At 45.9% G+C, this 144,179-nt stretch overlaps 1 protein-coding gene, 1 long non-coding RNA gene and 1 pseudogene across 2 annotated transcripts; 2 read left to right on the plus strand and 1 right to left on the minus strand.

Annotated features, from left to right (window-relative positions):
- Window positions 1–50,480: 50,480 nt before the first annotated feature.
- On the plus strand, window positions 50,481–91,311 carry LOC125519466 (uncharacterized). Its single transcript, XM_087531735.1, has 9 exons — window positions 50,481–50,613; window positions 51,360–51,511; window positions 73,843–74,055; window positions 74,332–74,808; window positions 90,118–90,138; window positions 90,233–90,291; window positions 90,394–90,888; window positions 90,979–91,076; window positions 91,162–91,311. The coding sequence occupies exons 1-7, from the start codon at window positions 50,511–50,513 to the stop codon at window positions 90,506–90,508; spliced, it is 1,140 nt and encodes a 379-aa protein (XP_087387861.1). The 5' UTR covers window positions 50,481–50,510; the 3' UTR covers window positions 90,509–90,888; window positions 90,979–91,076; window positions 91,162–91,311.
- Window positions 91,312–92,375: 1,064 nt separating this feature from the next.
- LOC147962310 (uncharacterized) lies at window positions 92,376–92,858 on the plus strand. Its single transcript, XR_015609707.1, has 2 exons — window positions 92,376–92,513; window positions 92,609–92,858. It is a non-coding gene; the product is annotated as an uncharacterized LOC147962310 (long non-coding RNA).
- A 918-nt stretch (window positions 92,859–93,776) lies between these two features.
- Window positions 93,777–118,288, minus strand: LOC147962311 (disease resistance protein RGA5-like; annotated as a pseudogene).
- Window positions 118,289–144,179: the final 25,891 nt, after the last annotated feature.

The following is a 144,179-nucleotide window of genomic DNA, read 5'->3' on the forward strand; positions in this document are numbered from 1 at the left end:
GGTTTCTTGCCAAACCACAGTTCATAAGGTGTCGTCTCAACGGATTTTGATGGTGCCCTATTTAACGTGAATGCGACCGTCTCTAAAGCATAACCCCAAAACGATAGCGGTAAATCTGTAAGAGACATCATAGATCGCACCATATCAAGTAAAGTACGATTACGACGTTCGGAAACACCATTACGTTGTGGTGTTCTGGGTGGCGTGAGCTGCGAAACTATTCTGCATTGTTTCAAATGTAGTCAAACTCGTAACTCAAATATTCTCCTCCACGATCGGATCACAGAAACTTTATTTTCTTGTTACGATGATTTTCAACTTCACTCTGAAATTCTTTGAACTTTTCAAATGTTTCAGACTTATGTTTCATTAAGTAGATATACCCATATCTGCTTAAATCATCTATGAAGGTGAGAAAATAACGATATCCGCCACGAGCCTCAACATTCATCGGACCACATACATCTGTATGTATGATTTCCAACAAATCTGTTGCTCTCTCCATAGCACCGGAGAACGGTGTTTTAGTCATCTTGCCCATGAGGCACGGTTCGCAAGTACCAAGTGATTCATAATCAAGTGGTTCCAAGAGTCCATCAGTATGGAGTTTCTTCATGCGCTTTACACCGATATGACCTAAACGGCAGTGCCACAAATAAGTTGCACTATCATTATCAACTCTGCATCTTTTGGCTTCAACATTATGAATATGTGTATCACTACTATCTAGATTCATCAAAAATAGACCACTCTTCAAGGGTGCATGACCATAAAAGATATTACTCATATAAATAGAACAACCATTATTCTCTGATTTAAATGAATAACCGTCTCGCATCAAACAAGATCCAGATATAATGTTCATGCTCAACGCTGGCACCAAATAACAATTATTTAGGTCTAATACTAATCCCGAAGGTAGATGTAGAGGTAGCGTGCCGACCGCGATCACATCGACTTTGGAACCATTTCCCACGCGCATCGTCACCTCGTCCTTTGCCAGTGTTCTCTTAATCCGTAGTCCCTGTTTCGAGTTGCAAATATTAGCAATAGAACCAGTATCAAATACCCAGGTGCTACTGCGAGCTCTAGTAAGGTACACATCAATAACATGTATATCACATATACCTTTGTTCACCTTGCCATCCTTCTTATCCGCCAAATACTTGGGGCAGTTCCGCTTCCAGTGACCAGTCTGCTTGCAGTAGAAGCACTCAGTTTCAGGCTTAGGTCCAGACTTGGGTTTCTTCTTCTGAGCAGCAACTTGCTTGCTGTTCTTCTTGAAGTTCCCCTTCTTCTTTCCTTTGCCCTTTTTCTTGAAACTAGTGGTCTTGTTGACCATCAACACTTGATGCTCCTTCTTGATTTCTACCTCCACAGCCTTTAGCATTGCGAAGAGCTCGGGAATTGTCTTATCCATCCCTTGCATATTATAGTTCATCACGAAGCCCTTGTAGGTTGGTCGAAGTGATTGGAGAATTCTGTCAATGACGCAATCATCCGAAAGATTAACTCCCAGTTGAATCAAGTGATTACAATACCCAGACATCTTGAGTATATGCTCACTGACAGAACTATTCTCCTCCATCTTGCAGCTATAGAACTTATTGGAGACTTCATATCTCTCAATCCGGGCATTCTGTTGGAATATTAACTTCAACTCCTGGAACATCTCATATGCCCCATGACGTTCAAAACGTCGTTGAAGTCCCGGTTCTAAGCCGTAAAGCATGGCACACTGAACTATCAAGTAGTCATCAGCTTTGCTCTGCCAGACGTTCATAACATCTGGTGTTGCTCCTGCAGCAGGCCTGGCACCGAGCGGTGCTTCCAGGACGTAATTCTTCTGTGCAGCAATGAGGATAATCCTCAAGTTACGGACCCAGTCCGTGTAATTGCTACCATCATCTTTCAACTTTGCTTTCTCAAGGAACGCATTAAAATTCAACGGAACAATAGCACGGGCCATCTATCTACAATCAACATAAACAAGCAAGATACTATCAGGGACTAAGTTCATGATAAATTTAAGTTCAATTAATCATATATTACTTAAGAACTCCCACTTAGATAGACATCCCTCTAATCCTCTAAGTGATCACGTGATCCAAATCAACTAAACCATAACCGATCATCACGTGAAATGGATTAGTTTTCAATGGTGAACATCATTATGTTGATCATATCTACTATATGATTCACGCTCGACCTTTCAGTCTCCGTGTTCCGAGGCCATATCTGCATATGCTAGGCTCGTCGAGTTTAACCTGAGTATTCTGCGTGTGCAAAACTGGCTTGCACCCGTTGTAGATGGACGTAGAGCTTATCACACCCGATCATCACGTGGTGTCTGGGCACGACGAACTTTGGCAACGGTGCATACTCAGGGAGAACACTTCTTGATAATTTAGTGAGAGATCATCTTATAATGCTACCGCCAATCAAAGCAAGATAAGATGCATAAAAGATAAACATCACATGCAATAAATATAAGTGATATGACATGGCCATCATCATCTTGTGCTTGTGATCTCCATCTCCGAAGCACCGTCATGATCACCATCGTCACCGGCGCGACACCTTGATCTCCATCGTAGCATCGTTGTCGTCTCGCCAATCTTATGCTTCTACGACTATCGCTACCGCTTAGTGATAAAGTAAAGCATTACAGGGCGATTGCATTGCATACAATAAAGCGACAACCATATGGCTCCTGCCAGTTGCCGATAACTCAGTTACAAAACATGATCATCTCATACAATAAAATTTAGCATCATGTCTTGACCATATCACATCACAACATGCCCTGCAAAAACAAGTTAGACGTCCTCTACTTTGTTTGTTGCAAGTTTTACGTGGCTGCTACGGGCTTAAGCAAGAACCAATCTTACCTACGCATCAAAACCACAACGATAGTTTGTCAAGTTGATGCCGTTTTAACCTTCGCAAGGACCGGGCGTAGCCACACTCGGTTCAACTAAAGTTGGAGAAACTGACACCCTCCAGCCACCTGTGTGCAAAGCACGGCGGTAGAACTAGTCTTGCGTAAGCATACGCGTAATGTCGGTCCGGGCCGCTTCATCCAACAATACCGCCGAACCAAAGTATGACATGCTGGTAGGCAGTATGACTTATATCGCTCACAACTCACTTGTGTTCTACTCGTGCAAATAACATCAAACCATAAAAACCTGGCTCGGATGCCACTGTTGGGGAACGTAGTAATTTCAAAAAATTTCCTACGCACACGCAAGATCATGGTGATGCATAGCAACGAGAGGGGAGAGTGTTGTCTACGTACCCTCGTAGACCGAAGCGGAAGCGTTGACGCAACGTAGAGGAAGTAGTCGTACGTCTTCCCGGTCCAACCGATCCAAGCACCGTTACTCCGGCACCTCCGAGTTCTTGACACACGTACAGCTCGATGACGCTCCCCGGGCTCCGATCCAGCAAAGCTTCGGGGAGGAGTTCCGTCAGCACGACGGCGTGGTGACGATCTTGATGTTCAACCGTCGCAGGGCTTCGCCTAAGCACCACTACAATATGACCGAGGTGTAATATCGTGGAGGGGGGCACCGCACATGGCTAAGGAACGATCACGAAGATCAACTTGTGTGTTCTAGGGTGCCCCCTGCCCCCGTATATAAAGGAGCAAGGGGGAGGCCGGCCGTCCCTTGGGGCGCGCCAAGGAGAGGGGGGGAGTCCTCCTCCTAGTGGGAGTAGGACTCCCCTTTCCTAGTCCAACTAGGAATAGAGAGGGGGAAGGAAAGAGAGGGAGAGGGAGAGGGAAAGGGGGGCCGCGCCCCCCTCCTAGTCCTATTCGGACTCCCCATGAGGGGGGGCACGCCACCTCCTGGGCTGCTGCCCTCTCTCTCCCCTCAGGCCCACTAAGGCCCATTACTTCCCCGGGGGGTTCCGGTAACCCCTCCGGCACTCCGGTTTTATCCGAAATCACCCGGAACACTTCCGGTGTCCGAATATAGTCGTCCAATATATCAATCTTTATGTCTCGACCATTTCGAGACTCCTTGTCATGTCCATGATCACATCCGGGACTCCGAACAACCTTCGGTACATCAAATACATAAACTCATAATATAACTGTCATCGAAACCTTAAGCGTGCGGACCCTACGGTTCGAGAACAATGTAGACATGACCGAGACACGTCTCCGGTCAATAACCAATAGCGGGACCTGGATGCCCATATTGGTTCCTACATATTCTACGAAGATCTTTATCGGTCAGACCGCATAACAATATACGTTGTTCCCTTTGTCATCGGTATGTTACTTGCCCGAGATTCGATCGTCGGTATCTAATACCTAGTTCAATCTCGTTACCGGCAAGTATCTTTACTCGTTCCGTAATACATCATCTCACAACTAACATATTAATTGCAATGCTTGCAAGGCTTATGTGATGTGCATTACCGAGAGGGCCCAGAGATACCTCTCCGACAATCGGAGTGACAAATCCTAATCTCGAAATACGCCAACCCAACAAGTACCTTTGGAGACACCTGTAGAGCACCTTTATAATCACCCAGTTACGTTGTGACGTTTGGTAGCACACAAAGTGTTCCTCCGGTAAACGGGAGTTGCATAATCTCATAGTCATAGGAACATGTATAAGTCATGAAGAAAGCAATAGCAACATACTAAACGATCGGGTGCTAAGCTAATGGAATGGGTCATGTCAATCAGATCATTCAACTAATGATGTGACCTCGTTAATCAAATAACAACTCTTTGTCTATGGTTAGGAAACATAACCATCTTTGATTAACGAGCTAGTCAAGTAGAGGCATACTAGTGACACTCTGTTTGTCTATGTATTCACACATGTATTATGTTTCCGGTTAATACAATTATAGCATGAATAATAAGCATTTATCATGATATAAGGAAATAAATAATAACTTTATTATTGCCTCTAGGGCATATTTCCTTCAGTCTCCCACTTGCACTAGAGTCAATAATCTTGATTACAAAATAATGATTCTAACACCCATGGAGTCTTGGTGCTGATCATGTTTTGCTCGTGGAAGAGGCTTAGTCAACGGGTCTGCTACATTCAGATCCGTATGTATCTTGCAAATTTCTATGTCTCCCACCTGGACTAGATCCCGGATGGAATTGAAGCGTCTCTTGATGTGCTTGGTTCTCTTGTGAAATCTGGATTCCTTTGCCAAGGCAATTGCACCAGTATTGTCACAAAAGATTTTCATTGGACCTGATGCACTAGGTATGACACCTAGATCGGATATGAACTCCTTCATCCAGACACCTTCGTTTGCTTCTTCCGAAGCAGCTATGTACTCCGCTTCACATGTAGATCCCGCCACGACGCTTTGTTTAGAACTGCACCAACTGACAGCTCCACCGTTTAATGTAAACACGTATCCGGTTTGCAATTTAGAATCGTTTGGATCAGTGTCAAAGCTTGCATCAACGTAACCGTTTACGATGAGCTCTTTGTCACCTCCATATACGAGAAACATATCCTTAGTCCTTTTCAGGTACTTCAGGATTTTCTTGACCGCTGTCCAGTGATCCACTCCTGGATTACTATAGTACCTCCCTGCTAAACTTATAGCAAGGCACACATCAGGTCTGGTACACAACATTGCATACATGATAGAGCCTATGGCTGAAGCATAGGGAACATCTTTCATTTTCTCTCTATCTTCTACAGTGGTCGGGCATTGAGTCTTACTCAACTTCACACCTTGTAACACAGGCAAGAAGCCTTTCTTTGCTTGATCCATTTTGAACTTCTTCAAAACTTTGTCAAGGTATGTGCTTTGTGAATGTCAAATTAAGCGTCTTGATCTATCTCTATAGATCTTGATGCCCAATATGTAAGCAGCTTCACCGAGGTCTTTCATTGAAAAACTCTTATTCAAGTATCCCTTTATGCTATCCAGAAATTCTATATCATTTCCGATTACTAATATGTCATCCACATATAATATCAGAAATGCTACAGAGCTCCCACTCACTTTCTTGTAAATACAGGCTTCTCCAAAAGTCTGTACAAACCCAAATGCCTTGATCACACTATCAAAGCGTTTATTCCAACTCCAAGAGGCTTGCACCAGTCCATAAATGGATCGCTGTAGCTTGCACACTTTGTTAGCTCCCTTTGGATCGATAAAACCTTCTGGTTGCATCATATACAACTCTTCTTCCAGAAATCCATTCAGGAATGCAGTTTTTACATCCATCTGCCAAATTTCATAATCATAAAATGCGACAATTGCTAACATGATTCGGACAGACTTAAGGATCACTACGGGTGAGAAGGTCTCATCGTAGTCAATCCCTTGAACTTGTCGAAAACCTTTTGCGACAAGTCGAGCTTTGTAGACAGTAACATTACCGTCAGCGTCAGTCTTCTTCTTGAAGATCCATTTATTCTCAATTGCTTGCCGACCATCGGGCATGTCAACCAAAGTCCATACTTTGTTCTCATACATGGATCCCATCTCAGATTTCATGGCTTCATGCCATTTTGCGGAATCTGGGCTCTCCATCGCTTCTTCATAGTCCGTAGGTTCATCATGATCTAGTAGCATGACTTCCAGAATAGGATTGCCGTACCACTCTGGTGCGGATCTTACTCTGGTTGATCTACGAGGTTCTGTAGTAACTTGATCTGAAGTTCTATGATCATCATCATTAACTTCCTCACTAATTGGTTTAGACGTCACAGAAACCGGTTCTTGTGATGTACTACTTTCCAATGAGGGAGCAGGTACAGTTACCTCATCAAGTTCTACTTTCCTCCCACTCACTTCTTTCGAGAGAAACTCCTTCTCTAGAAAGGATCCATTTTTAGCAACAAATGTCTTGCCTTCGGATATGTGATAGAAGGTGTACCCAACAGTTTCCTTTGGGTATCCTATGAAGACATATTTTTCTGATTTGGGTTCGAGCTTATCAGGTTGAAGCTCTTTCACATAAGCATCGCAGCCCCAAACTTTAAGAAACGACAACTTTGGTTTCTTGCCAAACCACAGTTCATAAGGTGTCGTCTCAACGGATTTTGATGGTGCCCTATTTAACGTGAATGCGACCGTCTCTAAAGCATAACCCCAAAACGATAGCGGTAAATCTGTAAGAGACATCATAGATCGCACCATATCAAGTAAAGTACGATTACGACGTTCGGAAACACCATTACGTTGTGGTGTTCTGGGTGGCGTGAGCTGCGAAACTATTCTGCATTGTTTCAAATGTAGTCAAACTCGTAACTCAAATATTCTCCTCCACGATCGGATCACAGAAACTTTATTTTCTTGTTACGATGATTTTCAACTTCACTCTGAAATTCTTTGAACTTTTCAAATGTTTCAGACTTATGTTTCATTAAGTAGATATACCCATATCTGCTTAAATCATCTATGAAGGTGAGAAAATAACGATATCCGCCACGAGCCTCAACATTCATCGGACCACATACATCTGTATGTATGATTTCCAACAAATCTGTTGCTCTCTCCATAGCACCGGAGAACGGTGTTTTAGTCATCTTGCCCATGAGGCACGGTTCGCAAGTACCAAGTGATTCATAATCAAGTGGTTCCAAGAGTCCATCAGTATGGAGTTTCTTCATGCGCTTTACACCGATATGACCTAAACGGCAGTGCCACAAATAAGTTGCACTATCATTATCAACTCTGCATCTTTTGGCTTCAACATTATGAATATGTGTATCACTACTATCTAGATTCATCAAAAATAGACCACTCTTCAAGGGTGCATGACCATAAAAGATATTACTCATATAAATAGAACAACCATTATTCTCTGATTTAAATGAATAACCGTCTCGCATCAAACAAGATCCAGATATAATGTTCATGCTCAACGCTGGCACCAAATAACAATTATTTAGGTCTAATACTAATCCCGAAGGTAGATGTAGAGGTAGCGTGCCGACCGCGATCACATCGACTTTGGAACCATTTCCCACGCGCATCGTCACCTCGTCCTTTGCCAGTGTTCTCTTAATCCGTAGTCCCTGTTTCGAGTTGCAAATATTAGCAATAGAACCAGTATCAAATACCCAGGTGCTACTGCGAGCTCTAGTAAGGTACACATCAATAACATGTATATCACATATACCTTTGTTCACCTTGCCATCCTTCTTATCCGCCAAATACTTGGGGCAGTTCCGCTTCCAGTGACCAGTCTGCTTGCAGTAGAAGCACCCAGTTTCAGGCTTAGGTCCAGACTTGGGTTTCTTCTTCTGAGCAGCAACTTGCTTGCTGTTCTTCTTGAAGTTCCCCTTCTTCTTTCCTTTGCCCTTTTTCTTGAAACTAGTGGTCTTGTTGACCATCAACACTTGATGCTCCTTCTTGATTTCTACCTCCACAGCCTTTAGCATTGCGAAGAGCTCGGGAATTGTCTTATCCATCCCTTGCATATTATAGTTCATCACGAAGCCCTTGTAGGTTGGTCGAAGTGATTGGAGAATTCTGTCAATGACGCAATCATCCGAAAGATTAACTCCCAGTTGAATCAAGTGATTACAATACCCAGACATCTTGAGTATATGCTCACTGACAGAACTATTCTCCTCCATCTTGCAGCTATAGAACTTATTGGAGACTTCATATCTCTCAATCCGGGCATTCTGTTGGAATATTAACTTCAACTCCTGGAACATCTCATATGCCCCATGACGTTCAAAACGTCGTTGAAGTCCCGGTTCTAAGCCGTAAAGCATGGCACACTGAACTATCAAGTAGTCATCAGCTTTGCTCTGCCAGACGTTCATAACATCTGGTGTTGCTCCTGCAGCAGGCCTGGCACCGAGCGGTGCTTCCAGGACGTAATTCTTCTGTGCAGCAATGAGGATAATCCTCAAGTTACGGACCCAGTCCGTGTAATTGCTACCATCATCTTTCAACTTTGCTTTCTCAAGGAACGCATTAAAATTCAACGGAACAATAGCACGGGCCATCTATCTACAATCAACATAAACAAGCAAGATACTATCAGGGACTAAGTTCATGATAAATTTAAGTTCAATTAATCATATATTACTTAAGAACTCCCACTTAGATAGACATCCCTCTAATCCTCTAAGTGATCACGTGATCCAAATCAACTAAACCATAACCGATCATCACGTGAAATGGATTAGTTTTCAATGGTGAACATCATTATGTTGATCATATCTACTATATGATTCACGCTCGACCTTTCAGTCTCCGTGTTCCGAGGCCATATCTGCATATGCTAGGCTCGTCGAGTTTAACCTGAGTATTCTGCGTGTGCAAAACTGGCTTGCACCCGTTGTAGATGGACGTAGAGCTTATCACACCCGATCATCACGTGGTGTCTGGGCACGACGAACTTTGGCAACGGTGCATACTCAGGGAGAACACTTCTTGATAATTTAGTGAGAGATCATCTTATAATGCTACCGCCAATCAAAGCAAGATAAGATGCATAAAAGATAAACATCACATGCAATAAATATAAGTGATATGACATGGCCATCATCATCTTGTGCTTGTGATCTCCATCTCCGAAGCACCGTCATGATCACCATCGTCACCGGCGCGACACCTTGATCTCCATCGTAGCATCGTTGTCGTCTCGCCAATCTTATGCTTCTACGACTATCGCTACCGCTTAGTGATAAAGTAAAGCATTACAGGGCGATTGCATTGCATACAATAAAGCGACAACCATATGGCTCCTGCCAGTTGCCGATAACTCAGTTACAAAACATGATCATCTCATACAATAAAATTTAGCATCATGTCTTGACCATATCACATCACAACATGCCCTGCAAAAACAAGTTAGACGTCCTCTACTTTGTTTGTTGCAAGTTTTACGTGGCTGCTACGGGCTTAAGCAAGAACCAATCTTACCTACGCATCAAAACCACAACGATAGTTTGTCAAGTTGATGCCGTTTTAACCTTCGCAAGGACCGGGCGTAGCCACACTCGGTTCAACTAAAGTTGGAGAAACTGACACCCTCCAGCCACCTGTGTGCAAAGCACGGCGGTAGAACTAGTCTTGCGTAAGCATACGCGTAATGTCGGTCCGGGCCGCTTCATCCAACAATACCGCCGAACCAAAGTATGACATGCTGGTAGGCAGTATGACTTATATCGCTCACAACTCACTTGTGTTCTACTCGTGCAAATAACATCAAACCATAAAAACCTGGCTCGGATGCCACTGTTGGGGAACGTAGTAATTTCAAAAAATTTCCTACGCACACGCAAGATCATGGTGATGCATAGCAACGAGAGGGGAGAGTGTTGTCTACGTACCCTCGTAGACCGAAGCGGAAGCGTTGACGCAACGTAGAGGAAGTAGTCGTACGTCTTCCCGGTCCAACCGATCCAAGCACCGTTACTCCGGCACCTCCGAGTTCTTGACACACGTACAGCTCGATGACGCTCCCCGGGCTCCGATCCAGCAAAGCTTCGGGGAGGAGTTCCGTCAGCACGACGGCGTGGTGACGATCTTGATGTTCAACCGTCGCAGGGCTTCGCCTAAGCACCACTACAATATGACCGAGGTGTAATATCGTGGAGGGGGGCACCGCACATGGCTAAGGAACGATCACGAAGATCAACTTGTGTGTTCTAGGGTGCCCCCTGCCCCCGTATATAAAGGAGCAAGGGGGAGGCCGGCCGTCCCTTGGGGCGCGCCAAGGAGAGGGGGGGAGTCCTCCTCCTAGTGGGAGTAGGACTCCCCTTTCCTAGTCCAACTAGGAATAGAGAGGGGGAAGGAAAGAGAGGGAGAGGGAGAGGGAAAGGGGGGCCGCGCCCCCCTCCTAGTCCTATTCGGACTCCCCATGAGGGGGGGCACGCCACCTCCTGGGCTGCTGCCCTCTCTCTCCCCTCAGGCCCACTAAGGCCCATTACTTCCCCGGGGGGTTCCGGTAACCCCTCCGGCACTCCGGTTTTATCCGAAATCACCCGGAACACTTCCGGTGTCCGAATATAGTCGTCCAATATATCAATCTTTATGTCTCGACCATTTCGAGACTCCTTGTCATGTCCATGATCACATCCGGGACTCCGAACAACCTTCGGTACATCAAATACATAAACTCATAATATAACTGTCATCGAAACCTTAAGCGTGCGGACCCTACGGTTCGAGAACAATGTAGACATGACCGAGACACGTCTCCGGTCAATAACCAATAGCGGGACCTGGATGCCCATATTGGTTCCTACATATTCTACGAAGATCTTTATCGGTCAGACCGCATAACAATATACGTTGTTCCCTTTGTCATCGGTATGTTACTTGCCCGAGATTCGATCGTCGGTATCTAATACCTAGTTCAATCTCGTTACCGGCAAGTATCTTTACTCGTTCCGTAATACATCATCTCACAACTAACATATTAGTTGCAATGCTTGCAAGGCTTATGTGATGTGCATTACCGAGAGGGCCCAGAGATACCTCTCCGACAATCGGAGTGACAAATCCTAATCTCGAAATACGCCAACCCAACAAGTACCTTTGGAGACACCTGTAGAGCACCTTTATAATCACCCAGTTACGTTGTGACGTTTGGTAGCACACAAAGTGTTCCTCCGGTAAACGGGAGTTGCATAATCTCATAGTCATAGGAACATGTATAAGTCATGAAGAAAGCAATAGCAACATACTAAATGATCGGGTGCTAAGCTAATGGAATGGGTCATGTCAATCAGATCATTCAACTAATGATGTGACCTCGTTAATCAAATAACAACTCTTTGTCTATGGTTAGGAAACATAACCATCTTTGATTAACGAGCTAGTCAAGTAGAGGCATACTAGTGACACTCTGTTTGTCTATGTATTCACACATGTATTATGTTTCCGGTTAATACAATTCTAGCATGAATAATAAACATTTATCATGATATAAGGAAATAAATAATAACTTTATTATTGCCTCTAGGGCATATTTCCTTCACTTCTCCACTAAGGCCCATGATGGCCCATTAACTTTTTTGTGGGGGGGGGGGGTTCCGGTAACCCCCGGTACTCCAAAACTTATCCGAAACATCCAGAACCATTCCGGTGTCCGAATGTGACCTTCCAATATATGAATCTTTACCTCTCGAACATTTCGAGACTCCTCTTCATGTCTGTCATCTCATCCGGGACTCCGAACAAATTTCGGTCATCGAATCACATAACTCATAATACAAGTCGTCATCGAACGTAAGCGTGCGGAACCTACGGGTTCGAGAACTATGTAGACATGACCGAGACACATCTCCGGTCAATAACCAATAGCGGAACTTGGATGCTCATATTGGCTCCTACATATTCTACGAAGATCTTTATCGGTCAAACCGCACAACAACATACATTGTTCCCTTTGTCATCGGTATGTTACTTGCCCGACATTCCATCGGTATCCTCATACCTAGTTCAATCTCGTTACCGGCAAGTCTCTTTACTCGTTCCGTAATGCATCATCCCATAACTAACTAATTACTCACATTGCTGGCAAGGCTTATAGTGATGTGCACTGCCGAGAGTCCCAAAGATACCTCTCTGATACTCGGAGTGACAAATCCTAATCTCGATCTATGCCAACTCAACAAACACCATCGGAGACACCTGTAGAGCATGTTTATAATCACCCAGTTACGTTGTGACGTTTGATAGAACACTAAGTGTTCCTCCGGTATTCGGGAGTTTGCATAATCTCATAGTCGTAGGAACATGTATAAGTCATGAAGAAAGCAATAGCAATAAACTAAACGATCATAGTGCTAAGCTAACGGATGGGTCTTGTCCATCACATCATCCTCTAATGATGTGATCCCGTTCATCAAATGACAACACATGTCTATGGCTAGGAAACTTAACCATCTTTGATTAACGAGTTAGTCAAGTAGAGGCATAACAGGCACACTCTGTTTGTCTATGTATTCACACATGTTCTGAGTTTTGGGTTAATACAATTCTAGTATGAATAATAAACATTTATCATGATATAAGGAAATATAAATAGCAACTTTATTATTGTCTCTAGGGCATATTTCCTTCACACCGACCATGCTTTGACATACTCTTAGGACGATAGATAAATATCGGCCATTAACATAAGGTCCATATAAACATCATCCACCAAAGCAAGTATAGCCAAAATAAACAAATGAAATGACAAATCAAATATTTCGGCCCTTTGGATCAGCAGTAAACTTGTAGTAATCAAATATAAATTTATTTAGTAATACCCTTTCATGATATAAGAAATTATATTGCATCCACGGATCTATGGAAGCCCATGGAGGGTGACCGGTCATTCTTGGGGATGAATTCCATGGCAAAGACATCAATGGCATGTTTGGCAACTATGGATAATGTGCTAACAGAAGATTTTGATGGGGTGATGCAAACCTTCGGCTTAATTGTTTTTGGCTTCCATCCTTCTCTTTCTTCAATTTTGTAACACTTGTTGCAATAGAAGGTTGCACATCATTTTTATTTTGACTGCTCCTCTTGGGAACCCATGCCATGTTCTTCTTTTTCAGCTCTTGTGCACTAAGCTTTTGTGATTCCTTCTTCTGCCAATATGATAAGCCGAGTGGGCACCTCAGTTGTGATTCTGTTTCAACCAATGGAAACTCTTTTTTGGCCTTATGCACCCTCTACTTCTTTTCTTAAGATCTGGCACTTTGACTCTCAACTATTGATTGCTTCATCTCATTGCCTTTAGTAGCCAATGGCAACACTTCCATTGGCTCTTTTTCACTTGGGATCAAATTTAAAGTAGCACTCTTACGGCCATCTTTATTAATGCGGTAAACTTGTTTAACCACCTCTTTGTTCTTCCTTGAGCTCCGGACCGATTCCTTATGATTGAAACGGTCTTTAACATGTGATTGTTCAAATTTTAATCTTCTCGGAGCTACATAATATTGGTGAGATGGTATAAAATAAGATGGAGAATGTGCCCTTGTATCATACCTGTCACATGATGGATATGGATCTACATGAGCATAGGGAGGCATCCATGGCATTGGCATTGGCGGCCCAAAATAAGGATATGAATATATGTTGCATTAAAATCCTCACTTTTCCAATACCGATCATCATATTTGCGCCTTGCGGGTGATCTTGGTTTATTTGCATGATTTGGCCAATAAGCATTCTTCTCTCCACTCTTCTTTTGATAGTTATCCAACTAGCAAAGTGGCCCGCTCTTCGCGCGGGCTAGAATTTATAATAGTTAGATTGAAATTAGTTTAATATTTACATTTAATATTTACCATTTCTTTCGTTTGGTCGTGAAGTGGTGATTTTAAGGATATAACCTCTTTAAGGTTTATGGGAAATATCTAGAGGCTATGGTGTTGCTGAACTTTTTAATTGCTACGTGCCTGAATCCACGGGTTTGCCTAATGGGGCTGCAGTGATGTGCACATGGTGTGCGGCTGGCTTGACAATACCGTTGAGGCGTATTAAAGTTTCTTATTTTTAGTATATAATGTTTTCCTGAGAAGTATCATATGCATCAAATTTGCATCAATATGGTTGATTTTTTAACGATTATATATTTTTGTTCATAATCCCATGAAGTATATGCTAGCATGGATTTATTTTTAAAAAAGTTTGCATGACCAAAAATTACATAATTGAAGCTAAATATACGTATATGCACTATACGTTTTTTCCTTAGATGATGTACACTAATCATAGGTGTTTTTTATAATTCATAGATGATTTTTAGAACAATTCATAGTTGATTGATTTTGTTTTTTGTAGTAAATTAATTTTTTCATGCTTGAATGATCAGTTGGGCTTTTAGCCCAACAGGCTCACGCAGATGCACACAACATTCAGGCATATCTCACACCTTCACACAGAGGCTGGTCTTGCCCGATCCCCTTTGTCCCATTTCTCCTTTCCTTCCTTTCTCCATTGACTCCCGGGTCGTTGCCATCGGCTAATCCAGCTACTCATAGAGCAAGTACACCCTCCCTTTCCCCCTTGACTCCCAGCTTGATGCCGTCGGCTAATGTCCAGCTACGCAAAGAGCAACGTTGGTGTTGTTAATGATTCGTTGTGGGCATGGATCTCATCTATCGTAGGCAGCTTGGACCTGGACTGAGTTCATCCTCCAGAAGACACATCCATATTAGTGCAAATCAAGGCCGGCGGATGCGTCGTCTTCATCCTTAATAGCGGCTGCCATCTTCCGCCTGCAGGTCCAACTTTTTTCCCTTCTCTATTCATGTCATATTTTCCCTTCTTGTTGTCCTTTTCCTGTGTTTCTACTATTGAAACGATGTAATTAAGGTAGTCAAAATATTAATTTTTGATGCCTATCCACTTTATTCGTGCTTGGGATCGACATTGGCAGTTGGCCCTGTACCCCGGTTCATATTCAAGCTCTGAACTATCTAATGAGCCTCAAATATCAAATAATACTGAGCATCCATGTTAGGTATGAATGAGTTGTTTCCGTCAAATGCTGATGCACGTTTCCATCAGTTCTGCATATTAGTAGACCATATTCATCCTGCCCTATCGTGTTAGCATTGATATTTTAGTTATTATTTTGAAGATAGTTTGTAGTATACAAAATTTTCATGTACTTATTCTAGTCTAATAAAAGGTCAGTAGCAACATTTTGTTGAAGAACTATACTAAATGTGTTTTTTCCATGCCTCCAGAATATTTATTTATATACTATTATCCTTAGTCTACCCCTTTATTGCTACTCTTGAGAATGCTATGTAGAGTTCTCCATGTGTAAACACATGTTTAGGCAGAGATAGGTCTAATTTTTTGATCTGCGGGTATCACTTCCCCCTATTTACTTTTTGTCATTGTACAATTGAACTAATAAATTTATTAAGGTAGTTTTTGTTACAGACTAACATTCCAGTTTATGTTTTGTGCCACCCTATATGCTGGGTACTCTTGATCTTCACTCGATTGACTTATGGCCAAGTTACAAAACAATAATAGTATGTATAATGAAGGTCAAATACAAAGGCATAGTGTTAATTTCTTTATGCTCCCTCCACTTTTCTCTGGTCTGAGGACCGGCATTGGCAGTCTTAGGCCCCCCTACATCTATTAATTTTGGACAAACTCCCAAAGACATACTAATATTTAATAACTGAATAAGAAAACATGTTTGATTGTATTCTACATATAAAATATAACAATGTCCAGATGCTCTCACTATTGGTTACACTATATAAAAAGCTTGAGGACTCGGATATCACATAATATAGGTCAATATTGGAAATCAACAAAAAAATTCCATCAATTGTTTCATCTATTACCGTAGGATCCAAATCCTCCCGATGTGCCTACTCCGACGGAAACAACCTTGCGGCCAAGATCAAGGAAGTTGGTGGATTGCATGCGTGTTCGCAAGGAGGCAACAACCTGGCTGCTAGGATTGATGAAGTTTGTGGATCGGAGGCTCGGACATGGAGTGAGAATAGTGGCCGGGAGAAGAGTTTTTTTTTACCCTGGAGAAGGAGATCTGCAATTGATGCCTTGAACATAAGTTTTTCTTTCTACCAAAAATAATTGGGAGTTGATAGGTTTTCTTTGTAGTTAGGTGGCGGTGAAGAGAACATGGATCCCGAAGCAATACTGGCAGCGCTGGTGCAAAGACTCATTGCGACACCGCTACTTGAGGACGAGGACATTGGGGGCGGCAGCCACGTGTGTTTTCGTATTTTGAGGGACGGCAGCTGCGATATTTATTCTAGGATTGAGCCACACGTATAGTCTAGGATAGCTTTAGTTTTTTTCCTTATAAAGGAAGGTTTCCACGTCTAGGATAGCTTTAGTTATTTGCTTTATTCACAAAAAAAAGAAGGTTTTCACGTTTGTTTTTGAACTGGACGTAATCTTCTTTCAGGATTTAGCCGCACGCACTAGTAGAAAACGGGCCTATTGTCCCGGTTCATAAGGGCTTTTTGTCCCGGTTCCTGAACCGGGACTAAAGGGTCGTTACTAATGCCCTGACCCTTTAGTCCCGGTTCAAACCAGAACCGGGACAGACGGACTTCCACGTGGCCTGCGCGCTGAGCCCAGGCAGGAGGGCCTTTGGTCCCGGTTGGTGGCACCAACCGGGACCAATAGGCATCCACCCGTCAGCATTTCTGTGGCTGGGTTTTTTTTTGAAAGGGGCTTGTTTAGGGGTTTTGGGGGTTAATTTAGTTTGTTATTAGCTAGCTAATAGAGAGAAGTGTCCTCTCTTATATCTCCGTGCTTGGTTTATACCAACGCTATGCTATGCCTAAACATGGCTTAGATTGAAGTGAAGGCATCATGTGGTGCATGTCGAAAGTAATACTAATTAATCCTAACTTGATCAAGTTTGGATTAGTACTACTTTCGACATGCACCACATGCATGTTGCCTTCACTTCAATCCAATCCATGTTCATTTTACCCACTGATATATAATAACTCTTCATGCTCACATCATGCATCATCATAATAATAAGTCATACTAATCATCATGATACAACTTCTACTCGTTATTAATAACAAGTCATACGATCATCATCCTCATAGTCATCGAACCAACCCTACTTAATTGTTCTTAGCACATGATCATCAGTATTAGGTAGGACCTAAATACCCTTTTTAAGGTAAAATAGCATAAAACAGTATAGATCCTGAATCTCCATTATGGAGAATGGAGATCATCCTGTCTCCAATTCTTGCGCCACGCTTCCTTTTGCGTCCAAGAACCTCTTTACGAGTGTCCATACATTTTTTCCATTCTCTGATTTGCATGTCTCCACTTCTTTTAGAAATCCGGTATGGACAGTTGAGATTCGTAGGATGACCTGGATATATGTTCAAAATATCAAGGCGACCATGCTCATACATCAGATGAGGCACACAATCCTCTGGGATTATCTGTTGAAAAACATAGTAATAACTTCATAGTTAGCAATGAAGTACTAGTTTTATAGAAGTATGCAAAAGATGCACGTATGTCGTAATAGTAAAAAATCTTACCAGGGTATCTCCATAGTAGTTACCGTAGTTCAACACGTGCACTATTGGCACGTATTGACCATAATGTTGAGGAGTTCGATTGTAGATATAGTAATTCTCAAGATCATTACAAAATCCAACCAGATGATTTTTCTCCTTGTAAGTTAACTCAAAGCCATCGGTGTAGTAAATTCTATCTACCATCTTCTGCACATTCTTTGATACTTCAAAATAAGCTGTCAATGGAAATAAGCTGTCAACTATTTTGAAATGAACAATATAAATTAGTTAATAATTAACTATGTTTGAGAAACTCACATAGCGGTAGAACTGGAGGCGTATCAACAAGGACCCAAATGTCCATATTGTCTTGCTCGATTTCAGGATCACCAAGATCCATGGTGACAAGCATACCCTCATCAAAACCATACAATTTGCAAAATGCTTCCCATTTTTGCAACCAAAATGGGTTACGCTCTCAGCATTATACAACTTTACTTCAAAATCCACATCATGATGGGTCCTCAGGTGAATTTTCTTCGTTTCAAAATTTTCATGGTCTACAAAATCCATCCTCTCCAAGACATAGCGTCTTGCATGGCATGGGATAAACTATACTCGAATTGTAAAAGATGAAAATTACACGTTGAAATAGTTGAAGTCATGCTTACTTATGAAAAAAAAAACTTGTCGTCGTTGCGTACCGTTTCAACTTCGAAGGTCTCCTCAAGCTTAATGCTGAAGCGCCGATCATCGTCCAGGTAAGGCCTATCGCACAGACCTCGATCGTCATGGCACCAGTCGCACTCCCCCGGGAGACTTCCGTCGTCCGATGATGACATTTCCTACGTTCATAATTCAAAGATTAAACATGTACAATTAAATATATATATATGTACTACAAAAACTAAATTAGATCATTATTATTCAACTAATCATATGCATATGCCTTCAATTATAAGAAAAACTACATCATCTCCATGTGTCCGTACATCGTCGAATATTATCACTAATACACGTCGAATACTATCATACATATCGCCAGTACAGCTAGAACCGTAGCGCCCGACGGGTATCGGCGCGGGCGGTGGACACCCAAAGGGAAGGAACCATCACAGGATCATAGCTCCAGTGAGATCCCTGAAGAACCTGCCAGGTATTCTCGAACCTGCCCTCCAACGCAACCACGTAGCGACGGACGTGCTGGTCCTACTCGCTGACACGGTGACGTACCACCTCCGCGGTGTCCGGAAGCCTCGGCACCGTCACTGGCCCACGCGACCGCCACCAAACAAGGATCGGGTCAACGACGGGCTGGCTCCTCACCAAGCTAAGCCCCCCGGAAGGTAGCGCCTCCCAGTACCACCCCGGCGGAGCCCAGTCCCGGACATGGCCCATCTAGTCAAGCAGGTGTCGTCCTCCGCCGACTCGACGACGAGGATACGGGATAGGCATCGTCCACGTCGATGCGGGAAAAATTGCTTTAACTAAAAAAATAAACTAGTTCTATTAATTTTCTTGCTAAAAATAAACTATTTCTATATATAGTAAATAAACTAGTTTTCTTAAATCAACCAGTTCAACTACTACTAATATAAGTAGTTAATTACTATAAATAAAATAAAGTAGTACTAACTAAAAATAAACTACTTGTAAATATAGTAAAATAAAGTAGTACTTATTAAATCAACTAATTCAACTACTAATTAAACTAGTTCAAAGCACTAACCTAGAATGTACTATCCTAAAATGCACTAACAGTAGAACTAATAACCTCAAATGCATTAAATCAACTAACCTTAAATGTAACTTTTGCAACACAATTTTTTTTCTGAATATGCACATATATATACATAAATTGAAAAAAAATCTATGAACAAAAAAAAATCATACATCAATTCATACATATCAATGGATCATACATACATCTGCATATATACATATACATACAACATCCATATATACATACATCAATGAATTACAAAAAAAATATGAAAAAAAAACAGAGTGCAGGCCGGGGCGGCGGCGGCGGCGCGCGGCAAGCAGAGTAGGCCGGGGCGGTGGCGGCGGCGCGCGGCAAGCAAGAAGGCAGGGGCGGCGGCGTGGGGGAAGGGAGGGGCCGGGGCTCACTGGGCGGCAACGACGAGGCACGGCAGAGGGCGGCAACGGCGAGGTCGGGGCAGAGGGCGGCCACGTCGGGGTGGCGACGGCGTCGGGCCGGCGCGGGACGGCGCGCGGCGACGACGGCGACGGGCAGAGGGGCAGCCTGGCGGCGTCATCGGGGCGGGATCGAAGAACTGACCCCAAATTTTCACAAGTCTTGCTTATATAGATAGAGCATTGGTCCCGGTTCGTGGCACAAACCGGGACCAATGCCACCTTTAGTCCCGGTTGGCGCCACCAACCGGGACCAAAGGCCGGTCCCGGTTGGTGCCACCAACCGGGACTAAATGGGGGGCATTGGTACCGGTTGGTGCCACGAACCGGTACCGATGCCCCTTTAGTCCCGGTTGGTGCCACCAACCGGGACCAAAGGCCTTGTGCTGCTGCGGCGTCGAAAGTTTAGTCCCACCTCGCTAGTTGAGAGGGGTGCGCATTGGTTTATAAGCCCCACTGCCGCACCCCTCTCGAGCTCCTCTCCATTGCTGGCTTACGGGCCTAATTGTCACTGCTATGCCTTTGGGCCTACTGGGCCTCCTGCGGGCCTGAATCCTGGCCCATGGATGGGTTTCTAGTCGTATTCAGGCCATGGGGGCCCAGTAGGTGGCAATTTTTTTTGTTTTTTTGTTGCTTCATTTATTTTATTTTGTTTCTACTTACAAAAAAATACTTATTGTTGCTATTTTTATTTTTTTTCAGATTTTTTGTTTTGTTTTCTGCATTATTTATTTTCTTTTGTTTTTTGCTTTATTTTTTAATTCTTTGTGCTTTTAGTTTTAGAGAAATTATAAACTTTTTGTTAATGCCATTAGTTTTCAAATTTGAAAACACTTTTTTTGTTTTTTTTCTTTGTTGCTTTATTTATTTTATTTTGTTTCTACTTACAACAAAATACTTATTGTTGCTATTTTTATTTTTTTCCAGATTTTTTGTTTTGTTTTCTGCATTATTTATTTTCAAATTTTCTGCATTACAGCACAAGGACCGTTTACCCAGGTTCAGGCCGCGAGGATGCGTAAAACCCTAGTCTTTCTTTGGTGGCTGTATTCCTAAGAGTTCTTGAGCTCTCGAACTAGCTGTGGTTAGCGCGTGGTTCGAAAGAGCCGAATCCTTCGCCTGGTCGCCTCGTGCCTCCTTTTATAGGAAAAGGGCCCCTTGCTTTATTGGGGACGGGGGCGAGGCCCGTCCCGTTCATCGCCGCTCTTCCTTGCTTCGACACGCGCCTTGGCCAGCGATGCGTGTGGTGCCACGTAGGCAGGCAGGCAGCTGAGGTGGCGCCGTGGTGGAGCCTTCACGAAGATCTGCATGCCGCCACGCAGGCGCTCGATGAGTTGGCCTGGGAGTTGCATGTTGCCACGCAGGCGCCCGCCCAGCTGGTTAGGTTGGCGGCCGCGTGTGAACGGTGATGGGAGCTTGGTCGTCGACGGGCCTGGCGGTGGCCCCGCTGCCGACTTTGGTGAGGGCTTCGATCTTACCTTGGCTCACCTCCCTCGTTCTGCTTGGTGCGGCCGTGGGCGCGGCTTTGACTGCCCGTGCACAGGAAAATGGGTACAAAAAAGCGCCCCTTGTTTTGTACATCGACAAGAGCCCCGGGCCTGGGCCACACATAAGCGCGACACGTTGTTGGGCCAGGCCCAAAACGGTGCGCGGGCAGGTGATACGTCCATTTCGCATCATGCTTTTATATCGATACACTAGTAGAAAACCGGCCTTTTGTCCCGGTTTGTAAGGGCCTTTAGTCCCGGTTCCCGAACCGGGACTAAAGGGTCGTTACTAATACCCTCACCCTTTAGTCCCGGTTCAAACCAGAACCGTGACAGATGGGCCTCCACGTGGCCTGTGCGCCGAGCCCAGGCAGGAGGGCCTTTGGTCCCGGTTGGTGGCACCAACCGGGACCAATAGACCTCCACGCGTCAGCATTTCTGTGGCTGGGGTTTTTGGTTTTTTTTAAAGGGGGGGGGTTTGGGGGTTTTGGGGGGTTAATTTAGGTATTTCATATAATGTGTTAGATAGCTAATTAATAGAGAGAAGTGTCCTCTCTTATGTCCGTGCTTGGTCGACGCTACGTACTATACATACGTATAGAGAGGACTAGGCACGCTAACTAGTTAGTAAGCAAACGAAGGAAACAGAAGATCGTCATGAACATATATGCATACAGAGAGAAGTGATATCGACCACCTCTCCTTCTCCGAGAGATTGGTCGAATAACAAGTTCTCATATATCTATCGTCTGACACTACCGGCTACATATATACAATAATTATCTTTTACAAATATAATCTCTTAAATTATGGACGCATGGTCCAGATAGTATTCTCCGTCTTCAGCGATCACGTGGTCAAGAAAGAATGCCGCCAATTCCTCTTGAATTGCTCGCATGCGATCTGGTTCTAGGAGTTCATCTCGCTGCCGAAACATCTAATTTGAAGAAGGGGGTCAATACATATATATATATATATATATATATATGAATGAATCAAACTCAACACAAATGATGGTAATAAACAAAAATTGTGAATATTATTTCTTACGCACTTCATATTGTTTCTCAGAGTACCCGCCCCGCTCACAGGTCGTGTGGCGGATGGACTCGCAGACGTAGTATCCACAGAAATCATTCCCTTATCCTGCCACAACCACTTTACAAGAAATAGAGGTCAATCAAACAGATAAGCAAGAATGCCAAATGGTATTGATGAAACTAGCGCTTGAATCAATAGCTAGGAGACGCGCGGAACATGGTACTATAGTACTTACTTTCGGGTATCTAAATTCCAGCTCCTTCGGGAGTCCCAGGGATTTTGTGCTGAATTTTCTCCAAACACTGCCAGACAAAAGAAAATAATTACTTGATATCAGGAAATGAACAAATTTGCTGATATGGTGGATAATGATCGATTTAACTTACTTCTTGAGGATTTCAGTCATGTCCGCATACTCCTGGGGATCTTTTCGTCTCGAGTCCAAGACAGTTACTACTCCCTGCTCAAGCCTAACCTCCAGGAGAATATAGTGGAAACAACGCACGCATGCATAACTTATCAATTACATTACTATAACCTGGACTAATATATAAGGGAAACCGAATATGCACAAGACAACACTCACTTGAAGTTGTAAGGAAAGAGTATTATATCTTTGTGTTCATTTATTTTGAATGATCGTAGCAAGTTGGCCTCAGTATCTGCGGCATGATCTTTAACCTGAACTGCATCTATGAGATTTGTGTTAATGAACCCAATATCACCGATTTGTCTTTTCTTCAATTCGGCGATCTTCAATCTGCATAATATAGTGAGGATAATTATAAATACATGCATTGAAAGAGCTGAGCTATATAGAGAGACTTAATGACAGAAGTAGTAGTACTTACAGACAGTAGCAGGTGACCGTTGCTTTATCGAGGGCCAATTGATTGAAAAACTGAAAGAACTCCTCAAATAGAACATGCAACAGTTCAATTCCAACGAGGTCATGCTCCTTTTTAACTCTCATATACAAAGTATTCCTCCCCCCAGACTCTCTGCAGGTTTTCATGTACCAATCATGCAATCTTCGCATCATCGTTGTTAGAGATTTTTCATCTTTGACGAGAGGCTTCCCGTACTCGTATCTGTGTATCTGCACGTCCAGGAAATCATAATGTACATCGTCGGGTAGGTAATCGTCAGGATTGTTATAACCGGGCGCCATCCTCGGATCGACGCTAGGCACCTTGAGCGGGGAGCACGATTGCTTTGCTTGTTCGCCGAGCTGGGCAATTTGTTTCCCAGCTCGTCGTTCTTTCATCCTTTGATCACTGACAGTACTTCCCGACCGCTGCGCTTTGGCAAATGCCTTTCCAATAATGCGCTCATAGTTGCCTTTCGGCGGAGACTTGGGTGGTTTTGCCAGGGTAGCCAGAGTGCGCTTCACTTTCACCCGATCTAGCTTCTCCTTCGGAGGTGGATTTCTCTTTTCTTTCAACCCTTCAAACCAGTCATCCACCTCGGTTTGCGCGATCCTCGCGTTCTCCTCCAGGGTCCTCTCGTATGGTAACTTCTTTGGAGTCTTCAGAGAAGGACCGAATCTGTATGTCCTCCCGCCTCTGGCTGTACTACTAGACGCCGGCAGAGCAGACGGAGCGGCAGTCTTCTTGACTTGCTTACGAGGCGGAGGAGAAGGACTACGACGTGCCGGAGCAGCTGCCGGAGCGGCGGCGGGTCTCTTCCGCCCTTGCTGACGAGGCGGAGAAGGAGTAGGCTGGCTGCTCGGGCGCGCCGGCGCAGGCGGAGAAGGAGGCGGAGTGCCGCCATGCGCCGGAGAAGGAGCCGGCCGAGGGCCCTGATCGTCACTCGCCGGAGGAGGAGGCGGAGTGCCCTGACTCGCCGGAGGAGGAGGAGGAGGCGGAGGCGTCCAGTTTGGAAGGTTGATGAGCTCCTTCCGCCATAGGCATGGAGTCTTCAGAGCAGAACCCAGCCGAATCTCCCCTTCTCCGGTAGGGTGGTCAAGCGAGAGGTCCTCAAATCCCTCCGTTATTTCATCCACCATCACCTTAGCATATCCTTCTGGAATCGGCTGGCAGTGAAAAGTTGCGTCGGGTTCATTAGGAAAAACAGAGCCAACAGCCGCCTTGACCTTCATATTCATCCATTGCGTCATAAGGTAGCAAATTTGAGCCTCCGTGATAGCATCCACGGGATAGCTGGCAGGAGCCGTCAAGACAAGCTCCGGCTGAAGCAGCTCGGTGGAAGCCACGCTTCTTCTCCGCTGAGATGGCAGGGTAGCTTTAGGGGAAGCTTCGGCAGTTCGTTTGCTGCAATTTGCTTCTCGTTCCTCTATCCCGAGTACCCTTTCTTTAAGCGCCTGCAGTTCGGACTGCTGCACTTTCTTCCTCCTCTCCTGGCTTTTGTAACCGCCTGCGTCCGGAAACCCAGCCTTCCACGGAATGGAGCCTGGCGTGCCTCGTGTCCGTCCAGGGTGCTCAGGATTTCCGAGGGCCTTTGTGAGCTCGTCGTTCTCTCTGTCTGGAAGGAACGTCCCTTTCTGCGTTGCAGCAATATAGTACCGAAGCTTCTTCAAGGGTATGTCAAGTTGCTCATCCGTCCAAATGCACTTCCCTGTTACAAGGTCCAAGGTTCCGCCAGCCCCGAAGAACCAAGTCCGGCAACGGTCTAGCCAGCTCATTGTCTCTGGGTCGATCCCTTTTGCAAGCAGATCATTCTCAACCTTGGCCCACTTAGGCCGGGCTACGAGGTAGCCACCTGACCCCGTGCAATGGTGAAGCTTCTTCTTCGCAACATTTTTCTTGTTTGTCGCCGACATCTTCTTACTCTTTTCTGATGTCTTGTAGGCCACAAATGCAGGCCAGTCATCTCTGATCTTCTCATATATGCCCTTGAATTCTGGTGTCTCTTTTTTCTCGACAAACCTATTCAGGTCATTCTTCCACCTCCTGAATAGGTCTGCCATCCTCTTAAGAGCAAAAGACTTGATTAATTGCTCTTTAACTGGCTTCTCCGGATCATCCTCTGGCGGTAGGGTGAAATTTGTCTTCAGCTCAGTCCAAAGATCATTTTTCTGCATATCATTAACGTAAGACACCTCAGGGTCTTCTGTAGCCGGCTTGAACCATTGCTGGATGCTGATCGGGATCTTGTCCCTAACCAGAACCCCGCACTGAGCAACAAATGCCTTCTTTGTTCGGATGGGTTCAATAGGTTGACCGTCGGGCGCGGTTGCTATGATCTCAAACCTTTCATCCGAGCTCAACTTTTTCTTCGGGCCTCGTCTCTTTACCTCAGTTGTGCTCGATCCGGAGGGCTAGAAAAAAGAGCAAAGACTTAATTAATATGTGTACATACCAAAACAATGAATGCATCAATTAGCTAGTCAGCACAGGCTTAACTAATATATATACCTGGCCGGACTCGGTTCGGTCACCGGAACCGTCATCACGGTCTCCTTGCACCAGCATTGGGTCACCGGAGCCGTCCTCACGTTCTTCTTCTTGCACCGGCATTAGGTCAGCAGAGCCAGCTTCTTCACCCTCTCCTTCCAGAGTACCATCGGTGTCGTTGAGATAGAACGAGACGGCATCACTTCCTTCTGCAATTATGTCCCTCAACATCGCTTCGTTTGCTTCGTCTCGGGTGGTGTCCATAGTTTCTACAAATATTTACAACATGGCAATTATTATTCAAACATGACAAATGGATATATTAGTAGCAAACGTAGAACTAGCTAGCTAATCATAGTAAGGAATCATATATATTAATTAGTGGCCTCGACGCTGCTTCTCTAGGGTTTGGGGTGGCCTCGACAACGCGATGGCAGCGCGCGGCGGCGTCGGCGACCAGTACAGGGGGAGGAGCAGGGGAATGGGGCGGCGCTCACCGCGAGGTGGCGTCGGCGACGAGGAAGGCTCGGGGACGTACGGCGGAGGTGCGCACGCTCGGGGGCGAGGGCAGGGGTGCGCGGGCTCGGGGACGACGTCGGCGACGGCGAGGCACGGGCGACGGTGACGACGCGGTCGGGGGCGACGGCAGGGGCGGCGGACGGCGTCGGGGCAGCCTGGCGGCGTCGATGTGCTCGGCGTCGTCGAGCGGGCCGGGGGGCAACTGGTCGATGAGAAACTGAAATTTTCCTAAGTCCTGCTTATATACTCAGGCCTTTGGTCCCGGTTCGTGGCACCAACCGGTACCAATGCCCCTCTTTAGTCCCGGTTGGTGCCACCAACCGGGACCAAAGGCCTCTTTTCAGCAGCCCAAAGGGCGGGAAGTGGCGGCCTTTGGTCCCGGTTGGTGGCACCAACCGGGACTAAAGAGGGGCATTGGTACCAGTTGGTGCCACGAACCGGTACCAATGCACCCCTTTGGTCCTGGTTCGTCCCACCAACCGGGACCAATGGCCTTGTGCTGTCCCGCGCCCAAAAGTTTAGTCCCACCTCGCTAGTTGAGAGGGCTCGTGAGTGGTTTATAAGTGCTGCTGCGCCCACCCTCTCGAGCTCCTCTCAACTACAGGCTTTCGACCCTAATATGTCACTGCAATGCCTGTGGGCCTACTGGACCTGCTGCGGGCCTGAATCCTGGCCCATGGTTGGGTTTCTAGTCGTATTCAGGCCGTGGTGGCCCAGTTGGTGGCATTTTTTTGCTATTTTTTTCATTTCTACTTAGAACTAAATACTTATAGTTTTGTAGTGATTTCTTTTTTATTTTATGCCACTACTTTATGAATAACTTTACAATAAAAATTGATTTTTGAGTCATTGTTTTTCCTGCTATTTAATATTACTGTGTTCTATCATTATACTCAATTTGGTAATTTTAGTTAGTCATAACAAATATTATAGGCATTTTTCTTTTGTTTTTTGCTTTATTTTTTTATTCTTTTTGCTTTTAGGTCAGCAAAATTATAAACTTTCTGTTAGTGCCATTAGTTTTAGAAAAATTATAAACTCAAATTTGAATAGTTAAAATTTGAATTCTTTGAAATTTGTGTGAATCACAAGTTTGTGATTAACTTTACTAAAAAATGAACATAGATGCACCTATAGAGAAAATTCGACCTAAATTCATAGTTTTCAAATGAACTCTGAAAAAGTTGGCATAGCATGCTCGTCTGTTACAAATTTGGCATGGTATCATCATAATAGTTGTGGGAGAAAGTCTTCACTTTTTCTTCGCTTTTGTCATTTTCTTATTGCGCCGTAACCATCGATAATCTTCATCGTTTATCAGGATGCTTGGGTCAGCCTTGACATTGAAGGGAGGAATTTCATGAAACCTTTCATAATCTTCAGACATGTCTGTCTTGCCCTCCACTCCCAGGATATCCCTTTTTTCCTGAAAGAACTATGTGGCGCTTTGGCTCATCGTATGATGTATTTGTTTCCTTATCTTTTCTTTTTCTCGGTCTGGTAGACATGTCCTTCACATAGATAACATGTGCCACATCATTGGCTAGGACGAACGGTTCGTCAGTGTACCCAAGATTTTTCAGATCCACTGTTGTCATTCTGTATTGTGGGTCTACATGTACCCCGCCTCCTGACAGATTGACTCATTTGCACTTAAACAAAGGGACCTTAAAATCTTGTCCGTAGTCAAGTTCCCATATGTCCACTATGTAACCATAATATGTGTCCTTTCCCTTCTCGGTTGTTGCATCAAAGCGGACACCGCTGTTTTGGTTGGTGCTCTTTTGATCTTGGTCAATCGTGTAAAATGTATTCCCATTTATCTCATATCCTTTGTAAATCAATACAGTCAAAGATGGTCCCCTGGACAACAAGTACAACTCATCACAAACAGTATTGTCACCTCTGAGACGTGCTTCCAACCAACTGCTGAAAGTCCTAATGTGTTCACATGCAATCCAGTCGTCGCACTGCTCTGGGTGTTTGGAGCGCAGACTGTTCTTGTGTTCATCGACATACGGGGTCACCAAGGTAGAGTTCTGTAGAACTGTGTAGTGTGCTTGAGACCAAGAATGCCCGTCCCTGCATATTATTGAGTCCGCTCCTAGCGTGCCTTTTCCAGTCAGTCTCCCCTCATACCGCGATTTAGGGAGACCTATCTTCTTAAAGCCAGGAATGAAGTCAACACAAAACCCGATGACATCCTCTGTTTGATGGCCCATGGAGATGCTTCCTTCTGGCCTAGCGCGGTTACGGACATATTTCTTTAGGACTCCCATGAACCTCTCAAAGGGGAACATATTGTGTAGATATACGGGCTCCAAAACATATTAAGTGTCCAAATTAATAGAAGTTCATCATCACATGCATTAAAAGCAAAGTACATACATAGTTCTCATCTAACAACATATAGCTCTCCAGAGCATCTAATTAATTAAACCATACATTGAAACTATGTAAAACATTTTAATGCGAAAACAAAGGCGATCATAATCGCAACCAAGGTAACAATTGATCGAACGGCATAATGATACCAAGCCTCGGTATGAATGGCATATTTTCTAATCTTTCTAATCTTCAAGAGCATTGCATCCATCTTGATCTTGTGATCATCGACGACATCCGCAACATGCAACTCCAATATCATCTTCTCCTCCTCAATTTTTTTATTTTTTCCTTCAAGAAATTGTTTTCTTCTTCAACTAAATTTAACCTCTCGACAATAGGGTCGGTTGGAATTTTCGGTTCACATACATCCTAGACAAATAAAATCTATGTCACGTTGGCCCGCATAATTTTCATAAAAAATAAATGAACCAATAGTTATAAAGATTAATGTATATACCACATCCGAATCATAGACAGGACGAGGGCCGACGGGGGCGGATACCAAAACCATCGCACTATATAAGATGCAATAATAAAAGTAAGAAAATGATACAAGTATCTATCTAAACATACAAGTAACAATATTTTTCCTTTCAGAAAGAAGATTAGAACAAGAGGCTCACCCCGGTGGTGTCGGTGATGAGATCGGCGCGGGTGATCGACGGCGGTGAAGACGGGGGTGGGGCGTGACGGACCGCTAAATCTAGACAAATCTCGAGGAAAATGGAGCTTTGAGGTCGAGCTTCGAGAGGAGAAAGCTTAACTAGTGTGGCTCGGACATTTCATCGAACACCTCATGTGCATAGGAGGTGAGCTAGAGCACCACAAACACCTCCCCTCGCCGGCCCAGAAAAATAGAGCACTGGAGTGCTCTGCTCGCGGGCGAGGGTATATATAGGCAGCACTATTGGTCCCGGTTCGTGGCATGAACCGGGACTAATGGGGAGCCTTTGGTCCTGGTTCAGGCCAACAACCGGGACCAATGGTTGTGGGCCAGGAGCCAGGCCCATTGGTCCCGGTTCGTCCCACCAACCGGGACCAAAAGGTCCAGACGAACCGGGACCAATGGCCCACGTGGCCTGGCCGGCCCCCTGGGCTCACGAACCGGGACCAATGCCCCCATTGGTCCCGGTTCTGGTCTGAACCGGGACTAATGGGCTGCCCCGGCCTGAACCATAGCCCCCTTTTCTACTAGTGATATTTATTGCATTATGGGCTGTTATTTTCGTTATGTTACAATACTTATGGCTATTCTCTCTTATTTTACAAGGTTTACATAAGGAGGGAGAATGCAGGCAGCTAAAATTATTCTTTTGTTTTTTGCTTTATTTTTTAATTCTTTATGCTTTTAGTTTTAGAAAAATTATAAACTTTTTGTTAATGCCATTAGTTTTCAAATTTGAAAACACTTTTTTTGTTTTTTTGTTTTCTTTGTTGCTTTATTTATTTTATTTTGTTTCTACTTACAGAATATTAGGATTTTTAGTATTATATTTACTATCTACAATCTTTCTCCACAGAGATACCAAAAATTATAAACTTTCTGTTAGTGCCATTAGTTTTCAAATTAGAATAGTTAAAATTTGAATTCTTTGAAATTTGTGTGAATCACAAGTTTGTGATCAACTTTACTAAAAAAATGAACATAGATGCGCCTATAGAGAAAATTCAACCTAAATTCATAATCAATTTCTATGAATTTCAGAGAAATTCATTATGAATTTAGGTCAAATTTCCTGTATAGGGGCATCTATTTTCACTTTGAGAGGAGCTCAACAAGGCAGAGAGGGACGGGCTTATAAACCGGTGGGGGCGCCCTTCGGTTGGCGAGGTGGAACTAAACTGTGAATCGCAACGAGGACCAACCATTTAGTCCCGGTTGGTGGCATGAACCGGGACTAAAGGGGACCTATCGGTCCCGGTTCATGCCACCAACCAGGACCAATGGTGGTGGGCCAGGAGTGAGGCACATTGGTCCCGGTTCGTCCCACCAACCGGGACCAAAAGGTCCAGACGAACCGGGACCAATGGCCCACATGGCCCGGGCGGCCCCCTGGGCTCACGAACCGGGTCCAATGCACCCATTGGTCCCGGTTATGGACTGAACCAGGACTAATGGGCTTACCCGGCCTGAACCAAAGCCCCCTTTTGTACTAGTGACGTACAGGCTAAGTATTCCTGCTATTTTTTTTTGAGATTGAGCGGTCTTAGATGTAACCCATTAATTACGTCTTTCAAGTTACGGGTCCACCAAATCAACGACAAGATGATTCTAAATATTGTGGTAATTTGTAGTTTATTTACCCTTTTTATGGTTAACCCGTCAAACATGGTAATTTTTAACTTATTTACCTTTTTATGATTAACCCGTCAAACTGTGTCCAAATGAACTCAGCTTGTACGTGAACCTATTTTATTTTTATTCTGTGCAAAACTTTATGTAGTTCGCTTTTTTTGGACGTAGATTGCTTTTTTTTCCTCCGTGTATTTCTTTTTTCGAGGGGACCTCCCTCTATTTCTTTTTTTAGGGTTACCTCCCTCTATTTCTTAATGGACATACCAATGATGGCGGTGTACGTGAATAAACTTTTTCATCCCTCTAAATTTTTTTTTTTGAGGATCCTCCCTCTACTTCCTAATGGACGTGCCAATCATGACCATGTACGTGACTTTTATTCCAAGCACATACACGATGGATGTGTGCGTTACTTCTATTTTATTTTTACTCCGTACAAAACTTTATGTAGTTTGCTTTTTTTAGACGTAGATTATTTTTTTCCTCCCTCTATTTCTTAATAGACGTGCCAACGATGGCAGTACAGTGTACGTGAATAAAAATTTCCGTCCCTCTATTTTTTTCTTTTTTGAGGATCCTCCCTCTATTGCCTAATGGACGTGCCAATCATGGCCATGTACGTGACTTTTATTTGAAGCACCTACATGATGGACGTGTGCGTTACTTTTATTCCAAAAAAACAGGCACGATTGAGCCGCACGTACAGGCTAAGGATTGTTGTAGTTTTTTTTTCCTTTTCTTTTCTTGTTGAGATAGAGTGGTCTTAGATCTGATCCATTAATTACGTATTTTAAGTTATGGGTCCACCAAATCAACGATCAGATGTTTCTAATTATTGTGGTACTAGCTTATTTATCTTTTTTCTGATTAACCCGTCAAGCACTTTTTATATATAATAAATAGATAGTTCAGCGAAGGTGATTTTTGATCTCTTACTCTTGCGCTTATTTCGGCCTTTGTATTTTTTTGGTTTGCTTTCATCGATTATTGGATTTGCTTGTTGCCCCCCAATCCTTGGCGTATACATTGTAGCCTCGATGGAATTCTCGCCCTCAAGATCATGTTGATTATGCTCTTCAGAAACTTCTTTACTTGAAAGCTTGATCCCATCATAAGAAGGTTTAACCTTCTCTTTAAATGAATCCGCTTCAAGCAGCCGATGCAAACTTTTTTTGCCATCAGGATCAATCAGAATAGACTGGTCATCTCTTAGTGTTTCTATAAATTTCAATCGTCCTTTTTAATGGCTGATTTAACTATTTGACGAAACATGTGAAGGAAATATGTCCTAGAGGCAATAATAAAGTTGTTATCTTATATTTCTTTGTTCATGACTGCCCTCATTGCATTATGCACTGTTAAATTTATTGCATGAAAGCGGTAGCTTGTGGTTGGGTCAATTGATTGTTTCGTCCATGTGTACAAGTATGAAAAGGAACCCGAAGAGGTTATGAGCTTGAAAGTTCAGGATCATGACTTTGGCAGGTGTTCATTAGACGTTCATCCAACCCGGCCGTATGTGCTGTGGATGTAATAGGGAAATAAGGCTTTGGGACTGGGACCAGGACTGGAACTGCATACACACATTTGAAGAACACACAAATGATATTTATGAACTGAAATTTAACCCAGAGGACATCAACAGTTTTGCAAGTGCTTCACATGATAATACAGTAAAGGTTTAGCTTTCTATCTCATATTTTCTTTGCTAAGCAAACTTTTATGCAATGATGAAGATGGGGTACGTTTCATTTTCTACTATACCTTGACCGGAAGCTCTTATGGTTGGTGTTCAGGTTTGGAGTCTTGATTCTCACAAATCCAAGTATACTCTGTCTGGACATTCGGATTGGGTGTAAAGAGTGGATTTCTTCAAGCGTGATGGTCAGCAGTATTTGATTACTGGCTCCTGTGACAATACTGCCAAGGTCGGCTATTATGTTGGAAAGTACAAAACAGATATGGGACATGCAGAAGGAGCGGTGCGTTCATACACTCGAACATGAGTCTGCAGTCTTTTACGTCCTTTGATTTCACATGCCAATCTTCCAGTTTTAGTTACAGTTACATGGGAAGGTGCTGTTCGTGTGTGGAGCACGATACAACCACGTCTTGCCAAGTCTCTATACAACCACGGCCGGATCTTCCTGCTCCGGCCACCAGTGACGGAGTCAAGATTTGAGTATAAGGGGGGCCGAGTATGTATATTGATCTAATCTCATTGGTAATTACTCGTCGTTTCTACTAAAATTATTGATCGTTGGGGGGGGGGGGGGGGCAGGCCCCTGCTCGTCCCCCCTGGCTCCGCCCCTGCCGGCCGCCATGCCCGGATCCGGCCTCGGCGCCATCTGCTCCCTCCCTCCCTCCCGCAAGAAAAAGCAGGAGTGGAACATGCGCCCTCGCAACCTTGCGCCGTCCGTCCCGTCTTCACCGCCAGCAGCCCCGTCAGCCACCCTGCCACCGCCCCGCGTCCCGGCCAGCTCGCTGCCCCCGCCTCCCGCCGAGCTGCCTGCTAGCTGCAGGGTGTGCGTCGTCCTGCCTGTCCCCCCGTCCGCTGCTTGGTCCGATCCGGATCGGGAGCTCCTGTCCACGCCGCTGCAGCCGGCGCTGGGCCGCCCTGTCCAGTTGGGGAGAGTGTCCGCGCAGGTGCTGGAGGAGCCCCTGGCCAAGCCTGCGCCCGCGTCCGCGAGGCTCCCCGTGCCGGCTGCTCCTACTTCGCCCGTCCTTTGTCCGCACCCCCGGCTTGCCTCCGCGTCGGCAACGGCTGCATCTGCCACTCCGGCCGTGCTGCGCGCTGGTTCATCGTCCGTGTTGGCTCCTGCTGTTCCGGCCATGCTGAGAGCCGGCTCTGCGCCATCGTCTCTGCGATGCGTATGAGCCGCCACTGTTTGTCGACCCTGCATCCCAGACGACCTCCATGCTGCTGCCTGCTGCCTTGCCCGCCGACCCCTTTGGTCCACGCAATGCGGTGGTGTCCATGGTTGTGCAGGATGGGGCTCCCAATGCTCTGGCAGCTGCCTCCCGATGCGGTATGCAGCTTGTCCCGACCGCTCCAGTTGCCGCCTGCACCGTCCGCGAAGCCACCCACTGCGGCCGGTCTGTCATGCACCGTCATGATGACCTCTCCTGTGCATCCTGGTTGGGGGACTGGCTTGGATGCCTCTGCAGGAAGATGACGCCCTCCGATCCCATGTTGCACGCCAGCAGCTCGTGGGGAAACGTTGGTAGATTGGCACCTCGTCACCCGGGCGTCGCCGTTCGCCATCTACAAAGGCCTTCAGTCGGCCCGCTTCCATTGCTCGGCCTGCTCCTCCGGCATGGCTCAGGGATGTGTCTCTCCAAAGGTCATCATGCCCATTCTTGTAGGGACCCAATCTGGTGCATGGGATGCCTTCGTTTCGGCCACAAAGTGTGTTTCTGCTGTGCTCAGCACCGCTCCGGTCTGTCTTCGAAGCCGCGTCATGATGCCTCATCGCCTTCCCTACTGCCCGCACTGGAAGTCGTCGCAACACCGGTGGATGTGCAATTGCAGCCCCTCCTAGTGGAGGAGACCGAGCTACTTCGCACTGAGCTTCACGACTGCCTTGCGTGAGTTGGGAGTGTTTGTGTAGAGCGGAGGCCGCACCCGCCAAACTAAAGGTTGTGCCGGTTATGCCTTCTCTGCTTGAGCTTCCGATTGGGTCTTCAGTTGGGAAGGAAGCAAGCCTTTATTGACATTTCTCCCCTCGTGCTACATCAAGTCCATCATCGATGCCTGTGCTGTTGACTGCCTCTAGGTATGGCTGGATGTATCGAGCGGGGTTTTTGGCCCGCTCGTGGCTCGCCCGGTCTTGGCCCGCTCGGTCCTGGCCCGCTAGAGAAAATTGGGCCCGAAAATTTGTCGGTCCGGTCCGGGCTTTAACCAGTCCGACCGAGAGGACCGAGAAAACACTGTCACCGTCGCCGGCGTTCCTCGTCATCGTGGCCACCGGCAGCGCCCGGGTGACTCCGTGTCCCCAAGCTTCCCCTCTTCTTCCTTCCTCTCCTCACCATGCGCCATAGCCTATCGCCGCCGCTCGCCGTCGCTGCCGTGCATGCACGGCCGACGATCTCGTGTTCTGGATCTGGCACTGGCAGCGTTATAGCTGCAGGTTTCCCTGCCATGGCAGCAGTTTCAACACAACACGCACACAGGCCATCAATCGGGGAAAACGCTCGATCGTCCATGAATCTCGGATCGTGGAGAAACGCTTGACCGTGATTTTCGTTTCCAACAAATCAGGCAAGTACAGTATTCTTTTTGGAAGGCGCTAGATTTAATAGCGTCTACCTATAATCACGAGCCATGATCCTATGTTGCCGTTTTCATTTTGTTGAAGCGGATCCGGCTTGCCTGCTCCCTTCCCGTGCTCCCATCCGTGCTCCCACCTCATCCAACGGCTGTCTTTTTTTCTTTTTTTCTTTCTAATCTAATCATCTCCCCCCCTGATTTTAAGGGGGTGGGGCCGGGCCTTATTTTGTTCCAAGTCCTGTTGAAGCGTACGATCAGGTCCACCAGCCGGCACATTAGTCTCTCTTCCGTTGCTCTCTCTGTAACAACATTGCCTAGTCCTCTGTGTCTTTATCGCGTACAGAATTTGTAGAGGTTAGCTCGGGAGTTAGTTGGTTAGTGGCCGCACCTGCGTGTGCATATCTTGTAAAAATGTACACACCTGCATAACTGAATATGACTGCATTCAGTCTTGATCTTGTGTTCATTTTCTGCACTTTTGTTCAGTCAAACTGGTGAAAGAAAGTACGAGAGAAACAGGGCTTGATCTGAAAATCACGGCATCATTTGACCACTAACTCGACGTCAGGTTTGATCCGCTAATTATGGCAAGGCCATCACACCGAAAATCATGGGCTCATGCACACCCTAGATTAATTGCATGCTATAGAAAAACTGCTAAGGAAGGTTATGGCTAACTGCCGCGCACTTCCGATGGCACATCTCCCACCTAGCCGCCGTCGTTCGCGCATGTCGCCCATCTCGCAACACAACACCCGCACGTCGCCCACCTCGCCGCTGCCCCCTGCACCTCGCAGCCTGTGGTTATTGGCCGGTCCTCTCGGTCCGGCCCGAGCTTTGCCGCTGCCGGTCCGGTCCTTGAAAACTGGACCGCGAGGCTGGTCGGTCCGGTCCAGCCCGGACCGCCGGCGGCCGGTCCAAAGGGTGGCTCGGTGAGGGACCGGATCAGCTCAGACCGTGTCCACCCTGACCTCTAGGTGTGTAGTCATCGACGAGGTCGTGGCTTTAGTGCTGCAGATTATGCCTGAGCTGCAGGCGCGTTGTGGTGAGCCCACTTCACCTCTTTCATTGGTGCTTCCGAAGGAGATGGAGCAGGTGGTGTCGGTGAGTGACAACGTTCATGAGATAGGTGCATTGGCACCTAATTCTGAGGTGCAACTGCCGGGTTCGCCTCTGCCATGTGAGCAACTGCAGGCACCTGAGTCCGTCATGTCGGTGGTACCCGTGGCTGAGGATGTTATTGCAGTGGTGTCTGTGAGGGACAAGGTTGATGACGTTCTCTTTGAGATACAGCTTGGCAGCTTGCTCACACGTTTGGAGGCGGCCAGGCCTGGATCTGGCAAGACGATTGTGGAGAAAGCACTCGGAAAGAAAAGCAAGAAAGGTGGCGCCACAATAAAGGCGTCCGTAGCTGCTTGATGGATATCCATCCTGGGCGGTCCTTATGGCCTGGCTTGTCTCCATGGATTTGGGTGTGTTTGTGGTCTTCAGCCCAGGACACTTTTGTTAGGGGTTTCCTTGCGGTGTAGTAGTGTGGGGATTGGTGGTCGTTGCGTGTTGGGTATGGTTGTAGGGCTGATCGTGCACTTCTGGGGTTACATGCTTTATGAGTAGTCCGCATGTGGTTGATTTGTGTTGGGTTTTCTCTGGTTTCCGTTAATTAACTAGGCAATTGTCTTCTACTTAATTAATCAATGAGGCAAATCTTTTAACTCGGTTTCAAAAAAAAGAATGTTGGTTAGCCCCTCTCTCTATATTTGCTAAAATAGTGAGTTCTCCATATTTCCCAGGCTGAAGACAAAGCTTGGGTTCAGTATTCGTGGTTTCGCATGTTTGACAGGGTCAGAAAGGTAATCATTGGTGTTTCCAGTTCTTTTATATTTCTTCATTACCCTGTGGTTGTCTGCTTAGTTATTTTGATGTTGTACTCGTTTACACTGATTTTGTTTCCTAAGAATCCAGTCTAGTAAAGCGTGTGCTCTTTCATCTATCAGGGTTGCAGTTGCACACTATGGTGGAGTGTCGGTGATGGAATTGGTGAAGAAGGACAAGGTGGTAGTGAAGGCAGCAACAAGAATTCCATATCAGCTATAGAACGTGCTTCGGTATAGTGCATTTTTTTAATTAAAATGGTACATATACAACGTCTATGCAGTGGACCATCGTGTATGCTAACTCGGGCATAATGAATTTCCAGATCCGAAAATTTGAACGCGGTTGGAGATGAAGAGCACCTCTCGAAGCAGAAGTAGAACTAGTCAACTCTCTTGCCATGGGTAACAGCTTGTGTGCAGAAGATGATGATTTCATGAGGATTACTTTTTGTTGTCTGCGAGGAAATTGTACTTCCGTCTGTGCGTGCGTGATGACTGGTGACTGAAGGGCATATAAATATGTAAATTAACAATCAAATTGCCGGAGATCCATTCATAAAATAATAATGTAATTGACTGATAGATGCCACGTGAACTAATTTCCTTGCCATTAATTAGAGCACAGTTAGGTAAAGGTAAACAGCATCCATGCACATGTCGTGTGCTCGTTAATCTAATTAGCACATGCCTAGCGGGCAAACCTTAGCAGCTGCCTTTTTGAAAAGTTTTTGTCCTCCATCCTGATTAGAAAACCCTCTACGTCATTACGTCATGCTTTTCGCCTGGTCCCTGTTCATCTACCTCCACGGTTTGTTGATTAACACACACCTAAAAATAATACTAGCAAAATGATATTTCCAGATTTTCCCATGTGCTTATACTCACCTAGCCAATAGCAGGGCCAAAACATGCATGTCACCCTAATGTTAAGTTGTTTTTTTTCTTCAATAAACGAGGATTTCCCTGGCCTCTGCATTAGCAGGATGCACACAATCATCTTTATTAATTATTCATCAGAGTCTCACAAAATGAATACAAGGATCAACCTGAAGCCACCTTCTAGGCAAACAAAGTAGCTACACCTATAAGTATATAGATGTGCCTTGTCCGCATAACAGACACAATCTAATCCAATGGCCTTAAGACTGTTCGGTCTAGGCGTCCCATAACGTGCACCCACTGCGCACGCTCTAGGATCTGCCGCCGCCATCTTCCGCCATCCCATCTTCAGGAGAAACCACTGCAAAGATCTTGCCAGTCCCATATGCCGTCGATGTCACCACAACACCAAACAGCGTCACCAGCCTGCGCGCGTCAATCAAACTGCATCCAACACTGGTACTCCACTGCTCCACGTCGCCAAGGCCCACCGTCTTTAATGCGGTTGATGTAACACTGCTCCACCTGATGGCCTCTCCAGTGGATCACTGCTCCAAGACGATGCCCCCGGGAGGGAGAACGGCACGGGAGACCCAGATCTAGTATTTCCTCAGAACAACTGCCACCTAGAGGAAGATGGGCACACCATCAGCAACCGCCGACGTATCCAAGCGGTGGCCACCGCCACATAGCTCTCAGGATGACGCCTTCAAGAAGAACACGACGCAAAGAGCGCCATTGCCGCCCTAGGGTTTTCACCCGAGAGACCGTGAGGTGGGAAAAGGTGGGAGGGGGCAAACGACGTCTCCAGGAAAAAAGTTCCAGATGTATACCAAAAGTATGCAAAAGAAAGACATGGATAAAAAATTAGATAAAGAAAACCCGATAAAATAAAATACAGAAAATAAAAAAAAATAAAAAATGATTTTTAAACCTGTCCGAATTAGTCGTAGAAGGTTCCTGAAACTGCTCACAGGAAACACATATTGGGCTCGCCCCTATGGCGATATATATAGCTCTCGCGTATTTTCTCGCCCTGCTTTCTCACTGTTCGTTCACCCCAGGGCCGAGGTGTGCCCCTTCTTCCCCAAATCTGGCGCCGGCGAGGAGTGGCAGCAATGCGTCGGGCGCCCAGTCCCCAGGGGCGGAGCTCAGGTTCCCACGCGCGCCGGGCTCATGCGGATGCGCGGCTGAGCGGGCCCGCAACCACAACCGAGACAACGAGCATCTCCGGCGGCACCGAGTGCAGGTAGCGCTCCTGTTTACCAAATTAAAATCCTAACACTATTAGTGGTGACCATTTCACGATTTTGCACCAGTTAATTAACAAGGATCTGGGGATAATACTAGCAAAATGATATTTCCAGATTTCCCCATGTGTTAATGATCAACTAGCCTATAGCTGGGCCACAGCATGCATGTCACCCAAATCAAGTTGTTAAATCTGAAGTAGTATAGTCTTCCTAATTACAAGTAAATTGGAAGTCGTCCGATATCGCCCAAACATCAGTTATCATATCACGTCCATCAGCCTAATCTGCAGTGAAATTCTTGACCTGTAAATCCATCACGTCCATACTTAGCATCTCTACAGCTGTAAATAATTTACCCTGTATCATGCCGTTCACCAATAATGACTGCTTGGGAGTTCAGTAATATTACACTCTTGTAAAAAAAATTTAGAACAATTCTTCACACTAGACCTTTACTAACTTACAGCGGTATTGGGCCCAGAACTAGTCTTTCAAACTACCCCAAAAACGTCTCCATGCATCGGTATTTCATCTCCCTAATGAACCGGAGTTAACAGTCTTGTTTACCCAATGCTCTGTTAATGACTAGATTAGACTGACGCGGTGCTGTTGCCGGATACTCTGTTTTCCTCTACAGTTTCTTCAGGTCAGTGCTCTCGCGTCTCTCCACCACGGTTGGCCATAATAGAAGCAAAGCATCAGGCAAATGCCACAATCGTCGGTCAAAATGGCCGACACTTGAAATGAATCCTTGGATGTGTAGTGCAAAATCTGTGGAGAGCTTGACCACTGCCCCCATGGTGAATTCCTAGTTCATCCATCAACAACGGTTGATGGAGCATGGTTTGGAAACTGCCAGTATCAGAAACAGGATGAGGAGGAAACTTGTGTTAGGCTTCACAGGTTCACATAGATTTGACCTCAAGAACAGAGGAAGGAAGTTTCAGGTGTAACTAATTTTGGTGTGCATGCATGCACCAACAAAGGAACGATTCAGACATACTGGTCTCCAAGGATGAATCAAACTCAAGTGTTGTAGGAATGAAAGTAAGCCGGAGTTGCATCGTTCGGTTGCCTCTCCACCTCTTCGTCCCCCGTAGAACTGCCACCGAAAAGTTCACGAATAAAAGAGCTTCTGTTACCTTCAAGGCTGGTCTTGATGCTTGGGTGTCCTGGATGGACGCGGATGAGATCCGTCAAGACAGCCTCTGCGTCGGCAGCCCTTCTTTGTGACTCTGTATCAGCTCCCTCAAAGTAAATATCAACGTCAACTTCCCTGAGCCTCGGCAGGTGCTCCACACCCTAAATTGTCTAGGGGCCGTGGCACTACATCCCATGCTCATCCGTTTGACAATTTTAACCTGTGGATGCGTGAAATCATTTCACAAAATGAACTGCCTCTAAAAAAAATTTCACTCAGTTGTCCTTTTTTAGTGGCGCCGGACACGAAGGCGCCACACTACACTGTGCAACGCCTCAGAGATAGGCGCTACACGCCTAGCCAACGTCAAATTGTATAGTGTGGCGCCTAGCTCTTAGGCGCTGCACATTGACTTAGTAATTTTTAGGCAGTCCGGAGTGTGACGCTGGCCAGCCGTGTAGCGCCTATCTCTGAGGCGTTGCACAGTGCAGTGTGACGCCTTCGTGTCGGGCGCCACTAAAAAAAGTCAGTTGAGTGAAACTTTTTTAGGAGCAGTTCATTTTGTGAAATGATTTCATCCACAGGTCAAAAATGTCAAATTTGCCGAAATTGAAGGTCGCCGAGTTACTGGTGAGCCATTACATCATGGATGAATATGCTTTCAATCCAATGACTATCCGAGCTGCTGCAAGGGCTGGACTGAGACATTGCAATTCATTTTGTAGAATTAGAGTGCTGGACACTCATGGTGCTATTTTTGCGGTTACATGTTCATAATTTTTGTGCAATTCATTCGTACCTTTCGAATTTATTTCACAGATTTTGTGTGTGCATGTGCACTACTTCATAGGTCTGGTGCTTCTAGCAAACTTTTTATTTTTAGTTTTTTTGAGTGAATTGTTTTTAGTGTTGTTCATGTAAATGTTGTGAAGAACTTTGTGGTCCAATGGTTTGAACTTTCTTTTAGTACTCAGAAGTTGAAAATTTGGTTCAGTAATCGAAATAATCCAAAAAAATTGCCTGGGTTTGATTAGTATTCAGATTTGTATTTGAAGACATTTTTCAATATTTGGAATATGGATTTTCATCTGTGAATTATGTGGAAAAATAATTCAATGGTGTTTCTGAATTTATTGAAATGGTTGAAATAGGTGTTTATGGAATTGGTGAAATAATTGAAAAAGTTGCAATATTTTTTCCTGAAGATAGTGAAATGATTGAACTAGATAATGAAATTGTTGGAATATACACAATTTTGTGATTTGTGCACTGCTATTTTTACTAATACAATAGATATTAGTGTTTTTTTTCTAAATGAAAAACAAAAAGTACAATGGATTGAAAAGTTAGTAGAAAACTAATGCAAACAAGGAAAAACCAATAATAAAGAAAACCAAAACAAAAACTCCCTCGGCGGCTACAGGACTTGGTAGGCCCAGTAGCGCCGCGCCAGAGAGTTAACTTCATGTTGGAGGAAGCCCGAAATCACTAACTAAGGAGTACTCGTTGCAAAGAGCACTCCACTTTCCCTTTTTTCGTTAGATCCGTTTATTCAAAACGTTTTATCTCTTAATCCGTGCGTCCAAATTTCGAACCGTTTTCACCGTTGGATTCCTCGCATCGAGATCTTCAAAACTAGATATCATGTTGATAGGTTTTGACGAACTTTTTTTTCACGAAAAAAACCGGACGAAAAAAACCGGGCGAAAAAACCGGACCGGGAGCATGGTTTTTTTCCCTTTCCGAAAGAGGCACGTCCGTGCCTCTCGCGAAATCACAACCGTGCCTCTCGTGGAAGCAAAACCGTAACTCTTGTGGAAGAAAAAAAAACAGAAAACGCATTTTTTCCGTTTCTAAGAGGCACGGCCGTGACTCTCGCGAAAGAAAAAAAAACAGAAAATGCATATTTTTTTCCTTTCCGAGAGGCACGGCCGTGACTTTTGCGAAAGCACAACCGTGCCTCTCGCGGAAGCAAAATCGTGACTCTCCCGAAAAAAAAACAGAAAACGCGTTTTGTTTTTCCTTTTCCGAGAGGCACGGCCGTGACTCTCGCGAAAGCACAGCTGTGCCTCTCGCGGAAGCAAAACTGTGAAGAAAAAAAAACAGAAAACGCGTATTTTTTTCCCTTTCCGAGAGGCACGGCCGTGACTTTCGCGAAAGCAAAACTGTGAAGAAAAAAAAAACAGAAAACGCGTATTTTTTTCCCTTTCCGAGAGGCACGGCCGTGACTTTCGCGAAAGCACAACCGTGCCTCTCGCGGAATCAAAACCGTGACTCTCCCGAAAGAAAAAAAAACAGAAAACGCGTCTTGTTTTTCCTTTTCCGAGAGGCACGACCCTGACTCTTGCGAAAGCACAACCGTACCTCTCGCGGAAGCAAAACCGTGACTCTCGCGAAAGAAAAAAAACAGAAAACGTGTATTTTTTTCCCTTTTCGAGAGGCACGGCCATGACTTTCGCGAAAGCACAACCATGCCTCTCGCGGAAGCAAAACCGTGACTGTCCCGAAAGAAACAAAACAGAAAACGCGTTTTGTTTTTCCCTTTCCGAGAGGCACGGCCGTGACTCTCGCGAAAGCACAACGTGCCTCTCGTGGAAGAAAAAAAAACAGAAAATGCGTTTTTTCGTTTTCGAAAGGCACGGCCGTGACTCTCGCTAAAGCACAACCGTGCCTCTCACGGAAGAAAACCGTGACTTTCGTGAAAAAAAAAGAGAACGCGTTTTTTTGCGCAAAAAAAGTTTTTTTTTGAAATTTTTTTGATCGAAAAGCTAAGAAAGACCGGGGGAAAACCAAAACGTCGAAAAAACCCGTTTAAAAAGCCGAAAACACGTGCGAAAAAATAAAAAAAACACAAAATCCGAAGGAAGCGTCCAGAGCGCGACACGTGGCAAATGGCTGAGAGCGCGCCAAGTGGCGCTGATCGTTGCGAGGCTCCCGCCAGCCCATCATCCTGCATGGCGTACTTCCTCCTCGCCCTGCTCTCTCGCCTGTTCGTTTCACCCGATCGAGGTTTGCTCCTTCTCCCCAAAATCCAGATGCCGGCGACGACGGAGCTAGCTGCCGGCGCGAGCAATGCGCCGGGACGGATCTAAGCAATCCAACAGCGCCTTGGCCGCACGCGTCTGAGCTGCTGGGCGGGCGCGCTGTCCCGGCCCGGACGACGTGCTTCTCTGGCGGCACCGATTGCTGGTAATGCTCCCGTTCACCGCCCCCATCGACTTTACACTTTCTATACTTGATTGATCTGAATCAAAATCTGAAAACGAGTAGTGATGCCCAGTTTTCACGATTTTAGTCTGCTTGGCCGTCTTCATTTATATATGCAACTCCGGCTGATCGAGTCACACCCAGCTAATGTGAAGTCTTGTCTGACTAGTCTTCTTAAGTACTCCTCCTGTCCCAAAATATAAAAACGTTTTTAACACTATATTAGTGTCAAAAACGTTTTTATATTATGGGACGGAGGGAGTATGTTTGAATTTATACTTGTTCACCTCATATTGCACATACTTAATGAACGCCTCTTCATTTCTATACAACCCCAGGCAGCTGGTAGGTGGCCCCAGTCTCATCTACTTGCGTGTTTCTTGAGGGTGTCTGCTGCTAACACGCAACTACAAAGGATATTGAACGGATATTTTAGCGCTCACCTGCAGTTGTTCTTTGGCTCGACTTGTCAGCATTACATGCACCATACTTAGCTCAAGTTGTTAAATGTGTAGCCTTGTCTGTTTAGTCCTTTTAATTACATCTAATTTTGGACTCGATCACCCACCTGATATAACCCATACTTAATGGCTCTTTTGCCCCTATATCTTCATCCCTATGCAACCCCAACAAGCTGCTGCTAGCTAGGTGGATCCAGTCTCATCTTCTTACGCCTCTCCTCTGAGTCAATTGCAAGAAACCACCACATTTGTGGCTAGGTTTACAGAAAACCACCAACTCGTTAATCCGCTGCAAAAAAAAACCACAAAATCACTTAAGTCGTCGCAAAAAGCACTGATCGGGTGATTTAGCCCATTTGATCGCTTTCTGACAAGTGGGGCCTGGCTGTCAAGAGCTGACTTGGCAAAAACATTGACACACACACACCCCGTATACCTTTTAAAAAGTGCAATCAGCCCCCTCGGTGTGGACAACCTCAGCGCACTGGCCCTGCCGTCCGGTAGGCACGGCGGCACCCTCGTCGGCATCGGAGACGGGTACGACCGCGGTAGAGGACGAGGAGGCGGCTGGGGTGTGCGCATTTTCGAGGCGTTGGCCTACCGGTGCTGCAGTGATGTGGAGCACGCGTTGGGAGCCGAAGCGGAGGAGCGGCAGCCTCCTCTAATGTGGTCAACGAAGAAAGTGGAGGGGGAGGAGGCGATGAGCTCCACCTGCTCGAAAAGTTGTTCATGTCGCCCTCCTCCATTGAAGAGGATGAGCTCGAGCCGGAGGCCGCTCTGGCGCAGCCACGACAGAAGCGCTTGCGGCGTCTACGCCATCGAGGGAGGGCAGCTGGTGGGCTTCCGGCGGCGGTGACGTGAGCCAATGGGGGCGGCGCGGCGACGTGATCCGGCGGCGGCGACGGGAGCTAGTGGGGGCGGTGCGGCGACGGGATCCGGCGGCGGCGACGGGAGCCCGTGGGGGCCGCGCGGCGACGGGAGCCGGTGGGGGCGGCGCGGCGGCGGCGACCGGAGCACCACTACTAGGGAAAAGCCTATACACAGAATCTTACCAGTAGCGCTGTACAAAATCAAGCGCTACTGCTACTTAGTAGCAGCGCGCGTAAATAAACAGCGCTACTGCTATGACTTTAGCAGTAGCGCGTACTAGCGAAAAGCGATGCTGCTATGCTTGAACTGGGCGCACATGGCTAGCCCAACCTAGCAGTAGCGCGTATACTGGGCCAGCGCTACTGCTAATCTTCTTAGTTGTAGCGCGCTTACGAGTAAGGCGCTGCTGCTAACGGAAATAAAATAAAGTGAAAAACAAGTAGAAAAGTAAATGAAAATGATAGAAATAGAAAAAGGAGAAAGGGGAAAAAATAAAATGTAAAGAAAAATAAAAGAAAAAAGGGAAAAAAGGAGAAAGGAATAGCAGTAGCGGTTTTCAGGAAACGCTTAGCTATAGCGCGTTTCCGGAAACACGCTACCGTTAAGGTTCACTTAAACAGCGGTTTCCCCCCACCCCCGGCCACCAATTCTTCCCCAAATCCCTCGCCCTCGCCGCCGTCCCCCCACTTCGCCGCCGTCTCCTCACCGCCGCCGCCCGAGGCCGCCCTCAGCCTCACCGCCGCCGCCCGAGGCCGCCCTCCACGTCACCGTCGGCGCCCTCCACCTCACCGCCGCCCTAGCCCGCCCAGGACCGCCGTTGCCCGTGCCCGAGCCCGCCCTCTCCGCCCTTGCCTCCGTCACCGAGCACCTCCCCGCCACCGTCTCTCCCCTCTCTGTAAGTCACCCACCCCTCCCCCCCACTCATCTCTCTATGTATTTTAGAGAAAAAATTAGATGTTAATTAGATGTTTTTCAGTTAGGGCACTGGAGTTTTGCTAGGTTAATTAGGTTAGTAGTGCTGCTAATAGTAGTGGTACAGTAGGTTAATTAGGTGATGTTAAATGAATAACCTAAATGAATGAAATTAGTAGTTAACTGAATTTTTTTCCTTTCATCATTATAGAGCACTAAAGTTAACTGAATTTTGTTCTATTAGTAGTTAAATGAATTTTCTTCTACACTTTGTTTTTGAATTAGCTTGCGAAATTTGGACATGTGGTTGCTCGTGTATATTTGGACACTGTTTCCAGGGAATGATGCTTAGTGGCCTATATTTTGCCGGAATGTTGATTCATTTCTTTTCCGGCAAATTTCAGGTTCTCGATTTGTCCACTTTTTAGCAAAGCTCATGCCGAAATTTTCCGTGAATTTCGGCATGACTTGTGCTACAAACTAGGACATATCGAGTGCCCGTGATTTGCCGCACCAGGAAGGAGTCAACATTCCTGCAAAACAATAGGCCTTTTTTATGTCATTATTCATTTTATTAGGTCTAGAATTAATTGACTAGATTTAATCATAGGAAACATGGCTAGCAACGATGAAGGACAGGGTTCTGGTCATTGCGACGACGCCTACCGGGCGGCAGACGAATTTTTTAGCCTTACCGGCGATCAACCGATGTTATTGCTAGGCCCACCGGTGGCATCGGGGACTGAGACCGACACGCAGACCGGTGCTGAGACTGAGACCGGCGCTCAGACTCAGACCGGCATCGAGACCGGCGCTGAGACTGAGACCGGCGCTGCCTCGGGGAGCGGAGCCAGTGTAGAACCGAAAGCAAAGAGGCAACGGGTTCCTAACAAACTCAGGACTACTAGAGTCGTGGTCACGGAGGTGGACGGCGGCAATTTTGAGCCAACGGCGCCCGAGGAAGCGCGTCGATGCTACGGCAATCAAATAGGCTGCATCGTACGGACAACCGCCACCATCAACGATGAGAAACTACAGAAGATAGAAAATATGAGGAGCTCCCTCCTAAAGAATTTTCACCAGATATTCTTGTTCCCGGACCGGAATGAGAAGGATTATAAAGATCCAGATGAGGACCCGACAATGAAGAAGATAAACAAACACGCCATGACTAAGTTTAGAGACGCGTTGGCCGCTTGGAAAAATCGAGTGAAAGCAAGGATCATCGACAAGAAGGAACCCTACTCCGAGATTCTCTTAATGATGGATTCTATGTCCTACACCACATGCTGGAGTACAGACGGGATCACCAGAACCTTCACATGGCACCTTCTTCCGGTGATGCCCATATTCTGCAATGGGCAAGGGACATAGGAGATATCGAGGATCATCGACTTCGAGCTGAGTTCTATAACATCCAGCGCGAATTTGCCCAAATCATCATGAAGGAGGTCGTCGGAAAAACAGGGATGTTCTACGGAGAAGGACAAAATGTCGCGGGAAGACGTCCGAACATGGATAGCCTCTCAGCGTCTCGACGTGAAGCCTTTCACTAGGCTCGGGGACTATCTCCCTGACTTGGATGGATGGAACGACATGTTGGAGTGATTGTCGATATATGACAATGTGTCTGTTTAGTCCATACTTTCTGTATGACAAAACTTTGAGTTATGCGCAGTGAAACTTTATTTGTGATGTAATTAAACCGTCCTCCTCCTCGACTAGTGAAAATCACTCTAGTTAGGGCATTTTGGGGTACGATGAACTTTGTTATTTATGCTTATGATATGTTGTTTCTATTTTTGCCAAGTCTGTCTCTTTCTGTTGCTCAACTATATATGTTGCATATGATTGACTCATGTGATGATGCAGGTGCATAGATCATAGATGGCGAAGAAGTGCTACGCCAGGAGTATATATACGACAAGTGGCCGGAGTGTCAGGCCCAGGTGTACCGGTTTCCGGTTTCCGAGCGACAGGCAGTAGTTAGTTTAGAGGTTCACGCTAATGCGAGAGAGGGATACGAACTCATGTTCTCAAAGTGATAGCTCTTCTCGCGTATATCATTGTTTAGATGGATGACGATGTATTTGCATATCATTCGAGACTTGTATCGCTATTTTCGAGATGATGATGAGAGACCACTTTGTGTTGGATGATGATTACGATGATGACATGATTTGATGAGACTAATTGTATGTATATGCTATATGATTACATTTGTATGTGTATGATATGCTAAAGATTATTGTATAAAGCCTATTCAAATATAAAACAAATACAAAAAAAATATGCATGAAAAAACTAATAAATAAACTAGTAGTAGTGAGGGGGAAATTTAGCAGTAGCGCCGCATTATCAGCAGTGCTTCCCAGCAAACATCGCTGCAGATAATATCAGCAGCGCCCTTTCCCAAAGAGCGCTACAGCTATTCATGTATAGCAGTAGCGTGGGACAACAGGCGCTACTGCTATACATGTTAGCTGTAGCGCCTTATTAGTAGCGCCGGTGCCCGCGCTACTGAGAGGCCCAAAACCCTCGCTGCTGCTAGGCTTTTCCCTAGTAGTGCACGTGGGGGCGGCGACCGGAGCACGTGGGGGCGGCGCGGCGACGGGAGCCGGTGGGGGTGGTGCGGCGACGGGAGCCGGTGAGAGCTGATTGGAGCAAGGCACGGGGATTGGGAGGAAGGGTTTGAATGCTTTTCATTTTTAGATACAGGGGTGTGTATGACATTTGGTTGCCAAGTCAGCACCTTACAACTCGGTCCTACTTGTCAGAAAGTGATTAAATGAGCCAAATCACCCGATCAGTGCTTTTTGCAACGACTTAAGTGATTTTGCGGTGTTTTTTGCAACGGATTAACGAGTTGGTGGTTTTCTACAAACCTAGCCACAAATGTGGTGGTTTTCTGCAATTGACTCCCTCTTCTCTACTCGGATTTTCCTTGACTACAGCTAATCCTTGCAGATTGATCTTCCAGGTTAGTGCCTCAGTTCTTTACTTGGTCAAATACTTTGGCTAATCATTAACCAGCCTTCACTTCGACAGTTTGTATATGCTCTTTTCAATTCTATCATGACGCTTTCAGATCTGAAAAAGAGACAAACATGTCCTGTTGCTAAGTACTACCTCCGTGTCTAATTGTAGACGTTTTGGCAATTTAAATTGAACTGCCAAAACGTCTTATATTTAGGAATAGAGGGTGTACCTTCTTAATTATGAATATGTATTTTTCTTACTAGCATGTACATGAATTTCTCAGAGATCGCTAGTAATATAAGGCTGTTATTTGTCAAATTCTTTTGATAACAATCAACTGACCTTCACTTTTACATGCCTTCATTTGAATTCGACCTATGACACTTCCAGATCTGAAAAACAGATGAAACACAACCTTTATCTTTGCGGGAAGATGAAATTTGACTTGTTAAGTAGCTTGTTAATTACGAATAAGATATATACTTGCTTACTATGAATATACACTAATTTCCGCTACAGTAGGGCCTTTAACATGTACTTTAACTGTTTCTAGTGACAAAATTTCGTACCCGAAGTTTCTAATTAAGTGACAAATATCCCAGGAAACATCGAAATTTCATATTTTCTTTAGAAAATTATTATTTTTTCTATCCAGTTTCATAGAGAAGTTGAATAGAACAAGAAAAAGCAGAACAAAAGAAAGAACCCTATGTACTTCTCTATGATCAACGCTTAACAAGCGATCATTTTGAATGGACTTAAAAAAAGATAGGATCAAATTCCCCCATATGTTACTGCTAGCTGGACCTGTCATGTCCGCCATAGCATGAATCTCACCCTAATCTCTACTTGTTAAATGTGAACTATTGTCTCTTAAATTTGGTCTTCCAGATTGCAAGTTAGACTGAAACTCAACCGATGTCGCCATACCTAACATCGTGTCTGCTAGCCTTCCGCTAGCTCTCACCTACCGTACGCGGTTACCTTTCCCTGGCTGGACATGTCAGCCATCACATGCATCACCGTAGCCTAATCACCGTGTTAATTGTCAATTATAGTCTGCTTGGCCGTCTTCATTTATATATATGCTACTCTGGCTGATCGAGTCACAGCCAGCGGTACACGGGTCCGGTCTCATGTTGTTAAATGTGAAGTCTTGTCTGTTTCATCTTTTTAAGTATGTCTGAATTTGGACTTGTTCACCTAATATTTCTAACACGCAACTACAAAGGATATTTTAAATTCTCGCTATATTTTAGCGCTCACCTACTGTGGTTCTTTGGCTCGACCTGTGAGAAGTGCATGCATCATCCTTATCTCAATTAGTTAAATCTGTGGCCACGTTTGTTTAGTCTTTAATTGACATCTAATTTGTCCTTGGTTACCCACCTGATATCACCCGTACTTAATGCCTCTTTTGCCTCTATATCTCCATTCCTATGCAACCCCAAGCAGCTGCTGGTAGGTGGATCCAGTCTCATCTTCTTGTGCCTCTCCTATGTTTCTTGAGTATAGCTGAATCCCCGCAGATTGATCTTCCAGGTTAGTGCTTTTGGTTCTTACTTGTCAAATTCTTTTGATAACAACCAACTGGCCTTAATTCTTGCACGCCTTCTTCCGAATTCCACCTTTGACACTTCCAGATCTGAAAAACAGATGAAATACGACCTTTTTCTCTGCGGGAAGATGAAATGAAACACGACTTGTTAACTAGCTAGTTAATTATGGATCAAATATGTACTTGCATACTAACATGTAGACATATTCTGCTACAGTAATGCTATTAACATGGGACTCCGTTTTGGCTCTTGGGCTCAGATGAGCCCGGGGTGGAACAGTAAATCTGTTAAAATAGTAAACATGTTCAAAAAATTCTGAACTTTTTTGTGGTGAAAGATGCTTGAGTGTGTGATGTCCGTGCCAAATTTTAGCGCATTTGAACATCTATTTTATCTTTCTCCTTCTATTCCCGAGTCTAATTTTCATTTTATTTTCTTAAAATGCACTAAAATTTAAGATATTTTACTTAATTTTTATGAACAGTACAAGGCAACAACTTTTTATTTTGCATGCATTACTAATGCTAACATCATGTTTTTTGTTGTGTTCTTGGGAATAGATTTCTAGAAGATTTTGGGCCTTGGCTTTTTACAGTATTTTTCCCAGGACCTGCAACGGCTCTTGTTTGCAGGTGCATAAGTTTTAACATGATGCACATAAAATAATCTTTTAGAATTCTTAAAATGCATAAGTTGATAGTGCATAGTGTGAAATTGATTGCACATCAGATACATCATACATGGATCGTGAGGTCCTGGAGCATATACTTGATGGAAGAGAGAATCCGAGAAATCTATCACTCGCACTTTTGAAGGATGTCACAGAAAATTTCTCGGAGGATCGAGAAATCGGCCACGGTGGATTTGCAACTGTTTATAAGGTAACATTATTGTTTACCATAAATTAGGCATATATCATATAGAGATCGCTCTTGGAATTGGTATGTTGACTTGAGCAGTGTTTGAGGTAGCCAAACTTTGTTGATGCTCGATGTTGCAACCTAGTAAGAACATTCTCTAAAAAAACCTAGTAAAAATATCACTATATACAGATGTTACATACCTGTTCAAGATACCACTTGATTTTTATTAAAGAGCATACCCGGTGCTGAAAGCTCCCACACAAACTGGGATCTGGGAAAGGGCATTTCCCTTCCCTTAAAGAAAAAAAGACACCACTTTATTTTTATGGTATATACTCCTATATATTGAAGCCAGTCAATCAGGCAGATACTTTTTGTGTTATATTACGAAATTTAGTTTGTAGGATAGAGAATTAACAGCCGCCAGCAGAAGTTGCTCACGTCTTGTTGATATCACCCCCTCTATTCATTCACCCCCCCCCCCCACGCTGGCGACAGGTGAACCCTAGCCCCCTTCTCCTCCAGCTCCCCTCCCCACCCTCTTCCTATGTCGCCGCCGCCCGCGCGGTGCTGCCGGCGGCGGGCTGGTCTTTCCCCGGGCGCGGGGGCTCCTCCTGGCGGTGGTGTGGCTCGGCCGGCGGAGGTCTGGCTCACTGGGGTGGTTCCCGCGGGCCTCCGGTGCCTTAGGTGCGGCCGTTGGCTGCGGGGTGGCGCGGTAGTGCGGGGGCTCGGCCGGCGGCGCCCGCTAGGCCCAGATCTGTGCCCTTGGAGACCCATCTGGGCTCAGGCAGGATGGCGGCTCTCTGCCCGGCGGCGAGGCTCCCTGGAGTTCGAGGTGGGGCGGCAGCGGTCTCCGGGCAGCGGCGGCGTTGGCACCCGGTGTGCTGCAGCGTGGCGGGGGACTTTGCGGGCCCATCTGGGCCAGCGGTGGCCTGGGTGCTGCCGGGCCGGTGGTGGCCTAGTTTGTCCCAGATGCCACGTCCGGTCAGATTCTGCTCCGGCGGTGGAGATAGTCCCCTCCAGCTCGGCTGCTTTGCTGGTGCCCCCGGGTCTATTGTTCCCTTTTTCCTCCTTTTGGCCTCGTGCCAATGGCCTCAGGTTGGCGACGAGGTGGATTCCAAGACCGTGGTGGTGCACGTTGGTGGGCGGTTGGTTTGGTGGAGCACTCGGATCGTTCGGGGTGGCGAGGGTTGGGGGCGGGAGAAATCCCTGTTGGCTCGTTTGGCACAGATTTGGCGATGCCTGCGGGCGCCGTCCTTCCTTCCTAAAGGGCTTCGGGTATAACCCCCTCCTCACTGCCCTTCGCATACTGGGGGAAACCCTAGGACCACTAGTAGAAAACAAGGCTTTGGTCACAGCTCAATATACACATTAGTCCCGGTTTTCTACTAGTGGTCCTAGGGTTTCCCCCAGTGTGCGAAGGGCAGTGAGGAGGGGGTTATACCCGAAGCCCTTTAGGAAGGAACGACTAGTAGAAAACAGGGCTTTAGCCTCTAGAACCGGGACTAAAGGGCCTTTTTCTACTAGTGGACTTGTCCGGGCGGCAGCGGCGGCGTTGTCACTTTTCTTCTTGAAGGTGTTGCTCGGTCAACGCTTTGGTGTTCTTGGAGTGTGGTGGGAAATCTTTGGGGGGGGGGGGGGGAGCCGTTGCCGGTCTTCTTTGTTTCGTCAAGCTGCCGGTGTCGGCATTTGTTTTTCTTTCTCTCTTTTGGGCTTGGTTGTGGTGCGGCCCCGTGTGGTTGCTTTATAATATAAAGCAGGGGGAAACCCTTTATCGTCATTTCTAGGATAGAGATAGTGTGTCGCTTTGAGAGTAAGAATAGATGGATGCACACATGTATTAGTTGGGAAAATGTGTGCCTCCTTAAGTTGACTAGGGAGTCTCATATTTTTCTCATCATGTGCCTCCTTAATTTTACTAGGGAGTTTCATATTTTTCTTAGCATGTGCGAATGATCGAGCTGAGTGTAATTTGTTTCCATTGAGTTTGTATACTTTGCGCCCTGTCGGGAAAAAAAATATGTCCATTAAGTGTTGTATACCGAACTTTCAGTACTATCTTTCACGCACTACATCTTCAAATTCAGCTAAATACTTTTTAAATGCTTACGAGAGAAGTTAAACAGGGAGTGCTCTCTAATGGGAACATTGCGGTAAAAAGGATAAAAAGCAGTCATTCAATCAAGGAGACGTCATTTTATCATGAAGTTGACAGCCTGTTGAACATTGAACACGAAAATGTCATACGATTTCTTGGCTTATGTGCTAGCACAGATCAGATAGCAATAAAAGTTCGAGGATCTAAAGAGCATGTTTACGCCGTTTCCTTTTTAACTTCCGTTTGACGTGTTTTACCCACAGTTAAAAAATGAGATATACTGGAAAACAATGTTAAGGGTCACTAATTGTGCAATCTAGCATGCATCAATTGAATGTTTGAAACTTTCGTGGCTGAATGCTACATTTCCATTATGCAGATGAATTAAGGGGACTTGAATGGAAAACACGTTATGAAATAATTAGAGGCATTTGTGAAGGTTTGTACCATCTGCACCACGAAAAGAAAATATATCATATGGATATGAAACCGGAGAATATACTGCTAGATAATGATATGGTTCCGAAAATCACTGATTTTGGTTTATCGAGACTCGATGAAAAGTCACAAACCATGAGTGAAGTCCGTCTTGGATCACTGTAAGCCATGCATCAAAATATCCGACTTCCCTGACATTTAGTCTCACATTTTCTGATGTTATAATGCATTGAAATACTGGCCTTTTATGTAGAGGATACTTTGCTCCAGAATACCTATTGCAGGGGAAAATGTCATTCAAATCAGACATGTACAGTTTGGGAGTTATAATTATTGAACTAGTGACAGGACAAAAGGTGATCCCCAAGAATAAAAACAATGTAAGAGGTTTTTATCTCACCATGCATGCAAACTCTACTTAGAATTGTCCTAACTGTCTACCTGCCATATTTGTTTCTATTTTAATAATCGTACTTAATTTGAATTTTATAGTATTATATGGCATATATACATAACCAGTTAAATAATACATATTGGACGAGAAGTACAAGCCATGTGATGGTCTTTCTCAAACAATATACACAAAGACATGAAAGTAAACTCTTTACAAATTGTGATATTGAGTTACACATTAGTTGAATGACGATCTCGGAAATTGATTCTGATGGATGATAGCATCATGGGATGGCTCTAAACGTTTATATTTCAGCCATGTGGACCCCAACTCACCTGCCATGTCTTTTCCTAACTTCCCGGACTTTCTAAATTATGTGTAATATACCACTCTTGTTTATTTATATGTGACATTCACGGGTTTAGGAAATACCCACACACACATGCTTGTTTTCCTCCTAGAGAACACAAGTTGTGAGCGTTGTTTATTTTGTTATGAAACCGCATCAAGAGGGTAAGGAGCTCCTGCACATTCATATATAAGGAAGACTGACCCGGTTTAGAAAGAAAGCTAGGCCTGAAACCATATAGAATGTGGTTGATTAAAGGACGACCATGCAAAACCCTCACAAGCGGGACAAGCCCCGTAGCTAAACTAGGCCATGAGTGTCACCCAGCCAGCCCAGTCCCCGCGGCCGCCGTGCTCGCCTCCCCGTCATTTAATTGCAGAACGCATGAGGTGATTAGAGAGAGAGAGACTAGTAGGTTAGATGGCTGGGTGTGGGTGGCATTGGCTACTGACTTGGCATGTCCAGTCAGCTTTGACTCTGGTCAAAACCGTTTGACCAGCCTAAAACCAAGACAAGGGTTGTGTTTTGAACCATGTGGTAGGTTTAGGGTGTATTTCGAATAGTTTTGGAGTTGAGGGTTGTAAATCAAACTGGATGGTTAGTTGGAGGTTGAAATGTGGACTTTTCTCTCTCTGCAAAATACAAACACTAGCAACCCAACGTCCCCAGCTTTTGCTGAGTCGTTCATGCCCTCTTGAAGTTAGACAACGCCATCACTGGTCCAAGCTGATCTCCACCGCCGAAGTTGATTGTCATCTGCAGTGAGTTGTGAGCGAGTTCTTTTACAGTGCCTTCAAGAAAACAACACACATGCACAATTGTTCCTGAAATAGGCTTTCCCTTCGCTTTATGAAGAAAGCCACCATATCGTCCATACAACAAGTTCAAGTGCTCTAAAATAAAATATTCTGCTGAGGTATCAACACAAACACACCCAAGGAAATCACAAGATAAATAAGAAAAAGGACCACCAAGTGGCTGAAGCCTCAGGGGACCGGCCGTGAGGCAAGTCGATGAGAAGCAACATTCATCACATCCACCATGAGGCCCAGCCGATCGTGATCTCACTGTCTAGATAACGGGTGCCAATGTCTAGGCAAACGGGTGACTGTGTTTTGCAAAAATGCAAGGAATTTGAAGATTGAGTTAGAGGCCCGCCTATGGCGCTGGTCTCTCTACCGATGAGTGGATCGTGCACTGCGCCCTTGAAGCCTCCTTTATGGAGATCTTCAAGGGTGAGGAGCTCTTCTGGCAGCGTAGGGGGGGGGGGGGGGTTGCAGAATTGGCTCCTGAAAGGGGACGCTTATACCGGCTATTTTCTAGGCAATGCCTGGCATTGGAAATGCACCCTCCCTTGTTTGTGGGGTGGAAATGTCCTCCTTGAGCAGCCAAGAAATTTTATGTCCCCCATCTACTCCCCTTCTTTAAGGAGCTCTTCACGCGGTACCCCGTTATGGGGTTTCCTTGTCAAATGACTATTGGCTAGTGGCGGCCAAAGTTTTCGCGATTGAGAATGGGGAGCTGACACTACCATTATTGCCCGAGGAGGTGGGTAGAGCAGTTCTAGCCTTGAAGGCTATTTCAGAGACTAGCCCCGTTGGCCTGTCATTGGCCTTTTTCCAGAAAATCTGGCCACAACTTCAGCCTGTGATCATGCCGATGTTCCATAAATTCTATATTGGGACTCTTGACATGGCGTGCATGAACTTTGGTGTAATTACATTGATCGCAAAAATAGTTGGTGTCCTTTTCAAAACCGGCAAACCTCGGGTAGGGGGCCTGAGTTGCTTGATTGGATCAATGGTAACAAGAGAAAGAACACACAACGTTTACCCAGGTTCAGTCCCTCTCTATGAAGGTAAAACCCTACGTCCTGCTCTTGCTTATAATATGAATGTATCAAAGTACATAATTGATCTACCTCGAGATTGTGAGTTGTGGCCTAAACCCTAGGGGTATGATGACGACGAATGTATGGATGATCTCTACGGACTAAACCCTCTAGATTATGTAGGCACTAGGGGTACCTAGGGTTACACATGGTCGGTTCCCATCTAAGGAGGATATCTCTGATAAGGGCTATAGCTCAGTTCGGTAGAGCAACTCGTTTACACGTGCGCCAATGCTTTTCAAAGGAGCTTATTATGCAATGAACATAATCGATCTTATTGCAAAATCAATGTCTTACTTCATAGATTCGAGAGAATAGGAGAACAGTAGCCTGACAAACAGTCGGTTCAGTCCGATTCAGGTGCCAATTCAGGTGCCCCACTCCGACCAAGATAGAACTTTTACCAAAAGTTTATTGTGATCTTTTTGTTCAAATAACAATTAAGGTGAAGCAGGGTCAGGAACAATGAATCTCTTGCATGCCAAATCTAATTAGATATGCTTGAAGTACATGGCAATTCCTCGGCCGCTGCATAATGAAGGCCTCTAGAGTCTCCCTCCTTGATGGGCTGGTGGACCGGCCCATACATCAGTCCAGCTGGGCTAGGACCCCCTAGTCGAGGACGTTGTCAGTTCGGGTGACGGATATTCGACCCTTTAGGCTGATTACGATGATTAATGCCCTAGCTAATTTTTGCCAAGGTATGTGCAACACGCTTTGCACGGGTGGTAGAGCGACTCTCACACCCTTAGTAGTTTGCATTCCCGAAGGGTTGTTGTATGTCTGATGGGATACTGGTCTTTCATGAGATACTCCATGACGTTAGGAGAAGCCACCATAAAGGCATCTTCCTCAAGCTTGATTTTCAAAAGGAATACGCCCTCCTTGATTGGTCCTTCTTCCACTTGGTGCTTGAGCGAAGGGGGTTCGATGACCGGTAGTGCTCATGGATCATCAAGTTAGTCCAATGTCCTGTGTAGCCACTACTACAAAAACAGCTATAGCCAATATGGACACTAATGGCGCACTGTACATATGGTGCGCCATTACTAAATACTAATAGCGCACCATGTGTTGGTGCGCCATTAGTGTGCAAATACTAATGGGGCACCAAATCCATGGTACGCCATTAGTAAAAAAAATTAATATTTTTTCAAAACTACTAATGGCGCACTGTGGGAGTGGTGCGCCATTACTAGTTATGCCACGGTGTGCCATTAGTAACTTGGACACCACTTCCACCGAATGCACCCCCCGGCCCACCTTTTCAGTTTTAAAAAAATAAAAAAATGATGGAAATATCAAAAAAATAAAAGAAAATAAGTTTCCCATGTGATATGTGGTCTAGTTGTTGTGAAAATTTACAAATATGAATTTTGACTTTATTTGCAAAATCTCTCAAGAATTTGTAAAATGGGCATAACTTTTGTGTACGAACTCGGATGAAAAATCATCTACTCGAAAAGTTAACCAGGGGAACCCAGTTAAACATTTTCAAAATCCTCAAAAACCTAACAGAAAAAAAGATACGGGGCTTTTAAGATCTGGAGAGGCAAAAAAATTCAAAAAAATTCAAACTTACTAATGGCGCACCTGCCCATGGTGCGCCATTAGTACCTTCCCTCCTTCAAAATTCAAAATAAGTCAAAAAAATAAAAAAAAAGTTACTAATGGCGCACCTGCCCATGGTGCGCCATTAGTATCTTCCCGCCTTCAAAATTCAAAATAAATCAAAAAAAAAAGTTAGTAATGGCGCACCTGCCCGCGGTGCGCCATTACTATGCCGTATATATGGCTGGGCGTGGTCCTCTCCTCCTTACCTCTTCATTCTTCTCCTCCACTCCATCTCCTCCTCTCCTCCACTCCATCTTCCCTTCTCTCCTCCACCATACTACCCTCCTCCTCTCCGGCGACCTCCTCATCCTCTCCGGCGACCTCCTCCTCCTCTCCGGCGACCTCCTCCCCCCTCCTCTACTCCCCTCCCCTCCCCTCACGGTTTCTCCTCCCTCCTCTCCGGTGAGCTCCTCCTCCCTCCTCTTCGGTGAGCTCCTCCTCCCTCCTCTCCGGTGAGCTCCTCCTCCCTCCTCTCCGGTGAGCTCCTCCTCCCTCCTCTCCAGTGAGCTCCTCCTCCCTCCTCTCCTCCCATCCCCTCATGGTTTCTCCTTCCTCCTCTCCGATGCTTCGGTGAACTCCTCTCCGGCGACCTCCTCCTCTCCAGCGATGTAGGCGAGCGCCTCTCCGGTGACCTCCTCCTCCTCCTCTCCGGCGAACTCCTCTCCGGCAAAAGAACACGGCAAAAGAACGTACAAGATCCAAAAACAGGAACAAAATTTAAAATAATATCGTGCCAAAAAACGAGCAAAAAAAACGAGAAAAAATGGGCAAAAAATCACGATCCAGATCCAAATTCAAAATTCAAAAATAGCAATGGCGCACGGTGGGGGTTAGACGGTGCGCCACTACTATTTTCCCGCCTTCAAAATTCAAAAATACTAATGGCGCATCAGTGGCCTATACTAATGTCGCACCGTGGCCTATACTAATGGCGCACCAGTGGTGCGCCATTAGTAAAAAATACTAGTGGCGTGATACTAATGGCGCACCAGTGATGCGCCATTAGTAGGCAAAACTGGTGCGCCATTAGTAGCCTTTTTCCTAGTAGTGAGCAACACGATGATCATTATTAACGGGGAGATGGGCCCCTTCTCTAGCTCGTCGTGGGGGGTGAGGTACATGGACCCTATTTCCCCTCTCCTCTTCAACCTTGTGGTCGATGCCCTGGTGGCCATTTTGGACAAAGCTAGAATGGCCTGGCACATCTCGGGGGTGGTTGGGCATCTTATTCTTGGGGGTGGAGTCATGCATCTTCTGTATGTGGATGATACCATGATTATGGTGGAGGGCTCGGATCTTGACATTGTCAATCTCAAGTTCCTCCTCTATTTTGAGGCCATGTATGGTCTAAAGATCAACTTCGACAAGAGCGCGGTGGTGGTTTTAGGGTACTCTAAGGCCAAGTAGCGGGGGATAGTGGACTAATTGAATTGCATATTGTCCACCTTCCCCATTGCATACCTGAGTAAGCCGCTGTCTGACTCGAGGGTTCCGTGGAATGTGTTGAACTTCTTATGGAGCGGGTCGCATCTAGGGCGGAACCTTGGTGCGGTAGTTTTAAATCCAAAGCGAGTAAAACCGTCCTGATTGATTCCATCCTCTATAGAGTCCCCATGTATATGATTGGGTTGTATATCCTACCGGAAGGGGTGCATAGCTTGTTTGATAAAGACCTCTTCTGATTCTTCTGGCGGGCGATGGATAGCCGACAAAAATACCATATCACTACTAGGGAAAAGCCTAGCAGCAGCGCGGGTTTTAGGCCTATCAGTAGCGCGGGACGATGCGCTACTGATAAGGCGCTACAGCTAGCGTGTAGCAGTAGCGCCTGTCGTCCCACGCTACTGCTATACATGGATAGCAGTAGAGCGCTTTGGTGAAGAGCGCTGCTGATAATATTTGCAGCGCTTTTTACAGGGAGGCTCTATTGCTAACTTTGTTCCCCTCGCTACTACTAGTTTTATTAGTTTTTTTTTCTGCATATTTATTTTGTATTTGAATAGGCTTTATACAATAATCTTTAGCATATCATACACATACAAATGTAATCATAGCATATACATACAACTAGTCTCATCAAATCATGTCATCATCATAATCATCATCCAACACAAAGTGGTCTCTCGTCATCATCTCGAAAATAGCGATACAAGTCTCGATTACTTGCAACTACATTGTCATCCATCTAAACAATGATATACGCGAGAAGAGCTATCACTTTGAGTGAGAGCGGAACTATGCAGTACATGAGTTCGTATCCCTCTCTCGCATTAGCATGAACCTAAACTAACTACTGACTGTCGCTCGGAAACCGGAAACCGGTACACATGGGCCTGACTCTCCGGCCACTTGTCGTATATATACTCCTGACGTAGCACTTCTTCGCCATCGATGATCTATGCACTTGCATCGTCACATGAGTCGATGATATGCAACATATCTAGTTGAGCAACAGAAAGAGACAGACTTGGCAAAAATAGAAGCAACATATCATAAGCATAAATAACAAAGTTGATCGTACCCAAAATGCCCTAACTAGAGTGATCGTCGCTAGTCGAGGAGGACGGTTTAATTACGTCACAAATAAAGTTTCGTCGTGCATAACTTAAAGTTTCGTCATAGAGAAAGTATGGACTAAACGAACACATTGTCATATATCGACAATCACTCCAACATGTCGTGCCATCCATCCAAGTCAGGGAGATAGTCCCCGAGCCTAGTGAAAGGCTTCAGGTCAAGACGCTGAGAGGCTACCCGTATTCGGACGTCTTCCCGCGACATTTGTCCTTCTTCGTAGAACATCCCTGTTTTTCCGACGACCTCCTTCATGATGATTTGGGCAAGTTCGCGCTGGATGTGATAGAACTCAGCTCGAAGTCGATGATCCTTGATATCTCCTACGTCTTTGCCCATTGCAGAATATGGGCATCGCCGGATGTAGGTGACATGCAAAGGTTCTGGTGATCCCGTCTGTACTCCAGCATGTGGTGTAGGACATAGAATCCATCATTAAGAGAATCACTTGGTTGCTGGATGCAGCAGAAGTCGGTCTTATGGCCGAAGGCGAGCCTCCCGCCCCTTCTCTTCTTGTCCTGGACCTCTCCACCCCGTGCTTCATAGTAAAACATAGCACCATCGAGAACATCCTTGATGTGGGTGTAATCCTTTTTGTTAATGTTCTTCGACGAGTCCAAGTAAAGAGCATGGGAGTATCGGGGGTAGAGGATGATGAGGACGGCGCGCCCGCCGCTGCGCAAAATAAGTACAGCTCAAATTAATTAGCCTCCACCGTGCAAATGAATGATTTAAATCAAAGGAAGGAAATCCGCGCGGATGACTTACAGGGGATGATAAGGCACGAGAATCGCCTCCTTGTCCTTATTGGAGAGCATGAAATTGACGATGTATTCCGTCGCGTATTCACGGTGCTTTGCGCAGACTCCCAAGAAGCCCTCGTGCATGAAGTACGAGTCAGCGACACAGATATGAGGTATCTGCTCAACCCCGATGATGTAGTTCATGTGCAAGGCATAAAGGCAGACAAACATAAAATCCATCTTCTTCACGTGAAACATGTCGAATATGTAATCGAATCGAAGGAAGAACTTATCCGCGGGGAAGAAGTCGACGTACGACGATTGCCGCGGAACGTTAGCCACGTAGAGTGGGTATCCTGGATCTTTCGAGGCGATGACGCCTTTCTCTATCCGCAGCACATCGTCATGAAGTCTCCTTAGATCACCGAATCTGGCCCCTAGCGCTGCTGCAGGTAGGATTGGTTGACCGGGGATATGCAATTTATCTGCATCGGGGATATCTATACGGTCTTGAACCCAAGGCCGCTGAGGCGGCTGGATCATAGAATCAGCTTTCTTGCCTTTCCTTGGTCTCTTCCTAGGCTTCTTTGCCGGAAGGTCGTCTATAATACGTTGAGCCTCCCGAGGCGGCAATTCAGGCACCGACTCATGACGCTCAAACCCTGAGTAGGCGCCAGTATAGACATACTGTTGAGTGCCATCCTCATCCTCATCCTCATCCATGGCGACATCATCAGCGACTAATGGAGCCTCTTCCTTACCCCATCCACTATCACCCAACCCGACACTGGATGCTAATTGGGTAGGTAGGGTGTTGACGTTCATACCTTGCTGAGGCTGCATGCTCGTGGGTGTGCTCCCGACCGCCTCCAGACGAAGCAGACTCTTTGGCCACAACAGGACCCACCCATTGCAACAATCACCAAGCCGCTGCGGGGTCTCGTCGCCATCCCCCCTAGTACCAGAGGAGGCAAATTCTCGTGGCCCAGTTTGACACTGGCCACGGAAACCTTGAAGACGTTCGGGGGGATCGGCCGGGGTTCCTTCGGCTTCATTATCGTCGCCTTCCCCACGTCCAGCTTCTGGTTGCTGATGGTGTACAATATGGTGCATGGGGTTTCGTTGGCCTGCAAAGAAAAGTCTGCGACGTGAGACATCCGAAAGGCAATGAAAACGGGAGATTATACATTTATTGAAGGGGGCCGGTGTGACAGATACCGTGAGGGCGTCGAGCTCAGCTAAAGACGAAGCACCGCTGAGCATGTCCGGTGTGGGAGCCGGTGCCAGAGCCGGTGCGGGAGCAGGTGCAGCTGCAGGTGCTGGTGCAACGCTAGTCGAGCTGCTCCCCAAGAAGTCAGCAAGGGAAAAGTCCGCTGCATTTTTTTTCTGGATTTTGCCAGGTCCAATTGAAAATGGCTGGAACCAAGGAAGTAGACATATCGACAACCATCTGTTTTGCGGCAACTACTGCTGTTGCGACTGTCTGAGATGATTTCTTCTCAACCGCAATCTCAACCTTCTTGTCGATGTTTTCTTCGGTTAACCTCCGTCTTTCCTTTCTCTCCTCCGTAGTCTCACTGTAGTACTTCTTCCACGTGGCGCCGTCTCCGACACCATGCACACATCCATACGACAGTCGAGTATCCACCGGGAGTTGTTTCAATATGTTCAACGCCCGGTTGAATGGAGTGTCCCACTTGGGCCTCGCCAACGCCTCAGACGGCGAGTCGCTTTCGGCCGCAATCCTGTGCTGCTCTCTCTGCAAAAGGCACAAGAATCGTTTACAATTATGCATGACTAATGTGTAGTCGAATTGATCAGAAACTAAAATTACCAGCAGTCTCATGAACTCCGTCGTGAGCCCGTTCGTCTCGAAAACCTTCTTCACTGGGTCCCAACGGTGCCGGGCCCTGAGGACGTCAGGCTCCTGCGGGACGGTGAACTCCGCCATGGGGTCTAGGATGCCCAGACTCGCGGCTTCCGCGTCCTCCTTGGCCCATATGGACCTCTTCCCACCGTAACCACGGCTTTCGAGGTGGTGGCACCCACTGTTCCTCTGTTGAAGCCCCTTCATGTACTTCGACTTTTTTTTGGCATCTTCGGCCTCGCAAGCCGCCTTGAATATTTCAAATTGCTCTGCCGTGGTTGTCGGATTATCCTTTTCAATCTCGGAGTAGGGTTCCTTTTTGTCGATCTTTGCTTTCACCCTTGTTTTCCAGGCGGCCAATGCGTCGCTAAACTTGGACATGGCGTGTTTGTTTATCTTCTTCATTGCCGGGTCCTTATCAGGATCTTTATAATCCTTTTCATTCCGGCCCAGGAACAAGAATATCTGGTGCAGCTTCTTTAGGAGGGAGGGCCTCATATTATCTATCTTCTGTAGTTTCTCATCGTTGATGGTGGCGGTTGTCCGTACGATGCAGCCTATTTGATTGCCGTAGCACGCGCGCGCTTCCTCAGGCGCGGTTGGCTCAAAATTGCCGTCGTCCACCGACATGACCACCAGTCTAGTAGTCCTGAGTTTGTTAGGAAGCCGTTGCCTCTTTGCTTTCGGTTCTATACCGGCTCCGCTCCCCGAGGCAGTCTCAGCACCGGTCTCGATGCCGGTCTGAGTCTCAGCGCCTGTCTCAATCTCAGCGCCGGTCTCAGTCTCAGCACTGGTCTGCGTGTCGGTCTCAGTCCCCGATGCGACTGGTGGGCCCAGCAACAACATCGGTTGATCATCGGCAAGGCTCAAAAATTCGTCTGCCGCCAGGTAGACGTCGTCGCAATAACCAAAACCCTGTCCTTCATCGTTGCTAGCCATGTTTCCTATGATTAAATCTAGTCAATTAATTTTAGACCTAATAAAATGAATAATGACATAAAAAAGGCCCATGTTTTGCAGGAACGTTGACTCCTTCCCGGTGCGGCCAATCCCGATATGTCCTAGTTTGTAGCACAAGTCATGCCAAAATTCACGGAAAATTTCGACATGACCTTTGTTAAAAAGTGGACTAATCGAGAACCTGAAATTTTCCGGAACGGAAATGAATCAACATTCCGCAAAACATAGGCCACTAAGCTTCATTCCCTGGAAATAACAAAAGGCCACTTTGGCACAATCGAAACATGGGCAAACACAATTGAGGAATTTGCACATATCCTGACCACTTCAAATTTGCATGTCCTAGTGTTTGACACTTCAAGAAAATCTACACAAATCTCATGCTCTCTCAAACTCAATTCAAAAACCAAATATAGATTATATTTAGTTAACTACTGAACTTAACTTTACTCTAAACTAAACCCTACTGCCCTAATTAACATCTAGTTAAACAAACTCAATTCAAAAACTAAACCCTACTGAACTAATTAACACCTACATTATCTACTACTTAACATCTATTATTACCCTAACTAAAAAACATCAACATTATCTACTACTTAACATTAACATCTATTAACTAAAAAGGATAGGTGGGGGGGGGGGGGGCTTACAGAGAGGGGAGAGACGGTGGCGGGGAGGTGCTCGGCGACGGAGGTAGGGGCGGCGAGGGCGGGCTCAGGATCGGGACGCGGCGGTCCTGGCGGGCTCGGGGGCGGTGAGGTCGAGGGCGGAGGCGGTGAGGTCCAGGGAGGCGACGGTGAGGTCGAGGGCGGCCCAAGAGGCGGCGGCAGTGAGGTTGGGCGGCCTCGGGCGGCGGCCGTGAGGATGAGCACGGCTTCGACGCCGGCAGGAGACGGCGGCTAAGTGGGGGCGACGGCGAAGTGGGGCGAGGAATCGATTTGGGGGAGAAGTGGTGGCCGGGGGGAAACCGTTTTTGGTCAAGTCAAAAGTAACGGTAGCGTGTTACAGAAGATGCGCTATAGCTAAGTTAGCTATAGCACGCTTCACAGAATGCGCTACTGCTACGTCTTCATCATTTTTTCCCTTTTTCATTTATTTTTCATTACATTATATATTTTTCCGTTCTCCTTTTTCTATTTCTTTCATTTTCATTTACTGTTCTATTCGTTTTTCATTTTATTTTATTTTCATTAGCAGTAGCGCTTTACGCATAAACGCGCTGCTATAAGTATATTAGCGGTAGCACGGTTCTTGGAAGATCGCTACTACTATGCGTAGCCCATCGGCTAAGTGATTGGAATTTTAGTAGTAGCGAGTTTTCGGTGAGAAGCGCTACTGATATATGTCCATCTGTAGAGCGCTTATTTTGCACGCGCTACTGCTGTCTAGCAGTAACGTGCTTTTTTAACAAGCGCTACTGTTAAAGTTTTGTGTATAATGTTTTTCCTAGTAGTGTATGGTAAAGATGGCTGACATCTGCATGCCAAAGGATCTGGGAGGGATCAACATTCTTGTGTCACGATGCATGAACGTGGCCCTTATGCCGCACTCGGTATGGAGGATCATTCGTGAAGGGAGGGGGTTTATGGTTGCAGCTTATCAATGCAAAGTACTTGCCGGGCGTTGCATATGTTCCCGTATGGAGGGATCCCAGATTAAGAGATCCATCCAGCGGATCAAGAAGGAGATTCGCCTGGGGTTGTCCTTCTCCGCAATGGAGAGTGGACCCTATTCTGGCTTGGCCTGCGGATAGATGGAACCTCATTGTGTGTGGGTTTTCCAAACTTGTTTGCCACCTGCTCCGATCCGATGGTGTTAGTCTCCATGACTTCCCATAATGACCATTGGAACATCCTGTTCCGATGGTCATTTGGAAAGGCGGAGTCCATGGAGTGGGCTAGTTTGCGAGCTGCCCTCTCGCGGGTGCTCGTGAATTATCTGTCGGCTAGGCATATCATGCCCAGTGTCGTAGGCTGGCTATTGCTTGAACCCCTCCCCGTTCTGTAAAGAGCCCTTACGCTTGAAGATTAATTTTTTTTTTTTGGAAATTATTGTGGAATCACCTCCCGTGAACGAAGGTGATCAAAAGACGTGGCCTGAGGAATGGGATGTGCCTTCGTTGCGGTGTCCTAGAGACTTGGACCCACATCCTCTTCTCTTGATTGGCGACAAGAGTTCTTTGGAGTTTTGTCCGTGAGGCTTTGGACTTGGCCGGATTCCATCTAACCCATGCCAGCTAGACTGGGAGGAGGAGACGCCTCTTCTAGCTGGTGTTTGCGGCATTAGCGTGGACTTTATGGACGACACATGCACATTTATTGTCAGTATTGACCAGCATCAAAAGTTATAATTTCGCCATGAACCGCACATGACCACCCCGCCGAACCTTGGGGAGGGGGGGCTCTAGCCAAAGCAATATCCATTTCCAACTCAACATCTGACATCTCCAACATGGGATACAACGACGGGAAGGGGAGCCCCCCCCCCCCCCCCCTCCGCTACTGCCCAAGTCTCCATCTACATGGTCGGTGGGTGAGCTTTGATGGAGAAGCATGGTCGCAGCGAGACGGCCCCTGGGCTCCTCCACTATCTCCTACCCCAGATCCGACATCTCCGACATGGTTGTCCAAAACGGTTGTGACAATGCGGGGGATGACGGCGACGATGGTGGTGTCCACCAGCTGCAAATGGTACTCATCCCCGTGGACCGGCGTCCACATATTGAAGGTGTTTCAGTTAACTACCCTAGCTTATGCAGAAGCCGTGTATATGCTCATTGTGTTTATATCCTCTTGATGGTCCATTTGAGATAAGAAAATCCATGCCTTCTCGAAAAAGCTACTGGACAAAAAACTACGATTCCAGGAGCGACACAGGCTGGGTGCCACGTGGGCTTTTTTTTTTCACTTAACCACCAATGACCGGTGTGTTTACGCCGTCGATGATGAAAGCAGTCTCCTCTGAAGTTTAATCACTTGTGGGCGCAAAAAAAAACATTAGTGGAGAGGTTTAGGTGCCCAGAAGTGATTTAGTATAGTTAGTGTTAGCATAACATTATCTCTAATGCAGTTTCGTAAGTGTTAAGTAAATTAGTGTTTGAGTTCTAGCACTTGTTGTAGTACATGTCCAACAAGTATTCTTGGAGGTGTGGATGCTAAGCAAATGTCGTAGTAAAGTTAGTTTGCCATGCATGGTCGCACAAAGTTGATCCATGCCGATGTGTCCGTTTGTAGAGCTTAGGAATTGTAGCACCGCATGCATTTGGTTTGCCGGCGTCTAGAGTCTGGCCATGTTTAGTTAGCCGAGTTCGAGTGATATAGCTGTCGATCAGGTTGGCGTGTATGTATGTGTACACTAAACCATATTGTGCTTTCCAGATTGTAACATGTGGGAATACTTTTGGGCAATAAAGTGAAAAAGGGGTGCAACATGTGCCCTTGGCTATAATGTTTGTGTGCGCATGTGCTTGTTATCTTTGATGTGATGAATAAACCACCAGAGATAGGGTCAAACTGCTGCCAACCTGCAGAACCTAGCCATAACTCCGTGCAACAGTAATGGTGTACAAACCAACCGGATCTGAGCAAAACGAGCAACCATCACCTCTCAACCATGAAGGTCAACCTTTGTTGATGGCTACCACCACCACCACCGCAACAACTATGGCCTTAGCCTCCATGAGTCTCCACACCTGAATATATTTCAAAGTGGCCTTAATGCCATCAGATTGATCCAGTTTATAAGGAAAACCGGGCCAAAAACCGTACAAGAGATGGTAGAACAAGAAGAGAAACAACAAAATGGACGCCGAATACAAGGCACGCCTAGCTAGAAGACCAAGGACAACACCACGAAGAGGCACAAATAGATGAGGGGAGTCGTCAAAGGATCACAATACCAAGAATTGGCAAGCGGCCTAACGCACCACACCGTCGTGCGTTCAGAATACCACGGCGCAACAGAGGAGCATCCACAATCAACGAGTGACAAGCACGAACCTTGACTGGAAGCTCTGCCATGAAAATTCAGGAACATTTAGCAGGTTGGGGAGGCATCTTGCATCATCATTGAACAAAGATGAATTAAGACAACGCCAAGAACATGAAGCTCGCAGCACCACAACAGCAACCATGGGAGGTCTTGAGCAAGCACAACAACAAGGGAGACACCGACACCACCATACCACCGTCGAATCATCCGGCCGCACCGTCACCACCAACATCCCGCAGCAAGCGCCACCCACACGTCAACCAAGCAGACCCTAAGATGATGCCTTCAAGAAGGACCACGACACCAGTGCGCCGCCATCATCCGCACCGGGAGTACCTGAGCTAGGGGTTTCCCTCGGGGTCTCAACTTCCATCTTCATCTGACCAAGCAAGGTGAGCTTTGAACGTTGGTCGCCTGGTCGCCACCCAACAACACACCGCAAAGGGGAGAGGTGTCATACATGAACGAGGTGGTCCAGAGAGGAAGACACACCACTAACCCGGCTTCCGATGGAAGAATCAAAACCACTCGAAGGAGTGGCCGAGACTAGATGACGCTGACACACGAATCTACCAAGTCGACGCCTTCAGGAAGGAATGCGACACGAAGCATGCCGCCATCGACTGTTCCGGGCGGACCAAGAACAAGGGTTTCCCCTGGTGCCTCGAAGGGGAAGTCACTGTGACAATGATGCCTCCAAGGAGGTAAGCGGCACCCTCGGGCGTCGCCATCACTGGCTCCAACCGGAGGAGCTTTCGCCCAAGTGAACAAGCCACCTTCGAGAAGCACCGGTAGACCGTGATTTGCTGCTCCCAGCTCCCGCCACCTACTGCATGAACAGATAGCCGCCACCAGCCGCCAAGAAGCAAGTCAGTAGTTGAGCCGGAAGGCTGCCACCCCAACCCGATGCCCAGCAGAACAAGCAGCGAGTCCAAACTCGCACAGCCCATCGCCCCCAACTGCCATAGCCGCCCAGCCGACGCGTCAGGATTAGGTCCGGACGCGGCAACCAGGATCTGGAGCTCGAAGCCGCCGGCCGGACCACGCCTAGCTTGCGGTGGCGCTGCAACTGCCAAGTCGCACAACAGAGGAGCCAAACCCCCCAGCCCACCACCTCCATCCACGCCGCCCGCGAGGGCCCACATCTGGCCTGAACGGGCGCCCACGAGCGCAACCGAGCACCCGCGACGGCACGCCCACTGATAGAGTTTACCTTGTTGTCTAGATATTCATCATGTTTATTTGTCTTTGCATGATTTTAGTTCTAGTAGTCGATTTAGTTCCATCTAGTTGTATGCATGTAAACATGGCGGAGTGACCAGGTCTGCAGAGAAGACAGCACGCAGCGATAGAGAGAGTGCAGTATAGCGGGCGGACTGGCGGCCAGTAGTTGAGTACATGCATTCACGTGTTGGGACTAATCATGTGTTTAGTGATCAGGGCATTAGTGCACGTAGTGAAGAGGTGGCCTACGTAGGCAAGTACTGATGGTCAAGATAGAGTTGGTTAGCGTCTAGCTACATGCATGTAAAGAAAATGGCCGAGCCGTGTCGCCGTTGCGGGAGGTTCGGCCTGTTGGTGCTGGACGTGCGTGCATGCAGCTAGTGGAGAGTGAAATACGGATCAAGCCGGTGTGTGGCTTGGCCGTGTGTGCATGTTTCCCTTGAAAAGCACTTGTAACCAGTTGCATCTAGTGAGAGAAAATACAGAAAAGTGGCACAAGTTGTGTGCGGTGCCTAACTCTGTGTGTACGTTTTCTTCAACCTCCAGACTTGTGTGTCTTCTTCTTCCCCGGGCTGCGCCAACACCCACCGCCGCAACCACGCACCGCACCGCGCGTTGAAGACCACCTCCGCCGCCACAAGCGAGCACGGCGCTCCAGAGCTGAGCGCCGGGCAGCAGCCAGTCACCCGTGAGTTCCCCATCTCGCGAGCAAACATCCGCTGAAAAGAGCATGCCCCGCCGCCGCCGGCTTCTCACAAGCTTTGCCTGCTGGAGGCCATCGGCGACGGTGAGGGGGAGAAGGAGGTGGGTGGGGGAGAGGCTGCGGTCTGCGGGTTCGCCGCCGGTGTCGCCTGTCGGGGGAGGAAGCTATTACATCATGCACCCTTCCAGTGAGGAGTAGGAGCCTAGGTGGAGTTGTCCTCCTTCGAAGCTGGGAGTGCCAGGGTCAAGGACAGGGAGCTCCAACGTGTCCAGCTCGGCTATGCGGACGTCGTAGGTGAAGATCTTGCCACTACCATGTGTCAGCCAGTGGAGGGACGCCACCATGGAGGACGACGGCATCGAAATGCACGTTGACCCACAATATCGTGATTAAATCCTCGTGAGTCATGACGGCTCCCTAGGTTTTCGTCGATGGTGTGAAGGTCTGGAGTATGATGCCGTGTGGAGTGTTGTCGTTGGAACTGAATGATGTGTTGAGGCTACCAACGAATAGCAAGAAGGAGCAGCTGATGCTCTCTGCAGCCGTGAGCAAGACGCAGATGTGAGAACTCACGCTATTGTGAGGGTGGCCTGATGGCTCCGAGAGGAAGGTTCTTTGACCGGTGATGAGGTCATAACGCACAGGTCAGGGTTGTGCTAACATGGCGACGACGACGTAGAAGAATGACATCGTCGCCGGACGCCAGGCAGTAGTAATCCCCAAGGATGCCACCTAGGTGACGAGACATGAGGGATGACAAATGGTCGTCAGTAAACAACACAGTGTCGGGTGTGCCCGGGTGCACCAAAGAGAGGAGCATATCAAAGAAGGACAGGTCGAGGATGTTTGGAGGCAGGCGAGGATGCACTGCGGCATGATCTCATGCTGGCTGACACGATGTATGAAGGACAGGTCGAGGATGTCACGTCAAAGAAGTTTGCATAAGGCCAACTCCACCGGACGACTCCAAACGGATGTCCGGTTTGGCCAGATTTTGTTCCTTTGGGGCGGCAATGAGTTCGCCCATGTCCGCCTCTGTCCGTCGGGTCGTGGGTGCGCCCAACGTGCGGCCACACCCCAAATCATGTCCGTGTTGGACATGATAAAAAACTGAAAAACTAAAATAAAATGACTTAAAAAGTAAATAAACGAAGTTAAAAAAACTTAAAACATAAGTTAAGGAGTCATGGCCACAAAACGGCTCAGTTTCAGTGTTCAATTAATGGCCCAGTGCCATAATTAACATAAAAACAAAATAAAAAATGCCGCCCGCGCGCTCCTGCCGTGCCCGTCGATGCCGTGGTCGTGGACGTCTTCAGTGGCCGCCGGTGTCGTCGTCGTCGCCGACGAGGTCGACGTAGTCCGGCGACGTCCAGAGGTGGGCCGGCGGTCCGTGGTGCACGGGGGCGGTGGGCTGGAAGGTGGCAGGTGCCTGCACCACCTCCTTCCGTGGCGAGGCATCCCTCTCCGGTGACCTCGGCGGCGTGGGGCACCAGTTCACGCCCCCCCCCCCCGGCGTCCGCCATCTCCAGTGCTGGCCCACCAGGCCCGGGTGGAACCCGGCCACCGGCGGCTCCTCCATCACCTCCTCCTTCACCACCATCTCCAGCTTGGGGATGGGCGACGTCGCCGGCCGCGGAGAGGGCCGTCATCTCCTCGAGGACCTCCCATTGGAGCTCATCGTGCGTGCGCATGGAGTCCTCAATGACACGCGCCATGAGACGGGCCTCCTCCTCCCCTGTCATGCGAGGAGGTGGAGGTGGTGATGGAGACGGGGAAGGCTACGGCGTGGGCGTGAGGCCGCGCACCCGCGTACGCCCGCGCATCTCCCGACGTGGCGGCCGCGGCCTTAACACCGTGCCGGCGAAGTAGGACGTGCCCCGCACGTCATGCTCGTCCTGGAGCCACGTGTCCCAGAGCACGGAGTCGGGGCGTACCTCTCGTCGTAGTAGAGGTCGTCGGGAGGAGGAGGCGGCGGCGCTCGATCTCATCGCGGCGCGCACGACCGCTCTTCGGCACCGGCGGGATTGGGACCCTGTCGGCGGAGAGGTGCCAATTGTTGAGGAGGTGGACGTCGCTCCACGGAACCGGCGTCCTCGTCTCCCAGTAGCGCCGGCATACGTTGGCGTTGAGGTACTGCCGGTCGTGCTCGCTGGCGGCCCTAGGGGCGATGGTGAAGGGAGCAGGCGCGGGGACCCGACGGGAGGTGCGCGGCGGTGATGCGGGCTCCTCCTTCACGGAGCCGCGGTGGCGTCCCGAAAAGGAGCCGGCCTCGCGGCCGTGCTTCCCCTTGCGGCCGTAGTTCCATAGCCCCATGGCTGCGGCCGGCCGGCGAGTTCGAGGACGGGAGCGGCTAGGGTTTGGGGAGTGTCGGGTTTCGAGAGGGCAGAGAGGGGCCGGAGTGGGAAGTGTGGACGACGACTGGTCCATTGCTTCCCATTTAAGAAGGACGGCGACCGTTCGCTGGGCGGATGACAGATGGGGCCACCCGCGCGTGCACATTGATGTTGGCGGGTGGGAGGTAGGTGGCCGCCTGCCACGCAGCCCCGACGCGTCCGTTCGCTGTCCGCCGCGACCCAAACCCGACACATGTTTGCGCTCGAAATGGGTTGGCCCGGACACCAAACAGACCAGATGGGTTCAGGCCGTCGCGCGCTGGGCCGTCTGGTTTGTCCCCTTTACCTCAAATGGACGAGGCCGAACGGGATAGGGTCGCGCGATGGAGTTGGTCTAACGCAGAGCAGCGAACAAGGGTGCGGATGTCCGAGCACACCGTGATGTCAAGCAAGAGACCCGCTGGGAGTGCCAACTGGATCCCCGCCGGCCTGCCCGTCATGCCGTGCATGTTCGCTGATGGGGCTAATTAATTTGCTGCGGCGAATCAAACTTAATTTTTTTGATAAAGGACATTTCATTTAATAATCAAACTTAATTTTTTTGATAAAGGATATTTCATTTAATTGATATATAGGGGTGATACAGTCGCATCGAAACCAAATTTGATGGATCATGCACAGTTGGTGTCTTTATTCTGCAACAACCATCATGGTTTGAACAGTCACCGTGCATGTCTGGCGTCTAGTCTACCCTGGACCGTCTATTTATAAGAGTTTTGCACCGAAATGCTCTTTACAGAATGGAGATACTACGGTTTTCGCACATGCATCATTCTTTTAGATAAAAGAACAACTTTCCAGCGCTACGTTGAAAGACTATATACATCCACATTTGCACCAGCCTCTATATATGTAAAGAGAGTAATTTGCACAATAAATCAAAAACTCCCAGAGTTTTTATATATAAACCAACAGTATCCAAAAGCTGGGATCAATACCCACACATTCATTACGTGCTAACGTGTGAGCACCTCATCTAACTTTGTGTACAGGAGAGAGATGCGTCCAGGCTGGTTTTGTCGTACGTGTGATTGTTCCATTACTTGAGATTATTGGTCAAACATTTTGACTTATTCGATGTATGTCATCTTTTGTGGAATGACAGGTACTTAGGAGATGGAGGCACAGATGGAGGAAAACAGGGAAGGAAGCACAGTTGGTTTACCAACAAGTTTCAAAATGCATTGAAATTGGGTTACTCTGCCAGGAAATTGACCCATCGAAACGGCCTTTTATATGGGATATCATGGATGATATGAGGCAAATGCAAGGTGTTAATGGTTCAATCAGAAATGACTCTGAATATAATTTTGGACAGGCAAGCTCTTATGCTCCCTCAGACGTATTTGTTAGCTATGGAGTACTCTCCGAGAGCGGCTAAATGGCTCCGGAGCTCATCTTCTCCTCAGTAAAATAAAAGAATTACTAGAATTTGTTTAAAATCTTTTTTTTGCATGAAAGAAGTGAGCGTGGGCCAGAAGCCTTCGTGCTTAGCCGAGGCTCTCTCACCGAGTTGGCTACTTCACTAGTTATGCAATACATATATCATTTGTCCCAAAAAATGTAACATATTTGTTCTGCTCTTTTCTTGTAGATAAACCCTTACTCGGAAGATGACGATATGCTTGGAATTGAGCCGCTCGAACTACATTTTCCTTTTCAGCTTAATAAACAGATGTCATGCGCCATTCAACTAACCAATGAGACAAGCTCTTACATTGCTTTCAACATCGAACATATGAATCCCCTATCATACTGTGCACAACCACATAAAGACATTATGCCACCCCGATCCAAGTGTAGTGTCGAAATAATAATGCAACCACAGGCCAAGGCACCGAGAGATCGTACTAGCGAATTCACTGTGTGGAGCACCAAAGTGAAGGACGGCCTTGTCATTGAGGATATGGCTACAATCAAGTCCATTAAAGAGGCAGTCAACGTGGTTGATGAGGTGAATTTGGATGTGGTTTTTGATGTCAATGAGCCACAAGATGCAATCAATGTTGTTGATGAGGTGAATTTGGATGTGCTTTCTGAGGCTAGTGAGCCACCGGAGGCAGTTGATGAGGTGAGTTGTCTAAGAATAATAACTTACAAAGCTTTGTCTATTGAGTTAGTGTCCATCACAAATTATCTTTTATTGAAGTTAGAGTGCCAAATTAATTGTAGTCCAGATCCAAATATATTTACTTTCGCTTTGTAGTAGAACTGAACTTTGTGGTTGTGTGAATGAAATCAGGGAGATATCCCTTTCTTAAGAAAATAAAAGAGATCCATATCAAATAGGTTTTTAATTATTTTGATACCACAATATAATCAGTAGTCCTACTATATGTAGATTATAGATTGGCTTGCACTCCCTTTCCTTTTTATTTCATGAAGTTTTAAATCAACAATTTTCTTCTGACAAGTCTCGCCAATTGTGTGCATCGGCACCTGATACAACCACCGAGTGGGAGGTGAGATCGCTAAACTAAGGGAGAAAACTTAGTTACAAAAGCTACTGTCTGGTTAATATTTGGCTAGTACAAAATGGAACTTGTGCATAATGAATAATGGTACAAGTGTTCTCGCAAAAAAAAATGGTACAAGAGTAACAGCATGGCAGAAATTTAATTAATACAAATGTCAAAAAGGGCAATGACAGCATAATAGGCACACGCACTACCGGAATCGCACCCTATGCCGACGGCCAGGGCCGTCGGCATAGCCCTGAATGGCCGTCGGGACAGGCCTATGCCGACGGCCCTCGTCGGCATAGGGCCGTCGGCAAAATATCCGTCGGCGTAGCCAGAAAGGCCGTCGGCATAGAAAGGCCGTCGGCATAAGACCTATCCCGACGGTGTCCGTACATCTATGCCGACGGCCAAGGCCGTCGGCAACGTTATCGCCTAACGGCGGCCGCCGTCAAGTCTGCCCAACGACTTGTCTCCACGTGGCACCCCTATGCCGACGGCCTAGCCGTCGGCTTAGTAGAAAACTGTGCCGACGGCTAGACCGTCGGCATAGATGTGCCACGTGCCGACCGTCCGCTGCTCGTGGGCCAGGGCTATGCCGACGGCCCAGCCGTCGGCATAGTCTGAGATTAAGCCGACGGCCAGGCCGTCGGCATAGTACTTCAAACAGAGATCCCAGTTGCTGACACGTGGGCACCTATGCCGACGGCGGGACCGTCGGCTTAATTTCAAACTATTCCGACGGCTGGGCCGTCGGCATAGGTGCCCACGTGTCAGCAACTGGGAGCTGACGCTGGCCCTATGCCGACAGCCTAGCCGTCGGCATAGTTTGCTTTTAATTTTTTTTTTCTTTTTTCTGTTTGTTTTCAAATCAGTTCAATTCAGATAACATCACATATCATCAGCACATATCAGCAGCACATATCAACGAACGTAAGCATAAGCATCATGACAACAATAGATCATCATCACACAAGCATAAGCATATCAACGAATGTAAGCATAAGCATCATCACACAAGTCAGCTAAATGATCATCAGCACACACAAGTCATCTCAAGCATCATCATCACATCTCAAGCATCATCGAGCACCGCAGAGGTCGTCACCGCCAAGACGGCCAAAGTCCAGGTCATCAGTGCTAGCGGCAGCGCTACCGCCTCCGCCTCCGTGGATCGGAGTGGTCGGGCTCCGTGTCTCCGGAGTGCTGCGAAGACCACCGCCAACGGTAGATCCACCTGTTCCCTGCATGTTGAAAAGACATATGCACGGGATCTATGACTGTGTTGAAAGGCATGACATGCTTTGGGTGAATAGATTGGGGATGAACTAACCGGCGAGGGGCCAGCGTTCTGTGCCACAAACTCCTCAAAGCTCATTAGCATTGGTTGTGCTGGAGGGCATTGTGCTGTAGGGAACTGAGGACACCTGCCGGCCGCCATATCCTGAAAAGCCTGCTACATCTGGCTATCCCTCTGCACTTGGTGTTCATAAAGCCTCTGATGCCACGCCATGGTCTCCTGGCGTGTGTACTCCATGTAGGCCTACGGTATGACAGGATGGAACTCATAAAACTACTAAATGCGGAAAATGAAGTGAGAAATGAAGATAAGAGGGAAAATACTTACAGATTGTTGCTCCTGAAAGAGGGACTGTGTACTAGTCACTGGCTGGCTCGTGCGCTGGCTCAGGCTCGGGTCGATCCGACGAAGCTGTGTGTAGGAGATACTAGGAGTGATCACAGCATCGAGAACCGCATCCCGACCGTGCTCCTTGGGCCCCATCCTCACCACCGCCATGTCGTCCAGAGGCGCCGCAATGGGGTCAGGTGTGTCAGGATGTAACTCCAGATACGCTTCGGAGTAGGCCTTCTTCCTCCCTTCGGTCTTCTTGCCGTAGTACTTGGGCTCGCCAGGCTTGGGGTCCTTCCGCGTATGGGCGATCTCCCACGCCTGCATGTGTGAGAGCGGCCGCTTCAGTTTCTCCTCCTGCACCACCAAACAGAGGTTAGTCATACATAAGAAAGTGATGGTAAATAGAAGAAGAAGAATGTTTAATGGGGTTAGTCATACATTAACTGCCTTGTGGAGATAGTGGTTTCGGTTTCCCTGAGCATGTACTCCCTCCGTCCCTCGGTTAGCCTTATTTTGGGTTCTCATAGCCGCCCAGGCTCCAGCCTCATCACACCAAAGATCCACCAATGCCGCCCAGGACTCGTCTTTTCCATAACACCAATTTGAACACACCTACATAATAAAAGCATAATGGCATGTAGGTGTGTCCAAATTGGTGTTATGGAAGCATAAAGCATAAAGCATAATGTACCACAAGGTAATGAAAGCATAATGAAAAATCTTTTATACTTACCGCCATGAACTCGGGCCTCTCCAAGGTAATGCCCATCCTCCGCGCTTCTTCCTTGGTCATCTTCACACCAAGATAGTCGTGGTAGTATGTGGAGATGGCCACATAGCGCACCTCGTACTGCATCTGGCGGGCCTTCTTCTTGCATTGGCGCAGCACGATCTGGTCCGCTCTAGCCCTGTGCTCCGGAAGAACTCGATAGAATTTCTACAATCATGCATGAAACAAGAATGGGAGAAGCCATGAGTTAAATCATTCATGAAACTAGAATGGACTTGTGCTTCTGAAGAGAACTCACCCAGAAAGTAGTGATCACGGCCTTGGCATGGGTCTCATGGTCTGCGTGGCGGGCCGCTTCCCAGTGGTCCCAGCTCGTGGCCAAAACCCGACGGTCTGGCTGCCTGACTGGATCAGGACAGTACAACCCCGGCCAATATAACTTCAGCAAGACAGTGATGAGGCCGTTGGGAATACGGACCCCTTTAGAATATATCCAGTTGCTGCAAAAGAATGAACTATTAGCATGTGACAAGAAAAATAAATAACAACCGGAATAAGCATGTGACAAGCAACATAATGAACCACTTACTCTTTTCCCGTGGGCTCAATGAGCCACTTCTGCTCCTCAGTAGCAGGAACCTGCTTTGGTAGCTTTGCGTTGCCACGCAGCCACCCCTTCGTGTCAACCCCCTTCCCGTCACCACCATCATCCCCGCCACCACCCTCCTCCTCGCCTGCCTCCCCCTCCCCAACCTCCTCCTCCTCCTCCTCGCCTGCCTCCTCCTCCTCCTCGTCCTCCTCCTCCTCCTTGCCTGCCTCACTAGAGGAGGGTACCTCACTAGAGGAGGGCCTCGAAGACAACACGCCTAAGTCGGTGAGGGTGCGCTCTTTCTGGCCGCGACCCCCTGTAGTGGCTCTCCCCCCAGCACCTCGTCCTCTAGAGGCTCTCCCCCCGCCCCCTCCTCCTCTAGGGGCACCTCTCCCTCGACCTCCCTGTGAGGAGTCATCGTCAAGTAGCCGAGGGGGAGGATTACGTGCTCGACCACTCCGACTAGGCAGGCCGACGACCTTGCGTAGGAAACCCACGCCGTCGGCCTTCCCCTTGCCCATGTTCCACGAACCTGCATTGAAAAGAGAAAAGGCAATTAGTAAATTAATGAAATGAAGGAAAGGCATGATAATAAACACATTAATAAAAATGCATAAAAAGGCATGATAATAAACACATTAATAAAAAATACTTGAAACGTACATCTGCTAGAACCCATATGAATCATCACTGTTGTAACCTCTTTCTCGGTCTGTCTCATCATCACTATCAATCATATCATCTTCGTTGTCCGACGGAGGTGGAGGCTCTTCCTCGTCGTCAGCGTTTTTGTTTAACTTTTCTAGCATAAGTACGTCATTTTCATTGACAATGGTCTCACCATCATTCCGTGCATCGTCGATGTTTGGGTCCACATCATCATCACCCAATGGTCTAGCGTCATCGTTTCTAACCACATCATCATCATCATCAGGTTGCTCTTGATAGAACACTCCCTCGTATGTCATGGGGTTAATGTTGTAGTAATCGTCTTCATTCGGGTCTGGTAGCTTACCATGTGGCAACACCTTGAACACAACTTCCCAACCCTTTAGATACACTTTCTGGCATGGGTAAGGCAGATAATATACTTGTGTAGCTTGGGTAGCCGCAATGAAGAGATCGGCTCCGGCATAGACGGTTGATGGTTTAACTTCGACCAAACCAATGGAAGGCGTATGTTTTACCCCCTCCTGGGGATCGAACCATCGGCATTTGAACACAGGCAGACTTAGGGTCTCACGCCCCTGGCGGAATTTAACCTCGTATATATTTTGTACCCTTCCGTAGTAGTCTACTGAATTTTGACCGGGGGTGTACACTCCAGTATTTATAGTTTTGGGATCGGGGCGGCTGTTTTGGTGCTCCTCTGTATGGAAGCGATACCCATTCACATCATACTTTTTACATGTTACGACGGCAGGGTCAAAACCCATGGAAACCCATCTCAATTCATCATCCATAGATATGTTCGAATCTTTTCCCTACAAGTATAATGGAAATTGTTGCGTGCATTAGTTCGGTTAACTAATAAATGTTGAAGTAGGTATTTAACAGGGGATTGTGGAAAATTACTTTCTCCATGAACCAAGCAACAAAATTTTTACGTCCAGGGTTTCCATGACGGAGAAGAGTAAGTGCCTCCGCCTCAGTAGGAGGATTCACTCCCGTCCATTCCTCTTGAACGAAATCACTAAAAAGATAAGCGGTGTTAGACCGGGACTAAGTGAACATGAAACATGATGATGTGGAAGAGATAAAGGAATGGTGTAGTGGTATTACCTCATCCACACTTCCTCAACTTCCTTGATGTTGTGCAAGATATAGAACATGAGGTCCTCCCACTCTTGTCGTGGCATGTTATAAGATTTCGAGGCCCCAGCCCTCCCACCTTGCGCGTTGAATAGATCGAGCCTGGGTTGATACTTGGGCTCTTCTATATTGTATCGAGGCACCTTGTTATGCAGATGGGGAACATGGTCTGGATAGTATGATGTCCTGAGGTCTGACACCTCCTCTAGGATAACTGCCTCAGCTATGGAAGCTTCAATCTTAGCTTTGTTTCCACATTTCCGTCGGAGATGCTTGTTCTGCCTCTCAGGGCCGTACTGCCAGCGATTTTGCACAGGGCCCCCCAACAATACCTCGTTCGCGAGGTGCAGAATGAGATGTGTCATCGGAGTAAAGAAGCCTGGCGGAAAGATCTTCTCTAGCTTGACTATCAACTCCGGTGCCTTCTTATGCAATTTTTCAATCACGTCTTTACTTACTTCTTTAGCACAGAGCGTGCGGAAGAAATGGCTAAGCTCAGCAAGCACTCGCCAGACATGCTCGGGGACATAGCCTCGAACCATCACCGGCATTATCCGCTCAATCCATACATGGTAGTCATGACTCTTCAGGCCGGTCACTTTGCCCGTTGAAAGATTGACTCCCTTACTTATATTCGATGCATAACCATCGGTGAACTTCAAAATTTGTTTCAGCCAGATAAGTACTTCTTTTTTTTCTGGCGGTTTAAGGACAAAGTCAGCATCTGGCTTGAACCAGTTTTTACGACCGCCTGTGGGAGGCTTCATGTTCAGGCGTGGTCTATCACAAATTCTCTGTTGATCGGCTCTAGCTTTTACGTTATCCTTCGTCTTATCAGGAATGTTGAGGATCGTGTGGAAAAGTGACTCTGCCACATTCTTTTCGGTGTGCATCACATCAATATTGTAAGGAAGTTTGAGGTCCTTCAAATAGGGAAGCTGCGAGAAGGGGGTAATGTGCGTCCAGTTGTGCGTCTCACCATATCCCTCGAAGCCTTTGGCTTTGGCTTTGCCTTTGCCTTCGACTTTAGGCTTGAGAGCTTTTAGCTGAGAAAGAACATCTGCCCCCGAAAATGTTGGAATCTCGGTTACTTCATGAACAACCCGGCCTTTCGTGAAGTTCTTCTTGTCTTCCCTGTCTGGATGGTCTGGAGGGAGGAACTGTCGATGCAGGTCAAAGGCTACATACTTGCCACCCTTACTCAGCCAAATCATTCGCAGAGCCTGCATGCACACTGGGCATGGCATCTTACCACTTGTACACCATCCGCAGAATAGAGCATAGCCGGGAAAGTCATGCATGCAATAGTGCAACCAAACTTTCATCAAGAAATTTCTCTGCAAATCCCGGTCGTATGTCAACCTCGGAAAATACCAAGAATGGTGCAAAGCATCCACAAGCGGCTGCATAAACACACCCAACTGCTTCCCCGGGTAGTCAGGCCCCCGAATGATGAGCGACAAGAACATGGTCTTCCGTTGCATTAGGGCACCAGGAGGAAGATTGAGCGGAATTACAAACACAGGCCAGCAGCTGTATGGATTGGACGACATACCATATGGATTCAACCCATCACCTGATATGGCTATTCTGACATTCCCAGCCTCGGCTGCTTCCTCGGGGTATTCTTCATCGAATGACTTCCATGCTTCCCCTCCCGATGGATGTATGATTTTTTTTGGATTGTACCTTATACCTTCCTTGTGCCACTTCATCATTTTGGCAGACTCCTTCGTGATGAAAAGGCGCTGCAGTCTTTTTATAAAATCAAGATATCGAAGAACCTTAACGGGGATGGTTAGCTGCTTTTTCTCACCATCCTCACCGACCACCTCAATGTACCGAGACGAACCGCACTTCCTAAAGTACTTGTCATCCGCATACTCGTGCCTAAACAAAAGGCAATTCTTCGGGCAAACATCTATTTTCTCATAATCCATAGAGAGTGCCTTCATGATTTTCTTTGTATCGTACATGCTTTTCGGCAGTTCATGACCCTCAGGGAGGCTGTTAGCCCATACTCCCAGGAATGCTTCGAAGCATTTCTGGCTACAGCCATACTCAGCCTTGACTGCAATCAGTTGCGAGATGGCATCCAGCTGAGATATTTTCGCACCCGCATAAAGAGGTTTCTTCGACGAGGCCAAGACCTCCAAGAAGGCCTTTGCGGTTGCCTCCGGCTCCTCTGGTTCATTCTCTGAAGGTGTCGCATTTGCCGTTTCTGCAACAATGACATCATCTAGCATGTCCCTGACCCCGTCGTCCTCATATCCATCGATGTGTTGTCGCATCACCTCCTCTCTACCACGGTCCTTCTCGGCTATGTTTATCGGCGGCATGTCAAAGTTTGCCATATATCCGTGCGTGCGAAGATGCTCACTCATGTCCATCTGATTTCTACGGTGACGTCTCGCACATCTCGCACAGGGGCATGGTGGGATAATTCTCATTGTACGACGGAATATCTCCTTCAAATACACATCGGTTTTCGCGATCCACTCTGATGTTACTCGATTCCGACGGATAAAACCACTGTACATCCACTGATTATCTGCCATCCTCTGCTTTTTTGCAACCCACACAACATAATTAAGGATTCACTTAAATTAATCACATCAAATTTTCAGTTTCTACCGCGTTTAATCCACCTACATCTCTAATAGGTAAAGGTGGGTCCTAATCCCACCCGAGAATGTGTAGATTGAGTACGTTGTCCACGCTCTACCCCGTTCCGAGACAAAATTTCGGCAGCACCTCCCCGCTGTTCTCCAGATACACGTCTCGGCAAAATGCCGAGAGAATGTGCATCCGGAGAACAACAGGGAGGCGCCGCCGAAATCCTGTCTCGGAACGGGGTAGAGCATGAACAACGTACCCAATCTACACATCCTCGGGCTGTCCGTGGAAAGCGCTGGACAATCTGAAAGAGCTGCGGTGATAAATATGCAATTGAATGCATATTTATCGATGCAACCCTTTCGGACGGGAGACGCCTAGGTTACGTCAGTTGACTTGAGAATGAAATCTAGTGATATGAAAAAATTGGAGGAGATGGACTTATAGCTCACCCTCGGCTGTAGAGGAAGTAGTCGAACAGAGGAGGGACGATCCTTGACCAACAACTCCGATGACGATCACTCCACCGACATGAAACTCTACAAAACCTGCAAATTCCAACGCGACAAAAATTTAGAACATCACAACTCATAAAGCATATTCATCATCAACTCACAAATTTAGGTGCATTCATTTATTCTTGAATCATGTAGGGTTATTTCATCACATATTCATCATCATCATCACAACTAACATTATTAAATAAATATTCATCATCATCATCATCATCATCACAACTAACAATATCAACAATATATTCATCATCATTGTCTATTCATCATCATCATCGATTCATCTCATCGAACAAAAAATTTGTCTATCTCTATCTATATATCTAACAATCTATCTATCTAACAATCTATCTATCTAACAATCTATCTATCTATTGATCTATCTATCGATCTATCTATCTATATATCTAACAATCTATCTATCTAAAAACAGAAAAAAAGGTGGAGGTCTCACCGGAGCAGCAGGGCCGGGGCGAGGCGGAGCCAGGCAGGGCCAGGGCGAGGAGGACGTCGGGCCGGGGCGGGGAGGCGCGGGGCGGGGAGGACGTCGGGGCGGGCGCGGATGGGGCGGCGCGGGGCGGGGAGGACGGCGGGGCCCGGCGGCGTCGACGGCGGTCTTGGGGCGGTGCGGTGGGGGAGGGGATGGGGGCGGCGCGGGCAGTGGGTGCGGTGCGGCGGCGGTGGGGGAGGGGATGGGGGCGGCGCGGGCAGTGGGGGGCGGCGTGGCGGCGGTGGGGGATGGGATGGGGGCGGGGGTGGGACAGCACCGGAGTTGGGGGAGGGGATGGGGTGGCGGCGCGGCGAGGGTCGGGATAGGGCGGCGGCGGCAGCGAGGGTGGGGCAGCGGCAAGGGTCAGGATAGCGCGGCGGCGGCACGAGTGGGGATCGTGGTCGGGCGAGGAGGAGACGGTGGGGGAGATGGATGGCGAATGGGTGGCGGGGGTGAACCGCAAGGGGATAAGGTCGGCCCTATGCCGACGGCCTGGCCGTCGGCATAGGCCCACCACTTTGCCACGTCACCGATCCGTGGACATGTGCGTCTCTATGCCGCATAGATAGGAGGCCTATGCCGACGGCTATGCCGTAGGCATAGATGGCAACTGCTTTTTTAAAAAAAAAAATAGTCCCACCTCGCCCAAAGACAAGCAACATGACCTGTTTAAATAGTTGGCTAATCCATAGTGGCCTGAGCATGCCACTATGCTTCCACAAGCGTAGGAGGGCCCACCGTAACACCTGGCGGCATTGCTACCCCCCTCCGGTACCCCGTCCCGTCTAACCCTAACACAGACGACCGCCGGATCTAGCTCTTTGACTTTGCACAGACCCACAGCAAGATCCCCTCCGTGTAGACCCCACGCGTCCGTTTCCCCCCTCCAGGTGCCGGCGGCGGCGCCGTCCGTGAGGGGGGGGCACACCCCGGACACGCGTGCCGCCTCTTCGGACATGCCACCACACCACCCCGCATGTATGAGGGCCCGGTGCCACACTCCGGTGGCATTGCTACCCCCCAGGGCCCCCGTCCCGCCTAACCCTGTAGCGATTGACCACGCGATCTAGCCCTTTGACTTTGCACGGACGGGCTTTGACCAGTGGACCTCCCCACCCGGTTGTGTTAGGTCAGCCCATAGGAACACTCTGGAGCAACATCCGGGCCAGACCCACAGCAAGATCCCCTCCGTGTAGACCCCACGCGTCCGTTTCCCCCCTCCAGGTGCCGGCGACGGCGCCGTCCGTGAGGGGGGGCACACCCCGGACACGCGTTCCGCCTCTTCAGACATGCCACCACATCACCCCGCATGTATGAGGGCCTGGTGCCACGCTCCGGTGGCATTGCTACCCCCCCCCAGGGCCCCCGTCCCGCCTAGCCCTATAGCGATTGACCACGCGATCTAGCCCTTTGACTTTGCACGGACGGGCTTTGACCAGTGGGCCTCCCCACCCTGTTGTGTTAGGTCAGCCCATAGGAACAGTTTGGAGCAACATCCGGGCCAAACACACAGCAAGATCCCCTCCGTGTAGACCCCACGCGTCCGTTTCCCCCCTCCAGGTGCCGGCGGCGGCGCCGTCCGTGAGGGGGGCACACCCTGGACACGCGTGCCGCCTCTTCAGACAAGCCACCACACCACCCCGCATGTATGAGGGCCCGATGCCACGCTCCGGTGGCATTGCTACCCCCCCCAGGGCCCCCGTCCCGCCTAACCCTGTAGCGATTGACCACGCGATCTAGCCCTTTGACTTTGCACGGACGGGCTTTGACCAGTGGACCTCCCCACCCGGTTGTGTTAGGTCATCCCATAGGAACACTCTGGAGCAACATCCGGGCCAGACCCACAGCAAGATCCCCTTCGTGTAGACCCCACGCGTCCGTTTCCCCCCTCCAGGTGCCGGCGGCGGCGCCGTCCGTGAGGGGGGGCACACCCCGGACACGCGTGCCGCCTCTTCAGACATGCCACCATATCACCCCGCATGTATGAGGGCCCGGTGCCACGCTCCGGTGGCATTGCTACCCCACCAGGGCCCCCGTCCCGCCTAACCCTATAGCGATTGACCACGCGATCTAGCCCTTTGACTTTGCACGGACGGGCTTTGACCAGTGGGCCTCCCCACCCGGTTGTGTTAGGTCAGCCCATAGGAACAGTTTGGAGCAACATCCGAGCCAGACCCACAGCAAGATCCCCTCCGTGTAGACCCCACGCGTCCGTTTACCCCCTCCAGGTGCCGGCGGCGGCGCCGTCCGTGAGGGGGGGCACACCCCGGACACGCGTCCCGCCTCTTCGGACATGCCACCACACCACCCCGCATGTATGAGGGCCCGGTGCCACACTCCGGTGGCATTGCTACCCCCTAGGGCCCCCGTCCCGCCTAACCCTATAGCGTTTGACCACGCGATCTAGCCCTTTGACTTTGCACGGACGGGCTTTGACCAGTGGACCTCTCCACCCGGTTGTGTTAGGTCAGCCCATAGGAACACTCTGGAGCAACATCCGGGCCAGACCCACAGCAAGATCCCCTCCGTGTAGACCCCACGCGTCCGTTTCCCCCCTCCAGGTGCCGGCGGCGGCGCCGTCCGTGAGGGGGGGCACACCCCGGACACGCGTGCCGCCTCTTCAGACATGCCACCACACCACCCCGCATGTATGAGGGCCCGGTGCCACGCTCCGGTGGCATTGCTACCCCCCCAGGGCCCCCGTCCCGCCTAACCCTGTAACGATTGACCACGCGATCTAGCCCTTTGACTTTGCACGGACGGGCTTTGACCAGTGGACCTCCCCACCCGGTTGTGTTAGGTCAGCCCATAGGAACAGTTTGGAGCAACATCCGGGCTAGACCCACAGCAAGATCCCCTCCGTGTAGACCCCACGCGTCCGTTTCCCCCCTCCAGGTGCCGGCGGCGGCGCCGTCCGTGAGGGGGGCACACCCCGGACACGCGTCCCGCCTCTTCGGACATGCCACCACACCACCCCGCATGTATGAGGGCCCGGTGCCACGCTCCGGTGGCATTGCTACCCCCCAGGGCCCCCGTCCCGCCTAACCCTGTAGCGTTTGACCACGCGATCTAGCCCTTTGACTTTGCACGGACGGGCTTTGACCAGTGGACCTCCCCACCCAGTTGTGTTAGGTCAGCCCATAGGAACACTCTGGAGCAACATCCGGGCCAGACCCACAGCAAGATCCCCTCCGTGTAGACCCCACGCGTCCGTTTCCCCCCTCTAGGTGGCGGCGACGGCGCCGTCCGTGAGGGGGGGCACACCCCGGACACGCGTTCTGCCTCTTCAGACATGCCACCACATCACCCCGCATGTATGAGGGCCCGGTGCCATGCTCCGGTGGCATTGCTACCCCCCCAGGGCCCCCGTCCCGCCTAACCCTATAGCAATTGACCACGCGATCTAGCCCTTTGACTTTGCACGGACGGGCTTTGACCAGTGGGCCTCCCCACCCAGTTGTGTTAGGTCAGCCCATAGGAACAGTTTGGAGCAACATCCGGGCCAGACCCACAGCAAGATCCCCTCCGTGTAGACCCCACGCGTCCGTTTACCCCCTCCAGGTGCCGGCGGCGGCGCCGTTCGTGAGGGGGGCACACCCCGGACACGCGTCCCGCCTCTTTGGACATGCCACCACACCACCCCGCATGTATGAGGGCCCGGTGCCACGCTCCGGTGGCATTGCTACCCCCCCCCCCCCAGGGCCCCCGTCCCGCCTAACCCTGTAGCGTTTGACCACGCGATCTAGCCCTTTGACTTTGCACGGACGGGCTTTGACCAGTGGACCTCCCCACTCGGTTGTGTTAGGTCAGCCCATAGGAACACTCTGGAGCAACATCCGGGCCAGACCCACAGCAAGATCTCCTCCGTGTAGACCCCACGCGTCCGTTTCCCCCCTGCAGGTGCCGGCGGCGGCGCCGTCCGTGAGGGGGGGCACACCCCGGACACGCGTGCCGCCTCTTCAGACATGCCACCACACCACCCCGCATGTATGAGGGCCCGGTGCCACGCTCCGGTGGCATTGCTAACCCCCCCCCCCCCAGGGCCCCCGTCCCGCCTAACCCTGTAGCGATTAACCACGCGATCTAGCCCTTTGACTTTGCACGGACGGGCTTTGACCAGTGGACCTCCCCACCCGGTTGTGTTAGGTCAGCCCATAGAAACAGTTTGGAGCAACATCCGGGCTAGACCCACAGCAAGATCCCCTCCGTGTAGACCCCACGCGTCCGTTTACCCCCTCCGTGACACGGCGATAGCGACGTTCGTAACGGGGGGCGGCAATCGATATACCATCGGGAATGTTTTTTTAGATAAGGCATAATTATCTTATGCAGAAACAAAAACTAAAATAAAGTAAAAATAACAGAACAAAGTAAAAATAAAAAAATAAAGTAAAATATATGTATGCCGACGGCAAGGCCGTCGGCATATCTGTGCACACACGCAGGTTATCCCGCGGATCGATGACGGGGCGTGGCACACGGATTGATGACGTGGCGAAGGGGCCTATGCCGACGGCCGTGCCGTAGGCATACCTCTGCCACAGATAATATAAAAAATTAAGTAAAGTAAACATATGCCGACGGCGGGGCCGTCGGCATATCTGTGCACACACGGATCGATGACGTGGTGTGTCATATGGATCGTTGACGTGGCAGAGGGGCCTATGCCGACGGCTACGCCGTAGGCATACCTCTGCCACAGATATGCCGACGGCCGCCGTTACCGCCCGTCGGCGTAGGATAAACGCCGTCAAGCGTCAGCACTGACCAGGGAGTTGGGCCCGGGATATGCCGACGGCCTGTCCTATGCCGACGGGAGCCGTAGGCTTATCTCGGGCGGTCCCGACGGCCACGTCTATGCCAACGGCCCCGTCGGCATAGATCAATGTATGCCGACGGCTTTTCTACGCCTACGGCCCATCCTTGGCCGCCGGCATAGGTGCGGCGATGCCGACGGGGGCCGTCGGCATAGATTTGGCCGTCGGCAAACCCAGTTTTTCTGGTAGTGACGTGAACTATTGATTACCAGGGCTGTTTCATCCTTGTTTGATCAGAACTGTACATTACCATACGATGCACCAGAAAGAAAGCGTTCAATTGTCTGTCATTTGTCCCTGTATATGACTTACAAAGCTATGCCTATTTGATTTGTGTTCGGCACAAATAATCATTTACTATATAGTTGATTCCTGGATAATAATAAAAACACCTTGCATCATGTCATTTTTTTCCAACTGATAATTTCAATACCGCAATATAATCAACAATCCTGTTATGTTTATATTACGGAAAAATAAAGAACATAGCTGTAGTTTGTTGTACCAAATCATTCCAGAAATTACTTGGTACTGCTGCAAATTTTTCTATACAAATGAAGAAAGTCAATGAGTCATTAACCACTCCTGTCATGGTAGTGTCGTGACACATAACACTGATATATCGATTAGCTTTTCAAAACTGTGACACACGTGGATTTTAAGCTGACATGGACATAGGCCCCCTACCTGTCATCTTCATCCCTTCTCTCTGCCCCCTCCTCCGTCATCTCCTTCCCAGAATTGGGTGGGGTTGAGGCCGGAGACTTGGAGCTCGTCGAGTGGCGAGAGGGTGCGGCCGGGATGAAACTCCACGGAGTGGGTGCCCTTGCCGCGGTCAATCTTGGCGTCTGTAGCACCGCTCGGTCTCCAGCTTTCTGCTACTCGGCATGCACGGAGAGGTCAGTGTTGCCCGCCACCGCTGCTTCCCTAGCCACGCGGTAGGTTCCCAACATGCCGCACAAGCGTGGGAGGAAGCCGGACAACACAGCGACGTAACCACATGGCTGACCATGCCAACGAGGTGGAGGTGGTGCAATAGGGGTCATCGCCTCCTCTCGGTGCCCTCGAGCATCGCCATTTGGCGCCTGAGCGTGAGCACTGTGGGGGTTGATGTGGGAGCGGCTGTAGAAGTACATGTCGCCGCCCTGCGAAGAGCTGCCGCATCGTGTCCTGCTCCATCACTGTGATTGCCATGGACGGCTCGATTGGCATGTCTACGCCACTACGCTCGCTGGGGTCGTGCCAACTCCCACCACCGCGGGCAGGTGGTACATGGCCGCCCTGGTCTGCTGCAGTTACGTGCTGCTAGTGCAGGTCAGAACGGCGGCTGTGTGCGTCACCGTCGAGGCGCTGCTGATGCCAGGCATGCCGACGCTTGCATGGGCGGCGCTACTGGTGCCAGCGCTGCTAGTCGCTCGTGTGTCAGGTCGCTTGTGGGTGGTTGTCTTCATGCGATGATTCACCGCAATCAATGTTATTTGTCACGACATTGTTCCGATAGTGGTGGTTATGTGTCAAAAATACAAAAGAGGATCCTTCTAATTTACTCTACTATGTAAGATAGATGATTCGAGATGATCAAGCTAGAAAGAGATCCTAACGAAATTCATTTAGGAGTGTAATTGCGTTGTGGCATTGGAACAATGCTGCTTCAGTGACTGAGTTGAATTGTACTGATGCTTCCTTTTGTCTGTCATCTTTGATGCATTGATGATGTGGCAGACAATCCAACCTTTAATACAGGTATTAGTTTTCAGGTTTTCATTTTCTTCTCTTCCCAAGACCTTCCATCTTGGTGGTGGTTTCTCTAGTTTTGACAGGAATGTTCTTTGATCAGATTACAGATGATGCAGTCGGTGCGATATATTGTATGGATGCACATCAGACAGAGCCATTGTAAGAGTGTAGGATACTATGGGTATTTTAATCTTTAATCTTCCTTTTCAAGTCAGTGCATTGGATGTGATTATCCTGCTTTAATACCTCACTATCCTACAGGATCATAACCGGTTGCCAATTTGGTGATGTTCAGATTTGGAACTCTGACACGCAGGCAAGTTACCTCTCTGTTGCTTCTTCTGCTAGTATTTTGGATAAAGAAAGAAAATTATAGCCGCTTGCCCTTTGCATCACAAAGATGCTCGTGGCCCAAGCATTTAGTTCATAAGCACATATACAGATTCCGTTGATTGCCAAATACTGTAGCAGGAAAAGTCTATGTTTGGTGATGGTCGATGGAAGCCGTACAATAATGTGTAGTTTTTTGCCCACAACCAAGAAAACACCACACCATATTGGCTAATGTTTTTGCCCACTTTTTTCTGTCGTAGTATCAATTGAACTACCAAGATGAAATGTAAAGGGTCATCACCAAAAGCTCAATTTTTGTTACCAAATATACCAACTTTTTGTTTACATTGGACCAATATAAATGACTCATTTATGTTTACTGGCAGAAAGTGGTCGCTTCGATTAAGGTCTCAGACAAATTCGGTAAGCTCTCTGACTTCTTAACATAGTTTTCTTCCACCATATGTACAGTTGTACAATAATATGCTAATCAGATGATTGCCCTGACTGCAGTATACAAAGTTAAATTTATTGCACGAAAGCGGTGGCTTGTGGCTGTGTCAGCTGATTGTTTCGTCCATGTGTACAAGTATGAAAAGGAGCTCCAAAAGGTCACGAGTTTCAAAGTTCACGATTACCATGACATTGCCTGTTGTTCATTAAACGTTCATCCAACCCAGCCGTATGTGCTGTCAGGATGTGGTACGGAAATAAGGCTCTGGGACTGGGACCAGGACTGGAATTGCATAAAGACATTTGAAGAACACTCAGATGATATTAATGAACTAAAATTTAACCCAGAGGACACCAACAGTTTTGCAAGTGCTTCAGATGATCGTACAGTAAAGGTTTTGCTTTCTCTCTCTTATTTCTTTGCTAAGCAAACTTTGATTCAATGATGAAGGTGGAGTATGTTTCTTTTTCTACTATACCTTAACTGGAAGCTGTTATATATGGTTGGTGTTCAGGTTTGGAGTCCTGATTCTCCCGAATCAAAGTATACTCTCTCTGGGCATTCAGGCAGCGTGTACTGCCTGGATTTCTTCACGTGTGATGGTCAACAGTATTGATTAGTGGCTCTTGGGATCAGACTGCAAAGGTCTGCCAAGGTCTTGCTATTGTGTTGGAAAGTACATGGATACAACATGCATCTAGCATTTCTAATATATGCATGCGTTTTTTTTCTTTTCTAAACAGATATGGGACATGCAGAAGGAGGAATACGTTCATACACTCGAGCATGACTCTATAGTTTATTCCATCGTTTCCCATCCCAATCTTCCATTTCTAATTACAGGTACTGTTGAAGGTGTTGTTCGTGTGTGGAGCTCCACTGATTTCAGGTAATCACTAGAATATGTCCTTATGGAACACGCAGACACCCAGTCTAAACACGACACCTCTACATCATATTGCATATAAATGCCGGTTACCCTCTCTCTATATATATGGTAAAATAGGAAGTGCTCCATATTTCCCAGGCTGAAGGCAAAGCTTCGGGTCGGTATATCGGTTCGTGGTTTCGCATGTTTGATGGGGTCACAAAGGTAATCAGTGTTTCCAGTTCTTATTGATTTCTGTATTACCTCGTTGTTGTCTGCTTAGTTATTTTGAGGTTGTAGTGCTTTACACTGATTTCGTTTCCTAAGATTCCAGACTAATAAAGCGTGCGCTCTTTCATCTATCAGGGTTGCAATTGCACACTTTGATGGAGTGTCGGTGATGGAAACTTGTGATGAAGAAGGACAAGGTGGTAGTAAAGGCAGCAGCGAGAAATCCATATCAGCGGTAGAGTTGGAAATCCAAAGCCAATAAAGCACTGCTAGTAATCTGGTATAGCGCTTAAGTTTTTATTAACGTATACACAGTCGCCGTTATTTATGCTAAGACCAGCATCATGGATTCGTAGATCCGGAAATTTGAGCGATTGATTTGGAGATGAACAGTGCTCGAAGCTGAGCCAGCCAACTCTCTCACAAATATGGACATTATCGGACCATGAGGAAGCAGGTGGCAAGAGCTTGTGTGCTGAAAATGATTTCGCGAAGGTCAGCTGCTGTTGCTTTAAGTGTGGAGCTCCACCGTTGATTCAACCAGCCAACTCTCTCACAAACCATAGATTTTCATTGTTTGAGAGTAGCAGCTCGATCTTGCTCGGCAGTCTGAAGAAATTGCACTTCCGTCCGTGCGTGCGTGCGTGATGGCTGACGAATGAAGAAGCGCATATGTACGTGTAAACTAACAATCTCATTGCTGGATATCCATGGGATGTGAACTAATTTCCATGCCTTCAATTAGAGCACAGTTTAGTTAGTGTTGTGTGGTCGTAAATGAGAAAATTGGATATTTGCCAATTTCAATATGTGGCTTCTTCAAATTGCCACTTTCAAGATTGTCTTGGCAAAATTGCCACTCTCCTCGTTGGCTCCTTGATTACCATGCCACTTCCCTATTTTTAGTGATTTTATTTTGTCTTTTCCACTTATAAGCACCAGAAAAGACCAAACTACCCCTGATTCTATAGTTTCTTTTACTGTACCCTGCAATGAACATGAGCCGTCTATTCTCGAAATCCATTTACATCACGCTGTGCACCAATAAGGCTTGCTTTCGAATATGAACTAAAACCACATTTATTTTGGATAGAAAGGGAGTAGAAGAATCCTTCACACTAGAATCTTTTACATCACGCTGTGCATCAATAAGTACTCCCTCCATTCCATAATGTAGAACATTTTTTGACACTACGGAGGGAGTAATTTGCAGGGGCTTTCATACATTTTTCTCTCATCTCAATACTAACCTGACGTTAGCCCATTAATGACCAGATTAGACCGACGCAGCACCGTAAGCGATGCTCTGTTTTCCTCTTGATAGTTTCGTCAGGCCACTGCTCGCGCACCATTCCCCCACTGCTGGTCGTACCAGAGCATCAGGTAAACGACACAACGTTGGTCACTTGGAATGGATCATTGGATGAATGCATAGTGCGAATATGTGGAGCGATGGAGCTTGACTAGTGCTCCTTGCATGTATGTTGCTTGTGTACGGTTTCGGACCCTAACGTGAATTTCTTGATCATCCATCAGCAGAGGTGGATGGAGCATGCGTGGATGCCTCGGCAGATCGATCAACTGCCAATATAAACAACACAGGGAGGAAAGTTGCGTTAAGCTTCATAGATTAGCATAGATTTGACCTCAAGAACAGAGGAAGGAAGTTTCAGGAGTACTAACTTATTTGGTGCGCTTGCAAGCACCAACAAACTAACGTTCAGGCATACTGGTTTCCAAGGAATGGGATGAATCGGACTAAAGTGCTGTAGGAATAAGTCGAAGTTTGACTAGCAGGGTACCTGCTGCATCATTCGGTTGCCTCATCGCCCCCCTCGGAACTGCCACTGGAAAGCTTAAAATATTCTATACCATCTAGAAGCCTGATCTTGGTGCTCGGGTGTCCTGGAGAGACGCTGATGGCATTCGTCAAGACAGCCTCCGCGCCGGCAGCTCGTGTTTGCGATTCTTTATCCGCTCCCTCAAAGCAAATATCAACGTCGACTTGCCTGAGTTCGGCAGGTGCTCCACGCCTTCAATGGTCGAGGGGCCGTGACGCTCCACTCCACGCTCATGGATTTGCAGATGCAACTCTTGGAGTTTGGGCATCGCCCCTGCCATGAAGGTTAGGCATGGGGCCAAGCACGTGATTCTAAAACATTTGAGAAGCTGGAATGCCACCACACCATCACGGATGACAATCCTTGTTCCCGGCGATCTTGGTAGCCACAACCACAGGTGCATTGTCCAGACACTAGTAGAAAAGGGGGCAAAGGTCCAGGCCGGGTCAGCCCATTAGTCTCGGTTCAGTCCAGAACCGGGACCCATGGGGGCATTGGACCCGGTTCGTGAGCCCAGGGGGCCGGCCGGGCCACGTGGGCCATTGGTCCCGATTCGTCTGGACCTTTTGGTCCCGGTTGGTGGGACGAACCGGGACCAATGGGCCTGACTCCTGGCCCACCACCATTGGTTCCGGTTGGTGGCCTGAACCGGGACCAAAGGCTGCCCTTTAGTCCCGGTTCATGCCACGAACTGGGACCAATGAGGTGCCTATATATACCCTCGCCCGCGAGCAGAGCACTCCAGTGCTCTGTTTTTCTCTGGCCGGCGAGAGGAGGGGTTTGTGGTGCTCTAGCTCACCTCCTATGCACATGAGGTGTTCGATGAAATGCCCGAGCCACACTAGTTAAGCTTTCTCCTCTCGAAGCTTGACCTCAAAACTCCATTTTCCTCGAGATTTGCCTAGATTTAGCGGTCCGTCACGCCACACCTCCGTCTTCACCGCCGTCGATCACCCGCGCCGATCTCATCACCGACACCATCATGGTGAGCCTCTTGTTCTTTTCTTCTTTCTGAAAGGAAAAATATTCTTACTTGTATGTTTAGATAGATACTTGTATCATTTTCTTACTTTTATTATTGCATCTTATATAGTGCGATGGTTTTGGTATCCGCCCCCGTCGGCCCTCGTCCTGTCTATGATTCGGATGTGGTATATATATTATCTTTATAACTATTGGTTCATTTATTGTTTATGAAAATTATGCGGACCAACGTGACATAGATTTTATTTATCTAGGATGTATGTGAACCGGAAATTCCAACCGACCCTATTGTCGAGAGGTTAAATTTAGTTGAAGAAGAAAACAATTTCTTGAAGGAAAAAATAAAAAAATTGAGGAGGAGGAGAAGATGATATTGGAGTTGCATGTTGCGGATGTCGTCGATGATCACAAGATCAAGATGGATGCAATGCGCTTGAAGATTAGAAAGATTAGAAAATATGCCATTCGTACCGAGGCTTGGTATCATTATGTCGTTGGATCAATTGTTACCTTGGTTGCGATTATGATCTCCTTTGTTTTCGCATTTAAATGTTTTACATAGTTTCAATGTATGGTTTAATTAATTAGATGCTCTGGAGAGCTATATGTTGTTAGATGAGAACTATGTATGTACTTTGGTTTTAATGTGATGATGAACTTCTATTAATTTGGACACTTAATTATATATAATGCACGCAGATGAACCGACAATGGATGTACGGTGACAGACACACCTCCGAGTACATTAAGGGCGTGCATGAGTTTCTCGATGCGGCTGAGGCAAACAAGCAGAATGGTTTTATGTGTTGTCCATGCACTAAATGTGGGAATACGGTGTCTTACTCTAACCGAAAAATCCTTCACACCCACCTGCTTTACAAGGGTTTCATGCCACACTATAATGTTTGGACGAGGCACGGAGAAATAGAGGTTATGATGGAAGACGACGAAGAAGAAGAGTACGGTGACAACTATGTGCCCCCTGAATATCGTGATGCTGCAACGGGGGGAGCTGGTGAAGATCAAGAGGAACCAGACGATGTGCCCAATGATGCTGCAATGGGTGAAGCTGCTGAAGATCAAGAGGAACCAGAAGATGTGCCTGATGATGATGATCTCCGCCGGGTCATTGTCGATGCAAGGACGCAATGCGAAAGTCAAAAGGAGAAGCTGAAGTTCGATCGCATGTTAGAGGATCACAAAAAAGGGTTGTACCCCAATTGCGAAGATGGCAACACAAAGCTCGGTACCGTACTGGAATTGCTGTAGTGGAAGGTAGAGAATGCTGTGCCTGACAAAGGATTTGAGAAGCTACTGAAAATATTGAAGAAGCTTCCAAAGGATAACGAATTGCCCGACAGTACATACGCAGTAAAGAAGGTCGTATGCCCTCTAGGATTGGAGGTGGAGAAGATACATGCATGCCCTAATGACTACATCCTATACCGCGGTGCATACAAGGATCTGAACGCATGCCCGATATGCGGTGCATTGCGGTATAAGATCAGACGAGATGACCCTGGTGATGTTCATGGCGAGCCCCACATGAAGAGGGTTCCTGCGAAGGTGATGTGGTATGCTCCTATAATACCACGGTTGAAACGTCTGTTCAGAAACGGAAAGCATGCCAAGTCGATGCGATGGCATAGTGAGGACCGTAAGAAAGACGGGAAGTTGAGAGCACCCGCTGACGGGTCGCAGTGGAGAAAAATCGTGAGAAAGTACTGGGATGAGTTTGCAAAGGACCCAAGGAACGTATGGTTTGCTTTAAGCGCGGATGGCATTAATCCTTTCGGGGAGCAGAGCAGCAATCACAGCACCTGGCCTGTGACTCTATGTATGTATAACCTTCCTCCTTGGATGTGCATGAAGCGGAAGTTCATTATGATGCCAGTTCTCATCCAAGGCCCTAAGCAACCCGGCAACGACATTGATGTGTACCTAAGGCCATTAGTTGAAGAACTTTTACAGCCGTGGAATGGAAACGGTGTAAGTACGTGGGATGAGCACAGACAAGAGGAATTTAACCTAAAGGCATTGTTGTTCGTGACCATCAATGATTGGCCCGCTCTCAGTAACCTTTCAGGACAGACAAACAAAGGATACCACGCATGCACACACTGTTTAGATGAGACTGAAAGTATATACCTGGACAAATGCAGGAAGAATGTGTACCTGGGCCATCGTTGATTTCTTCCGACCAACCATCAATGTCGAAAGAAAGGCAAGCATTTCAAAGGCGAGGCAGATCACCGGAAGAAGCCCGCCATGCGTACCAGTGATCATGTACTTGCTATGGTCAATGATTTACATGTAATCTTTGGAAAGGGTCCCGGCGCACTAGCTATTCCGAATGACGCTGAGGGACACGCACCCATGTGGAAGAAGAAATCTATATTTTGGGACCTACCCTACTGGAAAGACCTAGAGGTCCGCTCTTCAATCGACGTGATGCACGTGACGAAGAACCTTTGCGTGAACCTGTTAGGCTTCTTGGGCGTCTATGGAAGGACAAAAGATACACCTGAGGCACGGGAGGACCTGCAACGTTTGCACGAAAAAGACATCATGCCTCCGAAGTAGTATGAAGGTCCTGCCAGCTACGCTCTTACGAAAGAAGAGAAAGGAATCTTCTTTGAATGCCTGCTCAGTATGAAGGTCCTGACTGGCTTCTCGTCGAATATAAAGGGAATAATAAATATGCCAGAGAAGAAGTTCCAGAACCTAAAGTCTCATGACTGCCACGTGATTATGACGCAACTGCTTCTGGTTGCATTGAGGGGGCTTCTACCGGAAAACGTCCGATTAGCCATTGTGAAGCTATGTGCATTCCTCAATGCAATCTCTCAGAAGTTGATCGATCCAGAAATCATACCAAGCTAAGGAGTGATGTGGCGCAATGTCTTGTCAGTTTCGAGCTGGTGTTCCCACCATCCTTCTTCAATATCATGACGCATGTCCTAGTTCATATAGTCGACGAGATTGTCATTCCGGGGCCCGTATTTCTACACAATATGTTCCCCTTTGAGAGATTCATGGGAGTCCTAAAGAAATATGTCCGTAACCGCGCTAGGCCAGAAGGAAGCATCTCCATGGGCCATCAAACAGAGGATGTCATCGGGTTTTGTGTTGACTTCATTCCTGGCCTTAAGAAGATAGGTCTCCCTAAATCGCGGTATGAGGGGAGACTGACTGGAAAAGGCATGCTAGGAGCGGACTCAATAATATGCAGGGACGGGCATTCTTGGTCTCAAGTACACTACACAGTTCTACAGAACTCTACCTTGGTGACCCCGTATGTCGATGAACACAAGAACAGTCTGCGCTCTAAACACCCGGAGCAGTGCGACGATTGGATTACATGTGAACACATTAGGACTTTCAGCAGTTGGTTGGAAGCACGTCTCAGAGGTGACAACACTGTTTGTGATGAGTTGTACTTGTTGTCCAGGGGACCATCTATGACTGTATTGATTTACAAAGGATACGAGATAAATGGGAATACATTTTACACGATTGACCAAGATCAAAAGAGCACCAACCAAAATAGCGGTGTCCGCTTTGATGCAACAACCGAGAAGGGAAAAGACACATATTATGGTTACATAGTGTACATATGGGAACTTGACTACGGACAAGATTTTAAGGTCCCTTTGTTTAAGTGCAAATGGGTCAATCTGTCAGGAGGCGGGGTACAGGTAGACCCACAGTACGGAATGACAACAGTCGATCTGAAAAATCTTGGGTACACTGACGAACCGTTCGTCCTAGCCAATGATGTGGCAGAGGTTATCTATGTGAAGGACATGTCTACCAGACCGAGAAAAAGAAAAGATAAGGAAACGAATACATCATACGATGAGCCAAAGCGCCACATAGTTCTTTCAGGAAAAAGGGACATCCTGGGAGTGGAGGGCAAGACAGACATGTCTGAAGATTAAGAAAAGTTTCATGAAATTCCTACCTTCAATGTCAAGGCTGACCCAAACATCGTGATAAACGATGAAGATTATCCATGGTTACGGCGCAATAAGCAAATGACACAAGCGAACAAAAAGTGAAGACTTTCTCCCGCAACTATTATGATGATACCATGCCAAATTTGTAACAGACGAGTATGCTATGCCAACTTTTTCAGAGTTCATTTGAAAACTATGAATTTAGGTCGAATTTTCTCTATAGGTGCATCTATGTTTATTTTTTAGTAAAGTTAATCACAAACTTGTGATTCACACAAATTTCAAAGAATTCAAATTTTAACTATTCAAATTTGAAAACTAATGGCACTAACAGAAAGTTTATATTTTTTCTAAAACTAATGGCACTAACAGAAAGTTTATAATTTTGCTGACCTAAAAGCAAAAAGAATTAAAAAATAAAGCAAGAAACAAAAGAAAATAAATAATACAGAAAACAAAACAAAAAAACTGGAAAAAAATAAAAATAGCAACAATAAGTATTTTGTTGTAAGTAGAAACAAAATAAAATAAATAAAGCAACAAAGAAAACTAAAAAACTAAAAAAGTGTTTTCAAATTTGGAAACTAATGGCACTAAGAGAAAGTTTATAATTTTTCTAAAACTAAAAGCAAAAAGAATTAAAAATAAAGCAAAAAACAAAAGGAAATAAATAATGCAGAAAACAAAACAAAAAAACTGGAAAAAATAGGGCTCGCCCCTGGCCCATGACCATTAGTCCTGGTTTGTGCCACAAACCGGGACTAAAGGGTTGGCCCTCGTTGCACCCGGAGTTTAGTCCCACCTCGCCAACTGAAGGGCGCCCACACCTGTTTATAAGCCCGTCCCTCTCTACGTTGTTGAGCTCCTCTCAAAGTGAAAATAGATGCCCCTATATAGGAAATTGGACCTAAATTCATAATGAATTTCTCTGAAATTCATAGAAATTGATTATGAATTTAGGTTTAATTTTCTCTATAGGCGCATCTATGTTCACTAACGGAAAAGTTTATAATTTTGTGACCTAAAAGAAAAAAGAAATCACTAAAAAACTATAAGTATTTAGTTCTAGGTAGAAATGAAAAAAATAAATAGCAAAAAAGAAAAAATGCCTATAATATTTGTTATGACTAACTAAAATTACCAAATTGAGTATAATGATAAAACACAGTAATATTAAATAGCAGGAAAAAGATTGACTCAAAAATCAATTTTTATAGTAAAGTTATTCATAAACTAGTGATTCACACAAATTTTAAAAAATTCAAATTTAAACTATTCAAATTTTAAAACTAATGGCACTAACAGAAAGTTTATAATTTTTGTGACCTAAAATAAAAAAGAAATCACTACAAAACTATAAGTATTTATTTCTAAGTAGAAATGAAAAAATAAATAGCAAAAAAGAAAAAAAATGCCACCTACTGGGCCACCACGGCCTGAATACGACTAGAAACCCAACTATGGGCCAGGATTCAGGCCCGCAGCAGGCCCAGTAGGCCCACAAGCATTGAAGTGGCAGATTAGGCCCGAAAGCCTGCAGTTGAGAGGAGCTCGAGAGGGTGGGCGCAACAGCGCTTATAAACCACTCCAGAGCCCTCTCAACTAGCGAGGTGGGACTAAACTTTTGGGCGCGGGGCAGCACAAGGCCATTGGTCCCGGTTGATGGGACGAACCGGGACCATAGGGTGGCATTGGTCCCGGTTCGTGGCACAAACCGGGACCAATGCCCCCCTTTAGTCCCGGTTGGTGCCAGCAACCGGGACCAAAGGCCGCCGCTCCCCGCCCTTTGGGCTGCTGAAAAGAGGCCTTTGGTCCCGGTTGCTGGCACCAACCGGGACTAAAGGGGGAATTAGTCCCGGTTTACGCCACCAACCGGGACTAAAGCTTGGACTATATAACAAACACTTGTGAAAATTTTCGGTTTGCATCGCCAGTTCCCCCCTCCCCCGCCGACGACGCCGTCAGGCTGCTCCACCTCGCCGTCTACGCCGCCGCCGCCAACGTCGTCGCCTCCCCAAGCCCGCGCCGTCCTCATCGCCGGCATCCCCGAGCTCGCCGTCCTCGTCGTCCGCGTCGCTGTGTGCCTCCCAGAGCCCACCCCTCCTCGTCCCTGTCGCCGGCCGCGCGCCGTCCCGAGACCGCCGTCCCCGTCACCGTGTGCCACCCCGAGCCCGCCGTCCTCATCGCCGGACTCCTGCCATCGCCGCCCCCCTCGAAGTGAGCCCCCCTCCCGATCGAGTGCGGCCCTTGCTCTCTGCCCCTGCTCCATGGTCGCCGCCGGCCCCGACGCATTGAAGAGCAGAAGGAGAGGAGAAGGAGTGCAGCAGTAGCAAACTTTTCTGAAATTTCTGAATTTTTTTACAGATATGAACACTGCATATAGAGGGTGTTTGATCAAATCCTAGATGGCTTTGGGTATTTTTAGGATTTATGATATTTTTTGTGGTGAGGTACTGATGCAAGACAAAGGTGAAGGCAAAATTTCAGAATTTTTTGATTGGTTTAGAATAGGTTTTCAGCAAGGAATTTGAATCTGGTTCAAATTTCATTTGAATGAAATTTAAAAAATTTAAACTATGGATCAGAAGGTTTTTGGTGAAATGCAGTGTGGGTACTGTCAGGAAGTTGGAGTAATTTTTTTGGTTGTAAAAGAGTTAGGAAAATTTAGAATGTGCTAAATATGTCAAAAATGTTTTTTGTTCATACAAAGGTTTTTGTTCATAGAAAGTTTTTTGTTCATAGGCAGAAAGTTTTTATATATGACTATGGATATATGAGCAATGATGATCCATGGATGTATGCATTGATATATATGAGAAACGATGTTTCGTAGAATATTTACCAAGTATATATGTATTTTTGTTCATAGCATTTTTTCCATTTATATATGTATGTGGCTATAGATGGATATATATGAGAAATGATGATCCATGGAAAAGTTTTATATATGCAAAAGTTACATTTTTAGAAAAAATTTATATATCTAGCTAGGAAAGGAAGAAGAAAGAAAAAGGAGAGGAAAAACAAAAATAAGAAGAGGAAGAAAGGAGAAGAAGAGGAGAGGAAGAAGGGGAGAAATAAATAAGAAGAGGAAAAAAGAAGAAAAAGAAGAGGAGAAGAAGAAAGGAATAGAGGAGAAGAAGAAAAAATAGAACGAGTTGGCGGAACCTTGGACCCTGTAACAGGGAAGTGCATTTGGACGGATGAGCAACTTGACATACCCTTGAAGAAGCTTCGGTACTATATCGCTGCAGCGCAGAAAGGGACGTTCCTTCCAGAGCGACGAGCTCACAAAGGCCCTCGAAAATCCTGAGCGACCCTGGATGGACACGAGGCACGCCAGGCTCCATTCCATGGAAGGCTGGGTTTCCGGACGCAGGCGGTTACAAAAGCCACGAGAGGAGGAAAAAGTGCAGCAGACCGAACTGCAGGCGCTGCACGCAAGGGTACAAGCGATAGAGGAACGAGAAGCAAATTGCAGCAAACGACTTGCCGAAGCTTCCCCTGAAGCTACCCCGCCATCTCAGCGGATAAGCAGCGTGGCTTCCACCGAGCTGCTTCAGCCGGAGCTTGTCTTGACGGCTCCTGCCAGCTATCCCGTGGATGCTATCACGGAGGCTCAAAATTGCCACCTTATGACGCAATGGATTAATATGAAGGTCAAGGCGGCTGTTGGCTCTGTTTTTCCTAATTGACCCGGCGCAACTTTTCACTGCCGGCCGATTCCAGAAGGATATGCTAAGGTGATGGTGGATGAAATAACGGAGGTATTTGAGGACCTCCCGCTTGACCACCCCATCGGAGAAGGGGAGACTCGGCTGGGTTCACTACAAGAAATATGTCAACTTATGACCTTCTGTCAGTGACCCTCGAAGAATTGGTCATAAATCTATGACCATTTTAGACCAATTGGTCAAAATCTGTTCAGGGGGCTCCAAACCCTGAACCATTGCGACCATTTTGGTCAGAAAGGTCGTAATTTCCTTACACGAAATGGTCATAAAGCAAATAGTGCTAGTCCGCTGCCTTATTTCTAGCTGATCATGACCAATATAGATGGTGATAGCCTTGTAGATTGTGGTGGGTTGTGATGACTAGGCGCCATCTCATCAGTTTTGCCTATGTGTCATGTCCATGTGGCAGTTTTTGCCCTAGGTTGTGAAGCAACCTATATTTCTATCATTCCCAAAATTCCCAAAAATATCTCATAAATTCTTTGGGTCATATCTTCATCAAATATGTAAAAATCCCTCCTTGCCTAGTTCAAACTAATTCAACAATATTCATTTTCCTATTATGTTCACAACAACACTTTATGAAGGAAGTGCTATTTATATATTCTTGATTGCCCTAGGAATTTTTGGGCACTCTTTCCTATCCAAATCATTACCGCATGACAAAATTCAGCTCCATTTGCCTAGCAAATCTTCCTCGGCAAATTTCCAAAGTTTTTGTCCACCTAGAAGCATTGTGAAGGAAGTACCTTTTTTATATCTCTAAATGACATGAAATTTATACAGTTCCTTCATATGCCCAAATTATCACCCTCCTCCAAATTTCAGCTCAGTCAAATCATCTATGTGAGCCCAGGTTCAATTTATATTTTATGGCCAAATTGGCAAGTTGCAAAGCAAGTGTTATATAGACCCCTCCTATTACCCTCAAACTTTTCGGGCACTCTTCCATACCCAAATCAGTGCCACATGATAATATTCAGCTCAATTTTCCTAGTAAATCTTTCTCGGGAAATTTCCAAAGTTTCTACCTCGAGAGAAGCTTTGTGAAGTAAGTACTAGCTAGGCTTACCCAAATGATCTGAAAATTTACCAGCGCATGACCATACCTAAGTAACTTACTTACACCAATTTTGAGCTCATTTCATTCATCCAATCTCTCTCACTAGTTTTCCCAAGTTTCTGTCCATAGAAGAGCATTGTGAAGGAAGTACCACTTTGGCATGTCCAAATGGTATCCATTTTTTCCAATGCTTTCCTATGCCCAAATAACCACCATCCTCCACAAAATTTCAGCTCAATCCATTCATTATTTTGAGCCCAGCTTCAACATTCATATTTTTGTCCAGCGTGGTACTTTGCAAAGCAAGTACCACCTAGGATCCTCCTTTTAATCTAAAAATCTGTGAAGACATTCTCCTTAGTAGATGATCATCCTCAGCCAAAACTCACGCCCATTGGCCATGTGCATTTTCCGTACCGCTATTCAAACACTTGGCTGCTAATTCATGTTTGAGCATCGATCGGTCTCCTCGTGAGAATCTTATATTGTAATTTTCTTCCTAGCACCAACCTGGGGAGTGCCCAACCCACTAGACATGCCTAGGCCGCCCAGAACACATGGCAATATTACGGTCACGCGGTGACCACGCGACGGGCATGCGAGTTTACATGCTCTAGAGTTGGGGCCCTCGGCCACCGCCCAAACCTCGACGTATTGCCACCAAACCATGTATTTATGATTAAATAGGTCCTTGTGTAACTATAAATCATTTTTGGAAAAAATAAATAGCAAACTATGAGGCAGCTGCAATTCAAATTTGACCCGCTTCCAACTAAATCGGCGGAAATTTGTCTTTTTCACGAGAGGTGGATCAAATTTTTTTACACCCAACCATTTTTTCAATTTTGCATTAAATATGGCCTAGTATTTTATAAAAATGATTTGGTCCAATTTTGCAACAATTATTTGGTAGTTCCTTCACAAAAAAACCTCCTTTCGGGCACTCAAAAAATGGAAAATGGTTTTTTCGTCCAACGAAAATGAAAACTTCCTTAGGAAAAATTGTTTGCCATTCCAATATGCACCCTTGTGCACAATATGAGATCATTTGAACAAACTATGCCATGAATGTGGCCATAAGATTGATCATTTGGCTTGAAAGCCATGAATCTTCACACATGATAGCTCATTTCTGAGAACACTTTTTAAAAATAATTGCTGTATGAAAAGTTTGTTATTTTTCTGGGAACTTGGCCACATATAATGACACAATGCGAAGGTTTCCCAATTTTTTGATTTTTTTGAATTTTTTATGCCCGTTTCAAAATGCGGTCAAAACGGCGGGAATGACCGTTCCTAACTAGTGGTTGAATCTTGGAATTTTCTTGGTGTTTCTCTGATTAAATAGATACTTATGTACCTAGAAATGATTTTTGGAAAAAATAAAGAGCAAACTATGAGGCAGCTGTAGTTCAAATTTGACCCGCTTCTAACTAAATCGGCGGAAATTTGTCTTTTTCACGAGAGGTGGATCAAAACTTTTTACACCCAACCATTTTGTCGATTGTGCATTAAATATGGCCTAGTATTTTAGAAAAATGATTTGGTCTAATTTTGCAACAATTATTTGGGAGGTCCTTCACAAAAAAACCTCCTTTTGGGCACTCGAAAAATGGAAAATGGTTTTTTCGTCCAACGAAAATGAAAACTTCCTTAGGCAACATTTTTTGCCATTCCAAAATGCACCCTTGTGCACAATATGACATCATTTGAACAAACTATGCCATGGATGTGGCCATAAGATTGATCATTTGGCTTGAAAGCCATTGATCTCCACACGTGATAGCTCGTTTCTGAGAACACTTTTTTAAAATAATTTTCGTATTATAAGTTTGTTATTTTTCCTGGGAACTTGGCCACATATAATGAGACAATGCGAAGGTTTCCCAATTTTTTGATTTTTTTTGAATTTTTTATCCCCGTTTCAAAATGCGGTCAAAACGGCGGGAATGACCGTTCCTAACTAGTGGTTGAATCTTGGAATTTTCTTGGTGTTTCTCTGATTAAATAGATACTTATGTACCTAGAAATGATTTTTGGAAAAAATAAAGAGCAAACTATGAGGCAGCTGTAGTTCAAATTTGACCCGCTTCTAACTAAATCGGCGGAAATTTGTCTTTTTCACGAGAGGTGGATCAAAACTTTTTACACCCAACCATTTTGTCGATTGTGCATTAAATATGGCCTAGTATTTTAGAAAAATGATTTGGTCTAATTTTGCAACAATTATTTGGGAGGTCCTTCACAAAAAAACCTCCTTTTGGGCACTCGAAAAATGGAAAATGGTTTTTTCGTCCAACGAAAATGAAAACTTCCTTAGGCAACATTTTTTTCCATTCCAAAATGCACCCTTGTGCACAATATGACATCATTTGAACAAACTATGCCATGGATGTGGCCATAAGATTGATCATTTGGCTTGAAAGCCATTGATCTCCACACGTGATAGCTCGTTTCTGAGAACACTTTTTTAAAATAATTTTCGTATTATAAGTTTGTTATTTTTCCTGGGAACTTGGCCACATATAATGAGACAATGCGAAGGTTTCCCAATTTTTTGATTTTTTTTGAATTTTTTATACCCGTTTCAAAATGCGGTCAAAACGGCGGGAATGACCGTTCCTAGCTAGTGGTTGAATCTTGGAATTTTTTTGGTGTTTCTCTGGTTAAATAGGTACTTATGTACCTATAAATGATTTTTGGAAAAAACAAATAGCAAACTATGAGGCACCTGCAGTTCAAATTTGACCCGCTTCCAACTGAATTGGTGGGAATTTGTCTTTTTCACCAGAGGTGGATCAAAACTTTTGACACCCAACAATTTTATCAATTGTGCATTAAATATGGCTTAGTATTTTAGAAAAATGATTTGGTCTAATTTTGCAACAATTATTTGGGATGTCCTTCACAAAAAAACCTCCTTTTGGGCATTCGAAAAATGGAAAATGGTTTTTTTGTCCAAAGAAAATGAAAACTTCCTTAGGCAACATCGTTTGCCATTCCAATATGCACCCTTGTGCACAATATGAGATCATTTGAACAAACTATGCCATGAATGGGGCCATAAGATTGAACATTTGGCTTGAAAGCCATTGATCTCCACACGTGATAGCTCGTTTATGAGAACACTTTTTAAAAATAATTGTCGTATTACAAGTTTGTTATTTTTCCTAGGAACTTGGCCACATATAATGACACAATGCAAAGGTTTCCCAATTTTTTGATTTTTTTTGAATTTTTTATGCCCGTTTCAAAATGCGGTCAAAACGGCGGGAATGACCGTTCGTAGCTAGTGGTTGAATCTTGGAATTTTTTTGGTGTTTCTCTGATTAAATAGGTACTTATGTACCTAGAAATGATTTTTGGAAAAAATAAATAGCAAATTATGAGGCACCTGCAGTTCAAATTTGACCCGCTTCCAACTGAATCGGCGGGAATTTGTCTTTTTCACCAGAGGTGGATCAAAACTTTTGACACCCAATCATTTTGTCAATTGTGCATTAAATATGGCCTAGTATTTTAGAAAAATGATTTGGTCCAATTTTGCAACAAATATATGGTAGGTCCTTCACAAAAATAACTCAATTCGGGCACTCGAAAAATGAAAAATGGTTCTTTTGCAAAGAAAATGCAAGCTCTATTTGAAAACATTGTTTGCCATTTCAAGATGCACACCACACTTATGCAAAATACGAGGTCATTTTGATATGCCATTGTTATGTTTTTTATAAGAAATCAAAGTTTTGGGTCCAAAATTTTGAGATTCAAGCGCGAGATAGCTGGCCAATCAGACGCGAGGAACTGCCTTCACGCGGATCACCAAATTGGACGCAGTCTGAGCCGTCCATCGCGCACCCATCCAGCGGTGGAGCTTGTGCCGAGAAAAAAACCCTAACCCGCGCACCCACCCACCCTCCCCTCGATCCCAGATCCGATCCGCCCACTCACCCTCCCCCTCCCCTCGATCCCCAGATCCCACCTCCTCGCCGCCGCCCACTACTGCTCGCCGTCCCGCCCCTCCTCCCTGCAGAGGTGCGGCGCTCCGATGATGGCGTGGGCGGAGGATGAGGCCATCAGCCCCACGTCGCCTCGGCAGGGCTACACGTCTCAGAGCGGATCAGCCGCGACGCCGCCACACAGCCCGACCTGGAGGAGGCGCTCAAGGCCTCGCGCTACGCCTCCCACCCCTACTCCTCGCACCCCGCGAAGCTGCACGAGCCCCTCTCCATCTCTCTCTCCTTCCTGGAGATGAGAAAGGCTCGGCTGCTCCTTGTAGGTTGGCGGTGAGGAGCAAGGGGGCCGAGAAGTCGGCCGCCAACGGGAAGAAGGGCAAGGCCGGCAAGGTTAGCCTCCTCCCCCTCCTCCTCTTCCACCTCTCCTTCACCATCCCCGCACGGCACTCATGAGTTGTCGCTCCAGATCCACGGATCGCTAGTCAGGATTTGCGCCCCTCTCAATCGTCGCTGTCGCTCTCTCTGATCAACTTCATGTGGGTTCTAGTGATTAAATTTAACCTGCAGAGTTCTTTGTTCGTAGACAAGCAGGGTTTCTTCCTGCCAGTAGCGATGTTGGAAAAGATCGGGTTGCCGCCCAAGCCGTCGATGCGAGGGGCGACCTGGGTGCTGGATGCCTCCAACTGCCAGGGCTATGCCGCTCAGTTCTCCTTGTTTACACAGAAGGTAATCAATCTCGTGATCTCTGGCCTCGTGATGATGATGTGAAGCATAACGTACTCCTCTGCCATAATCCAACCAGGCACAATAATCCAGTTCGTACCAATTTCAGTTGCATTTCATGGGAATCCCCTTCACTTTTGGACCACTGTTTCACACTACTTGTAATGTTCAAAGAAAGCCTACTCATTACTTGGATAAATTCTCGCCTCTGCCTGTGCTGTCATGACTATGCAGAACCAAGAATTAACAGTTTTAACAGGTTGAACTATGGGCTTGCACCGTGTGCTTGCAAGGGGGTTAAATGAGGTGTTGACACATATCTCAGCCTATTAGTACTCGATCAGATCACAGCCCCAAAAAAGTACAGAACCACTACATGCTGCAAGCTTCACGCCTTTTAGTTCCATGCACTGCGATTATGTCGAGGAGGATGAGGTCATTCCCATGAGCTTGTGCAGAGGGGGAAAACTAAGTTGGTGCACATTCTCACTGGAACGACCTCAATGTATGTCGACTGATAATCTCTTTTAGTCCTAGCAGTGAAAGTTAATAATTTCTCTGTTTCATGCCTAATAAAAAAAGTTGTACTGCATGTTTGTTTTATGCTATCTGAATCTACATTCGCAAATCCAAAGCTTTAAACGGAAAATTCTTCTGCTGTTGCCGGTCTCTCATGAAGTTTGGATTTATTGGGTCTAAAAATACCTCTTGTTCTGTTTCAGTAATTTAGATGGTTGGATTCACCGTTAGTGTTTGCATATTTGTCACTTGACAGAAACTTCACATTTCTTGTAATCTTATGGAGATGGTTGGACCAGGAGTTGTGTTAAACTTTTGTGTATTTAATATGTAGCATCATTGCCAAAGATGTGTATGGAGATGGTTAGTTGGCCAATGTATATGATTGTATTCACTTTGTACAGCTGCTCCACAACTTCCCTTATGTTGCAGTATCTGTGTATTCACTCTGTTGCCACTGAACATTGCAATCATTCAATTATTCTACTTTGTTTGTCTTGTCCACATTGAAATCCGAAGGTGCACATGCTTATATGGCTATCGAGTAAGAAAGAAAGAACATGGACATCGATCGTACAAACTAGTGTATCGATAATGATTGATATCCATGATGAAACTGAATCTGTTGCTCTTCTTGTGCAAAAAAAATTAGTGCTGCTAGTCAGAATGAAGTTGCATGTAGGCAGCTCTTGTTCTAGATTTCTTTAGACTATGATTGTAATGGATGGAATGAAACTTAAATCATGACGTCTTGTTGCTCGTTTGAACTGGTGCTACCATGAGTTTTGTTGTGATTTCTGTGTCCTGATCTGGTATGGGGTTCAAATTGCAGATAGGCAAGGCCGGTGGTGAGAAGTGGAAGTCCCAAGTGATGTTGTAAGTTGCCCGTCTCCCCTCCCCCTCTCTGTTACTGCTCGATTCTGTGCTGGTCACTTCCTTCTTTCTTCAGTGTTTGCTCGGTGTCGTGATGACAATGTGATCGTACCTGTGTTGGTTTACTTGTTTCCGTGTCAGTTTGGCTAGTGCTCCACCCAGTTTTTCAGTTAGATTTCAAATTCAGTCGCTATGCAATGGCTGATCTACTACCTCGCTCAATTCGGTCGTATAAATCAAATATGATTACTGCTGGCTGTGGAGGGGCTTTTTTCTGGAGCAATCAGTCAGTAGGAGGGGCTTTTTTCTGCTGCTTGTTTTTGCTTCAGTTGGGTACATGAATCTCTGGTTATAAGGATTTCAAAGCCACGACTTGTTCTGAATCTCTGGTTGTTTCATGATGCTAGTCCGCACTTACAATATATTTTCCTAAGGTGATGCATGCATGATTAGTACCAGTGTGAGATGTCGATTCATGTATCTGTGTTTGGTGCGACATTCATGTATCCATACATTGGGATGTTGGGATACTTGGATTCCTGTTTTGTCTCTTGTAGCACCGAATGCTAGTCTTTGTTTTACTAAATTCATCAGATAGTTAACTCACTGTGAGATGTCCACTCTTGTTTTGTTAACAAACATGAACTGTTAAGTCATCTATTCCTGGCTGTTGCTTTTGTTCAGTATATATGTCTACTTTCTGATTTGTAAGCATAGGTGGTTATAGGTTGCTGTGATGAATATAAATATTAAAAAGTGCCCATGCATGGCGGTATACTAGAGCTAGTTGTACAGTTGTTTGCATATTTGAAAGATACATGACATGTTCCTATTGTACATCTGTTTGCATGTTCCTATTGCACTGATCATCACTATTGGTAAATGCTATTGCCTGATATAATAGAAGTATGAGCACTCAACCATTGTACAACTGTTTGCATATGTTTTTTTATAAATGATGATTGTGAAAGATGTTCATATGTTAATTTTTGTTGACTAAATTCTCTTATGCGCTCGACTTGGCTTGACCCAAAACAGCAGCATCCTTGATGCGTACTGACCTTCACCTTGTTTTTTCTCTCGCAGGCTCGAAGGAGGCAGTATGCAAGGCACCTCCTGATGGATATTGCTTGTTGGCTTCTACTTTTTGAATGCTTGTATTGCCACAGCTTGTGCCGCTATTCCAAAAGTTATGTATTTGTGAACATAGGAGATAAGTTATTGATATGTGTTCGTCTGTCTAATGTTATGCGGGAAAAAGTTGTGTGAGAAAGTTTTCTATACTTGTGTTATTATTGTGGGAAAGAAGTACTGTTACTATACTGATTTGAGAATATTGGCTGTAAATAAAAGAGGGCTTGGCCCACTATTGGATTGTAAAAAGGCCATGTCCAGAATTTATATTGCACTCAATACTTGGGCTCTAAAAAGGCCATGGCCCAAACTATGTTGGACTTGTTTCTAAAAAGAGCAATATAACTTTCAGATTCTAAAAAGGTTGAGGCCCAAAAAAAATGGATTGTAAAAGACTGCATCTCAGAAAAAAAAATCCTAATTATTGGGCCAGGCCCATTTAGCCAATCAAAGCACAGAGAAAGAAAAGTTAAATGTGCTGAATTAATGGGCTCGGCCCATGTAAAACGCCGAATCGGACCGGGCTGAATCTTGTGCCACATCAGCTTGCCACGCTGGATGCCTACGTGGCCTGCGGAGGTTGCTAGTGACCAAAACGCCACAGTGGACATATTTTGGTCATAAACGTTTGCGACCATTCCAGAAGAAAGGTCGCTATAGTCAGTTTATGACGGCCAGGTTTTGACCTTATGTTTTTGGTCACAAAAAGGTCACAAATGGAAATTTGTGACCATTCAGTGACCAATAGTGGTGGTCACAAGTTGACATATTTCTTGTAGTGGTTCTTCTCTGAAGACTCCATGCCTATGGCGGAAGGAGCTCATCAACCTTCCGAACTGGATGCCTCCGCCTCCTCCTCCTCCTCCGGCGAGTCAGGGCACTCCGCCTCCTCCACCGCCTCCTCCTCCAGCGAGTGACGATCAGGGCCCTCGGCCGGCTCCTTCTCTGGCGCGTGGCGGCACTCCGCCTCCTTCTCCGCCTGCGCCGGCGCGCCCGAGCAGCCAGCCTCCTCCTTCTCCGCCTCGTCAGCAAGGGCGGAAGAGACCCGCCGCCGCTCCGGCAGCTGCTCCGGCGCGTCGTAGTCCTTCTCCTCCGCCTCGTAAGCAAGTAAAGAAGACAGCCGCTCCGTCTGTTCGGCCAGCGTCTAGCAGTACAGCCAGAGGCGGGAGGGCATACAGATTCGGTCCTTCTCTGAAGACTCCAGAGAAGTTACCATACGAGAGGACCCCGGAGGAGAACGCGAAGATCACGCAAACCAAAGTGGATGACTGGTTTCAAGGGTTGAAAGCAAAGAGACATGCACCTCCGGAGGAGAAGGTAGATCCGGTGAAAGTGAAGCGCAGTCTGGCTGCCCTGGCAAAACCACCCAAGTCTCCGCCGAAAGGCAACTATGAGCGCATTATTGCAAAGACATGGGCCGAAGCGGAGCGGTCGGGAAGTACAGTCAGTGATCAAAGGCTAAAAGAACGACGAGTAGCTGGGAAACAAATTTCCCAGCTCGGCGAACAAGCGAAGCAATCGTGCCCCCCGCTCAAGGTGCCTAGCGACATCGTCGATCCGAGGATGGTGCCCGGTTATAGCAATCTTGACGATTACCTGCCCGACGATGTACATTATGATCCCATGGAGGTGCAGATACACAGATACGAGTACGGGAAGCCTCTCGTCAAAGATGAAAAATCTCTATCAACGATGATGCGAAGATTGCATGATTGGTACTTGAAAATCTGCAGAGAGTCTGGGCGGGAGGAGTACTTTGTATGCGAGAGTTAAACCGGAGCATGACCTCGTTGGAATTGAACTATTTCCTATTCCATTTGAGGAGTTCTATCAGTTTTTCAATCAATTGGCCCTCGATAAAGCAACGGTCACCTGCTACTGTCTGTAAGTACTAGCTACTACTTCTGTCATTAAGTCTCTCTATATAGCTCAGCTCTTTCATTGCATGTATTTATAATTATCCTCACTATATTATGCAGATTGAAGATCGCCGAATTGAAGAAAAGACAAATCGGTGATATTGGGTTCGTTAACACATATCTCATAGATGCAACTGAGGTTGAACATCGTCCCGAAGATACCGAGGCCAACTTGCTACGATCATTCAAAAGAAATGAACACAAAGATATAATACTCTTTCCTTACAACTTCAAGTGAGTGTTACTGTCTTGTGCATATTCGGTTTCCCTTATATATTAGTCCAGGTTATAGTAATGTAATTGATGAGTTATGCATGCATGCGCAGGTTCCACTATATTCTCCTAGAGATTAGGCTTGAGCAGGGAGTAGTAACTGTCTTGGACTCTAGACGAAAAGATCCCAGGAGTATGCGGACATGACTGAAATCCTCAAGAAGTAAGTTAAATCGATCATTATCCACCATATCAGCAACTTTGTTCATTTCCTGATATCAAGTAATTGTTTTCTTTGTCCGGCAGGGTTTGGAGAAAATTCACCAGAAAAGCTCCGGGACTGCCGAAGGAGTTGCAATTTAGACACCCGAAAGTAAGTACTATAGTAGCATGTTCCGCGCATCTCCTAGTGATTCAAGCGCTAGTTTCATCAATACCATTTGGCATTTTTTCTTATCAGTTTGATTGACCTCTATTTCTTGTAAAGTGGTTGTGGCAGGAACAAGGGAATGATTTCTGTGGATACTACGTCTGCGAGTCCATCCGCCACACGACCTGTGAGCGGGGCGGGTACTCTGACGAATAATATGAAGTGCGTAAATAACAATATTCACAATTTTATTTTATTACCATCATTTGTGTTGAGTTTCATTCATTCATATATATATATGTATTGACCCCCTTCTTCAAATTAGATGTTTCGGATGCGGAATGAACTCCTAGCACCAGATCGCATGCGAGCAATTCAAGAGGAATTGGCGGCATTCTTTCTTAACCACGTGATCGCTGAAGACGGAGAATACTATGTGGACCATGCGTCCATAATTTAGGAGATTATATTTGTAAAAGATAATTATTGTATATATGTAGCCGGTAGTGTCGGACGATAGATATAAGAGAACTTGTTGTTCGACCAATCTCTCGGAGAAGGAGAGGTGGTCGATATCACTTCTCTCTGTATGCATATATGTTCATGACGATCTTCTGTTTCCTTCGTTTGCTTACTAGCTAGCTAGCGTGTCTAGTCCTCTCTATACGTATGTATAGTACGTAGCGTCGACCAAGCACGGACATAAGAGAGGACACTTCTCTCTATTAATTAGCTATCTAACACAATATATGAAATACCTAAATTAACCCCCCAAAACCCCCAACCCCTCCTTTAAAAAAAACAAAAAACCCAGCCACAGAAATGCTGACGCGTGGAGGCCTATTGGTCCCGGTTGGTGCCACCAACCGGGACCAAAGGCCCTCCTGCCTGGGCTCAGCGCGCAGGCCATGTGGAGGCCCATCTGTCCCGGTTCTGGTTAGAACCGGGACTCCATAACCGGGACTAAAGGGTCAGGGCATTAGTAACGACCCTTTAGTCCCGGTTCTGAAACCGGGACAAAAGGCCCTTACGAACCGGGACAATAGGCCTGTTTTCTACTAGTGTCCCAGCATGCACAGCTTTTCGTGTTGACCGGTCCATACTGGAACCCTTGGAAACATCCAAGTTGCTGCAACATGGAGTTCCTCAAGATTGCTCTCAGTGTTGCTAGTGATCAGAGAAGCCAATTCAACAGATGGAGGAGAAAATATCCTGCTACGTGACCAAAGATGTCTCAGATTGCAAGTCAGGAGTTTGGCCACGGAACACCAGAAAGTGTTTGTAAGAAATCCATGTTGGCTGGCAGTATGTTCAACATCATCGAAACAAAAACTAAGATGTCTAAGATTTGTAAGTTCACTGAGACCTGCTAAATTATCCACCGAGTTCATGTGCACATCTAAATACATCAGAGTACGTAGGGCCTTCATCCTACGAATTCCATCAGGTAGCCTTGTTCCCATAGGAACATGTAGATGCAGCAAGCAAGGCAAATCAACAATATCAGATGGCATGGCAGTAGTAATATTCGTGTCCAATATCAACATCAGCGTCTCCAAATGTTTCAGGTCTCCAATTAGGGCAGGCAGAATAAGGGTTGACATCTGTTTGCGGCTGCGGATTCTCAAATATCTGAGATGAAATAATTTACAGATTGGTGTGAGGTCAATCCTGTCACCCATGCGAGCACCCTGGCAATTCACATTCAGAACTCGGATGGACTTGAGGTCATACATAGACAACTTGAAACAAGACTTCCCAAAAAGAGCAAGAGATCGAATATGCGGCATGCTTAAGCTTGGAGTAAATGGCACTGGCGGTCCGACAACTTGCGCTGCGGGTGCACTTAAGTCACGGTACATGCAAACCGGAAAAACCCATCATAGAACTTGCATTGCGGGTGCAGATAGGTCACATATGCCATCTGAACCGGCCAGCTGCTCTATTTTCGAGAAAACCCCGTCATAGAACTTGCGTTGCGGGTGCAGCTAGGTCACGTTTCAAAATTTTCATTCCTGGACATTTTTTTAAACTCACGAATCACAAATATTTTCAATAAATATTTTTTAATTTATCATTCAAGAATATCTTTTTAAAGTCGCGAATCACAATTTTTTTAAATGTCCACAACTTCAAAAAAATGTTTGTAAATCACAAATATTTTTCAAATTTATCATTCACAGACATTTTTTAAAGCCCTGAACAAATAGTTTTCAAAGTAATCGTTCATGAACATTTTCAAATTAATTGTTCGCAAACATTTTCAAATTTTTCGTTTGTGGACATTTTTAAAAGTCACAAATCACAAATACTTTTAATAAATAGTTTTTAATTTATTGTTTGCGAACTTTTTTTAAAGTCGTGAATCACAAATATTTTTTTAAAATGTTCACAACTTTAAAAAAATGTTCGCGAATCACAAATATTTTTTAAATTTATCATTCTCGAACATTTTTTTAAAGTCATGAAAAAATAGTTTTCAAATTAATCATTCACGAACACTTTCAAATTTATCGTTCGCAAGCATTTTCAATTTTTTTTTCATGGACATTTTTTTAAATTCACAAATCACAAATATTTTTAGTAAATATTTTTTGATTTATCGTTCATGAATTTTTTTTAAAGTCGTGAATCACAATTTTTTTTTAATGTTCACAACTTTTAAAAAATGTTCGCGAATCAAAAATATTTTTCAATTTTACCTTTCTCGACCATTTTTTTAAAGTCGTGAACAAATAGTTTACAAATTAATCATTCACGAACGTTTTCAAATTTTTCATTCCTGGAAACTTTTTTATAGTCACGAATCACAAATATTTTTAATAAATATTTTTTAATATATCGTTCGTGAACATTTCTTTAAAGTCGCGAATCACAAATAGTTTTCTTTAAACGTTCGCGAACATGTTTTTTAAAGTCGTGAACAAATAGTTTTCAAATTTATCGTTCATGAACATTTTTTTAAAGTCACAAATCACATATATTTTTAAAGTCGTGAACAAATTTATCGCGCTTGACCATTAGAGGGAGAAAACCAGGCAGCTGGCCGGTTCAGATGACCTGTGTGACCTATCTGCACCCGTAATGCAAGTTCTATGACGGGTTTTTCCGGTTTGCAAGTACCGTGACTTAAGTGCACGTGTAGCGCAAGTTCTTGGACCGCAAGTGCCATTTACTCCTTAAGCTTGCTTCTATTGTGCCTCCATTTGCTCCAGAATCCAACTGAAGGGAAATTCTACGAACCTTGCTCCGCAATGCCGAGCTCATGCTCTGTAGGTCATCTACCGACTTGATTCTGATTAGATCAAGAATCATATCATGAACTTTACAATTTATGACATGTCCATTGTACCCAATATTTGTAGGTTGGATCATGCTCCTATTGACAAGCTCGTTAAAGCAGCTTCCAGCGACCTCATTTGCATCCTCGCCATGTATTTTGCGGATGAAAATTTCAGCCACCCATTGCCTAACAAGATCATTCTTTCTAATAATGTAATCCTCTGGGTACATGGCAGTATATAGCAAACAAGTTTTGAGACGATGAGGAAGATTGTTGTAGCTAAGGTTCAGTATCCATCTCATCCCCTCCAAAGATGGATTTGATCTCATATTTGAGCTTAAAGAATTGCACACATGCTTCCATTGTGTCACTGATCTAGTTGGCTGACTCGCCAAAAGACTAGCAATACTGACGACAGCAAGTGGGAGACCACCACATTTTCGTAGAATTTCATTCGAAATCTCTTCTAATGGTTGAAGATCAACCTGTCCAACTCTACTGAAAAATAATTTTCTTGAGTTTTGGTCATCAAGAGGACACATCTTGTAAATGAACTCATGCCGATAGTCGCAGGTTGCATTAGCTACTGTCACAATTCTCGTGGTTGTGATTACTTTGCTACCTCGTTGGTTCTCTGGAAACGCACAACGAATAATTCCCCATACTGATTCCTCCCATATATCATCAATGACAAAAAAGTACCTGCAAACATTTTATATTAAATATGCACTCTATCAGTATGCATTAATTCAAATCATCAAATGTTGAAATGACAGTAGAAGGGACAAACTGTAGACTGTAAAACTTCAAAGGCACTATGCAATAGGGATTGAGAAGTTACTAAAGTACCTTTTGTCTCTTAGATATTCTCTGATGTTGTCAATGAGATCTTGCGCCTCATCAGTATGGGTTGGTTGTGGCATCTTAAGTTTTTCGATGATCCTACCGAGAAGCTTCATCATATTAGGTCTTTGTGATATTGACACGAAAACCTTGCAGTCATATTTCCCTCCAAGCTCATGGTATACTTGATTTGCAAGTGTGGTTTTTCCTAGACCCCCAAACCCAACAATAGACACCACTCTAGGAGGCTGGACAGATGCAGTCTCCTCGGCCGTCAACAATTTGATAAGCTCCTCTTTTGGACCCTCCATGCCAACAAGGTTCGCCGCTTCTATGTAGAGCGCAGGCACCCGTGGATCTACAGCTACATAGCTAGAACTAGGGGCACACTCATCAACCTTATACCTTTTCCGACGCTCACTCACGTCTTTAACCCAGGTCTTCAGCTGTTGGATTTATTTGGCAAACTGGTGGCGCGCTCTCAACGCGGTAATGTATTGAGCAATTTTGCCAACAAATCCGACATCTCCTCTGTTAGAATCCTCACCAGATTCATGCATGATGTCGTCGATGCAGTCCTCAATGTGAAACGCCATATCCATCACCTGGTTCTTCCACTCCCTAGTCTGTGGATCGAGTTCCTCTTCCATGTTCTCGAGCTTCTTGAGGACAGCGTCCATGCTGTCAAGCTCGTCCTTGAGGAACGCCACCTCCCGCTGCATGCTCCTGTGCTTCGTGTACTCGTCCCCCATCAAAGCTGCCAGCTTCTCCAAAACAGAGTTCATCACCCCCGTGGAAGCGCTCACCAGCGCCTCGGCTGCCATCTCTGTAGCTAGCCTCCTTGTTCTGTTCTCTCGGTTGTGTTGTGTGTGATTTCTTTTCCTATTGGAACAGATAAAATGCAGAGCTATGTGGTATATATCCATCAGTCTATCATCTTCTGGTGCAGAAAATTCAGCGGAAGCCGTTACAACTTCTATTTTTATTTTCCTACTATAGGTTATATTAGTGGGGGTTTAATCTGGAGGACTAAAGTTGTGGAGAGGAAGGCGCAAGGAACCTTTCCTCGGGAATAATCCAAGGTTGCGTGCTGCTAATATTCGTCTGGATTCTGGAGTACATACGTCCTAACCTAACACCTAACAGAACAGCTACTTGTTTGGCTGGGAATGCCAACTTGTCAAAGAGATTAGGACATCTCCAACCTCAGCAGAACCATATGTGGCAGAGGGCGAGCGAAGAAAAAGAATCCGGGTCGTAGCTTCCGCACGCGCCAAACTGGAAGCCAAGCGATGGTTTCGTCCGATGTTTGGTGGTACATGGGGCCACCGGGAGGTAGGCTGTGAAGACGACTGGAGGCTGGCCCTCATGGCGAGCGCAGGTACGGTGCCGCTGAGTCTGATTGAATTTAGCATGCACTAGATAGAAAGTGCGGCTTGCCGCACCCGCCAGCAACGCTGCCGGGTACTGTCATATCCAATCCGGTAAAAAACTTTTGGTGCATGGTGCCTGGCTCATCGCATTTTCCAACGCTTAAACGTAACATTTTGTGTTGCCAAAGGGAATTAGAGTGATTCTCATGATGGATTGGTCCAATACAGTAGATTTACATCTTGGCAAAGCCCAGGATGTTTGTTTCAGTAGAAGATTTTGTCGAAGTAACGCCAAAGGGTAATGCAACATATATAAGCAAGGCAAACATGACACATTTGGTCATTACAGCATTGGTCCAATTCATAGTGCTCAATATAGACAGAAAGAGCCAATTTATGTTTGGGCCCACAGTGTGCCTTTCTAAAGCAGTGATCCAATGATCCATCATCTGGTATTTATCAAGGATGTAATCCAATACAAAGTAAAGCACAAAGCAGGATATGGATCAATAGAAAGCATTAAAATGCATGAGTGGTTCCACAGAGATCATCAAGATTTAGCAGAAGACATCAAGATTAACGATATAAGACAATCCGGACAAATACTGGTTCGCATAAAAATTCAGTACAAAGTATCAAGATTAACATAGGAAGGGCAACTTGTCGCATGTGACCTATAAAAATTCAGTACAAAGCCTTCTTAGTCTGCACAAAACAGAGATCACCATACATCAAAACAGTTGAAACTGCAATGCTGATTCATGCACTCATGTACCGTGCTCAATATCATAGGTAAACAGTTCAATTAAAAATATATACTACAGACATCTAATTCATGGCATTGGCACATCACAAGACACAAGATTTCATTCGAGTGGCTTTCAGGCCACTTCTATTCTGCAAAACATGAGGGAAAGCGAAAGGATGTAGGTCATCGGCGGTCAATATGACGACGTCCTTGATGGCACCATCAGTATATAGCGGTGGTGGATTGTGCTCTTCCTGGGCAGTAACTCACCAGGTAAAGTAACCATGACCTCATCCGACTCAAGCGGCGACCTGCAAGCCAAGACAATGAAATAGTAACGGTAAGAGAGAGACATAGAGATGCTTTGTAATGACAATTGTTGTTCTAACAAGCAAAACCAATGAGAGATGAGAAGAAAGAATACTTTATTAATAATAATTCCTACAAAGTACAAACATAAAAACTTCGTTTTCTAGTCCCACAAAATAATCATCAAGAACTAAACTTAGATTAATTCGATCAATTAATAATATTTTCAGGTGAAAGACTTGAGCATTACATAATATAAACACCAAACCAAACAAATCATACTCAAGATTAGTCAGTCAAGACCTCATAAGATTTTGAAAACATGAATCAGACTATTTAGATCATAGACCGTGAATTCCAGAAATCACACCATACAAATATTAGTTACCAAGAGAGAGGTAATACAACATTTTTTGGGACTGTTTCCAGTCCTAGTGGAATTACATCAGATGTAAACTTTCATCTCAACCAAAGGTTCGTAAGTAGACTCAATATATGATTTTTTTTGTCTCGACCAAATGTGTAACATTGCATATAAAACACTGAGATACTTATCTGATTTATGACATAAAAGGGAGAAAAGTATCAAAAAATGATTTTGTAACAGAAAGAAATTTTAAAAAATAGAACTGAATCTGAACCTACCAGGCCGATAACTTTCATGTCTGACATTTTTAAATCCCCAATATATGTTGCGAATCATAGCCCAAACAATTATAGCTTTTTTTTGACCCGGGCCATAACCCCTTTCCATTAATTGCATAACGGAAATACAAAGTTCAAAGTTCAACGAACACAGACCCAGCATAAACGACTACAGCATAAGGAAGCAAGAAAGGGGTAAGGCGAGATCAAAGCATCACTGGGAAACCCACTATGAGCACTCGTCATCGAGCAGCCCATCGCGGGGCGAAAACCCAGTGACACCTAGCATCACGCAAACCACTAGACCTAACCAGATCAAGGCAAACTCCAACAGGAATCATAACAGTATTACAACGCCCTGCTCGTAGGCAAAACATAGGAGAGTAAAAGACACTCGCGCAGGAGTGCGATCCACCAAACGGGTAAACACAGTCTCGAAGCTTTTTTGCCTTGGTGGAGTAGAATCAGTTCGTCGTCGACGGAGGTGCACAAATCCTCATCATCGTCGAGGCATTCGATCTCAGCATCTTGGCTCCGCACTCCATGGACTCTCGATCCTCACCAGCCATCAAACCTGCCCAGTATGTCAAAAAGCCACAAGCAGCATAAACCAGATTAAAAGGACTTTTAAGAGATTTATGTTCAAAGGTAGCCTGACTGCGACTGATCCAAATTGCCCAGCAAATAGCTGCCAAACCAAACGTATAAAACTTGGCCCCATCGGGAAGGAAAATGTAACACCATGAGAAAAACTGCCAAAGGTTGTTCGGACACAACGATGTGCCAAACACACACCCAACCGTCCTCCAAACCACCCGAGCAACAGGACAAGTAAAGAAAAGATGCTGTGAGGTTTCCACCTCATTGCAGAACGAGCATTTGGGATTTCCTACCCATTTTCTCTTTTTCATGACTTCTCGAGTCAAAACCGCATCTTGGAACAATTGCCAGAGAAAGATTTGAATCTTAAGAGGGATTTTTGCTTTCCATATCCATCTGAAATCACACCCCGCCAGGGTTCTTTCCAAATAGGTATAGACCGATTTGGTCGAGAATTTACCTTTCTTTTTTCCCAATCTCCAGCTAATATAGTCCGTCTCATCGGACAATTGCCAAGAGTTCACCACCTTAACTAGATCATTCCACTGATCCACAAGAGGTGGATGCAGGTTCCTTCTAAAAAGATCACCACCCTCAAACTTTTTGAATTCAGCAACAGTAATCTCCTGATAATTACAGATACTGAGCAAGATCGGAAATTTAACACGCAAGGGGGCAGCACCCCTAATGGGGTCATTCCAGACTCTGGCTAAATTCCCAGAGTTTAAAATCACCTCTCTACCTGCCAAATAAATTTCCTTTACTTTCATAATAGCTTTCCAAACGGGGGAATCCCCAAATTTACTCTTCACCGAGGGAACCGTGTCATTTCTGAAGTATTTAGCACGGATAATCTCCTGCCAAAGGCCTTGTTGAGTTTCCACCTTCCACCACCATTTGGTGAGGAGACTGATGTTTTGTCTGTGTAAGTCTCTAACCCCCAAACCCCCTTTATTCTTGGATCTGCAGATCCTAGACCATCTAACCAAGTGATATCTTCTCCGACCGTCAGTCTTTTGCCAAAAGAACTTTTTTCTATGTTTATCTAGCTTCTCAATATTCTTCTTAGAAAGCATAAACATAGACATGTAAAAGAAAACAATGGTCGTAAGGGACGAGTTGAGAAGAGTCAATCTTCCTCCTGAGGAGGCCGCATTACCAATCCAGGATTCACAGCACTTGAGGAATTTGTCATCAACAAAATCCCAGTCAATCGCACGGAGGGTAGAATAGCTCACAGGCACCCCTAAATACTTCATAGGGAAGTGGCCAATTTGACAATTGAAGAGTTCTGAATGAAACGCAAGAACCTCATCATCCCCTCCAACACACAAAATTTCACTTTTCAAAAAATTAATCTTAAGCCCTGACATAAGCTCAAACAAATAAAGTAAGAGTTTCAGATTAACCGCAGCATCTTTATCATGCTCAAAACACACAACCGTATCGTCTGCATATTGGAGGATAGCTACCCCCCCATCAATCAGGTCCGGAGCCAGACCTGTTATCAATTTCTCTCTTTGAGCTTTCAGGATCATTTTGGATAGGGCTTCCACAGCCATATTGAATAAGAAAGGTGAATGCGGGTCCCTTTGTCGCACTCCCTTGGAGCTTTGGAAGTAAGGGCCTTTTTCATTATTTAATTGGATATTAATGGTTCCATTTTTAAGGATATTCTGGATCCATCCACACCACACTGGGCCAAAACCCCTGTTGCTGTGGCATTCGAGGAGGAAATCCCAATTGATCTTATCATAAGCTTTTTCGAAATCGAGTTTCAACACCACACCAACTTTCTTTTTCATATGTGTGTGATGAAGGATTTCATGAAGGGTTAAGATGCCATCCATAATGTTCCTGTGTTTTATGAATGCGTTTTGATGTTTGCTGATAAGAATATCTGCAAACATGGAAGCTCTATTGTCTAACACTTTAGTGATAAGCTTGTAAGGGCACCGTAGCAGACAAATAGGCCTATATTGTTGGATTTTTTTAGCTCCATTCATTTTAGGAATAAGGGTAATCACCCCATAATTCAGCCGGGCCACATCCAATGTGTTATTGTGAAAAGAATCGAACAGATTCATAATATCTTTTTTCACAAACTCCCAGCAATGTTTATAGAATTCTGCCGGTATGTTATCCGGGCCCGGGGCTCGATTGCTCTTCATATTGAAGAGAGCTTTTTTCACTTCTTCTTCCGTAAATCTACTAGTGAGTAGGATATTATCGTCTTCAGTTAACTTCTCGTTATCAGCCCACATATCAGGGGACAGGTGAAAAAGATTTCCTCTAGCAGGACCAAATAGCTCCTTATAGTATGCAGTTGCATGAGCTAGAAGGTTAGTGGTCCCCTCGATCACAACATCCCCATCTGTAAAGGACTGGATCGTATTTTTTCTCTTTTTGCCATTAGCCACTCTGTGGTAAAAGGCTGTGTTTTGATCCCCTTTTAAGAGCCAGCGTTCATTCGACTGTTGCAGCCAATACAGCTCATCTTTGAACAGAATCTCGCTGAGTTCTACCTGAAGTGTAGTTTTCCTCTCGTATAACTCAGGGTCGAGAGGCCCTTCCTCTTCTTTACTTTCTATATCTTCTAGCTCCCTCTTAATTTCTTTTTTTCTCTTCTTGGCATGGCCAAATATGTTCGAGCCCCATCCTTTAAAGTATTTTTTGAGACGTTTCAGTTTGATATTAAGAATATCAATAGGATCGTCAGATCGTACAGGTTGCTCCCAAATCTCCTTGGCAATGTGGTAAAAACTTTCGCCTCACAGCCAGCTAAGCTCGAATCTGAACTCCTGTGACTTAGGTTTATTTTGTCTCTCCTCTCCCGAGGACAAAAGGAGTGGATTGTGGTCCGAAACATCCCTCACTAGTTTACGAACCATAACCAAAGGAAACTTGTCCTCCCATTCAAAGCTCATCAAGACTCTATCAAGTTTTTCCAAAGTAGGGTGCTTTTGGTTATTAGTCCACGTATACTTGCCACCCCCATGTAAATCTCTCGAAGGTTTAAAGAGTTTATAATGGAGTTGAATTTATCCACATAAGGAGATCTATTCAAGGTTTTATTCTTATCACATGCCTCTCTAAGGATATTGAAATCCCCCCCCCACTATGTACGGGACATGAGTGTGGGCACATGTCGCGGCTAGTTCAATCAGGAAGTCATCTTTACTGTCATCATGGGCTGCACCATAAACAGTAATGAGAGCCCAGACAAATTTACGGTTAACATCATAAAGGTTGGCCTGCAAACAAAACCTACCAGGGATCCAAGAAATAACTTCCAGGGTCTCCTTCTTAACACCACAAAGGATCCCCCCCCCCCCCCGCTTTGCCAATTGATGGAATCCAGTTCCAATCAAACTGAGCCGCGGTGTCTATTTTCCTAAGATTCTTAGGAAGGAATTTCTTCTTCATAGTCTCCTGAATACAAAGGAAATCTAGGGAGTGATCTTTTATCATGTCAGAGAAGCAGGCACTCCTCCCCTTTTTGCCTGCTCCCCTGCAATTCCAAAAGATACCATTCATTTAATCACATTGGATTTTCTCCCCCGTTTGGCACTCCTACCAGGGGGCATGGCAGGGCTACCATTTCCTCGTACAGGGGCTTTCTTTCCATTCTGACTTCTAGTAACAGGTCTAGATATAGCAACGTTCACCTTTCTCTCCTTCTTTTTTCTAGACCGAACTAAAGTAAAAGGTTCCTCCTCCAACTCATTTTCCTCACTCCATTTCATGTCCAGAGGGGTTTGGTCTCCCTTTCCATTAGTCAACATCAGGATTTTATTGCTATCATCTTTATTAATATCTTTACCATCCCAGAAGTCTCTATTTCTGGATCTTTCTAGTTCTCTTAAAATATCTATATTAGCAAAGTTTGCATCAGGTATATCCACCCCCATCTTAATAGCCCTAAGCATAAGCACTGGATCTGACAAGGTATCAAATGAGTTATGCTTTGAATAGTTACCTTCCATGTTCCTTTTCTTTGTCGCAGCTGCAGCCTTATCCTCCACACGCTCCAGTTTACTCTGCACATTCCTCAAGCTGAAGCGTAAGTTTTCCTCAGTGACCAAAGGAGGGGTGGGAATCACCTCAATATTTTCAGGAGATTCCACCCTATATTCATTGACCACTTTCAGAGCTGAGTCATGATGCCCCACCACCTCCACAACCTGTGGCAAGGATTTAACCACATCAGAATAGGATTTCACAGTTTCCTTATATTCAAGATTATTTTTTATAGGAGTCTGTTGGGAAAGGGTACTCACTTTTTCTTTCATTCTCTGCTCATGTTCATATTTCATGGTTTCAATGAGCAGTGAAGTGTGGAGAGAGTCATCAGACTCAGCACTTTCTTGAGATTCCCGCATCGGGTCAGGTACTACACGCTGGGGAATGGGAGGAGATTTCCCCCCAAGCCCAGATTAAGTACTGCCCATCTGCAAACCAGGATCCGTAGCATGTTTATTCTTTTCATTTTTCCCTCCATCATCACTAGTAGGCATCCGTATTTCATTGTGCTCACGATTAGGGTCCCTGATCAGCACCTGCTCTACCTCATAAGCGAAATCATAGAAATGCCCTCCCAAGACAGATTCTGCTATCCCAGGTATCGCATCCACATTTCTGCACCCAATTTTCACACGAACAGAAGTAGGACGATGCAAAGTTGCCTTATCGATCTCTAAAGGAATCCCCACCAGCGAGGCCACAAAGGCTACATTCCTCTCACTTCTCTTATCAAGTGGGATATTGATCACCCTCACCCAAGCCACTTCCATAACACCTTTAGATCCCACAGCTGACGACCATTGAGTGGCATGTATAACAGCCCCACTTGTTTTCAGAGTAACTTTCCCCACATAGCAGATTTGAGCAACCGCACGAGGGTTAGGAAATCGCACCACATATACCCCAGGACCAATGGCATGCGCAGAACAGCGCCATCTAGTAGCAAGATAATCAGATAAATCCAACTCCATCTATCTAGTCGAAGTTTCCCCCTCAACAATTTTAACCACAATATTATTGGATCTCTCCTTAAGCTGACTAGCAGTGCAAGAATCATGGATATAATAAAACCCCTGCCCCTTTGACTGAAAAGCACACATCGGGGCAATACACTCCCAGGCAGCGAACGCCGTACAGACAGAGGCCAGATGTCCTAATTTATTGCATCTCTCACAGAAAACTTGAGGACAACTAGCAAGAGGATGATCATTCGACTTGCATATGGGGCAGGAGTTAGGGTTCTTGGTAGGGGGCACCTGAATGATATTCTGCTTGCCATGGGGGCGACGAATTGGTGAAGAGGTCTGGCCGCTTCCAGTATCCCCCGACACCACCGCCGATTGCTGCTTCTCCACCCAGATCCCACCATCTTGATGCTCTTGGCGCCTGGTGGTCGCAGCTGCCTCCCAGCGCACCGTGTCCCCCGCAGCGGAGGTGGGATTGGACGAGGCAAAGATGGTGCAGTCGCCGTCGCCCTCGCTCCGCTTCCAGGAGTACTTGTTCTTGTCGCCGCCACGGCCATTGCCACGGCCAGCGTTCCTCCCCGCGCCGCGACCCATGTCGCGCCCCGCACGGGCCGCATCCGCGCCTTGACGCCGGTCACCCTGGAACCCGCGCCCCGCATCAGATGCCATGGATGGCGAGGCAGCAACCTCCGCGAAAGATCGAGGGTCTCCGCCAACCTTGCCTCTCCACCACCCCCACTCCTCTCTAGATCTCGATCTAGGGTTTTTTTCCGCCGTCCAGAAATGGGCGAGGGCAGAGTCTAGGTTAAGTAGCGGGCGAGATGGGGATATACCCGCGCCGCACGCCCGTGGTCGAGGGTGGACGTCTGGATGCGAGCCCACGTGTCGCGCATCCGCCATGGATGTGTATGGGCGGAAGGTCATGCCCGCGTCGCACCGCATCCGGGCCTCCGTGTACCGGGTCCTCGTGTACCGCTCCTCGCTGTCCCCGTGTACCGATTATAGCTTGTTTATATCAACCTGCGTATATAAGAAACAAGGATAATATTCTTTTTCAAATACAAAACCATTAGTAGATGATACAAATAAATAATAGTGGGGATTATTAGAGCACCTTCCATGTGCATATCATCCATATGTTGTAACAAACTAACAATCCCAACCCTAGCTCTCCTCAGCATCCAGGAGCTGCACCTGCATGTGCAAGCTTAGTTGAATTCCCCCATTATTAAGTCAGACAAGAAGTGCACAATAGATGAATAAACACTGAAGTCTTACCTTGTTTTAGCCAAGGACGTTTTGGAGTAGAGGAGAAGGACGGTTGTGGGAGAGACGAGGACATCAGCCCCTTGGCAAAGAACCACAAGGAGGCTACCTCCTCTCCCGCCCCTCGGTTGTGGAGAAGTAGCCGACATCGAGTACCTCCATCTCGATTGAAACCATCCATCTATTTGTTTCTGTTTCTCATATTGCAGGTTATGGAAGAAGGCCACCGGAGGAAGAATAGCTATTAATCAGCCGCCTCCTCCAAATGAACATAGGAAAATTGCAGCAAATGTCAGCCTGGAAGAAACAGGGCAGGAAACAAATATAGTCAGCAGACGAAGGAAGAAGCTACTAACAATACAAAATAAAGGCACCAAAGAGTGAGCAGTTCACGAATTGTTTCTAAACACTACTAACACCAGCAGCCTACAAATAATACATCAGGATAGATTTTAATCAAATAGTTGTTTCTTGCATAATTAGATAGAGCTAAATAAATACTCCCTCCGTAACTTGATATAAGACGTTTCTAAAAACGTTATATATTAAGTTACAGAGGGAGTAGTTATCATGGAAGCTGCTAGCATGACCATTTATTTAGTCATATGTAACAGGAAAAGGGACATTTAATTTAACTATTTAAGAAGCAATGCCTTCAAGTAAGGAATCCTATCATAGCAAATCAACTGAATACTCTAACTCCATGTGCAACAATTAAAACTGTAGACATGCTGGCTTCGGCTATGCGTCTCAACAGGTTTAAGAATATATATGAAGAAACCAGAGTATGGATGACTTGTCTCCCTCCTACAGCTTTTGGAGATTAGAAATACAAAAGGATCTCCCTCCTACAACTTTTGGAGATTAGAAGAAACACAAAAGGAATCAAAGTACCATAATAGGTTTAATTCTAACTACACTCGTGACAATCTCCCAGGAAGTTCTGCACAAAAATCGTACATGCATCGTTGTTCATCCGTACTCAGTTAATTTTCTTTCACTTGGATCAATCAGCTGGAGCATGTAACGAAGCTAACACATGAGGCTAGTCTAAACAAACTGCACTAACCATTGAACGGACAAAATTATATTGTACAACAGGATTATAAATTGTTCTGTATACAATCAATGCGAGAGCGAATAGCTCGCACACATAGACCACTCGGGTCTCTTTTTTCCTTCGCTCGTCGAGATAGAGTATATGCTAACACAGGAAAATGTCTACAACAGCGAGCACTGCATCAGCAGATGCACTACTGTACCTAGGACCTCCCTGAAGAAAGTTTCAGTTTTCACACGCCTAATGTAGTTTGTCACCAATCTTGACGGCGCCCAGCAAGCAGCAGGCATAATAAGATTACCAACCAACGGATCATGAGAGAGCAGAGCAGAGGAGAGAGCAGAGCGGAGGGGCTTACCAGAGTCGCGGGCAGGGGAAGCGGACCAGGAGCAGGCAGAGCCGCTGGTGCATCTGCGTGAGGAAGGAAACGTATCAGGGAAGGGGAGAAGAGCAAATCGAGGACGAGAAGATGGGGGAGATAGTACCTGCACTGCACTAGGGGAAGAGCGACGAGCCGGGCGAGCAGAAGCTCCAGCTCCATGGCGTGGGCAATGGCCGAGCAGAAGCATACGGAGGAGCATCTCCGTCGAGGCCCTTGACGACGGCGCGAATCCAATCCGCCGCCTAAGGTAGGGTGGGGAAGATGGGGCTGGCACAGAGGTGAGCGCGCAGCCGTCTCCTCGCGCACAGCCGCGCGAGCAGGCGATTGTGCTCCCCTGATGACCGTGGTAGATGGATCTCGGACGAGGAGCGCCATGGGCCATGGCCGCCGCTTGGCCTGCTCGCTCGATCCCCTTCTTCTCTTGTCTTCGAATTGAGGAGCTACGGCCGCCACTTCCCACCACCGACGCCGATTTGGAACGCTTGGCGCCAGAACCGCCCACCGGCGCACCGCTGCGGCCTCTGGGCGCGGCGGCGCTGCTCTTGGCCTGCTTCCTGACGAAGCCGCGCTGAGGACGAGAGGAAGAGAGAGGGGAGTCGGGGCGAGAGGAGTGGGAAAGGAGAGATGCGGCTAGGTCATCCCACGGCAGCGGTCTCTTTTTATACACCCCCCACGCGGAATGACCATAATACCCCGGTGGGGGCATGGATATTACATTCTGTTGCCATTGAAATTTTATCCGACGGCCGAGGTTGATCGGGTGAATATCCAACGACCCATGGCGATTTGGATCGAGATCCGACGGTCAGTATCGCGAGTGACTTTCGATCGGACGGTCCAGAATCCAAACGCACGGGAGAGCTCCATTTTGCTTCAGACTCTAACTAGGGGATGATTCAGTTTCAACATGCCCGTACAGTGGAGTAGATGTGTCACAATAATCAAGTAAGTTGGCAGTTTCATCTTGGCAGGAAAACTCATAATGCCAAGACTTGAAGACCAAATCTATCTATCTATCTCTTATATACTAAAAGGAAAATACGGGTCAAAAATAGAGAAACATGCTACAAAACCCTACGATAATCAGAAACATCGGACCGTCTATTTGATATTTTCATTAAAGTATGACCATTGGATATTATCTTACTAACATATAGTTGGATGAATTACCCACCTTTGCATTATGTAAATAAAAAACTTTTTTTTATTTTCTCTTCACGTGAAAGAAAACCTTTCGTAAAAAACATACCTCTAGGCCTTCCTCTTTCACGCCGTCACCAAATCTCCAGCGATGCCCTATGCGGTGTTCATGGAAGCCAGTGACAGCTTCTAGATGCCCTATGCGGTTCTCATGGAAGCCAGCCACCATAGACACGGTGTACACGATGTATGCATGTGGTGGCCTTGCCTGGCACGAACATAGATCTATCACCGAGTAGGACTTGCGATGGTGTTTCCAGCCGGCCGGCGGCGTATTGATTAGAGGAGTTCCTTGCCTTGTACGTGTGTGCATCCAGCTCAATGCTCTCATCTAATCTGTGTGTAACTTGTGCTCTCGCCCAGAATCACTTCAGCATCGTGCGACAACGTTGGAGACTTGGAGCTTTGGCAACACACGTAGGACCCTATGGCTAAATCTTCTGACAGTCTTCGGCTAGTCCGGCGCCGGACAACATGGCTATGGTGCTATACGGTGTTCCAGGTAAGCTGTGGTTTTACTATTTTGTTAATTACCTAGGGCAATGCATCCCGATTCAATAGTCAGGAGCAATCTAAGCCAACAAACTGATTCAAACAGAAATTGGCAGTCCATAATTCTACGTCGAGGCTCGAAATTACCCTGATAGGAATGTCATTAGAGACCATGCATCAAGAGTAAGAACGGTTTAAGGCAACAAGTTCAAAGGGAATGTGGCAGTTGATTGATAGCAGCTAGATCGGCGATGGAAAGGGGTCATGCCCGGTTCGAAAAAGATCGGCAAGCTTGAATGGATTAATTTTAATCTGCTATAGATCGGCAAGCTTGATCGTATTTATTTTACTCTGCTATGGTTAAGTCCACACAATACCAAATAATCAAATCTCTGTAGTTTTCTTACATAGGTGCACATGCCTTTGCTGCCAGCCCAAGCATTACCATCTGAACTGAAACCAAGGCATGCGTTTGCATGCATGTCTCATTGTCCAATTTCACAATCACAGCATCGTAGTTGTCGGCTCATCTTACATCAGTACTTATTGTATCTCCTTTGCTTGCTCTTTATTTGGTTCTAATGGAACAGCTTCCAGATCAACAAAAGATGAAAGTATCATCCCTTGACTTGCAGGTTCTCCGTGTAGAAATGCTAACAAATGTTTTGCAAAATAACACTAACTGTAAGTGCTGCTGTTCGTATGTCCAATTTCGTTATCTGTTATTTCATATGTGACTACATTATCTTTCAATTAATATTTAGGTGCAATGTGGAATTATATGATTTTTCAATTGTTCTTTGTCAAATGGGTTTTCCTCTTCTCTCTCTACTTTATTTATTTTGTAGACAACTTCTTTTGTTTGCTTAAGGAACCATATATGAACCAGTATGTACATACCTCTCGTTACTTATTTTTGCGAATCATACATACCTATCGTAACATTTGTTTAACCAAGCCAAGATACATGGGATTATATACACCATGCATGTATACCTTTATATTGTAGCATTATTGTGTGGTGATAGAAAATGTATTGTTTTTATCACTCTGTTTGCATATTATGCACCTATAGATAATTTATTACCTTTTTCACACCTATTTGTTTAGTGAATAGCTAATCCAGTCATATTTTCTACTTCTGACCACAGGATACCTGACATGGCCTTATGACCATGCTCCTCATCATTGAACCAACAATGCCAACCTAATCATTTTTTGAGTAAATTGAATGGTTGTATACATGGAGTCATGTTTGAATCTTCTTCAAAATGTGAAGAAATTTTAATGCACCTGCATACAGAGTTAAAGCATAGGCGGTACGTAAAATTGCCTTGCAATTACTTGTCATTTAAATGCAATGTACGTCACCCATTTTACCTACCATGCTTAAAAGCTAATTGGAGATGGTCAGGTTTCTATCACATATAGTGTTTCTAAACATATTTGCCAGTAAAAAAACTTACTTATTTCGTTGGTAGTATTGTGAAAACAACAATACTCGGGCACTATGGTGACTACCATTTTTCATTCAAGATCAATATTACTAAGTGGTAATACTAACTATTTTTTTGTTGATAACCACATCCCAACAACACTGAAACATTTGACAAATTATGTCCCAGCCATTTGAAGAAATTTAACTAAAGAGACATAATTTTTATATGCAAAATTTTATCCCTTCAGTGGATGTCCACCCAATATCTAAAGAGAGTGGAAATTTTGATTCTACTATTGAATAGATATACATCGTGCTATAACAAGTATTTCTTGGAAGGTCTGGAAAAGTGATATGAAAATATATGCTCTTTGAATAGTTGATAAAGAATGTAGCCATACAATAAAACACAAATTGGTTGATCTCAAACAAGAATAATGTTCACTTTTGAGTCGTGCCATTTAAATTTAGCCTAGGACGCACAAGAAAGTACATTTGCACCACATTTTACATATATACATGTAATGTCGCAATTATTATGTAGAAATATAAGAAATGAATAATATTTTAAATAAGATGTGACATCCAAGATAGAATTCATCATTCATAATTTGCATACTGTCAACTTATATATTATACATCTATGACTGATCAACATTTGTGAAATTTGACCACATCCATTTCATATAATTCCCCACATTATTTACTTGGCCATATTTTGTTTGCCTAAATCAATTATTTTTGTACTATGTATATTAACAAAATTAGTGTTGGAAACATGTATCAAGATTCTACAAAACATAGTGCAACCCAACAGTGAGAGCATCAAGATATTGCTATATTTTATATGTATAGAATTTGTATAAATATGTTTTCATATTCAGTTATTCAAACATAGTTTATCTGAGGAAATTGTTAAACAGTATCTATTCACGAACATACTAATTGCTTCTTAAATTTTTTGAATATTAAAGTCGGTAGGGTGGACTAGCACTGCAAATGCCAGTTCCAAGCCCGCAGAAAGAGTGGAGGGAAAACAAATTAACACACACGCGTTAAGCTATATTTGGTATTCATAACATACTATCATCATTTAGTACCATTACCATAAGTCAACTGAATGCAAACATAAATTACTTATAGTAAAAATCACCAAAATGTCTCTTACACGACTTTATAAAATTTACGTTCTATGAAACAGTGAGAAAGATAAATATCTTTTACATAATTAAATATATAAATCAATGCAACATGGTAAATATGCAAGAAAAAATATATAATATAACTTACACAAAGAGACGAATATGTTAGTATAACATACATAATTGGAAGATAATTAGTAAATTAATGACATATGAATTTATATATCAATACAAAACCAAACATACCTAAGAAAAAACTATGTTCACAGGAGTGTTATATTTGTAAATGTCATCACATTTGGTTACTTTAGACAAATGAAATAATATGTTATATTTAATAAACTTTATAAAATTCTAGCCCGCGCATCGAGTGGGCCACTTTGCTAGTTTATTAAACAATGTTTTTTAATATAGCTTCGATTTTATTATTTTTGTCCATAATAACAAGGATGTAATTTCTTTGTGAAACTTGATACGCGGGTATATCGGTTGACATGCGTCCACCTCCTCAGTTCTCATGCAAGCAGCAGCAACGCTTGGCCTTAGGTTTAGTATAAATCTTCCTCTCAAATCTGATCTCTTTAACCAATTAGGAGTCTGATTCGCTTGACCTTCCTCCCACCGCCGAGTTGCCTGTCCGTATCAGCGGCAACCACGGATTGATCTCTAGTAGGTACTCCTCTATCAGGTGATTTCTATGTATGATCTTTCAAAGTCAGGTCAAGGTATGCAATTAGTCTAATTCCTACCCATGCGTCCACCTCCTCCTCAGCTTTCATTACAGCAGCAGCAACGCCATGGCTATCCTTGCTTAGGTTTAGTAATAAATCTTCCTCTCAAATCTTATCTCTTTAATGTATTAGTAGTCTGAAACATCCAGCAATCAATCAAACTAACTAGGCCATTACAACCTATGGATCTCTGAAATAATCTATTGACATTATAGTTCAACTAAATTACCAACCAATGCCATAGATTAATTTTCGTCACGCCCTTTTTATAGTATGTAGAAATAGCTACCAAAAGGTTTTGCTCAAGTATATCCCCACGCAGCCGCTGCAGCCATAGCCGCCGCTGTTGGGGTCACCTCGGACGGTCAACCGGGCGTTAGCCATGGGCATCAGGTGTGCCAAGTCTGAGATCAACGAAGACTTCCCTTGGTCAATTTTTTATTTCGGTAGCACAATAATTTCGGACCTCATTGAAATATGCGAAATTTTCGCATATTTTGGATTTTGAGATTTCAATTTTCACTTAATTTTAAAGAACTCAAACATAATTTAAATTTATTTCAAAATCAGTTTGAATCTGCCATGAAATGCCGGGGTTAAAAATATTTCGGACCCCACTGAAATATGCGAAATTTCGGAAATTTCACTGAAATTTTGTTGAAATGTTTAACCCTGCCTTGGTACTCATGAGGTAGCATGCATAGACGAGCCACACAAGGATCCGGCCGCTGATAGCGTTGGAAAGCGACGGAAGAACATGCCGGAGTACAGGAGGTTTGGCCAACGCTGTTTCATCGCTGCTTAGCTGGCTGGCTGAAATCCTGTAAAGCGTCCCGTAAAATTTTTGGGATTTGTTCCGCCGGAGCGCTCGTGGTACCTAAAAAAGTTTTGCGGGCGCCCTTAAACGATTTTTCTGGGCGGGCCGGTTGCGAATCTGCTACAGATGATCTAAAACGCGTGGAGAGCGGGCGTGACCGGCCGGAAGTTCAGCCGGCCAGCCGACTGTAAATCGTTTACCTTAAACTAATCCATGCTCAGCTCAATTAACCAGTAATGTGTTTGTATTACTCTAACAGCCTCGAGTCAAGTCAAATCAACTTTGTATATTACACACCCACCCCCGCCTACCCAGCTGCTGCAACCTGCAAGGAGATCAGACCACCATTCACTGAGCTCGTTTCTCTCATCGATCTAACAGCGTCTCCTCTCTCAAGGTCAGTGCAATCGCTTTATGCAGCTGATTGATTGTTATCTTCAAGCTGTCGATCAGTGCTTTGATAAACTGGGAGGTTGTATTGTTAATCCATGGCCTCTGCCTGCTCTTGTCGCCTCCGCTGGCCGGAGAGGAAGGTCAGGTGGCGTCCCTCTTCCTCTGCAAATCCAGATCCAAGATAAATGGTTGTTGGTGCCTTCCCCGTTCGGTAGTCGGCAATGTCCTTTTTGTTGTCCTATGTAATCAACGTGGCCGGAATTGATTAATTCGTGTATTTTTATAACTAAGAAATACTAGTACTAGGAGAGAAGACGTGTCCTTGTCCTTTTTAGTTAGTATACGTGATCGAGTCGGTTAGAGAGTTTGGTACGTCGTTTGCGGCTGGTTTGTGTCAGCCTATATATTAGGCATATTCACTTCTGTATTGGGGGCAGATTTGTTTTAGTTTGGAGTTGAATAAAAACAACAGAAAAGGCCTCACGTCAGGAGGCACCAAGGATGCGTTCTTCCGAATCCTAGGGATTTGTTGCTGCTGTGCTCGTGTCTGATCACATATCAGTTTCGGTGCAAGTCTTCTCCTTTGGCTTCTTACCTTCTTTTACGTCTATTTCTTCTGTGACTATTTCTGCCGTCGTTCATTGTTATTTCGCAAGTATCATGGAAGATCGGACCAACCAGCGACTCATCGTCCAGTTGAGTCTTATCAAATGGTATTCAGAGCTAAATTTGTTCACGGTACTGTGTTGATCAAGATGTCGACCTCGGTCAATAAGGATGATGAGGTTGCTGCTGATTCTCAGGAAATTGTACGTCTAGTGTACGCGGATGATATTCCTGAAAATATCCGGGATGGTTTTGACCAGACGTGCAACTACATCAAGCAATGCTATGACGCACTAGAGGTGAAGCTTGACAAAAGGATTGATGGCCTGATCGCCCAGTTTGATGCTTTGGCGGACACCATCAATACGCCGACGACTAATTCTGCACCACCACAGGCTGCTCCAGTTGCTCCACTGTGTTACGCAGCACCGGCTTGCGATGGACATGCTGCGCGCATGATCGCCGTCTGGCGGCACGACCACATGCTGGAGATGATGGTGTTGATGACGATGTTGATCTTACGGCGGGGTACGCGCCACGACCGCGGCCCTCTGAGCCCCGTCGTGAAGCTGCTGCTCGTGGCGGAGCGCATGACCGAGTGGGTCAAGCTGCGCGTGTGCCTTTGGATGATGGAATTGGGTGGATAAAAATTTCAATCCCTTCGTTCTCCGGCAAATGCAAAACAGAAGGCTATTTGGAGTGGGAGATGCGTGTTGATCAAATTTTTTACGCACATCATTATGGTGAAGAGAAGAAAGTTCAACTTGCTGGAATTGAGTTCACCGGTCACGCGCTAATTCGGTGGAATCAAATTTGTCGTCCAAGACATCGCCCGACGACTTGGAGAGGGATAAAAGAATTCATGAGACGACATTTTGTTCCTGAGCACTATAAAAGAGATATGTACAACAAGTTGCATCGGCTCTCTCAATGTAATATGAGTGTTGATGAATATTACAAGGAGATGGAATTGTTTATGATTCGTACAAGAACAACAGAGGATCCGGAGGCGATCATGGCATGTTTCTTTAACGGGCTAAACATAAAGGTGCAGGATCGTGTAGAGATGGTGGTTTATTACAACATACAAGATCTTGTGCACCAAATTGTGTGTGCAAAGCAGCAAATTAAGCGACGTCAAGCTAATGGTTTTCATAGCACCACTTCTAACTCATGGCGACATCCTGAACAAAACTCTGATGATGTTGGCACTAGTTCCAAGATGGCATCGTCGACTCAATCCAATGGATTTGTGCAAAAGGATGTGTCAAAATTAGGAACATCAAGAGCTGATACAAGTGTGCAGTCCACCAACCGTTCTAGTGACATAGAATGTTTCAAGTGTGGAGGAAGGGGACATGTGAAGTGTGACTGTCCTAATGAGAAGAGAGTATTGCTCACAAAAGATGGATATACATCCGCTAGTGATGAAGAGGCAACTTTTGACACTTCTAGTGAAAATTTTGAAGATGCTGAAAAGGTGACTGCGAGTTTTGAAGACGCTGAAATATATCCAACTTTGATGATGCAGCGGGTTAAAGAGGATCACATTGAGGATAAGGGGCAGCGTTGAAATATTTTTCAAACTCAATGCAAAATCGACAACACCAATTGTAAGTTGATTATAGATGGAGGAAGCTACACCAACGCGGTCAGCAAGAGATTGGCGGAAGCTTTAGGGTTACCTACATGGAAGCACCCTCAGCCACACCATGTTGAGTGGATGTATCATACAGGAAAGCTCAAGGTTACTCATAAAGTCCGCGTGAATTTTTCTGTTGGCGATTATACTGATATGGTGATATGTGATGTTTTGCCAATGGATGTATGTCATTTATTGTTGGGGAGGCCTTGGCAATATGATCATGGAGCCACACATGATGGGAGGTCATATACTAATTCATTTTGGTATAATGGAAAACGGAATGTGTTGAGACTGATGTTTGCTAATGCCATCAAGGTAGATGGTAAAGTTTCTCCACAACAAAAGATCGCAAAAGGTGGAAGGGGCGGCCGCCCCGGGCCCCCGAGTACGAAGGGCCCCCGATGGCTTCGTTTCCATATATACATACGTGATGTTAGCCCATGTAAGATTGACTGATTTCTTAAAAAAGGGTAACATATCGCAATCTTCTCGGCTTACCGCACGGGCATAATAATCTTCTCCGATTCTACTCTGATTCCCTGCTACTTGAGAAGCTAATCACAGAAGCAAAACTGCCGGCTGGCTAGTGCGCTCGCTGCCTTTGAATTCTCTCATACAGAAAAAAAGTGCAAGCGCTCGACGCAATATCCTTCATTGATGCCACACATGACTCTGGGGTCCGAGAGCAACTGCTGAACGGCCAGGAAAATAACTCCAGCGCCCTAATTGGCGGGCGAATCAGCCCAAGGTTGATTGCGCCCCCGCCCATGCCTTCTAAAGTTCTAATCGCGATTTTCTGCTGCTGCACGCGATTACTGGAAGAAGGTAATACAAAATTTCACATTCCAATCAACCTGCTCTCCAATGCAAAACTCTCTTTTTCTATAGTCTTTATGTGTCGTTCATTCGTTTCATGAAGATCATCCCCATACATATCTCTTTCTCACTCCGTTTTCTTGTGTTGGTTAGGATTAGAAAAGCTGAGCTTGGAATTTTGTTGGTGACTAGTAAGCAGCAACAGCAATATCTTGCAATTTCTAATTTTCTAGCCATCCAGATCTTTGTTCCACGCCTTTCTTAGCATTTTTTTTCAATGTGGGTTAAGACAAGATGTTACTGGTAACGTTAGTTATAACTAGCAAGTGAGCCCGTGCATTGCCACAGGGAAAATAAATCCTTACATGCTCCAAGTGATTCATCCGTGTTGCCACTCTCTTCACCGCCATTGCTAAAGGTGCTCACGTTATCCACCTATTAACAATGAGCATGATCAATCTCAAGGCGATGAGCCTGGTCATCGCACCTTAGCATGTCCTTTTCGCAAGCCCATCTCTGCATCGACTTGTAATTTAGCAGACTTGCAATGATGGCGAGCACCACATGTCTCATCTACAGTTGGTGCATGCCCATCCCCACAGTATATATGTCCATCTTTTCCAAGAACCACCCTTACCGCCGCTACTCCTCACCGATGTTGTCTTCCATGTATCCAGCTCACTATCAAGACCCGAGCTTTAAAACTGTTTCCTTATTGAATTTCTCGAGTAGCCTCCATACTTTCGGAATGACCGTAAAGGTCTAAAAACTCCTCTTAGCTGACATCTTCAACTTTCGGTTAATAGATTAGTCTCAAAAATAATATAAAAGTGCATAATAAAGCCCATTAAAAATCCAAAACAAATAATATAATAGCATGGAACAATAAAAAATTATAGATACGTTGGAGACGTATCACCTGTTCGCACGCTTTGCCGTCCCCTGCTTCGCCGTGCCCAATCTCGCCTGCATTCCGGCCTCCACCGACGAGCTCGCCGGCGTCGAACCCGACCACCCCAGCCGCTGCCACCGCCACCGTTCGACGCGCCATCGTCTGAACGTTCGAACGCGCCAAATCCTGCGCGAAATGGCCGCCTGTGGCCGATTTCTGACGCCTCCCGTGGCCCTCCGCCACATTTGAGGTCACCGGCGTTTAAACGCCGGCCTCCACTGACCTGGCTGGCGGGGGGCCCACCCCGGGCCACTGACATGTGGGTCCTAGGGGCCTAGTTGACCGCGTTGACCAGTCAACGTGCTAACTGGACTGGGTCCATTCACTGACATTTGGGCCCCAACGCTTAATTAATCAGTTTTTAAAAATAAGTTAATATGTCAATTAATTAGTCTATGAAAGATGGGTCCCACTAGCTAATTAGGTTAGTTAGTTAAGTTAACCTTTGTTAGTCAACTCAGTCATTGACATGTGGGTCCCAGTGGTCAGGTTTGACCTGGACCGACTGTGTTGACAGATGATGTCACCCTGACATATTACTGATGCATTAAAGTATTTTCTGTTATTTTTGAAATTGATTGAAATGCAAGAAATTGTTTAAATATTTGAAAAATCATAGAAAATAATCCATAACAAGGTTAAAAAAGTTTTCTACATGAAAGTTGCTCAGAAAAATGAGACGAATCCGGATATGCCATTCACACACCTGTCACATGCCTCCGGCGCTACAAACATGGAACCTTCCCCTCCGGTTCATCTATTTGACAGATGCCTAAAGCTAGGAAAATATTCCTTGATATTTTCCCGCTCCATCCGTAACGTGTAGCACTGCATTAGCTCACCACCAGCACAACATATTGCCATGTCATGCATCTGTGTTGCATTTGTTTACTTTGTATTTATTATTTCTTCCCCCTCTACTCTCTGGTAGCCGCCGAGAGCGACGCCGACGCCGCTGGTTACAACTATGCTCCTGACAACCAGCCCTTTTCAGCAGAGCTTCCAGGCAAGCAAAACCCCCTTGATCATTCCTATGCCGCCCATTTTTCTGTCCCATGCTTGCATTAGATTTTGCTACTGTATTTGATTGCTCCTATTCTGATGCATAGCTTGATTTTGTAACCTACTGTTGATACTTTACCTACTATCCTAAATGGTTAGCATAGGTAGGTTAGTGATCCATCAGTTGCCCTACACCCTTGTCCTGTTTCCCCGCTTTGTTACTGGTGACTCGATCATTGTGATCGAGGTGCAGAGACAGACACATCATCGCACACACCCTTAGTTATACGGCTCTACAGAGCTATTATATGATGAAAATATGTCCTAGAGGCAAGTATAAAGCTGTTATTATTATATTTCCTTATTCATGATAAAGGTTTATTGTTCATGCTAGAATTGTATTGACTGAAAACTGAAATACATGTGTGAATACATAAACAAATACCGTGTCCCTAGTGAGTCTCTACTAGACTAGCTCGTTGATCAAAAAATGGTTAAGGTTTCCTAACCATAGACATGAGTTGTCATTTGATAACGGTATCAAATCATTAGGAGAATGATGTGATGAACAAGACCCATCCGTTAGCTTAGCATATGATCGTTCAGTTTATTGCTACTGCTCTCTTAATGTCAAATACATGTTCCTTCGACCATGAGATCATGCAACTCCTGAATATCGGAGGAATACCTTCTGTGCTATCAGATGTCACAACGTAACTGGGTGATCATGAAGATGCTCTACAGGTATATCCGAAGGTGCCTCTTGAGTTGGTATGCATCGAGACTGGGATTTGTCACTCCGTATGATGGAGAGGTATCTCTGGGCCCTCTCGGTAATACAGCATCACAAGAAGCTTGCAAGCTAAGTGACTAAGGAGTTAGTTACGGGATGATGTATAATGGAACGAGTAAAGAGACTTGTCGGTGACGAGATTGAGCTAGGTATTGAGATACCGACGATCGAATCTCGAGTAAGTAACATACCGACAGCAAAGAGAACTATATATGTTGTTGATACGTCTCCAATGTAGCTATAATTTTTGATTGTTCCATGCTATATTATATCTTGTTTTGGACATTATTGGACTTTATTATACACTTCTATATTATTTTTGGGACTAACCTATTAACCGGAGGCCCAGCCCAAAATTGCTGTTTTTTGCCTATTTCAGAGTTTCGTAGAAAAAGAATATCAAACGGAGTCCAAACGGAATGAATCCTTCGGGAACGTGATTTTCGGAGCGAACAAGATCCAGAGGACTTGGACCCTACGTCAAGAAAGCTACCAGGAAGGCACGAGGTAGGGGGCGCGCCTACCCCCCAGGCGCGCCCTCCACCCTCGTGGTTCCCACGTTGCTCCACCGACGTATTTCTTCCTCCTATATATACCTACGTACCCCCAAACTACCAGACACGGAGCCAAAACCCTAATTCCACCGCCGTAACTTTCTGTATCAGTGAGATCCCGTCTTGGGGCCTTTTCCGGAGCTCTGCCGGAGGGGGCATCGATCACGGAGGGCTTCTACGTCAACACTATAGCCTCTCCGATGAAGTGTGAGTAGTTTACTTCAGACCTTTAGGTCCATAGTTATTATCTAGATGGCGTCTTCTCTCTTTTTGGATCTCAATACAAAGTTCTCCCCCTCTCTTATGGAGATCTATTCGATGTAATATTCTTTTGCGGTGTGTTTGTTGAGACCGATGAATTGTGGGTTTATGATCAAGTTTATCTATGAACATTATTCGAATCTTCTCTGAATTCTTTTATGTATGATTGGTTATCTTTGCAAGTCTCTTCGAATTATCAGTTTGGTTTGGCCTACTAGCTTTGGGTTCAATCTTGCGGTGTCCTTTCCCAGTGACAGTAGGGGCAGCAAGGCACGTATTGTATTGTTGCCATCGAGGATAACAAGATGGGGTTTATTTCATATTGCATGAGTTTATCCCTCTACATCATGTCATCTTGCTGAAAGCGTTACTCTGTTCTCTTGAACTTAATACTCTAGATGCATGCTGGATAGCAGTCGATGTGTGGAGTAACAGTAGTAGATACATGTAGGAGTCGGTCTACTTGTCTCGGATGTGATGCCGATATACATGATCATACCTAGATAGTCTCATAACTATGCTCAATTCTGTCAATTTCTCAACAATAATTTGTTCACCCACCGTAATACTTATGCTCTCGAGAGAAGCCACTAGCGAAACCTATGGCCCGCGGGTCTATTCTCCATCATATTGATCTTCCAATACTTAGTTATTTATTTTTCCTTTTATTTTACTTTGCATCTTTATTTCTCTTTATCATAAAAATAGCAAAAATATTATCTTATCATATTTATCAGATCTCACTCTCGTAAGTGACCGTGAAGGGATTGACAACCCCTTTATTGCGTTGGTTGCGAGGAGTTTATTTGTTTGTGTAGGTGCGAGGGACTCGTGCGTGGCCTCCTACTGGATTGATACCTTGGTTCTCAAAAACCGAGGAAAATACTTACACTACTTTGCTGCATCACCATTTCCTCTTCAAGGGAAAACTAACGCAGTGCTCAAGAGGTAGCAAGAAGGATTTCTGGCGCCATTGCCGGGGAGATTCGCGCCAAGTCAAGTCAAGATTTGACTCCCGACAACGAGCCATTTCGGGCGCCGTTGCCAGGGAGTCTACGCAAAAGTCAACATACCAAGTACCCATCACAAACCCTTATCTCCCGCATTACATTATTTGCCATTTGCCTCTCGTTTTCCTCTCCCCCACTTCACCCTTGCCGTTTTATTCGCCCTCTCTCTCCGTCCTCCTTCTCTTGCCTCTTTTTGCCCGTCTCTTGTTTGCTTATGTGTTGGTTTGCTTGCCTTGTCGTTATGGCTAGTCCCCTATCTTCTCCGTTGTCTCCCGAAAATGAAGTTCTTAATTTTAAGCAAAGGGAAGGAGAAAATCTAAAAGATGCTTGGTACAGAATTTGCAATGCTCAAAATAGATCTACCAAAAAGCAATCTACTTCCGTTCTTCTCCGCAATTTTTATGTAGGCACTACATCTTGGCACAGATATGTCCTTGATACCATTACCGGAGGGAATTTCTTGGGTAGCTACACTTTTGATTCCTATAATGCTATGATAGATTTGTTTGGCTCACCCCCTCTTTTGGTTAATGGAACTATGTTAACTTTGGAGCATGTAATGCAAAAACTTGAAATTATTGAAAATAAAGTTGCTACCATAGAGTTAATTGAAAATTTGGTAAAAAGATCCATAACCAAATTACTCAATATGGATCTAAAGTAGGAGTCACTTTGAAAAATATTAAGGAGAAGGAACCCATAGTTAATGAAAGAATAAATCAGGATTTTCCACTAGAATCGATAAACTTGAGGGTATCATTACCAACTTGGGAATCGCCTTTTCTTCCGTAAAGAATACTCCAAGTCCTCCAACTAAAATTTCCAAGCTTGTGTATGTTCCTAAAAATAAGGGTGAATCCTCTAGCAAGGAAACTGCGGATCTCAAATCTATAAGTATTCATCCCAATCTTTTTGCTATCATTAAGGAACCGTTTGCTACTAATGGTTGTTTCGATTTTGTTCCTAGAAGTTTGATAATTGATAATAGGAAAGAAACTCTTAAGGGTGATAGATTTTTCATTAAAGAATTACCAACTAAAGATACCTAGATCTATCCTTGCTTTTATGCCTAGCTAGGGGCGTTAAACGATAGCGCTTATTGGGAGGCAACCCATTTTTTTTAATTCCTTGCTTTTTCCTCCTGTTTAGTAATAAATAATTTATCTAGCCTATGTTTGGTTGTTTTTTTGTGTTTAATTGGTGTTTGTGCCAAGTAGAACCGTTGGGAAGACTTAGGGAAAGTCTTTTTAATCTTGCTGTAAAAAACAGAAACTTTAGCGCTCACGAGAATTGCTGCCATTTTTATTTGGAAAGTGCTATTTAGTTAATTATTTTTGCAGATGATTAATAGATAAATTATTCACGTCCAGAAATTTATTTTAGAATTTTTGGGGTTCCAGAACTTGCGTTAGCTACAGATTATTACAGACTGTTCTGTTTTTGACAGATTCTGTTTTTCGTGTGTTGTTTGCTTATTTTGATGAATCTATGGCTAGTAAAATAGTTTATAAACCATAGATAAGTTGG

Source organism: Triticum urartu, chromosome 7A (genome assembly GCF_056163025.1).
Source record: "Triticum urartu cultivar PI428250 chromosome 7A, HENAU_Tu73, whole genome shotgun sequence".
Taxonomy (NCBI): Eukaryota; Viridiplantae; Streptophyta; class Magnoliopsida; order Poales; family Poaceae; genus Triticum; species Triticum urartu.

What these genes read in the sequence shown, in the direction of transcription:
- LOC125519466 (XM_087531735.1), top strand. Translation starts at nt 50,511, where the DNA reads ATGCAACCCCAAGCAGCTGCTGGTAGGTGGATCCAGTCTCATCTTCTT. An exon ending in CCCGCAGATTGATCTTCCAG is followed by an intron (nt 50,614 to 51,359) that starts GTTAGTGCTTTT and finishes ATTGCACATCAG; the next exon opens with ATACATCATACATGGATCGT. An exon ending in GATTTGCAACTGTTTATAAG is followed by an intron (nt 51,512 to 73,842) that starts GTAACATTATTG and finishes GTGGAATGACAG; the next exon opens with GTACTTAGGAGATGGAGGCA.